We start from the raw sequence: 132,940 nt of genomic DNA, 5'->3' as shown, positions 1-132,940 counted from the left end.
AACGTTTACCTGTGGCGAGTAGAATAGTGGCGAACACTGCAAAACAGCTTCAGAAAAGCGTATCTTGGCATCATTTCTGTCCCGAGTCCCATCGGCAAGAACACAGCAAAGCAAAAAGAAGTGACTTGGGTGGACGGGGGTTCTGCATCATTTACAGGATCAAACTGCATTGAAGCCAGGCAATCTTACATCACCAGGTAAGACAGGTATTCGTCAAACACTCACGACTGTATTATACACAAACTTAAAATACACACCGCAATCCCGTGTATGTTTGCACAGACAGACACACGCCAGTTGACGACTTAAAAAAGGTTGAATTTCCCAAAAGACATTAGTGTTAACAAGAGCGGCCTGAGGAAAAACGTTTAGCTGATGCTCTCATGCAAAGCAACTTGCAAGCAATAGGAGCATAAGTTTAAACTAAACTACCACATTAGTAAGCAAGCGACAGTAAGCTAGTGGCAGTGTCACGGCCCCAGCCATATTCCAGTGATCCAATGTGAGCAGAAAAGAGTTAAGTAGCAACTATAGTAAACAAGGAAGAGGCCAGGTCACGGTCAAGAACCTTTTAGTCTAGTACGAGTAAATCAAAGATAAGGTTAGGTCCAAATGTTTCCAAATGTACTGTAAGACTAGTGATGATGAATCAGATGATCCATTCTGTCTATGTATAGTTCAGTGGGCCTGTACGGTTTATCACACCCAATGAAAAATTCATATAGAGAGAGGTAGATTTGAGGGACAACATTCAAGTTTGCAGCCCAGGAAGAGCTGATATGACAACAGAAGAAGAAGTCAAAGCACATTTGACTCTGTCAACGTGAGGTTCCTCTTAAAAAGAGAAGACAGGATGGACTTGTTGTTTTTCCTGGAGAGGTAGAGGCATTTTAACACTGAGAGTTGTAGTGAAGAAAGTGTCTCAACAGAGCAATGACCTGGCCCCAAATGATTTCGACTTGCACACAAATGTCCAGGTATACGTTTTTCAAGAGATTTTAACACTGTTAAAAAAATGGCTACCTATTTTGCGAGGCTAATGTTGTAATGTTTTTTTTCTGCATTGTAACTCTTGTTCCATCGACAGTGGAAAAAATAGAAGTAAGGCCCACCCTTTAACATTTTGACATCACACAAGTATAGACTCAGCATTGCTGCGACGAAACACAATGAATTGTGAGTCAGGGGAATTGCCGCAGTCTCTGACAAAAGCGTGCTTGTCCAAACTAGCTGACTAACTGGTTATATTTGCATACAGGCCGGCATGTAACCGTCCAAACTGTCTGAACAGAAGGTAAAGGTTATTGTGGCAAGTGTAGGGATTCTTATATTTGGCTTGAACAGTGTAATATGTTCAGAAAACTGTGCAAAATATGATAACGGACTCAACAGTAGAATCTACGTGTAATAGTATCGGCTGAAGACTCTGCTTTCACAACCACCAAACCACTGCATGGAGTGATGGTGTCATAAGTCCCTCTTCTCTTGAAAATACAAAGCAGTTGATTGACTGTGTCAACATGTGGCATAGTAGCTACATAAACGAGGCTTTCAATGAATGCAACTGACAAGACAGACTATGACAACACGAAAACTGTCATTGAAGAGTTATTTTCACCTGAATTGACGGGGATTTTTGAAGCAGCTAAATGCAGACATGGCTTTGGTGCTGTGACAGAGCTCTATGGCTCCGCCTACGGGCGAGTACAAGTGGACTACAACAAACTCTGCATGCTGCTGGGAAATGAAGCCGATTCACTGCAACGGTATTTTAATAGATAGCAGTCCTTACCGCTGTATTTACGCACAGCTGACAGTTTGTTTTTAGTGTATTTCCTCTGTTTAGTATCTTGATAAATAACCAAGGACCAATCAGGCACGCGATGTCACGCATACTCCAGACAAACTATTTACAGTGAGCAATTTTGCTCAAGCCTACGCTATAGAATCAAACTTTTATTTGACTTTTGGTTAAAAGACGGCGACCTTAATATGTCCTTGGTAGTTTTAGCGCGTGCCAAATCGATGCTAACCGCTATATGAGGTCATCACATACGACATAAATGGTCTGCACCAATACCCGGAAAACCCACAAGCTAAACAACCTGAAAACACGCCGTTTGATCTATCATAAACCAGCTAAGATAGGACGTCGTCGACCTCCGGCAGAACACAGTAGCCTAGTGTACCGAGTAATAGAACCGGACAATAAGAGGATTATCTGGGCTATCATCCCGTGAGGAGCGACGCCGGTAGCTGCGCTCCTCTCGCTAGTTGTCGGTCGACAGCACGTTATTAGCGTTTGAAGGTTGCTCGCACGTGTGTCATTGTGTAGTATCAAACGTCCTACCTGCATAATTGAAGGGGGGATGCTGTCTCGCGTGCCGGCGGTACCGACATGATGATGAAGATGATGACGACGATGGGCTTGTTGGTCTCGTGTTGCAGCAGGAGTCCTGTGTGATGTGAAGTGAAATCACTCCCCTATCCGGCTTCTCTGTCTGGTCTCCTTGAGAAATGACTCATCTGCAGGGAAACGACTCCGACTTCACAGAAATACAAAGAGCAGGTGTTATGTCGCTCAATTGTTCATTCGAATATGACGTACACCACACGACAGCCACTTGGCATTGTGACTGGTGCATTTCAAAGAGCTACGTTGGAAATTGTGCAACAGAAATAGAAACCAGAACCAGAACAATACCTAAAACCGTCGTAGGGGGGGGGCACAGACCGCATAGTCGACGCGGGGGCAGTATTTCACGGTGCCAGCCGTGAGCGCGTTTCACCACAACATCCATCCATTCCGGAGTCACACCGGCTAACGGTTTTTATTCAGTTGAACACTGCATGACAGATGTCTCAGCCAGGCCTTTGTTCATTAAACGAAGAGGTGGTTCCATATGTGAAACATTGCGACATGTTTGCTGAACCAAGGGCCAGTTCAAAGTCTGGAGACGCTTTAGTTTCCACGATAAAGCCGAAAAAAAAGACATTTCCTGATGCTTTTCAATAAAATGCATCTCAGCACAGTAGTTTGCGTGTGCGCTTTGCTGTGTAGTGTGTTCTGCCCCTATAATTCTAACCCAATACAACATTCACTGTATCCTTGTGTGTGAAGTGCGCCAACTTCAAAACGTTGTAATTCTATTTTTCTATGAATGATCATCATATAACCGTTAATGGCTGTGCGTTAACGATCCATATTTACGCACATGGAACAAAAGACAAAATTATAATCAAAACACAACACCATATCTTACCACGACATCGTAGTTTTATTTATGTTTATATAACATATATACAACATTTGCTGTAAATAGCAAAAATATAACACATCCCGAGAGAGATACTTTCAATGACACATAATATGTCTACTATAGTTCATCTGCACAGACTCAAAACACTGAAGTCTATATAGTGCAAATTCATACAAACTGACCCTTTGGGTCTTACAGGGCTGTTTCAATGGCCCTTAATCACTTAGTCCGCGAACAGGACTAAATATTTACCGGATACATACATGCAGATTTAAAAACATACGACTGCCTAAACTTGTCAACTTATACCGGACAATAGACTCGTGCGCAAAACGTAAGTATATAATACTCAACCAATACGGTTTAACGATGAATTCTGGCTTTTCATCAACGGTAGCGAGGCTGTGAATCACTGTGCGTATTTACAAGTGATGCTATCTCAACATGCTGCCTACGGAATACTTTACAGTCTTTTTACAGGGTTTTGGGAGACCCGGCTCCTTCGATTTAAGAAATCTACCAAGGTCTCCACATGGCGGCGCTGACCGCTTGTGGTGCTGACTGCGCTCGGCTGGGAGCCACTGCGCCGCCGCTGCTGCTGCTGCGGGACTGGCTCTCCATTCTGGAGCTGAAGCTGGATTTGAGACTCTGGAGTCTCTGTTGGATCTGAGGAAGAGTCCTGGAGCTCTGAGCGCAACAGTTCAGGCAGGTCGGGGTGACGGCGGTGGACATGGACTGCTGGACGAATTCGTTCACCCGCTGACACGCGTCTTGATCCAGACTCGTTTTGGGAAGCATGGTGGAGACGCGCTGGAGGCAGGCTTTGAAGCCGTCCTTGTAACTGGCAGCGGAATCTGAAAGAAAAACGATATGTTAGTTTCGTTGTTCCAAAACGACAATAGTCCACTGGATATAAATATGTTAATAAAAGTGTTAAACAAGCAGAACCATAACTCACTTTGTGTGTTAACTGGGGGAATGTCGCTGAGGAACCTCACAGTCATCTCCAGGATGTCGGCTTTCTCCAGCTTGGAGTAGCGAGTCTTCTGGAGAAAATAATGAAAAGCAAATGTTAAACACATGAACCTTAGACATCTTGACTTTAATTTACCTGAAAACTGTTTTCTGCATGTATTAAAATGGATATAATAACTTACATCTCTGCCTGTGAGGGGAAGGATGAGGTTTTTCAAATGGCTCAGGCTGTCGTTGATACGGGCGCGCCTTCTTTTTTCCATTAAAGGTTTCATTGTCTGAAAAGAACACATCATATTTAGCATTCATTCATTACATTAAGTTTAAATTATCAGAGACAATGTTTAGAATAATAAAGCAAAATGCAGTGACATTGCTTACCTTTCTGAGCTCAAGAGCTTCTTTTCTTTTGGCCACAGTTAGCCTTGGAGAAAAAGACTGGAGAGCTTCACAGGTCATGTTTGGAGACAGTTTCAGCGTCGTCTTTATGCCAGAGAAGTGACTAAAACCGAAGTTGGTGAAGATGTGTCGCTAACGTCCAAGAGCTGCGGTATATATGCAGGTCCGTGGCGTCGGTTAACGTGCGTCACGGGTACGCCCCCAAGCCAACACGAAACGATTTGGACTCGCAGTATTCGATGGAAACAACACAAAACCATCACATTTAGTAAGATAGCCATCTGTCTTCTACTCTAATCCACGCCTAACAACTACAGTGCGTGTCTGCCTTATGATCCATAGTAGACCAAATTAAGAAAATCTGCGTAAACAAGCTGAAGAAATGTGTGCGTAAAGAAGCTTACATTTTGGACGCACAGAATGCTCATTCCCCAAATATCAATCCTGCAAACTATACAATTTAAATCTTAAAAATAGTATACAATTAGGTTAAATTTTTCACATGAAGTAAATGGAGCAGATTGTTCGTAAAAAAACACATAAATAGTTACTGGTGCGTAATTACGCACTGCTCATTTCTGGCTGGGAAGCAAATAGCATTCATTTAATGTGTCATTTAAGTGTGATAAAGCAAATAACATTTTACGAGCTAACGAGTAAACATAACAGACTTCATTAAATATGTTTTCTCTACAGCAACATTTAAGTTTTCAGTTTTAGTTATTAAGATGTGTTTGCATGCTGAATTCCATGTTCCATGTTACTGTATTGTATTGCGTGTATTTGCTCACGTTTGATTACACATCCTTTACATTACATATCTTTAAAAAAATAAATGTGCACACTTAGAACAACGAGGTGCAATACATACATTACTGGCATAGGGGGCAGGCTTGCGTGTATGAAAAAGTGTCCAAAGAGGTTTGGACTCACACTCCAATCTCATACCCAAGCCACGCTACTTTCAAATAACATCTGCTGTTGGATTTTGACAACAATAGTTTTGCGTATGACGTTTTTGTGCAGTTTCTGCCCTGGGGGAGGCTCTACCTGTAGGGTGTATCCCGCTGCTACCAACGCCTCACGCAAGGCGGTGGGGGCTGAAATCAAAGGCTGGGTAACGAGGGAGCATGCACTCCAATCACAATAGCCACCGCCAAAGAATATATGAGCCTGCCGTGAGTTTGAATTTATAGGTGTTATACACATTTAGACTATTACCTTGTGGACTTTGTGTATTTACTAACCAACCATCGTGTCATGTGAGGCATGAATCAAACGTTGAATTACAGCTTTGAGATTTCAGGTTTTTAAAATAAAAACTGGAGAGACGTGACAACCCATCAAATACCACCGCACTCAAGGGAACCACGCGCGCAGCACGCGCCATGGAGACCAGATGGCTGTCTGTTACCGAGCCTTCAACCCCACCCCCAATCTCCAACCATCGACCCCACGCCCCATATACTCCACCTGCACTACACCAGCATCCTGAACAGCCAATCTCCCTGTCCCACCGTGGATCTATCCATATATTATCTATGCGCGCGCACACACACACACACACACACACACACACACACACACACACACACACACACACACACACACAGTCTGCATTGCATATACTTAAGCTCTTTTTCAATACTTTACACGCACGACACATGATCTCCACGCAGTTTTAGCGTGGGTGCCCCATCTGCATGCTTCTTCCATGTTGTTGTCCAACTGAAATAAGCCATTCTCACCCCCCCCCCCCCCCCCCCCCCCCTGTTTGAAAACTCTGTTGCGATTGTCTCCTTCAGCTTGACTCCTGGATATTTTAGCGTCCAAGCTATCACGAAATGCTTGTTTATCAATATAGTGTGGTGATGACGAAACACGAAGCCTAAAGCTGTTGGTGGAGATAAAGATGCTGGTCTGTAAGGTTTATTTGTGAGAGTATTACGTTAAATACACACTGGAAAGCGCACACTGGCAATCTTAAACATCAAGATGCTTTTATTATACATATAAATATATATATATATATAATAAAATAATATATATAGATGTATATGATATTTTTGTCCTGTTTCAACAAAGCCAAGCGATGCCCCTGAAACTGAAAGGCACACTTGCTGCACGCGCCCCTCACCACGCTGCTGGGATGGAGGGATGATGGGAATGGTGGGGGTTGGGGGGGAGGTACACTTCTCCGTTTTTGCTCGTACGGTTAGAGTCCTCTTTTGTCTTTTTCAAGCATATTCGGCGTCAGTAACCCATCTGTGCAGGCCGGATAACAGGAAGCCTTTGTCTGAAAATGTTCCGAAACTTCATGCGAATTAAGAGTCACATGCGTGGAATGGGGGAGAAACAGCGAGGCGGACTCCACCTGACTTTTGCTTCAGCGTGATGTGAGCGGAGAGGCTTCGGTGTTTGTCCTGAGTTTCAAACAATGGGAACACCATATCCAGCTATAACAAACGTCTTATTGTCGATATGTAATGACAGCCATCTTGGTCAGGGTGTCAGTACACATCACTCTGCCCCGCATGTTTCTTGTGGCAGTAAAATAGGTCAAATTAAGTTGTATAATTAGAGCGAAACAAAACGTTAATGTGATCATGTATTTCAGGCGAATAACCTGCAGTGGTCTTCTCTTTATTTCACTGACGTGGTTTTAGTCACAACGTTATCGGATTCTGTCTTTGATTATGATAAAGAGTGTGTGCCTCTCTGATATTGCAAGCATCTGTTCTGCTCAAATCAGTTGTTTTACTGTTTTTGTGAGGCTTATACTTTGTTCTGTGAAAATTTTAATGAAACCAAAATTAAAATTGACCAGAAAACTGAAAAGAAATGACTTTGAACGAAGCGACATCCATTGAACAAAGCCCCCAATCGATGTCAGACGAGTTTTTTGTAAACAGACTGATTTGCATGTGTCGGTCTGTGCGGTGCAGAGCATCAAGCTTGGTCGTCACTCATCCGCTCTTTTTAAACAAATAAAGTTTTAAATGGAGTAAAAGAAGATAAACGGCATCTATGCAAATGCCTTCTTTTGACTTGTTCAACAGAGCAACGTGGACTTTTTATCCATTCAAATGAGAATACATTTTCTCATGCACCTTGCTCTTTACCAGCTGTGGTATCCCACCTGAAAGCCATTACTGATTAGAATCAAACGATATAATGTGATGCCAAAACAAATGGCAAATACTCATTCAAATCTGAAGGACTTGCCCAACAATTTAGCATTGCACTTCTATAAAAAAACGTTAGGAGACATATTAAAGAGACATATTAAAAATGGAAATCGAAGCAGCAGTGGCCAAGATATCATGTCTGAAGCAAACTCCAAAAACCTACAATTTCCATAATGCAACTCAGCTTTCATTAGACCGCCTCTTAAATGCAAGCTTCTTTTAAATCCAGTTTGTAAGGCAGGAAGTATCTTAAATGCTTTAAGTCTAAAGACAGCATTGGGGGGGATTTCTTCAAATGTCAGAAAGCTCCCCCCTCAGTCACAGAAGACCATAGACGGCTGTTGTGGTGATCTTTGCTCTGAGTAGACTGAACTTGATGTGTAAAGTTCGGTTCACTCAGTTTTACTGTGTAAAATGAACCCCATCACCAGACAAGTTGCCAGCCAAGAACATCTATATTGGACAATGCATGCAAAATCCTGGAATAAATGAAATGACAATGTTTCCTTATATCCAGTGCCATTTTCTCTCTACAATAGTAACGACAGCATGGTTATAGAGAGAGATTGTATAGCAGAGAGCTCACACTGACCCATCCCCCACTGTGACCTCAGCTTGGACAAGAAAAACTGAACAAAGTGGATCTCAGCTTTTAGAGGTTACCGTGTTAAGGGACTATTTATGTCCCCTTTACAAAATGTCTTTCATAGTTAATGGCTAGACCTTGTAAAACATATTAGTTCCCTAATAATGTATATTATATGAATGTGTATAGTGTAGCAATTTTTTTTTAAACCATTTTGTACATTTGTGCTTTCAGTTATATGGAAATTATGGCAAAAACATCACATTACTTATTACACATCTGGTAAAAAAAACAAGTAATTAAGTTGAGAGTTTGCTTTTCTTTTAGTCCTGCTTTTATTTTGAAGGCAGAGAATAAACCTTTTCTTTGTCTGTTCTGTATTGTGGAGATGCCTTTTACAAACACACACTGAGGTTCAGCCTGAACCACTTGTGTTTGTATGAGGGTTGGCTGGTCCTAATGGCTTCACACCCACTGATGCACACTGATCTAAATATCTTTGCAATTTTGTTGCTCAAAATAAGGCTGGTAACTAATGCTGTTTACACTCCAGGAACTTCTTTCTGTTCCTAAAGTGAGTACTGAGCAACAGAAAGAGCATTCAGTTCTGCTGCTCCATACATGCCTCAGTCAGACATGGCTTTGAAATATAATATTTTTTAATTGAAAGAAAGCCGATCCAGCCGTCATTATCTTATTCTGTGATCATATTGTGATCATCAGTGCCATCTGTTTTAAAGATGTTTTATTTAGTGTATATCTGTTTAAATATGACTTGTTATATGTATTGCTATTATTTTATCAACGTTACTTTACCTTTTTTCCGATGTGTTTTGTGATCCATGATTATTATCTTCATACTTCATCTGATTTATTTTAAGTCTCTGTTACACGTTTTGCAACCTCTGTGTTTTATGTTCTATGTTGCTCATTAGTTAATATTTCCTCGTTAAATAAAACATACAGTGGCTTCATAAAGTATTCAGACCCCTTTGCTTTTGGAAGACTTGATTTTGTTTTTTTGTGTAAATGTAGCCGTTTTTGCCCAACAATCTACACTAAATAACGTATACTTACAAAGTGAAAGCATGTCTTTAGATTTTTTTGCAAAGTTATTCAAAAATAACTGTGGCACCACAAAACTGTGGTCAGGTGCATCCCGTTTGCTTTAATGATCTGTGATTAAACTTAATTGGAGTCCATATGGCAAACTGAATTTTGAGGGTTTGATTTTGTCCTCCATCACTTCCATTGAAGATGCACTAAGAATAGATCTCTTCACAGTCACTATGGACAGCAGGAACAATAACGTGACTCATGTATTTCAATGCACATTTGGGCATGTGAGTATTGTGAGACTTGAACCTAAACGTGTGCTTTAAAGGACTGTGGTTTATAGTTGCTTGTTTGTATTATCAGTGACCTTTTTGAACAGAATATCATAAGTTTTCATACAGTATATTCCTTACCTCATAAACCAGTGTTTTCGTCAGTTCATCCCAGTTCAGTCTGACAGTAAACCTGGACAGACATGAAATGTGTTTGAGAAAGGGCTTAATCCACTAGATAATATTTAACTGTTGTTGGTCCATTCAGCAATTCTCTAAGATCCAAGATGTATGACTCGTCTGACTAAAGACAGTATAAACAATTATATCATGAATGTCAAATCTAGGATGTTGGGCCGTCTTTGAATGCACCAATCAGTGTTTTTTAAAAGACACAGAGCTAATGTCATGTTGAATAAAGATACAAAATGTGGGTGCGGGTTAATGATGATTTTAATACCATATTACAGTGAATAATGGCTAACGCTGGCATAAAAGTAAAAAAAATCTAACTCCATGTTGTTATTCCTCTCCTGCGGCAACACTGTTGTCTCACAGTGAATATAAATATCAACACGTTGTGAGATGCCAAAAGTAAATGTATACCAACATAATGCATTAGGCCAAGTTTAGAAAAAGAAAGTAAATTATTAGAGCTGGTCAGTATTATTCTGCCCATGTGCAACAAAATGTTAAAAGTTGTATTATTTTGATACATTCAGCTGGAGAATGTAGTTGGTCTTCAGCTAATTTTTTGCTTCATGGAAACTACTTGTTTTTTTAATAACAGACTTTTTTCTACTAGACTAAATGCATATAAACTGTGACCCTGATGACATTTTTAAAAGTGGTTTATGCAAAAGAAACTGCAATAGTAAACATCTAAAGACTGTATGATCATGTAGTATAAAGAATAAATACATAGAAGTACTAATTTGCAATATAATTTAGTAAAAAGTGGTCAATTCTGGATAAGCCTATGATAAACAACCTTAAAGGGTTATTATACTGAGATGTGAAATAGTCTGACGATAAGTTTGCCGACACATTTATAAGCCATAATCACAGGGATAGGATGATTTAGGAAATGTTATGTAAAATAGCTGAGAAACAAGTGTGTTTTGGGTGACGTCAAATGTGCGATTGAAATTCCCAACTGCAGTCATCTCAGTGTGTGTCCCATCGCACAACCAGTCCAACTTCTTCCCACCAATTTGGCGGCAAATAGGCGCCTCACATCTGCAACAATAGAGCAGCTGCTCATCCGCATCAAAAGGCTCAGGCTGACCTCTGGCTTTATGCGTTCCCGCGCCTTTTTCATTCCTTTCATATTACTGAGATTCCTCTTAATAAGACGGTTTCATGATGAATTGGAGATCGTTTGAACACACCAAAACCAAAGATCAAACAACAGCAATATTCGAGAAATGTACATTTATTGAAAAGCTTTTGTTGATGACAAAACATTTGAAGAATCACAAAACATGTTTTTTTTTATATACACATAAGGTCAATGAATAACATAATCCTATTTAACACATAGTGTTTACAGACTATTTTTTTGCACAGACCAAAATACTTTTAAGTCCATAGTGCAAACCTCAAACAAATTAACCCTTGGGGTTTTACAAAAGTGTTGTCTACAACCATATCTTTGAAACCCCAAAGAGGATTGCATTTTAAAAAGCTCAAAGACTTCAGTCTCTCTAAGATCTGTGCTCGTGTGCTCTCTGGCATTAAACGCGAAATGAGCTAAATGCTGAATGAAATTATTGTACAGCGACTCCAACAATTCGTGATCGCTAAGGCATACAGATACAAATGGCATAAATAACATCACAAAATACATAACACGCATGAGGTGAATGAATGTCCATCTAATCTACCAAGGTCTCCACATGGCAGCGTTGACCGCCTGTGGTGCTGACTGCGCTCGGCTGGGAGCCACTGCGCCGCCGCAGCCGCCGCTGCTGCTGCGGGACTGGCTCTCCATTCTGGAGCTGAAGCTGGATTTGAGGCTCAAGAGTCTCTGTTGGATCTGAGGGAGAGTCCTGGAGCTCTGAGCGCAACAGTTCAGGCAGGTCGGGGTGACGGCGGTGGACATGGACTGCTGGACGAATTCGTTCACCCGCTGACACGCGTCTTGATCCAGACTCGTTTTGGGAAGCATGGTGGAGACGCGCTGGAGGCAGGCTTTGAAGCCGTCCTTGTAACTGTCTGCAGAATCTGGAGGGAAAAGAGATTTCATTAGTGACTTGAATTTAATGTGAAGACCACAATCTCAGATAAGATGGTTTGCGCGATGCGTTAGTTCAAGAGATGAGGCGTACCTTTGACGGGAGAGGAAGGAAGGTCTCTGAGGAAGCGGACTGTCATTTCCAGAATATCAGCTTTCTCCAGCTTGGAGTAGCGTGCGTTGTCTTTGCCAACCAGAGGAAGAATCAGGCTTTTCAAATGACTGAGACTGTCGTTGATACGAGCACGCCTTCTCTTCTCCAGCAAGGGTTTAAGAGTCTAGAAGAAATAATGAAAACACGTTATTCAGCTGCACTTTAAAAAAGGTTCAAATGAGAAAACATTTCCAGTAACATATAAGCACAGTGTCTCTCTTTCTCTTACCTTTCTCAGTTCGTTGGCTTGTTTTCTCTGGGCCACGGTGGACCTGGCAGGGAGAGGCTGGCCGGCCTCGGTAGTGATGCTGGGACTCATTTCGTTTGCTGCTTGTTGTTGTGCTTTTTTGAGGGGAGATACTTGCTCTTGCAGCGGCTGCGCTGAAGTGTGCTGCAGAGCTGGAGAGCCTCCTATTTATGTGGGTCCGGCGCGTCAGGGGGGCGGGAACACAAGCCATTGTGCTGGGCGTTTGACACATGGAGGGGCGATGCCTTTGGGAGATGAGCGGAGCTCCCGTCTGGACCATCTGGTCCCTTTGGGACCCTGCGTCTACACCGCTGGTATGCGGAGCTTCGTGATGATGTTGCACTTTATTGCGTTTGAAATATAAAGCTTTAACGTTCATCCAATATCCACCCCGCACACAAGCCTTATAACAACGCTGTGTTTCTAACAGATTATATCAGCTCCTCTTTTGTAATATTCATCAGGATTGCTTCTTTATTCGCCTGCATGGCTTTGTTGTTAAATTGACACTCTTTCTGTTTATTACCCAGTTTATTATTATTATTATTGTTTTGCATTGATCATTTCCACAAATGAGCGTCCACATCTCTAAAACAAAAAGTGTAATGAGATATGCCCGAGTTGCACTGTTATGGATAAACAATTAAAAAAGTTAGAGACACATTATCAATATACGTACATTCAATCAGTTTATTTATGCTAATGGTCTCGATTTGTCAATCCGCCACAACAAAAGAACCTGAACCCGATGAGTGATTCTGAGGTGACAGGACTAATCTATTCCTCCAATAAATAAACCAGATACCCAAGCGACGCTATGTATGAATTAACATCTGCTTGTGCACCCTCGGCAGCTTGTTTCCAATATCAACAACACGATGTTTACCTGGAACAGTGGGGGAGGAGACGGGAGTGACGTGACAACCTGCAACACACGCAGCGAGGTGCGCGCATCTGCGGACTATGAACGTAGTATGTATACACACACACACACACGCACACACACAGTAATCATGCAGCACACAAGCCATGCTATAACACAACACGGTGAGGAATAGAATAGGCATCTGATTCAGTACAAAACTGGACCTCTTTTGAAGTGAGAATCCCTTTAAAACTACAATATTAAACAACGTAGATATTCAAAAGTTAAAATAAACAGATTTTATTTTGACATCCTCGAAGACTTTCAGCCAATCTCTGCTGCAGACCATCAAACACAGCGCAGTGAGCTGCCGATTCACGCGCTCGGCACGCGCCACAAGAGCGCAACAGATGGGAGCCCCCCCCCCCCCTTCTTCTCATGTTCCGTCTCTACACACCAGACACACCCCCTCCTCTGTTTCCCACTGCTTCACCGCTTTGCCGCTGCTCCCATCAGCATCCCGGCTCATCATCAATGTGCTTCAACTACGTTTTTCGTCTTTTTTGGAGGGGGGAGGTTTTGGGTCTCAGCGCATAGACACAATGGCACAGTGATGGCCTATATACGTTAATACAAAGCAGACCAAGTAAAAACATCACTGCCCAACAAGATGCTAAACGGACGTCCATATAATACGATACAAGACACCAAATGAAACTCCATCTTTTAGATATAGCAAACTGTTTACGCACAAAAGGCTTACTGAAACACTTCCAACCTCAAGGCTTAAGGGGATATAAAGAGCGGGAACATGCTCAACACACTGAAAGATCAATTACATTTCAGTTGATGTATTTACATGAGGAAACAGATATGTAGTTCAACACGTTCTTATCATTTTGGTAAACACAACGTTGCTCCTCGGTTGCAAGCTGTCCTGCTGTAGCTTGAGGGGATTCAACCCTCTCATTTTTTTCCAAGCATTATAGATGCGCGGTTTCGCACGCGTCCTGCCCCATGGGGCCCCAAATAACTGCCATCAAGTCCAGTCTGGGAACGGACCCTTAGAGATAAAAACCCCAAAAAAGTGCACGAGAGGCTTCGGTTGGGACCCTTTTTGTCCTTGTTCCAGCGTGGGTATCCATCTGTGCAAGCTGAGAGCACAGTGATCCTTTGTTGAAGGACGTACAGAACAGTGGACTTTTACAGCAAGTGTATGGGAGAGGGATATGATTAGCTTCTTTTTTTTCTTCTTGTTAAACTACAGGCTATTGAATTCAATACCTGACGATTTGTCAGATTTACGTCGAATAAAGGAAAAACTAAATGTATTAATAGGCCTATGGCCTAAGGATTATCATTACAAGGAACAACATAATTAACAGTTTGGGGCAAGAGTATAATCTGGAGCAAAAAGTTCAAATGTATTTTATGTATTCCCAGAAAATATCAAAAATCTTAACCTGTGAGTTTGAGAACATACTTCTGATAAATGAGAATTTGATCGTATAAACGGCATGAGACTGACACGAGCCACTGCGATCAGACAGATGGATCCTGCGCTGGTTTATTGATGCGTGAAACCAAAAGCGTAGCCGGACTCTCTGCCTTGCTGAGGGCGATGGTGCAACACTGCGGCTATGGAGAGTTACAGACTTCCGGTTTACCAGACTTCATAGTGGGTCTGTAGCTGAAAGGAAGGGTGTCTGGCATCCCAAGCCAAAATATATGCCAACATTATCCGCATCATACTGAAGCGTCTGTCGACCGCTGGCTGGAGTTTGATTACAGCATTGAGACAGCCAAGTCTGAATGGACTTCCTATTGTTCCCATGCAGTGTGTGATCAAATCCAACTTGATTTTATATATTAAAATGTATTAAAATGATAATTTATCGTATTAGGACGTCCTTTTAGCACCTTATTGTGCAGTGTTGTTTTTACTTGGTCTGCTTTGTATCCCCCCCCCCCCCCCCCCCCCCCCCCCCCAAAAAAAAGCCATAGCTTAAATCTAAAATGTAGATTATACATTTTGCATGGGCGTAAAGAATGATATATTTCTTGTGATTCCCATGAGATGGTTGAAAATGGATGATGGATGAAATGCTGAAAGAAATTAAATATAAAATATTATATATTATATATATATTAAATATAATTAAAAAACAATTCCATGTTGAAATGGTTTGAGGCGCGGTGTGTTTTAGCTGCAAATTGTCACTTCTGTTTTCTTGTAAATAACGAGGATGAAATAAGAATTTCTGTATATTCCCAAATCCTAACAGTATTGTACTGTTAAATGCAGGACATAGATTTTAATTTTGGCGCCAAAATCAATCTTGAACATCATCAGTATGCTACTGATTTGAAGGTATCATGCAGTATTTTTGTTTTAGAAGTAATAGAGGGAAAGAAGCCATGCAACCATCTTCATCATTTAATCATTGTTCATCCACCTCAAACAAACAGATGAGTAATATCATGTTGAGAGGATACAATTATATTTGGCCATTTGGTGACCCAAAAGTGTTAAACTCTTGCTTACCTTAAATTAGTATAATCTAGTAAGCATCTGGCAGGCACAAGAGAGCATTTTTAGAGGAAGTTTGTCTTCATCAGATGTTTGAATATTTTGAAAATGTTTATAGGACTGCTTTTTCTTGAGGAGATTCAGTAAGTTAAAGCTAATGCTATACTTGCTTAATAATATCAACTAACATGTACTTTGCTGCAGTAGAGGAGACACATTACATTTTTATTTTGGCTATTTAACCTGTGGTGTTGTACTTGTTTCAGCCTTGCTTGTGAGTAAAACCCCATTTCAGTTAGTGAATCTGAATTTGCTGAAAGTTTTTTTAATTTTATTCTAATGTCAGCAACATCTTCTAAATGTAAATTAAGTCAAATGTAAATGCAGCACTAAGTTTTCTATGAGCATTGTGCTTAACAAGGGTCTACCACCTCAGCAGAGGCTTTACCGGCGAGTCCTCGTTTAATACTGTATAATCGAGCAATGGAGGGGAAGCAATTATAGTGTTAATGAACTAGTATGGGGTAATTTACAGAACATTGGCTTAAATGTGATTTTATTAGATTATTGGAGAATTTACTGATGTATACTGGAGTTTTTTTGTGTTGAACATGCTATATACAAACAACACCCAATATGTCGGTCACTTAATTAAACAATTCTCCTTGTCTGCATCAGTTTGGACAGATATGGATGGATGACATCAGACATGGATGGATGTTTCAGCACTGAAGGTTGAATCACCTGTGAGGGAGTCCAGCTGACCTCTATCACAGGCTTGCTGCCTTCTGCCTTATATCTTCAACCAACAATGTCAAGATCAAGCGACTGGACACTGGAATTTATTCAGCAGTATTGGGATTCCAACAGAGTATATTCATATTCTAAGTATTTAACTTTGGAAATTAACTGTAATTCAAATGCTTCTTTCACAAATAGTTCTAGTCATTCACTGAAATGCCAATACTTCCATGCGTTCCCTGATCTTTGTTTACTAGTGTTTATGGTTATTTTCTTTCTTTTAACAAAATGTTTGCAGCTGTCTTAAATTTAAATTGATGCCCCGAGAAAGGGTATCCACTTTTATTATTGGGTAGATTTGAAGTTATACTTTTTGCATTGTATTATATACGATACATCCTTTTAAAATGTTCTGATCCATAAAACACTTCACTTGATCACTTGTGTCCTCCTCGTTTGTGCTAGGTTTTTGATGGTGTATGCATTTTTTAATATGTTGCTAATTTAATACTGAAACACACATATTTTCAGTAGTTTGTCTCAATATAAATATGAAGAAAACTTGTCAGCGGTGTACTGTAACATATACAGTTAGAAACGGTTTGCGTAGATTACAATAGCAACACTGTAGAAACACAGTATATTACTGGCAGCTTACAGTAGCTAAAATATTACACTGTAAACCTCACTTTCTACTGTAGAAAATGGCAGTAATGTACTGTTGAATTACATGATGGTAGTTTCACTGTAAAACAGTTTACTGTATTTTTATGGGAACATTTGCAATACAACATGCAACAACGTATTTCAAAGGGTCTGTTTCTCCTGTTACAGTGAGATATTTGATTTCCATGTCAATTTATTGAAATTAATTTGACTTCTGTTGCAAATGGAAAAATATGTTTTAGGTTTAAAGCTGCACCAACTAAATAGCTGCCAACCGCATCTCAGTTCTTATCAGCAGATTGAGTTTGCATAGTATGATGAACACCATGAGACAAAGCTAAAAAAAAAAAAAAAAAAAAAAAAGCTGGTAAGCTTATTTATTATTTGTTTTTGAAGAGGAGGTCCCAAAACTGTCAGGGCCATGAACAAAGAAAACTAAAGGGATGTGGTTTAAGGGATCTTCTTGATATTGTAAGGGCATACACTTCGTGGCTTTTTTTCCAGAGCCTCATCTCTGATCAAGAGGAGACAGGTGTGGTTGACACTTTTGCTCCTTGTGGTGGTGCTTAATGAGGTGACCACTGTCCGTGGTGCTGAAGAGGGAGAGGGTGTTTTACCAGTTGAAAGCTGTCTGTGGGGATAAATTATTGTTCTTAAGTCACTCATTCAGGCCTGTCAGTACATTATGTTGGCCCTTATGTAGTAATTGTTCTTAGAAGGTCTGGATAATAAATACTTTGGTCTTTTCTTTTCTTTTGATGCCCAAAATGGCATCTCTACTGAAAGAAAAATCTGCAATGAAATGTGTTAATGAAATAGAGAAGAGTTTTCTATGTTTAGACTTTATCATGAGAGGAACTTATTAACGCTAATGAATCAACCTTCCAACATCGACACACCAGCTCTATTATGAGTCTAAGTGACATCAGTCAACATGGGTCTATAAGAAACAATCAAAAAGATCCATCTTCATAAAGTGTTTCTTTGTTCTATGTCAGTTATCCTGAGTGTGACATCAACAAATGCATAAAAGTGCTAATGACTGTTTTGGCCCTTTTATGTACAATCTAAACTTTTACAAGGGTGTCAATTATTTTATGTTATATGTGCATATAATATATATATGCATTATATTGAAAAATATTCTAATATTTGCTCCCCTCACTAACTGGTAATACATAAGCATTGTCAAAGTAGAATTCATGGCAGAGCTGTTCTTGGCATATAATCAGAGGCTATAAAAATGTATCTTTTATTTTATTGTAGATTAAAAATAGTCAAATATTCGTTTCCAAATGTTTTTGCATAGCCCCGTTTTGTATTGTTGGTTCGTTTTGTCAAGGCACTGATGAGACGCAGTCACTCTGATGCAAATGGAAGACCTATCAAAATTTGATATGAAGCTCCCCACGCCTAAAACAACGCTATAGTTTCATAAAGCATCTGCCACAGTGACGAAAACCCAAACTTGTTTTCTGCCGCACGAAGTCCATCCGACGTCACTGATTCTGTCCAAAGTCTGCGTCAGCATCCCTACAGGTCGCGTGCTAAATGAGACGGTAACAAAAGAGGTTTAATGATAAATTAAAGTGCTCTCTGAATAAAACGCCACTAACCAAGCAGCCCACATCATGAAACAAGTCACCTTTCTGTCAATATGGCATGCAAGTCTTTGACTTAAGTTAGTTAAACCTATAAATCAAAGAGTCTAAAAATATCTTAAATTGATGTCAAATTATTTCAGGGGCCTCATATATTCTAAACAATGCAATGTTGCGCTCTCTGCTTGCTATTTGAAGGATATAAGACTGTGCACTGCGTTTTGTTACACGTGATAGAAATCATGTTATACTTAAAACATGATAAAATACAGGCGTGGACAAAAATATACATTTTGAATGAAAGAACCCAGGTTTAGGTTGAATTATGTTTTTAACTGAATGAAAGACAAAGACTGGAGAGGTTTTGGAGATGTCATGCAAACACTAGTGGCGCTTTTATTACTTTACAATCGCGGTACCATTTAATACGTCTATTGTCACTGTCCCCAGTTGAAAAGGAAGTTTATTGCAGAGCATCGAGCCTGCATGGCGTCGTTTTCAGAGAAGCCTTTTTGCCTAATTGTACATTGCATAAATCAGAGGGATGGCTCAGACAGGATTTGAATATCCAACCAAGCCTAACCAAGCCAAAAGCCAAGCTGCAAGGCACAGCACACATCTGGTGGCGCACATTTGTTTTGCTCTTCAAAGTTGACAAAGGTAAACTTATAGCGTCGCATTGGCTTCTCCACCAATAGCAGTCGTTTCCAGCTCTGACACACATGTAATGCACCTCACTCAACAGAGTCAGTATAACACGCTATTAATGTTTAGGGAACAGACGTTGATGATACAAAAGCGACACTAAAACATACAACAATTGAATGTTTTTTGTTGTTGTTGATCATTTTGTTAATAAAATGCCTGGCGACGATATTAGAGATTAAAGCCGCCACACCTACAGTCGAGGTATTGGACAGGACAGGCGGCTTCTTGGCGGGTTTTTTGAATATGGGATTTCTGATCGAGTGGGATCCATTGTGCTGCCATATCAGGGGCACGAGAACAGCACGAGCCAGGAGAACAAAGGCAGCAGATGGCTTTCCTGCTCCGATGAATTATTTTTGAAGTGCAGGGACCATTAAGAATTGTCCAGGGGGAAATGAAAGAGTGGGAGGTTTGTATATTCTATGTTGCAGTAATGTCCAATATAGAAGAAAGATATTGTCAAAGTCTACTAATGATAAGGCAGATTTATTTTTATGTTTCCAAAAGTACTAATATCATTGCTGTAACTGCTCATAACAATGGAATACAAAAGGAATAAAGGGATCACATTTGGCCAAAACAAAAAGGATGCTCATCAACTCAAAATGTATTCATTGTTGCTATATGAGGGATGTGGGCCTTTCTCCGCTTTTCTAATTTTTTTGGAACATTTTTACAAGAAATTTATACTTTTATTACATTTTCAATTTAAAATGAACCTGGCCACAGCAAATAAGCAAATTGAATTGCTCTGCTTTTTGTACGAACAACCCAGTGAGACCCAAGCTTACAGTCTTAAAGCTTAAACAAAACAAAGAATATAGAATTTTAAATCTATATTTTTCTAGCTGCTGCATGGTCCTCCTGCAGTCCTTCAGGAGTGCGTCAGCAACGCTATGGAGGGGCGTGGCCTGAACGAGGTTTCCGCCCACAGAGAAAACGCGTCTCTGTCATTTGGTCCCAAACCTCGTGCTGCAAAAGGGCGCTCAATACAACCACAGTCTTCAACCAGCAACGACCTGCACGCGCCGCTGCATGGGCTTTAAATGACGAGCAGAGGGGCAACGAAGTCACACCCTGGTATGTTGTCTTTTCCTTTTAAATTATATTTATACCAGCTTGTGCTTTGAACATGTTACTTATGTGTAGTATATAAGGCTTAATATGATCTCAAGACACTGTGATTTACATTGAACCTAAGCCACTTGTCTCAATTAGCCGTTTTAATATGATATATGTGTATGGCTTAATACGAGAAATATATTGTCAGTATTTGATGTAACGCTGTCTGAGCTTAACTTATGAGATTTGTCGAACAAGTTGAAAACCTATAACCTGTTACTATACTATAACTATAACACGTGACTGTCAATGTTTGTATTATATTTTATTATATTGCAACATGAATATCTGCTATATTAACATGTGTTGCTAAAGTCAAATTACTGGGGACCTTATAACTTATAAAATAAAATAAACTGAGACAGAGAAAAACTATTTAAACTCCACCACATGTTCAGTCAATTTATTTCTTAATTTGCACTGAACTCTGACATTGTTAAAACGCCTGTCTTGTCAAATCAGTTGTCCTGTTTCTGTCAGTTGCTAATGAGCTTGAGTGTGAGAAAGTCTGACCGTAGAAATTCTCACTGCAGCTCACGGATGACTGGGTCCCTGTGGGAGAGATATCACGCCTGCATGGTGAGTTCAAGGGGACAGAAGACATCTAACTTGTGTAGAGAAGAAACAAGCTGCAACAACGTACCAATTCAGAAATGCGGCACGTTTATTCCTGCTTTTGTTGGTTAATTCTAGAAGTTTGCCTGTACTAAAAGTTTCAGGGATCATCATAAGGGAAACAACCACGAATTATAAGTTGCAACTATAAGTTATACAGAAAATGTGTCTATCTTTTGACAGGTTTCAGTCTGGATGGTTTTATGAAAGAAAATGTATGTCCATCTAAAAAGAAGGGAAAACTTATTTTCCACAACATTAGTTGCAATTGCTAAAAGGAGTTTATTGAATAGCCTATTTCAGTAAGGAACATGATCTAAATATAGACAATGTTAAAGTTCTCATATTTGTGTCTGAAAAAGCCCAAAATAGAGGCTTATAGACTTTTAATGTTTGTTCAGATTACTATCTTAAGTTTGGGGTGAAAAATCACTTCAATTCAGCATAACTTACTGAAATCAGGGCTATATAAAATGCAAGGTGAACTCTAGAATAAACAGTACATAACAGGAGGCTAAATGTGAGCATTTCAGAATGAAATGACTACAAAACCTGTGTTCAATTACTGCGATTGCATAATTTATGAAGAGTTTGAATTAAAAAGAGGCTTTTTGTATTCTGTGACATATTAAAAATGTAAATATAAAATGTATTACATTTACAATAAGATTGCCATATGTAGGTATAATATCAACTTCTTAATGCTCCATGCAGAGAATACTTTACAAAAGACTGCTTTAAGATGTTTTCCTGGCTTAAATTTGATTATTTTTAAGTTACCCAATTTTGGAAAACTGTGGACGGCATATATTGAATATGATGTATACTTTGTAATCTAAGCTGCTGTCCAAAAATAAAAAATTACAAAAAAAGAAATGCATTTTTAGTTCCAGATATGCCAATCCAAAAGACTAGTTAGGATAAGATTAAATTATGCAATAATATTTTGGAGATGGGAGGGTGGAAAAGGATAAATAAAGCGATTTCCTCTCGTTGTGTGTGTTGGTCTTCTTTCAGCTGCTTAATAAAGTTGATTTTGTCCAGTCTCTGTTTTTATGAACAATGTATGCCTCTTATGTGAATTGTATTCTTTATGTTGCATTAAGTAAACATATAGCTGATTCAATATTGTTAATATGTTAGATCATACACGCTTCTCTCCGTGGTTTATCATAGACTGAAGGCATCCTCCCAGCACGCGCCCAGGTTTACTCAAGCAAAAGCAATTAGGGCACGCGCCACCCAGCTCGGCAGTTGCAGATGGGCGCGAGGACCTGCTCTGTATGAATACAGGAATATATAGCCTACTATTGTTTTGTCAGTTTTAAAGGTGGTTTTAAAACCATGACGTCTGACGGGGTAAATGGAGTTTTAACAAAATATTATTGTCATTATTATTATTATCATTAATAATATTATTACTACTACCATGTTTATTATCATAATCATCAACTCAAATATTCAAACTCGAAATCAAATTGTCTGGTCATTATCGAGACTTGTCTTCTCATAAATAGGTTATGGTTGTGCGTCAGTCATAAAAATGTTAATTCATTATCTATCTGTGACAGGCATGGTCCGCTGTTTCAAAGCTCAGATATAGAGCAAAAATCATAAATTGTTCACTTTTACCAACGAGTTTCGTGTTCCTCTCTGGGTTGTACTGGATTGAACTGTTTCACCGCTGCAAACAGGCCGTGGGTTATACGTTAGAAGCAGCATGGACTTGAGCAGAAAATGTCATTATTTGAATGTTGCCGCGCAGCAGCAGATGTGACCATACAACAGATGGGGCCCACGCGCTGAATAATTGAGTCTAATTTGAATAACTGTCGCACGTCTGACGCGTGCAAGAAATGTCCCAGCTTTCCCAGGCTCCGAGGAAAAACCGTTGGCAGCCCCTTTCCAGTTCAATAGGGATTTAGTCTCTCACTGCTTGAAGTTGTGAGAGCGTCTTTGATGAAGCCTGGGAAAAGACTCCAGATCACCTACACATGATTAAATCCTGTGTCAACCCTTCATTGTAAAGCTGGTTGCAGCTGCACCAAAGACGTGTTCTGCGTTTCATGTCGACCTCATTTAGTAGACTGGCAAATAAATAGATAAACACACTTAGACAGTATGGTTAAGTTGGCAGAACAAATAGCCAATGGCAATAAAAATATAGGTGTCAAACTGTAGCCTATTAATTATGAACAGTTCCTTTTTTTAATCTGGGTCGGTATCAAATACTGTGGTTTTATTTATATTATTTATTTCTCTTGCAAAACAAAAAATCACTTTGATAATTAAATTAATCCACAATATGTATTTCTACTATCCAGTGAATAGTTGGTATGATAACAAATGCTATGTAGACTATGAAAAACAATAAATATATTCCACAAAATAAGATGCATTAGGTTGTTGCTCAAATAAGCCTCATCATAGAGGCCTGTAGGCTATGCTACATATTTGTTTATATCGCCTATCATTCCTGTAACATAAGATAGGCTATGTATTATGCTATAATGGCAGTGATGGAGTGCCCACTAAATCGTGTTAGGAAGTTATTGTCCACGTCCTTTAGGGAATTGTACCATTAGTCAGACCACTCGTGGGAATTCCCCCCTCACCTCCCCCTAAATCGGCGCGTGGTGTCTATGACAGTTGGACCAGTGCAACAGATGGGCCGGAGAGGCACGCGCCGAGCACGAGACTAACCCACCCCCCTCCATTACAGCAAACCCACCCACATCAGGCAGAAGCCGCTTAAGCGCAAAAATCAATCAACCTAATCTGACAGTGTGAAGAGGCAGAAAGTGCGGAACCTGGTGTGAGGATGCAAGTTTTCTTATTATGATGTTAGCTCTCAAAAGATCCTGTGAAAATATAAGAACGCGCCAAATATACATTGACCTATAAACAAGAATGAACACGAGTAAACTGGCTTGAATTTAAATAGCCTTTACATGGTGTGTAGATAAAAGCCAGCAGTTAAATTGGCCATAGCTTTGATAAACATGTATATACGTTACTTTAGTTTTTTTACTATGATGTCGTTATTCGGACATAGGCTATTCAATGTCCCAACGTGTGTGAGAGATGTGATTTAGAGAAACCAATACAAACTGTTGACTTGACACCTGAACACCTCCGCAGGTGCAGGTGTACCTTGGTGACTATGAAGCTTTCCTGCCACCGTTTGGTGATTAAAAGTATTACAGTTCATCACAACGTCAGGTTCATGCAACATGCGTATTTACTATATGATATATCAAGCACTCAAGACAACGTCAAATCAAACCAAATGTATAATGTGTGTGGTTTATTTTTAACATCTTGTATTTATGAACTGCAAGTGGAAGTAAAAGCTGAGCAGAGAAACGGTTTAAATGTGTAAGACATGGCTTAGGTTGAGTTATTTGACTGTGTGAGTGAGTACATTTATCTCTGACACACATCCAGTGGTGGCAGGCATACTCCTCCATCCTTACATCTACTCTGTTACAAGTAAAAGTCCTCCATTCAAAATTATACTCGAGTAAAAATGTTAGCAGCCAAATGTCTAAAGTATAAAAATAATCATTATAAAACGGTCCCATGTTATATCTTAAATTATTGGATTATTGTTACGTACATCCATTAATCTGTAAGCATAAAGTTTGTATGTCGTTAGGTACTAAAATGAAGACTCATATTGTAGGTTATATGTTTTGTACATACAATCTAAATCCTCAAAGTAACTAATGTCAGATTAAAGTAGTGAAGTAAAAATCCTTCTCTTGAGTGGATTGGAGGTAACGTTGCATAAACTGGAGATACTCAAGACGCGTTTTCTTAAAAGTGTACTTAATTACTTGAGTAAATGTAATGAGCTATTTCCACAACTGCACACATCACAACAAATCATTGCAATTGCAATATTGTTATCACTTTATTAATCTCCCAGAAGTAAATAGTTCCACTCTTGGCAGGATTTGTATGCATCAGCTGCTCGTGCACACAGTTATAGTAAAGACTTAAAGGTTCTTTGTGACCACAACAATTTCATTTAGCAAAATAATAAACGTTTACTAGTAGTAAGAATAAACGTATTCTATTGTGATATACAGGATCTATAGTTACAAAAGGAAAGAGAGATGGGTTTTATATTATTTTCACAGAAGCAGAAAATGATGTTTTTCTTGACAGTTAATAACAACAACAAATAAATAATAACGATGATAATAATAATAAGAGATAGCTCCACAACAAGATATATTTGACAACCCCTCACTAAACAGACAAATTCCACAAGTGTAACAATTTTCCAAAAGCTCAATTTTACTACAGGCCAGCAGATGGCCCTCTACTGTGTACACCGACTGTGGGTGTCCAGCGGTGCTGATTTCAGAGCCCACATGTAAAATTAATGCCGTTGAGGCCGCATGCAAACAAGACTGGGTGTGTGTTCAAAAAGTCCATTGCTAAATTAGTAGCCGCGGGTCTGTAGTACTTGACTGACACCCACCACCACAGTGGGCAGTGGGCTTTACTCAGGGCTCCAAGAAGCGCCTCTCCGTACTGGCCCTTTAACTTCTGAGCCGATTTCCAGAAAGCAACAACCTGTAACAGGCTCAGTGATCCTCCCCCTGATGGATTATTTAACCGGCACTCTGAGTCCCATGTCGCCATCTGCTATAGCAAGAAAAACACTGCGGAATATTCTTCGAGGCACATGACGTTGGCAAACAGGGTGAATAAACGCATTAAAACAAAGATAGTTTGGTGGGACGCATACACCAAAACGTGCGCAACAGGTGTTCAGCATCCCGTGGGCGCCAGAGAGAAAAGACGCGGATAAATAAATGAGCCACATCGTCGGGCAAAACATAGAAAGCAGGTCAGTTTATCGCTCAGATAAATAACAGTGGACTGAGTTGTATTTCAACATGTAAAATATATCGCGTATTTAAATGTGTATGAACGGAAACTGTCATCGCCTTTGGTCATTTGGCTCTGCGATGATGAGGTGGAGCGGCTGCTGAGTTTCCCCGCAAAACCAACCGGGTGACTGACATGATCTGAAACTTTGTAAATACAATGCCGACCCCCATCAGCGCGGTGAACTGATCGGGCTCAACGCAGGCCACTAAAGGAAGGAGTCGTCCGATCTGCAGGAGCAGCGATGGTCGTGGAGGGGGACATAACGCTGCTCGCCGCAAGGCAAGGGGACGTGCAGACTCTCAAATTGCAATTAGCGCAAAAAGCGCTCACCAGCGACGTCGCGGACGTGCTGGGTGCTTCACCGGTCCACCACGCCGCCCGAGCAGGGAAACTAACCTGCCTGCGCTTCCTGGTGGAGGAGGCAGGGCTGGCGGGTAACTGCCTGGCGAACAACGGGGCAAGCCCGGCGCATGACGCGGCAGCCACCGGCAACCTGGCCTGCTTACAGTGGCTGCTGACCCAGGGTGGATGTCGGCCAGAGGTGAGTGGTCTTAAGCCTTAGTTGTACATGATGCAGGGCAGCGGACTGTAGCTTAATTCATTATTTTTTTCTTTTTGTGTTGCTGTTCAAAACAGCCACTTCCACAGATGGTCAGTTGACCACAGTGCCAATAAATAGGTTTTTAAATCGAATCATGACACCATTTATTCGTAGTCCACAAGGTTCTGCACCATCGTTTTATATACTGAGTGGTGATCTGTAGTTTGTTTGTAACAAAAGCAAACCTGCTCTAAAATGGCAACTGCCTGCAAAAAAAACAAAACACCAATAACAGATTAAGCATCAATACATACAAAGATAACAAACATGGTGACCTTAAGTACATTTGGTTAAAAACAAACACACACACGCACAAGGGTCTGAATGCATTTTTGTTAATTGCTGTTCTGATGACATACCACAAAAAACAAATCATCCATCTTTTGTTGCTGTTTGTTGAAATCCACTCTGCTGCACTGTCGCGTGTTCCCGTGATGAAGTATGCAAAACTGGATTTGCAAAAGTAATTTTTACAAAGCACACACAGTAACGCACAAAAGGGCACACACACAAATACATAATGACGTTTATATGATGAACGATGGTGTAGTTTGATACGATAGCGGGCAAGATGTTTGGTAAGGAGTCTAGTTATACCTTCATGATTAAACCTTATCACCTTATCACCTCCATGTCTCTGCTGGTAGCAAGAAGCAAAGTATTCACATCAGGGAAGGAATGCAGCAGACACCTTGAAGGAGTCAGTAAAAGCTGTAATACACTTTGGTGTTCTCTGAAGTAAACCCTCGTGTACCACTAAGTTTATGTGTACATATATACCTGCAGCCATTGTGCCTCTACTGTTATTGTAGTATTTTTCTATAATACGTTGTTTATCTTTAGTAACACAATGAAATTCGTAATTTGCTACGCCTGCTTACACTATGCAGAGCATGCTGCAAGGTATCCCAGCACGCTTTGGCAAGTGGCAAGGTACTTGCTCAAAAATAATTTAGGCCAAGACAACACAAGCAGATGAACCAAAACAGAGTAAATGGGGCACTCAACCCATTGTCTAATATGTCATTCTTAATTTGAAATGCAGTAATAAGAGCTCGAACATCTATTTACTGTCTCCATTACTTTCGCTGACTGCAGAGAAGCCACCAACTAACTGATGAGATACCGGGCTGACATCAATTACCACTTGCAATGCAATCTTGATGGGTTATCATCAATGCTATAGCTTTAACTTTTCACCATTGTGTCTTTTGCTGTGCGTTGCACTCTGATCCTGATTTTATCTGATGCTAATGATGGTCACTTGAGGCACTCCACTGCCTTCTTTGGTGATAAGATGACTCAAGTGTTCATAGCACATCACAGAGTGTGCAAATACAATATAATTTTTTCTGTTGGCTATTGGTCCATCTCTTGCCAGAAAGAATAAAAGTATTTTACAGATAAACACATTTTTTAAAGAAGATGGAAGACGGATCTGGTTTTTGAGCCAGGGTTGGATGAGAAAGTTGAAAAAGCTATGATCTTGTGTCCTTTGAACAATTAGAAATGTTAGATAACCACTTTAGTCTTGACAGGTATTTGGCTTTGGATCTTTCAGATTCTCTTTTATTTTTTTGCCTCTGATGATTTGAAGGTTGCGTGCAATTGTAGGTCTATGCTGCTCATAAATACAGCGTTATAGTAAGCTGAGGTTTTCTCATGAAGACTGGAGTGTGTTGAATATTTTCACAAACAAGGTCAGCGTTTATACGCGGGCTAAGCAAGGACTTATTTCCTTGCTCAAAAAATGGCTGCTACTAAATCACAGCATAAAGAGCTTTGAGGATTGAACTAAATTAAGCAGCAGAATCATTCAGGACGACTGTATATCAACAATACACAAAACTTCAACTTCTATGAACATTTTCTATGACCTGTTTATCCCACACAGCGCAGGGGATTCTGTGATTGATTCCCTTTCTCCTAATTTCAACAGGAAACACTAAATTATAGCAGCAACACATAGTAATATACAAATTATATTTGTTCTTAAAATGGACTGATGGAGCGGCACCAGTCTCTCATACAGGTTGGCCGTTTGATGTTGCTCTGATTAAATATATGAAATTATTTTGATTATTAACTTTTATTGAAAAAATTGGACATTTTATTTCAAAGCCTCATATTTCAGCTCTATTCCTCTTTTGTTTGATTGACAGGACCGGGACAGTTCTGGTGCCACCATTCTCCACCTCGCATCCCGCTTCAGTCACCATGAGATCACTGACTGGCTGCTGAAGAGTGGCGAGGTGGACCCCGGGGCCTCCACCGATACAGGCGCCGTACCTGTTCACTATGCTGCTGCCAAGGGAGACCTGCCCTCTCTCCGACTGCTACTGGGGCACAGCCCAAAGTAAGAGCAATGTGGTTTTGTCTTTGGAGCGGTCTGTGAGCTTCATTCACCGTCTTAAAAATCTGATCCGCCAGTGTGATTTATATTTATAAAGTTAAACTCTCGTACCTAATCCACCACTCATCTCTTTTTTTCTCTCTGTCTTTGACCTGATGTCCTTCAACATCTCCTTCACCTGTGAAAACTGCAGTGCAAATTAGATTTTACAAGAGCCTTTAGGCTATGGCAACTTTTAATATTGTGGGCTCTAGTCAGTTTCCTCCTAGTGTTTGTCACTGAAAGAGGTTGCACTAGATCCACTGTTTAGATTCAGTTTTCAGAATGCTGACACTTAAACAGTCTTAAACAGACACTACCACAACCTACATGTGCTGCTTATGTAATACATCCAGAATAATTTCCATAATGTTGACACAAGTCTGTATGAGAGCCTTGTCAACAATCAAATGATCAACAATCATAGAACATCAGAAAAAAATAAACCCATAAATATTTTATTTCACTATAATGCAAGACCAAGACAACGGCTAATTCTCACATTTGAGAACCTTAACCGTCAAGTGATTAAGTAATTTTTCAAGCAAAAATGACTTAACGATTAATGTGATTGATGAGTGAAAATAGTTGCAGATTAATTCCCTATTGATTGACTAATTGCTGCCGCTTCAGTAAGAAGTGTCAGTGTGTGCTTGTGTGATTACCCCTTGATGAATATCGTCCCTTATCAGTTCAGTGTCAGACCCACCAGTGCCCTGCAGAGATAACACCTTCCTGTGTGGACCGGTACAACTAGACGGACACGGGTGAGGTATTGTCCTTTCTGAGAAGCAGCACTGAGCACAAACCGACACCACAGACTCTTTCTAAGCAGCACTGAGGTTGTTTGCAGGAAATTAGTAAAACCATATCGAGCAAGAAAAGGAACATTAAAAAAGCTGCGCTGTCAGATTCAGTACACACATCTGGGCCACCAGTTGAGATATGAGATTATATATATGATATGCAGCATTGGCATTGTGAACCGCTATTTTGATGTATAGTGTCGTACCATCAGATCACCGTGAACGTCTCTTGTCAAAAGTATTCACAGGGATTTGAGTCTCACATTGCCAAGTAGGGGAGTGGAGTAATTATCTGTTAATTAGGGCCACACTAACAGCTGTGGAGTAAACACTGTGAGGGGAGGTGTTAGCTGTTCTTCCTCTACACAAACACTTCTTCATATTTTAACAAAAGCTCCATAGTATAACACTTAATCTTTCTTTCTTTCTTTCAATAGGTAGCTCAGGGGCGTCTCAGTAGTATGGCTGTTGTTGAGTGGTAAACAAACTTAAATTTGTCATTTCTTTTTTAGTGATATTAAAGGGAATTCAGTACACAACCAGGTCTCTGTGGGTAACATTAAGTAGGTAAGACTGTTGGCCTTGTTTGGTTTAGCAGTTTAGCATTTAGCAACACCTGTCTGGTTATAAAACAATAAAAAAGGAAAATATGGAGATAACCGTTGAGCTGATGGATGTTCTTTTTGCTGGTGTCTACTTCAGCCATCAGCAGTGACCATGAAATACAAAAGGTAAATAATTTACGCCTTGCTCTTTACGCTAACCAGCCTTGTCAGTAGAATTGCTTTGACTCTGATGACCTGAGCCGGATGAGCAGCTTGTCCAGGCACTTACCTCTGCCCCTACAATATAGTGTGGTCGCACCCCACACAGGTGCGTATAGCTGCTGAAAATTTAATGAGCCTCAGGGACATGGTGGCTCCCCGATAGCATGGTCGCCATTCACTCTTCTCCGCCACTGCTCGCACTGTTTACCACCGTCTCCACGGCGACACACTGTTGCGCCAGCCGGCGATAAGATAATGAGGGAAACAAAACCATTTGAATAGACGGGCTTGCTTTCGAGCCTCAGGGCATTGTTCAGAATTGAACTTTGCAAAAAAGAGATAGCATTCTTGTTTTAAGGTTTATTGCAAGCTGCAAATTTATATTGGCGACTTTTACGTCTGTTTGGTCCGACTGAAAAATCACAAAGACAACATGACCCCCTCAATTACACCACCAGTTTAGTAACCAGCAGCCTGTTGACGGTACATGAGAGTGTTGCTGCACAGAGGTAATGGTACACACACTAACAGGTGGTAAATAAGCAACACCGACTAAAATTGAGTCTTTTGCAGCATTACACTAAATCAATCATTTAAAGTTCTATTTCTATTTCAAGACCTCATTCGACCACATCGGCTTTGACCAATATAGACTTTTGAAGGCTGGTTTGAGGATCAAGGCTTGGTACCAATATATTTGTATTTGACATCTATATCCTTATCCAATCTGGCCTTTTCATGACAGAAATGCAAGGATCTAAAAGAGTTTGCCCCTAAAATGTATTGGTGACACACCATTTACAGCAACTACAAAACTACCACTATCACATCGATTCATTGGTTGGGTAAACACAATGTGATGAAAGGTCAGCTTTGGTTTAACCGCAAGTGCGGTACCCACTGAGATGGTTGCAAATATTTATTTTCCATTGTATAGTTATTGTTAGACAAGCACTCAGGGGAAGGCTGTAGTATTCAGCTGTCTGCAATGTTGTACTCATTTAGCGATCAGTCTTTTTGTGTTAATAGGCTCAGCACAGATGGGGCTTTGTGTCCCGATATTTTAGAGTTTGGTATGGACGGGCGAAGAAGCTACCGATTCAGATGTAGCTTAGAAATCTAACAGAACCAGAACCATGTGCTGTGCCTCTGTCGATAGCCTCGGTACACAAAAGAGTGAGAGTGAGCGAGAGGCTACAGACAGGTTGTGCAATCAATTAGTGTAGATTAAGATCTTCGGCCAAGCAATTAATTCCAACATGCAGTTGAAAAGGGTAGACCTCTGCATTAGGTTTTTCTATAAAGTTAGCCGTCTACATTTTATTTGGACACACAAGGAGGATTCCCAGGAAAACTTTTTAAATTCTTATTTAGTCTTTTATTACTTCTCTTGTTTGCAGAACAGTTGCTGAAACAGGAATATGGACTGTGTGACTCAAATGGATCATATAGTCCAGCATTGAATTAATTCATACTAGCATTCATTTCCTCACCTTCAAAGTAAAAGCCTTGTTCCAAAATGAGGCAGTTCGTCCTGTATCCAAGTATCTGATGTAGTAGCAAGGCAAAACCCAAATTCAAGAAAAGACAGTATGAATATTAATAAAGATGACAACATAAAGTGATTAGGATGGCTATTAAACACTAGGTGTATTTTCTAAGAAGGTCATTTGTGTTGGTAAGTTCAGAAGAAATTTAGTATGAGCCTCTAAAGTCAGTGCGTATCCATGTAGGAGGTCACAAAAGAGGTTCAATTAGGTGTTCAACATTAAGTTTAGACATGAAAAGTAAGAGGTTAAAAGGTGAGTGGTGTTTTTCACTTCTTCAGCACTAATCTTCTTAACTTCATGGTACAAGTTGGATAAAACAAACTTTCTGTCCTCTTTTACAACAAGAGATTTAATCTGAGGGAATGCAATGTAACGTACCAATTTGAGATCCTTTCTGGCAAAGGGCCCACAGTATTACAACTGTACACTTTGTGAGAGTATTGTTGTCAAGTTACAACAAGTATGACATGCTCCTTTACAGGTTTAAAAACACACTAGATAAACTGGCGATCTGCATGTTGTCTGCTGTGCTTACGTGTTTGTCCGTGTTTTAATTTTGTTTTCTTAGTGTACTTTTTGGGCTCTGCTGTCAACAGTTGTAGCCTCTAAAATAAGATATGGATAAAGAGCTGTGCATTATGTAAATCAGTAAATTGCTATAATGGAATATATTAGGTCTTTAAAAATATCATACACAATAAACTTTGGTCACACGGCTGAATAAAGTGCATAAATTCTTCATTATTTAGACAGGAAAAGCCAGTGAGAAGATAACAAGCCTCTGTCAGGCAAGAAGACCATTAGTGTGACATCTATTACTCTGCTAGTAATGAAGATAACCTTGGTCTTTGTTACCCTGTACATGGGGGGGAAGGGAGGGGACATTGTACAGACAATTACTGGGGTAAACTCACCAGAGCAGAACTGAAAATATATCAAATGTCCACTACTTTAAAGTGTGTTTTTTCTGCTTTCAGTGACTGACGACGTAGCTCCCCTTGTGCCACTTGCTAGCTCTGTCGTCACACAAGGCTAACCTCTTTCTTCGCTCTTTGAAATCTACACCAGTCTTCAAAAAGCACCTCTTTAGTGGATTGTTGAAGCCTCTTCACTTTGGAGAGTTGTGACAAAAGGCAAAGTGCTTTCGTAGGATCATCCCCGTTTTACCCCAAAAACACTCAACTGTGTCCCTCTCACAGCGTTTGTGGTTCGGATTAATGACAAATGTAAGTTTCTCTGCTATACAGACCCCAGTGAGCAGGTGAACACTTTGGTTACACTTATCAATAATTTACCTGTCTGCCCACTTCCTCATGACTGAACCATTCTTATTTTGAAATATTGAAAGTGTGCTTGTTTTTGCTTGGAACTTCCATCATCCAGACTTCCATTGTTTATTCTAACATTTTCCTGAAAGACAAGCCTGTGTCTAAAACATAGTCACATGTCTTACTAAATTAATTTGGGGTACCAACAACTTCCACAGAAGATGTTATTTTAAGAATTTGTATCTCTTTACCGGCTCAGAAAAGGACCTGATTAATCATGAGCAGCATGTTAGGATTAGGACCAGAACATGATGTCATCCACGTCATTTTCATACAGGCTCTCTAGTCACGGAACTTAAGTTGAGCTGACTTTTAGCCTTGAAGGGAAAGTTTGGCACGGTCATGTCCACTTAAACCCTACCTCTCCTTTCCCTCAGCCTTCTCTGCCCCTCTTCACTACTCGGTCTGCCTTGGCCCCTGGCAACCCTTCCTGAAGCTGCCTTCAGAGATTTGTAGGGCGCAGAACATAGTGCAGACATTTGCAGAGGCAAAGCACAGATTAATTCAATGTTATTACAATGGTTGCACGTTAAAAAAGGTCAGCGGCAACCGAGGTCAAAGTTGAAATCATTTAAAATTTGAGGGGCTCCGTGGCAATTTCCACACAAAGGGTAGTGCTTCCGCCTCTACATAGGAAAACAATGACAGTGCAGAGCGGTTCATATGTGGGCAGCTTTAAGCACAAAGCAAGTCGGGCAAAGCCAGTGAAGTGATAATCCTCTTAGGAGACTCATTGCTCATTTGTCAGTGTCCAAATAAAGCTCGCCCTTATGAGATTTAGATTTAGTGGGGAAGCGCTCATTCACTCCAAGAACTCCCACTGTGACTGAAAAGATCTGGAACAAGGGGGCTTTTACTCGGGAGGGCCTTTGGAAATAGGAGAGCGGGATTTGGCTCAGCATCACTGCTGTCTGCTCTCGAAATAGCCGTAGGTTGACATTGTAAATGGATGTTTACAATGTCAGTTAACTGCTGCCTTCAAATGATCCCACATCCAAACCTTCAGATAAATGTGTTTCATCATACAGCTGAGAGGCAACTGAGGGTGTGGACATGAAATTAGTAAAAACCTTCATTCATTCAGGAACGTTTGTACCGAGATAGTACAAATCTGAATATCACAAATGCAATTCCAGTGGGTTGTCTTTAAAATCCACAATTGTAGGTATCTATTTCTGGGCATCAGTAGATTCTATGGATGCAGACTTGTATGTTAGTAATAGGTGAACAAGTAACTCTTCTTTTGTTTTTGTCCAACTGTTTAGGTTTCAGTGATGAAGGAATCACAGGCTTCCGTTATAGATATTTGGTATCCACGTGTCTCTCTATTTACTTTACTGTGTAATTTCCTCACAGCGTTGTCAACTCCCAAACTAAGAATGGTGCCACTCCGCTCTACCTGGCATGCCAGGAGGGTCATCTGGAGGTCGTCCAATACCTGGTCAAGGACTGTGGGGCAGATCCAAGCATCAGAGCCAATGACGGGATGACACCTCTGCACGCTGCTGCCCAGATGGGCCACAACACCGTCATTGTCTGGCTGGTATGTTGGGATGTCAGTACACTATGGATCATATCTTGTAAACAAATAGAGTACATTTATTTATTCCTTGGTCCACATGCAAATCTGGTTAAATGTAAATTATGAACTCACAGATGTCTATGATAAGGCAAACGAATGTTGGATTATTAGTTTGTTTTAATATTGTTGAGCTCTCCAATTCTTCAATGTATTTCATAACCAAAATGACTCTTTAAAAACACCAGAAGAACTTTGTTGCATCATGAACAGGTTTTTATTATGCAAAGGCAAAGTGGTCTTTAACTTTGTCCTCAGAAGCAGTTTTTATTCATTTGCACAGAAAATGTTTCAGACAATGACTTTAACTTGTATTAAGTTCTGTCCTCCCTCCTGTAGATGAATTTCACAGAGATCAGCCTGACGGGCAGGGACAGTGACGGGGCCACGGCCATGCACTTTGCAGCCAGTCGAGGTCACGCAAAGGTGCTCAGCTGGCTGCTGCTGCACGGCGGAGAGATCGTCACTGACAATTGGGGAGGAACCCCACTTCATGACGCTGCAGAGAACGGTGAACTGGAGGTGTGCGTTTGTGTTGTTTTCTTTTTTACTTCTCTAGTGCTCAAGTCAGACTGGAACAGAAAGTGAAATAGAATACAGGTGCATAAACCTCTTCCTTTTGACTTTGCATTACCATAGACTGTGAAACAGCTGGCATGCTAATATTAGAATGTAAACGCCTTCTAAATAAAGATTTGGTGTTTAATGTGTACATTAACGTACAAGACGGAGTGACTTTGTGCAGAATGTTGGCTGTACTGATCCTTTTGAATATTAATGGCAATACGAGCAGTAGCAGAGATGATCCGTTTTGTTGGAGCATTATGATTATTGGTGCTCACATATCCACGCTGAGTTTCACGCTCAACCATCTGTTTTGAATAAATGGCCTCTAGCTTATGGCTTTACCAACACTCTGACCTTATACTTTGACTAATGTTTTGTTGTATCCAATTCTGGTCAGTCAGCTGTTTCAACACAAGGTTGATGTTTAAATGTAGATACGTACATTTGTATGTTATGTCTGTTATGTGCACTGCATGAGAAGGGTTTGAAATTAAACTCAAAAGGAAACTGACCCCAAGCCTGGTGTACAGGGTGCCAGCCCAAGTTTTTGAGAGGAGAGAACACAAGAAAATACGGAGGAAAAAAAAGCTTTCTTATTCTGGGAACAAGCGGCTTAATCTGGCACTTGACAGGGAGGGTTGTAAAGAGATGCTTTGTACAGTTCAAGTTTAGCAGAAATGCTTCATATTAAAGAGGAAGGTCTCCCCCAGTAATATTCTGCTTTTAGGAAGGATATTTAATTTCCTGTTAGCTATTACAGTCATTTATGAGCAAGATGATTGAGATTGTTAGTGACCAATCAGGTAATATTTTGCATCCTCCTAGCGAGGGTCTCATAAATAATTCAAATATAGTTATGGATATTTTAAAATTTTGAATCATTACATAAGTGTAAATATAATAACAAACGAATGCATTTAAAAAGAAGCACATTTATCTCTTTTATACTGTACTACAGTGCTGATTTTTTTCTTCTCTATTGTAGCGTAAATTAGCAAAAACTAGAATTTCTGTCAACACGGATGTTGATACTTTCCAATTTATTTGAACTGATTGATGCTGATTTACTTACTCATATCTGACCTCTAGCACTTCCTCTGTCGCTCTCTCGTCCAGTGCTGTCAGATCCTTGTGGTCAATGGGGTGGACCTGGGCATCAAGGACCTGGACGGTTTCGCAGGAGCAGATCTGGCTGAATACAACGGCCACTCCCAGTGTGCCAAGTATCTGCACACTGTGCAGAACATGGTAGGAGACGCAGTGTGCATCCTGACTAACTATAACCTCCCTGTGGACAAGGCCACACCTAGAGGGCATTTATCAGTGAGGGTCAAAGTATTTTAATTTACATCAACTTTGAATCTTTGAAATAACTCACAAGTAAGAAAAAGATCAGGTGGTTATTCTATTGATCAAATCATTGGATGTTCCTTCAAGACTTTTATATCTAAAAATATCAATATTAACAAGATGATTAAAGAAATAAGAAAGAAAAATATTTTTACTTTGTCAAGCCTGTAAAAAGCTATAGTCATGTTCCGTGACTATAATCTAAATTCTGCAAAAATATTAGTCAAACATTTGATTATACATATTCTAATAATAATTAATAATTCACATTCTAGCTTAGTTGGTCCCCCAGAGCCTAATGGAAAAGCAACAGCTGTCCCTGAGCCAACACGTCCCTTGACTGACATCAGTTTTTCTCTGCTAATTGCCAGAGCGATTACCACTTCTGTACAGTGGACTCCACGGCTTCAACCGCCTGATAACCCCAAGTGGCCAGAGGAAAAATAACTCCTCCGCACTGAACTCTCTTTGGTGTGTGGGAAACATATCCCCCCCCCCTCTTGTATTCTTCCCATTAGGGACATTCAGCCAAGTCCTGCACTGTGGGAAAAGCAGAGGGCCCCAGAGCCTTTTAGATCAGCTGTGAGATGTTTCATTAGTGTGCACTCATTAAACACATAATGCTCTTCCCCTCATGTAAGTATTCAGGGACTGAGAGGTAGTGGGATTTAGGAATTAATGAACAAATACTTAATTCATATTCACTAATTAATGAATGTCTTGTGTGATGACGCTGTACCTTTTTACATCTAAATTAATGAGTGATTACTTAAGAATTAATTTATGACTATTGTTTGTACTACCGTGGAAATCATGACCACATCTTGGGTAGTTTGACAAAACCAATGTAATGATACTTGTATTCACAAACTGCACCCTCTGACAGAGTGTGGAGCACCGTGTTTTGTCGCGGGACCCCTCGATGGAACTCGAGTACAAGCAGCCGGACTCGGGCCTCTCGTCCCCAAACACCACCATGCCCCCCCCCGTCAGCCAGGTGGCACACTTTGACATCAGTTCACCATCCAGCTCCCTGTCCAACTACGACTCAGCCAACTCCAGCCAGTCCAGCACTGGGGAGAAAAGGAGCAGCCTGACAATGTCACGGGGCCCGCCCGCTCAGCTGAACACGGTCGCACACACAGGTCTGCAATGCATGCAGTTAAAATATGAAACTTTCTACTCTAGCCTAATTAGACTAGAATTTTGCCAACAAGGTGGCTAGAAACGTACGATCATATTTCATTTTAAATAATTACCAATGATGTCCCATTCTGTTTCTAAATTGAAATATCAAATGATGAACTTAACGGTCAAAAATATTTTTATCAGCTCATAATCAGAGTGGTACTGTAATGCAAGCTTTGTCGTCTTCAGTCATTTAGCCATAAATCCTCAACTGGTGTTTGATCAGAGCAATGGTGCAACCCTAAGCTATGTACTGAGGTAAAGCTGATATCATGCAGCAGTTTACTTCCTATTGGTTCATGTCACAGGTGCATGGTACACTGGTGCTGCACCCTAGTGGCAGTGTGCAGATTATTTGTTGGAAGGAGAGGTGGACCATCATAAGAGGAAGTCATGTTTCTCATTCATGTTTGAACGGTGTAAAGCAAGGTTTACTTAATGCTGCGTTTTACCCTTTTGTCACAGGTGCATCAGAGTCAGCCATTTCAGACATGCAGGCGTACATGGACATGCTAAACCCAGACATTGGCTCCGACGTGCCCAAAAAGAATGAGATACCTGCTGATACTGCCTCCAAGCCCCCACCACCACCACCACCACCACCAGCCTTTCCACCCCCACCTCCCCCACAGTCTCCCCCGCCGCCCCCTCCACCCCCGACCTACCCGCCGCCACAGCCCCCTCAGGAGCCGACATCAGCGGAGTTCCTGAAGGTGAAAAGCAACTTGCGTCACGTGGAGAGCAGCACCAGCAAGACGGAGGTAAGGACAGAGGTGGTGAGCTCCTGCCCGAGCTCACATTTTAAACAGTTTGTAAGTCGAGCCTCAGGGCCGTGCAAATATTTCCTCATCTAGAGGGAAATCTCCAAATGCAAAAACATGTTTTAGTGGATCATTGTTTGTGCCCGTCCATCAAGTTTCACTGTGCAGATATTATCAGTTAGGTGTCACCCTCTGGGTTTGTGTAAAGACAAGCAGACAGTGTAGTAAAGCATAAATACCTCAAGCTTTGGGAAAAATGTTTTGCGGAGTCTGTGACATCATGAGTGATATGGAAAAATCCTAAAGAAGCAGAAGGACCGGTGTGTAAATTGCCAATTAGCTGCCATTTTCCCTTGTGTCTAATCAGTCGGGCGATTGCTGTTGTGTAACAGTGTGCCTACAAAGATGTTATTGTGTTAGCATGGCTAACGAGGCTAACAAAGATGCTCATTACCGTGGCACGCCTGACACACACAATGGTTGTTGTGATGGGCTTGATCTTAATTCCAGTAATTAATCTGGCTACAGATCACTCAAAAGTGTGTTTAGAGGAGCGGCAATTTAAGATCGGCATCAACATTAGTTTCAGTGTCGTTTCTGGTATTTCGGTGCTGCTGTGAAGTACATTAAAAACTGGTTGTGACGTTAGTCTGATTGAATTGTAATTGGGTTGGTCAGAGAACACTGTAATTACGACAAAGATAATCAATCTGAGAGATCACTTTCACCTCATGAAGCATTTATCTCCTGGTTGTTGCCATGACTTCCAGCAGGATGGTAGAACGATACCAGTCTCTGTTCAGTTGTATGAACAAGTCGCTTTAGTTTCAGACAAGCACGACAAATGTGAGACATATTTTTGCTAATTTTGCTTTTTTAAGTAACAGAAGCAAAAGGCTTTTATCTTGTATATTAATTTGCAGTAACATCTTTAAATCAGCCTAATTTAAAGGATTTCAGTGATGTATCGTTTCATATGAAAGCAGAAGTATAGTACAAAGTCAAGGAGCTGTAAAAATAAAATCAATTGCTCAGAAAGAGGCTTTGTTTTTAGATCTGCAAAGTCGGTTGTTGTTAGATGTTATAAAGTTGTGTGTGTGTGTGTGTGTGTGTGTGTGTGTGTGTGTGTGTGTGTGTGTGTGTGTGTGTGTGTGTGTGTGTGTGTGTGTGTGTGTGTGTGTGTGTGTGTGTGTGTGTGTGTGTGTGTGTGTGTGTGTGTGTGTGTGTGTGTGTGTGTGTGTGTGTGTGTGTGAGAGAGAGAATAATTAGAGCGACCCCCCCCCCCCCCTCTCCTCTCTGTACCCAGGTGACCAGCCCGGGGCTCGCCCTCATTATCAATTTAACAAAAGCCAGTGCTCAGATCACATGCACTCATGCGTACAAACTCACACGATTAAGATCAGTGTCGACCATATACATTTAGAAAAACAATCTACCTTGGGCGCCATAGTAACAGGGAATAGTAACCTCATCCATGGACGGAGCCGATCAGAAGGACCAATCTCACAACAAGTAGACGTTTTACAGCTCAGTGTAGACAAGTTGTTGTTTTCTAAACTTATTGTTGGATGGCGTTGTCGGTAAAAGAACTTTCGCACATTTTAGATTTTTACTGTCGGCTTTCTCTGCTGCTTCTCGCATCTCATTTGTCTGTATTTGCTTTGACTGGAGTCAAATGTTTCGTGAGAAGCAGCCAAACAAATGACTGCTTTGCCTCTCTCGTTCTTTTTTTATTTTTTTTATTTTTTTTTATTTTTTTTTTGACCTGCTGTAGTTTCTCTAGAAAATGTGTACTTTAACATCTCAGCCCTGATTAGAATATTTTCTGCCACTAATTCAGGGGACTGAAGGCTAGAATATTCTAATAATCCCTCAAACCGGAGAGATTTGAGTGCGGTCAGCCACGGTGAGGGCAGCACCTGGGTCTTTGTGTTTTGCATAAGAGGCACTGTGACGGGGTTGGGGAGTGTTTGGTCTGCGGGCTGCTGGTGGTGACATCATTGCTCCTGCTGTGGCCGGCCCGATAGGTTATTGATGAGGCCTGTAGGTAAAGTGAGAGGGCAGGTAGAGTGGCAGGCGTAGCACTGAGCAGAGAGGAGGTGACACTCTGGATTTGGTGACAGCTACTCTCTGTGCTCTGTTTGTGGATGAGGCTCAGTCCAGACAGGAGCAGAGCTGCAGGAGAGGATTGTTAATGCTACGGTAAGGTGTTCAGAGGAGGAAGAGAGCTTGTTTTTTTTTTTTTTACCAGTTTGGGCTACTGATGCTGGCAAAGACAGAACAAATTGCTTTGTGTATTTTAGATAATTGAAAGGTTGTGGAGCGGTTTGAGCTGCCGTTTGGCTCAACAATGAATGTGTTGCATCTTGTCATGTTTTGATTGTCTACGTTTCTTGGAGTCCAAGTCACTTGTTACTCATTTTAAAATGGCACAGTCGTCCTGTGTGTGACCTTTCGTTATCTGAGAGTTTTGCAAGAACACATGCAGATGTGCTGAACCATTTCAAACTGCAGCAGGGCTAAAAAAAAACAACAACCTTTGATAATGCATTTAAATGCATTCGACTGTAAAAACAAATGTATAACAATAACTTTATGACAGACAGATCCGTATAATGGGAAGAAAGGAGGCGTTTGTACGTCTGTGTGAGGGAGGGAGGCAGCTACAATGCTTTGCACATTTGCGTTTGTTGGCCCACCTCCCCAGAGGATGACAATCAAACCATCTGTAGTGCTCCCCTGCTCACATTACCCTCCCACCCGCCGAGTGCTCAGGGACCAAGTCTTTGACAGCAGACATGAGTCAACAACACTAAATAAGCTTAAGAGGAGTTAAAACGTGACGCCTCAATGGAGGAGAGGTCAGAGGTCAGCTGTCATTTATTTCCCTGGACTTGAAAGGCAAAGTGACTATACATTTTGCTATGATGACTAAGGCATGCTTGTAGTTGACGGCTTTCAACGTTAATTCTTCAAAAATATATATATATATGATGAAAAGGGAGCTTCCTTTTTCACATTTACACACCTTTTTGTGACACACTGTTGGAAAGAAGTAATGCCACGGAAGAGACTTCATTTTAACTTTTTTGAGGCAAATACTTGATGCAAATTAGATACATTTTTCACGAGGAAAATGTACCCACAGATTGACCTGAAGGACTTTTCATGTTATTCATTACAGCTGCTCAACATGCAAGGTGAGCTTATCTATACTGCTAATGTCTGGTTATTATATTCTAATAGCAGCATACAGTGAAAACGCTCAGATTTACAGGACTTTGCTATCCAATCTTTCCAGGTACAGCTGACTGAGATAGACGTCAGAAGGAAAGTGAGAGTGCTCAACTCAAAGGGCCGAGTTGGTGACCTCTGACCCTTCTCTGTGGACAGAAGGGTCTCTCTTACACTGGTTCAAAAGCTGCACGTGAACTCGTATGTTCTGTGGCACAGCAGTCTTTACATGAAACAATGCAAATGTTTTACTAGAACGGAACTAAAGCCTTGTTATGTTACTCAAATCAGGCTGCTTTGGTCACACGAGAGAGCTAATCTCAGAACAAAAGCTGCTATGTGTGTCTTCCAGTGTGTTGGCCCACAAATGACAAAAGTACCGTTTAGCCGTTCACCACTCTGTATTTCTAAAAAGCTTTGTCAACCAAATACTAATGTTGGCAACTATTATTTTAGAACCATAACTGTCATCAAGTTTGAATTATTTTACTTTCTTCTCTTTTTTAATATAAATGAATACCAATTGTATATTACTTGTATATATTTATATTTCCTTAAACTTATTACCCTTGCTTTGTGCTGCAAATAATTTTTTTTTGCTGCATATTAATAATTGATTTTTACGTTTGTCTTGATTATAATTTTTTTTAAGGTGATGTTTTATCCGACCAACAGTCCAAAACCGAAATATATTCAGTTTACTATCCCATAACATAAATAATTGAAATTGTTACATTAAAGAAGCTTGATTCAGGAAATGTTTGGTTACTTTGGTCAAAGCAGTCAACAATTTTATTCAAAAGACAAATCGATTAATTAACTAATCATTTCAGCTCGAATAATATTTTCATAAGGTGCTAAAAACAAAAATGTCTATGTGTAATTCCTGTACTTATAAGTTTAATTTCTCATACCTGGGCTAATAACAGTTATATTCAGAAAAATATGCAAGTGAGGCGAATGAGCATGTTAAACCAAAGCTATTTAAAGCGACTCATTTTTCACATTCACATTTTTTTTTTAATCAGCTGACTCCTGGAGAAAGCCACGACAAACTGCGGCGTGTGGATTCAAACAGGAGGTCAAGGAGCTTCAGCAAGCAGCCCAGCACTGGGGACTACTACAAGGCCCTGGGCAGCGACTTAGCCGAGCCCCGAGGGAGCAAAAGCATGGCGCCCAACGAGGAGGTAAGCCGGCTCTCTGCTGTTTGTGACATCAATGTGTTCAACGTTTTGACCGCTTCACACAACATCTAGTTCTTTTATCAATTCTTTCAAATCAAGTACATGGATACATAATATTTATCAGCACAGTCAGTGCTCACCTGATGACTGAAGGAAAATGCCACCATTCTTTAAAAGTCGTAAATGGTAAGTCGTTTTTTTATTCTATTTATGGTGGTCAATGGAAACACACAATGATATCAGGTCTTACTTTTTTCCTCCGGAGGGCATTTGCTCAATTTATTCAAGTGTATTATTTAAAAATACTGATGTAATACTACCCGTCATCTGACATCGACTGGGAAATCATTTCTCAAATCTCACAAACTTAATTGTCATGTCCTTTAGATGTGGTGCATCTGTATTCATCAGGGAAGCAGCTCATTTTACACAACGTTTGATATTGCCATGTAATTTAGCATACATTGCGTAATGTTTGTCTTTTGCAGTATTCAAAACAATATTGGCTGTAACTCTAATGCATACTGGTACAGGGTTTGTCAAAAGGTTCCTGTACTTTGCCCTGGTTGTACTGTTCGTACTGTGGGCTGCTTATAAAGTCCTATTCAGGGTGCGGTTTAGCTGAGTGGCGGTGTGTTGGCATTATATTACCATAATGCACTATTTGCCTGTGCATTATGCCACTCAGCCTTGTGTTGTGTCCACCTGAGCTTTTGTTTGCCAGCTGATGCAAACGTCTGATGCAACGTCTGATGCAAACCCTCATTTCCATCGCCTCTTAAATCTCCACCCTGTTGTGTAAACTGTCCAAGACTTACAAAAGAACAAACTCAGAACAACCACACATCCATGACGGGCGTCAATACTACGGAATCTGTTTTATGTATGTGGTTGTTTTAGTGACAGAAACAAATCATAAGTATATTACGAGCTATTTGTATTAATGAATGGAAGTTATTTCAACCTACAAACAACACTGAGTCTGTGAGATCACATTAAAATAAAAAGGTGAATTTAATCCTTCAGGTTTTGGGGAAAACATTCACATTTTTTCATTGATTGCCTGATCAACACAAATGCGGTGATTAAGGGCACCGTGTCAATTTTATTTGGAAATGCTACAGAATTTTAAAGTAAATGTTTTGACAAGGCTTCTAGTGACTAATGTAAGTGAAACAGAATCCTGGTCATAAAGCACCTGATTGCTGCCACATACCTGCACAGGCAGCTGAATGAATAGAGTCTGTTAGAGTCTCATCAATGTCCCTGGAGAGGTGTTCTTATAATCTCAAGGGTATCAGTGGTGGGGGACCTCTGGATGATACGGAGTACAATCCACATTGAGCCAATTAAGGTCCCAGTGGGGCCTCTGCTGGTCTCTGAGGCACCCTAGCAGATGGACCGGCTAATCAACGGGAGCAACGGCACGTGCTGCCACGACCCATCTGGACGCAGCCCCTCCCCACCAACTCTCTGGGGGGTTTAAAAAGTGAAGGGGGGCAACAATGATGAGCACGCGTCCGCAGAACTAAAGAAGGGGGAGGGCGGGGTCGAGTTAAATGTCACGGCCCATTAACTTGCCCCCAGCAGAGTTATGGCACCCTTTCAGAGCGTGTCAGACACGCGCACACTGGGAGGGAGGGGCGGGGGGGGTTTAAGCACTATCACTTGCAGTGACAGATGGCTTCTTTCCCCTCAGAGTTTCCCCTTGAGATTAGGTCATATTAGCTCTGTTATTAGCAACAGGGTGTTAGGTCTTCATGAGTTGATTGAAGGTGGCAGGAAGCAGAGGAGGGACACATCTAATAGGGCTGCACACGTCACTCTCGACAGTCTGAAATAATTTAATGCTCGTTCAGCCCAGCGGGAGTTTCATGTGGCATGCCTATACAAGCAGGGAAAACAAATTCACCGTCACCGTTGTGTGTTTAATTGATTGTTTAATAATACTTTTTTACTTCATTTATTTAAAAAAGAAAGGTATTTTGTTTAGGCTTTCTTTTAGTTTTGTTAACACAATTTCACATGTTTTAGGAATATAACAGCTGGCATATGGAATGCAAATATCACAACATTTTGATGATCATTGTTCAAGTAGTGTTTTTAACAGTGGAATATCGCTCCGTGGGCCACCCGTCACATCCCTGTTATCAGTGATCAAATATTGGCTTACAGAGTAATGTAACAATGTGGGCGCTAGGAAAAAGATAATGTGTGAAAAATATAGCCGACTAATTCTTCTCCGTCCCTCTCGCTCCTCCAATCAGGGCTCCGTGTTATTGGAGGAGCCTAGCGACAGCCCCGCCCACAGCTCAGAGAATGCCACCACAGAGGAGTCGGCGGCGCCCCCACCTCCTCCTCCACCTCCACCTCCGCCTCCTCTTCCTGCGAGCAATCACACACCGACACCACCTCCACCTCCTCCATTGCCCCCGGACACGGCAACCACCCACAATCGCTCTGCCAGTAGCACCTCCTCCAACCAGCGACGTCTATCTTCCTCATCAGGAAGTGAGTGCTTTTTCCCCCTTTTCTTTTCTCCACCCTTTTTATCTCCCTTCATTTCCTACTTTTGTCCCCTTGCACTAGACATTTGTTGAAAGTTCTTAAAAAAAGAAAAAGGCAATACATGTATTTACTGGCGATATTTATGCTTATTCACATCATTGTACAATTATTCATAGAAAGCAGCTTTCTGCTCGGGTCAAACTGAAATGATTGTTATCTCACTGGGTAACAATTATTTGAGTCTGACCTGAGCATCCTAAATAAAGGATTATAAATTAATGATGTAGGGCTACCATTACCCAAAGAACTGGTTTAGTGTTCATCCATTTCCTTAAGTGCCTTGTGCTGCCCTGGATGCAGCGGTCTGACAGTGTGCATGCTGTTCTAGTCTTCAATGTGAGGTAAAGTGGGTCAGTCTTTCTCCAAAATACTCAATTTTACTCACGATAACAAGCTTTGAAAATTGAAAAGTTGTCGAATTTGATTATGCCTAATAAAATGTCTCATCCCTGTTAAAAGTTTAAGATCATATAACTTACTATCAGAATGTATCACATGCATTAAACTAATTAGTTATCAACCACAATACAAAAATAAGCAATTCATTATATAATAACTAACACACTTAGATGCAAATGAAGCACATCACACTATTGTATCAAAGAATCCACATAGCAGAGTCTGTTAAGCAAAAATTGGAGAGAGGTATCCGAGATGGCTCGGCATGCAACAGCGGATCAAACGGCAGTAACATGAAGAGCAACGAGATAAAACATACCAGCAACCTGATTGCTTTTCTTTCTGTAATAATTATACATTCATGCTGCTAATTTTCGTAATTGGCAAGCCAACACGGTTCTTCTGCTGATACAGCATTTTTCTCCCCATTAATCCCCTGACCGTACGTTTCTGTTTACATGTTCCTTCTTTCGTCTGCTCCATCTCCACATGTTTCCTCTGTTTTTGGTTTTCCACTTTTTTCCCTGCCGTGGTTTGTCCTCAATGCTGCTCTGTCAAGGCGGCGATATGTCTGCTACTCGGGCAGAGGGAGGGGCACAAAGACTGATGAAGACTGCCAACCAGTCTTTCAACTAAAATCAGTTCACTCGTCGTACACATCGAATTTGGGGTTCATAATAGGCCTTCACACTTTATCATAATCTTGGGCTTTTCATATTAATATTAACAGCGATTCAACCTGTGTATCCAGCTTATCAAAGCAAAAGATAGTTGTCCTTTTTTTTTTTCTCGAGACAAATAAACTCACAATTGCAACATCAATTGTTAAGGAAAATTATGTATTTTCATTTTCCAACAGGAGAAAAAGTCCTTTGATCATAATAAACAGAAGAACTATGTAGACGGGCTTATATCCACTGTACCAGTAACAAGTTCAGAAAGATATTGGATTGACTTTTCATTTTTTACGACATAAACAAAATTCACCATTACAGTAGTATTTCTTTTTAGAAAACCACCACCAAATCTTTTGGGTAATTCATTTACAGTAAGCTTTTAAATATCAATACAGTGAAGAGAAATAGAATAAATTACTTTCACGTGTACTGTAGTTTGAGGCTACACACTAAAATCCACATTTTTGAAACCCAACTATTGTGAGTATACTGAATTAGATTTTTCCAATAACCTCATTTTCTAATGAATAAAACAGTCCCATAGAGTACAAATAAAAATATTTTTTGTTGAGAGGCATATTTGTCATGGACACGACATGTGAGGAAGCTCATTATTTTAAACGAAGGTTGAAGTGAAAGATCATTTACGGTATAATATGGTTTCAGCTTTGTGTCATAGCTGAAAAGTAGCTCATAGGGCAATATACACCACTGTTTTTTACAAACCAGTAATAAACAGCGACGCCAATTAAGCTGTAAACTATTAATTGTTCCATTTAGGCACCTTTTTGTTGTATTTTATCTTTACGTTTTGTTCACCAAATATTCAATTGTCTCATCCATTTATGCTCCACCTGCTGCCTAATGGTAGGATACCAATAAAATACTTAAAGCCAAAGAGCAGTGTGTGCTCACTAATGGCAAGATTTGTGCGTCACCGTTAATCAGGTAATAAACAGTTAGGTGGTCATAAAATGAAAAGCCACCAACACATCCGACAGCTCAAGATGAATTCACAGCTCAGATGCTCATTCTGACGTTGGCAATAAACCAGGTGGCTGATTGAAAAAGCTGCGGCAACATTGTAGATTGTTAAAAAGGTTTTATGTTGTTTTCTACTTATTAACCAAATGGAGAGGATCTTACTTTTTATATTACAGGACACATCTCTATCTGAAGTGCTTTGCGACAATGCAGCTATTAACAGATGAAGCAGCCTGACTTCGATTTCTAAACCAGAGCAGGAAACCCATTGTGCTGTGATGTCCATCATAAAAGGCCGTCAATTGTTCTCCACCTGTCACAGCTCCACCCTCCTTTACTCTGGCAGACCTGTTGAGTCCACACCCCTGAGCCCTGAACAGAATAATGTAAAACACACACACACACACACTTAACCTTTGGCTCGAAAACACACAAAAACTACGGTTTAATCAAACAGATATGAGTACACCGACCTCAGTCCGGTGTAACGTTTTAGCCTTGAAACCCATTTGATTGTGGATAATCCGGTGTTTCTGGAGCTCTGCAATGAAGATTTGTCTGGGGAACATGGATGAAGGTAGGCTGCTTATATTGCCAAAATTAAATCTCATACTTTATTTGTGACTGATCCAGTTACATTTAAGTAAGAAATAGTTTCAGTACTCTACTGAATTATATAATCTGTTGACTCTAAACTAACCCTAAAGAGATGTCACGCGTTGTAAAAGTGTGTCAGGGTTCAGCAGCTGTTTCCTTTTATTCATAAACCTTTTACGGGCCACAGTTTGAGTGTGAACAACTGCACATTGTATAAGGCTTGTTGGTGTCGGTCATCAGACTCTCTTTATTTCTCTGTAATTCAGTAACTGTGAGAGTATACTGTATGCATGTCAAGAATGTGCGTATGATTGAATTGTGTGTCAGGTTTGCTGCAGTAAGGATTGGTCTAGTAAGGTGGACTAACAAGCTGGGGATTGAAGGGTGTGTGTGTGTGTGTGTGTGTGTGTGTGTGCCAACCTAACTGTATCCGTCCATGTGTGCGTGTGCATGCGTGTTAATTCCTGGCCGGCTTGCCAATGGCTCGCTGTCACTTCTAGTTACTGGTGATTCCTTTAGATTTCCCCCAACTGTGATGATGGGTCTTTAATAGAATACTGCTCTCTCCTCCCCAAGAGAGAGAGGGGGAGAGGGAGAGCGAGGAGGGTGGCTGGCTAGCGAGGCTTTGTGTCCAGCTAGACCATTGTGGTTGCCTCAACAAGGAACATTTTTACGGGAGGACATTTTCCATTCCCCGACTAGAAAATGAGTGATCAATGAGGGACTAAGGATATTCAATTCATTGGAGGTTTACATTCACTAAAACAGGTGAGGTAGCTGTTGGCTCTTGATGTGTTTGGGCCAACATATGTGAAAAGTAAATGTTTTAAAATAACTATGTATAGCTGCTATAATAGTTGGTTGTACGTTACATTATCACATTAGATCAAAGAATTTTCCGGCCACATCTTAAATGTGTGTTGCATAGAAACAACTAAAATAATAGCTTCTTTGTTATTGTCCTATACTTTTACCATTGACATTGTTAACTGCTGTTTTGGAAAAACTTTTTGTATAAATAAGCAAGTTGTGCAAAACAAATATGGCCTCATGGGTAAGCTACTTTGACATTGCCTGATTGACAATTCAATTTTCTTTCTTTCTTTTATCCGTCTTTGAACAGTGAAAATGCAATTCCTTTGTAATGGCAGTTCCAAGAGAGGTCGTACTTGACGATTTGTTCATGGAAACCTACTTTTTTTTTTTAAAGTTCAGCAGTAGCTTAGCTGTGTATGTCAGGTGACACTGAAAGAGATTGTGTGCCTCCTCTCTTTGGGTTCACTGTAGTGGAATCATTTGGAATTGCTTCTCCCCGTCTAATCCCAGCTAACTGCAATTGTTGACTGATGCAACAGTTGCCGAATGTGTTGAATTCGCATTGGTTCATTTGCAATGTCTTGGCAATATATTTAAGGGAGTTTGGTAGCTGGGAAGTCATTTGATAAATCCTAATCGTGTTTCAGAGATACATGTCTAAAGCAAACCGTGAACCCAAAAGGGTTATAAATGAAAACGCTAATCACAGTAAAACATCTAAAAAATAACCTTATTAAGCTTATCCTTGAGAGACGGGCTCAGTAGACGCCATAATGACCTGCCGTCACTGTGCAACATGCTGGAGGGCAGCATTGTTACCTGCCTGATCGGATGAAATATTTAACACTGAAATGCCACCCAACCATTCTCTCTCTCCCTCTTCTTCAGTGTATCTCTATCCCTCACTCTCTCCGTTTCTCTCTCCCTCCGTCTTTCTTTCTACTCGGTTTCACTTTTCTGCTCCATCCTTTTGTCTGCAGGCACAAAATCTTTCAACATGATGTCCCCCACTGGCGACAACTCGGAGCTGCTGGCAGAGATCAAAGCAGGGAAGAGCCTCAAGCCAACACCTCACAGTAAAGGCTACACCACTGTGTTTTCCAACAGCGGACCCACAGGCAACAATGTAGGTCCACAGCCCTCCACAACCACTGATGACACAATTATGTAACAGTCACGGACAAATATGGAAATTTAGCCACATGGTTATCAATCACTTGTGCATTTGATGGCACTTTGTCTCTCTATTTTAAACCAAGTATAGACACACTGACTTAAATTAATCCAGAAAAATGACAGAAATGAAGCCAAATTATCTCAAACCCATCAAAGGTGTGATTAATAGGTATTCAGGGACATACCTGTGACACACCTCTACATCACTGTCCACCAGTGAACCCCTCAGTAATGCTTCCTTCATGATAATATAAGTGCAACTTTATAAATCAGAATTTAATTTTCACTAATGATTCAGGGTTCTTGCCACAGAATTTGTTAATTGCCAAGTTTGATAAGTTTGGAAACTGTGCACGATGTTAGCGAGGGGACAGCGGCGCTCTCTGAACTCCACGGATAGATCCCCTCAATCATGGGAACTGTAGTACTGTTGCTCCATTGAGAAATGTCATGACCGCAATAACTTGATACACATTATAGTGTCATCATTTATACTGAATGAGTCAGAGTCAACATGGTCATATATCGTATGAGTTACACTTAAGCTAGAAGAATATGTCCGAATCCGGAAGAAATTTGGCATTGTGTGAAATATGAACCTTTTACAAGAATGTCTAACTCTGCCTTGTTGTATTTTTCTAAGGACGTAAATAAGAGAGTGGTTACTGTTTTTTAAAAAGTTTTAAGTTTTGTCACAGACCATGTTGTCCTGTCCATTGGTGTCTTTTTTCTGTCTAGGAAAACACTGCATCACCACCAGAGACCCGCACATCTAGCCCACTAGCCAAGCCATCGTCCACTCCACCATCCGATAGGTCTCTCGCCTCACCACCGGACACCCCTAGTCCTAGTCCCAGTCCTACTGGTTCTGGATCCGCCAGGACCATGTCGACCTCTGCTAGCTACGAGCAACTGTCCTCCAATGCCGTTATTAATGGGAACAGTGGCGGAGCAGAGTCGGGGCGAAAGATGAGCCTTGCGGACGTGGAAGCGCTAGTGCCCACTCTTGACGAACAGGGGAAAGCGATCCCTGAATGGAAGAGACAGGTGATGGTGCGAAAGCTTCAGGTCAAGATGCAAGAGGAGGAGGAGCACAAGCGCAAGGTAGGCATGATGTTGCATGGCTGTGGAAAGATCTAGAAGCTTTATTGTGTCTTAGCTATCCCATTTGTGGTCCGGTACATTTTTAAATGCTCTTGATTATATATGGCTCAGTTTGAAATAAATAACAACACAAAGGGGATAGCTGGCGCTTGGATTTGAGTGTTCATTTTTGTGATTTTGAACAATGAGGTTGTATGAATGTTATTTTAGTATTCATGCATGACATGTGTTTTGCTGTCTTGTTGACTTGTCAATTAAACAGTTAGTCGGGGTAAAACAGCCAATGGGAGTTGAGACTACACATTCATCTTTGCTTTCCTGATAGTGTGATAGAGTTTTTCTTGTACTGTCAAATGAGACGCAGTGAGGGACTTGATCGCTTTTGAGCATTTTTACAATTTAATTGCCTTCACCTGCCTTACACTTACTTATCTTGAGACCAAATAAAATGGCCTACGTTTTCACAAAGGTTTCAGTCAGAACACTGAACTTGTTTCACAATAAAGCGTCTAAATTTGATTATTTGGCTTTAGAATCAAGGGGCCCCATTCACCAATATCTTAAATTTGTTCTTAGGAAAGGTCCTAAGAAAAGTCTACATGATTCAAGACATGTTAAACGGGATAATTGTTTGTACCTGTGTACGTATAAGGATGAATCCCATTGTCCTCGTAAAGCGAAGGCATGTGCCAGTTGAACCTAATTAGCATAGGCAAGCACCCTGCCAATCTGCATGAAAGGGCATGAAATGTATAGTTGTGAAATGTGTTGTGCACTCTGCAAATACAATAAAAAGTTTAAAGATAAAGCGGTAAACACTTAGAACTTTGTTTTTGTAAACCTGGCAGTAAGAGGGTTGCCTGTTGGGTCAACGTATCCTCATACAACGGTTTGAAGCCTGCAACACGTGTCAATTTCCGCTCGTTACATACATACGGTCTTTTCAAAATAAACTTCACAGGAAACTCGGTAAGGTTTAGGCAACAAAAGCACTTCGTTCGATTTAGTAATATAATGTTGTTTGGGTTAAAATAACTACGGAAGTGCTATTACTTAAGTACGCAGGTTACGTGACAAAAACATCAACATCGACATTGACAACTGCCATCTCCTGGCTTAAAGATCGCTGTTTGTTGGACCCATAGAACTTCCCTCCCACCCTGAATTAAAGATGACACAAAAAAACTAATATTATTCCAATTATTTGCAACATCTCAGCTGTGAGCTCTTGAAAATGCGTAAATTCTGTTCTACAAATCCCAAATATGAAAACATTGGTGAATGTCAGGATCTTTGTGAAAATTGCATAAGTGGGTTTTAGGAAGAAATTTATTTCCAACAACGATATTATGTATATTGATATTATGTGTATTAAGACAAGATAATAAGTAATTCATACTTTTAGTAATCTGAACAATCTTATACTCTTAAATGAACCAGCAGTTAGAGCTTTGTCTACAATGTCCTTTAGTGACGGTGATGATCTATTGATGTGCAGTAGCATCATTGGCATGTCTAACTGGCTGTCAGGCCTAAACTAAGCTGAACAGAGTATTTTAGTGATATTTTTTCCCCTGTAAAAAATACAAAAGATAACTTATTACTAATTGTATGAAAGAACATTGGACCTAACTAGCTCTACATGTAGTCATCCATATACGTACAAATTTTCCAATTTCTTTGTTTCTTGATTCATTTCTATGCATGTTTCCTTTTTCATATTTACAGTCTTTATTAATAGCCAAGAGACTTTTTGGGGTGCAGTGAATTGAATACTTGACTACAATGCCCATCACCACATGAACACACTTTGGACTCTCCGTGTGGGCTGGTGTTTGATGATGGAGTTTTGTGGCTCCAAGTTGATACATGCTGATTCAGTGGTGTGATGCCAAGCCCATTCACACTACAGGTCCACCAGTAATAATAACAAAAATACTAAATACTATTTTTTTTTTTTTTTTTTTCTGAGGAAAATCATGATACGTTTAAGAGGAATTCCATACCAAGTCCCTTAATCAGAAAAACCTTTGTTGCACTAACCTCTTCAGGTTGACAGTTTCAACTCTGCTGCACCTCCAACCACACCCAGTGTGGTTTTCCATCAGTGTTAGGTGTGGACTGCAGTGTGTCTATCTGTTGCACTAGTGACAGTGATGTAACAATGTAACATTGCACCACAGTGCAGTGTTGCAACATATTTGAGATGCAGACACATGAAAGACTTAACTGCTGGATGGCAGTAAAAGCAGAATATTCAGCATTTGTGTAGTTTACTAACTAAGACTATAAAAACTGACAATGGGAGCAATCAGCTATCTATATATATATATATATATATATATATATATATATATATATATATATATATATATATATATATATATATATATATATATATATATATATATATATATATATATATATATATATATATATATATATATATATATATATATATATATATATATATATATACACACACACACAAAAGGACAAAGCTTTCTCTGTTCTCCTTGACTCAAAATTAAAAGTCCTGTGCTTGTAATGAGGCAGTGCCATTGCACCACTTAATCCATGTAAATCATGTGTGTCGAGATGGATTTGAAGTGAAACGTGTGTTCACACCAGGAACTTTGAGCTGAAGGAATCCTCCTTCCTTCCCTTTGTTCTTGTCTTTTGGTCTCCTTTGGCCTCTGATTTAGTTTGCGGCAAGCGGACACTACCAGCCTCAGGAATGGCACTACTCCCATATCCACAATGCCATTTTGGGCCCATTTGGGGAACTGATGACAGAGGATGACCTCAACCTTATCGAGAAACAAATTGAGAACCTGCAAGTCATGCACAAAGTTTCAGAAGTTGAGAAGGAGCTGGAAGAACTTGAGCGGGAGCTTCACCAGCTCCTTCCAGTTTCTGCTGCCCTCAATCAAGGGCACTTCTCAGTCAATCCAAAGCAGGTACATGGCCAAGCTGAAGATCTTCCAGCCTGGTGCAGCAAGATTTCTACCCTGCTCAAGAGTATGGCCATTCTTCTTGCCACCCTGGGGGGGAAAGAGATAGACATCTTGGATCTAATATGTCCTGGATATTCTCAAGAAGAGGCGAGGAATGTGAGCCCAGGTCAATCGGAACTAGGAGAATCCGTTTGCACTGGCTTAATTGGACGATCTCAGTCCTTCTCAACAAGAGAGGATGTAGAGAAGGAGATAAAGCAGTGTGGAGTTTCAGTGAAGAACCTCAAGGCCAATTATGAAATTCATAATGAGCAGTCTATAGATAACAATGCAAATAGGGTGTACATGCGCAAAATGTCACTCCCTGTGGTCAGTCAGTCTAGTTATCGTCCAGAGACAATTTGTGAGGATGATGTCCCTTGTTCCTCTGCTGAGGTCCCTCAGTCCCATACCAATGGAGATTTACCGTTAGTGGAAGAATCAATCTTACCACTTGTTGAAGAGCCAGTTATTATCGCATCTCATGCTCCTAAGTCGTATGCGCCCTCTGAGGTAATGGCTCCAACTAACATTGAACACTTCAATCAGGTTCTTTCTGCAGACCCCGTTTTAAATGATGGTCAATTAACAAGAAGCTTGGAGGTTCAGACAGATCTAAGCTATGTCCAGGAATGCATTGAAATGAGGAAAGAAAGAATTGTCTTCCTGTTCCTTGAACACTGGCGGAAGTATACCATCTCTGAAACGTACCAGACTAAACATACTGGTAGGAGAGGAAGTCATTTAAACGTGGGCTTGGAGGACTACAACCAATTTAGTGCACAGATCGGTGGTGAAATGCAGAGCGAAGACGATAAACTCCTCCTTTTCATGAAGTCGAAGCAGGTGGTAGGGAATCTGATTGGCCACTGGAGGACAATTATGAGTCAAGTGCCCACACGCCAGATCCGCAGGCTGAGTCGTGCCCAGATGATCTACTGGCCAGAGCACTTCTTGCCCCACATCAACGGCTCGCCTGTGAGTTATAAAAGCCTAACCCTTGACCTCTTCATGCTCGGATACTTCCAGTTGTTGGAAATGAACATGTCTCGCAGTGAGCGCAAATTCCGCCACCTCTTGTGCTACGAGATGTTTGACCGTCTTGGCAGCCATAAATGGGAGGTCATAAGGCAGTTTCACAAGGAGGTCATGGAGGAAATTGAGAGAGGGAAGCGAGACTGGGCGGATGGTTTTGAAGACATAAAACACAAGTATTTTGGAGACTCAATTGATGGGGGAGGTGTGATGACGGCTTCTCTACATTCCATGTCTCCTGACATGTCCATTATGCAGGAGTCACTCCCTCCCCCACCTTCTCATCCTCCACCTCCTCCACCACCTACCCATCCTGCTCCACCAACCCCACAATCAAATGTTTCTCAAGCATCATCACCTGCTGCCATATCTGACAATGGCCAGTGTGTGGTGCCGGGAACCCTGCAGAATTCATTGGAGGAACATACTCGGGGGGATTTAAAAAACAGTGAGCAGATATCATCAAATGGGGCAGTAGTTTCTAATGGAAAAGGTTCAGAGCAGGATCATACGCAGAGCTCGACAACTGAAACTGAACAACACACTGCTGCAACGGCAAAAGCCGAGACACTGCAGGACACAACAGAAAGCACAGGACCAGATCCAGTGAAAGATGTTCCGCCTCTTACTGTTAAAATCATACAGGAACCCGATGTTGATAAACCTCCACCCAGGGATGAACATAATGAAGACTCAATTAAAGTGATCTATGAGCTAAAAGAGTTCAGCAATGAGGAGATCATCAGATACATTGACCGAAGCTTTGCCTTTTGGAAAGAGAAGGAAGCTGAGCTTTTTGATATCTAACAATAATGTGGACTAAGGGTTCACTAAAAGACCAGTTCACCTGTACAACCAGAGAGGAAATGCATAAAAAGCAGGATCAGGTAAACTAACCTGCGAAGTGGAGTATGCTTCGAAAGGAAACTAATCTGGTGTGTTAGCTATTAGGCGCACGTCACATAAGGGACTTAACTGCAGAAAAGCAAAGAGCATCCACTTAGCTGTACTGACTTTACCTTTTGTATATGCTGAAGTGGACGAAAAGAAAGCATGTGATGTCAAAAGACACACAAATTTGCTACAAGCATATATTTTAGAATTGTGCTGAACTGAGAGCTTTTTTAATCTAATATGACTGCCATGGCACACTACTTCTAGGAAAGTTATTAAAAGGAAAAGATTTGCCATAAAAGTCATGTAGTGCGTTTGTTCAAGACATCTTTGTAATGAAAGACATAACTGGTAAATCTTTGCACACTAGAAATAAAATACTGACAGTTTGATAAAACTAATCAATTCATTATTGATACCCAGTAAGAGGGAAACACATTCAAATCATTTATGGGAGCTTTGTTGTTTGAAAGCAAAGGTCTTTAATGGGTTTGCAAGAGTTTATGGTTACTTTGTGGTTCACAGATGGCCCTTGTCTTCAAGCCTGAGACTGTGTGCTTTTGTTTATAGACTGTGTGCCTGTCATTATATACTAAAAAGATGAACAGGAATGGTAAATGCAAGGCTTGCAGAAAGCGATCTGAGCTTTTTCATTAGTAATTCACAGCTCAAAATTGCAAAAAAAAAAAAAAATTCTGTCAGCAAATTTAAGCATTAATTTGACAAAGCTGTTATCAACTAAAGTTAAACATCAAATCAAAGATTGTAATCGTCCGTTCCTTCATTTTTGTTACTCTGTTCATAATTTGAGTGTTGTTGAGAGATCTGTTCAAGCTTCACATCATTTAAATGTGTGATCCTTTATTATTTTGGTTTCTACATTCCTGATGGAAATAAAGTTTGTTGACATTTTTGTGATTAAATGACTTCAGTAGTTCTTTCCTAAAACATTCTACTTCAACTGTTGCGGTTACTCAACTGACAAACATGGCCGACGTAATATTTCAATTATCTGACATACAGTATGTACCAATGAAAGAGCTATTGTCTAGCACCGATTGCGTAATCCTCGGCTGCGACATTTGCAGCAGTGAAGAACCACACTATGCTCATAGTGTCTCTTCTGTCTCCATCAAGATTACCTTCGCATAACCCTCTTAGCACCACCCGCTGTCATGCTATCTGTGGCTTACAGGAGGCATAAGGAGGTTACAGTGAATCTTCATCAACTCACAGCCCAAAAAGGAAGGCAGTCAGCTGGTAAACTTAACGGCCTATACATAGATTTGCATTTATGTACAGTATTTGTTATAGATTTGGTGAAGCTATTGCACAGTATTGAGTGCGTGGTGAATGTTTTTGATACTACATTGAAGTTCTACAGTGGAAGTCATGAACAGAACTACCATTTGTTCCACTTGTAATCCATCAAGCTTGCACACTGCACAAGGTCAAATATTTGTATTTACAGAACTGCTTAATACATATGCGATTGACCGTTAAGTCAACACTAAGTCCAGACAATGGAGAGCATTAGCAAATAAAACATAACAAAGACTGTTAAAGTTGTTGAATTGATATTGACTTCATTGTCTAGGAAACCAGATGGAAAGATTGTATTAAATCTAAAACTATACTGTACAAACCTGGCAACAGGTTGTGTAACTGACTGTTTATAGTTGATCTAAGCAGAGGTCTGCTCAGGCGTGACATAGATATCCCGTTGTAGCCTGTATCCACATCAAGACTGAATCGGACTCGCAATGCATGTCAAATTCGTGACCAACGGCAACCCACAAGAACATAATACGATTAGCTAATAAGCTGTTCCTTTAACATGCCAGCAATAACACTACACACGTCGCCAACTGCTACCAGCACATGATTTCTCGAATATCACCAACATTAGCCAGATGAATGTGGCTGATAAAAGTGAATTCAGAACTTCTTCCTCAGAGGATTATTGGAAATTTTGAGAAACTTGCCTGTAAACAATATTTTCATCTATCATCAATTGTAATAGATGCTCGCCAGGCTATTGCAATGTATTGGCTACACCCTCGGACTCAAACGGATGTAGTCTGTTGGCGCAGAGGAAGACGACCCGTCATAAAAACTAATAACCTTTTTTGTTCCATTGGGTATAGGCTGGGTAACAGAACTTCATTTCTAACTGGACAGGTTTGAATCTTGTGCGGAGTTTGCGTGTTCTCTCCATGTTCATCTGGTCTCTATTCAGGGCTCTAGTTACCTCTAAAAGACACCCTATGTTGTGACAGCAGATGATTTCACTAATGATCTTAATGTTAATGTGACTGATTAAATGAAAGTCAAATGTGCAGTGCATAACAGTAACTTTGCTGAGCTTAGAGGTTCAAAAAGTCACTGATGAACTACTTCCACTCATGCAAGTTGGTTTGTATGGATGTACTAACTCAACTCTGCAATACTGCACACTCTAATTATTTGTGCATGTCCCTTTCCTGCTGATCATACAACATAGCTGGTATTGAATGTTGGATATGACCTATTTTTAAGTACCAAACACAAGTACATCTTTGATGACATCTTTGGATGAACAGTAGTAAATAATTATTTATTAAATAATTAACTATTGTTCCAATAGCAATACAACCCACAATTGGACATTTTATTAATTACCATCTCACATGTGCACTTCATAGCAAATTGATCAGCAAATTTATTTATTTTTATTTTTTTTTCTTGCTCTGTAATTCCCGGGGGAATCATTAAAAATGTACCGTGTATATAATCTTACCTGGGATAATGTTTGCCGGGGCAAGTGAAATGCTTCAGTCAGAGGAATGTGAAAGGGTAATCTATATCTCGTCAGGTGAAGATGAGAAATCCAAGATTGCTGCCCTCTTTCTCTCCCCCCGCTCCACCTCCGATTACAGCCTGAAAGAGAGAAAAGGATCCAGTTACCGTTTGTGTGCGCCATCTGCCAAAATTGTCCTGTAAAACAGTGTCCTGTCCATTGAGAAGGCTTTATCTTATTTTACAGAAGTAGGAGAAGAGAACCTATTGTGAGTGTATGTGTGCTCTATTTGCTGTTGTAAGTACATACATCCGTTTACACAGTACGCTGTATGCTCTATATACGCAGTTCCATAAAGCCCATTTGTCAAAGGTTTGACATTTGAGAATGTGTATACTGGACTAATAAGTTGAGCTAATGTTTCATTACAGATTTGCTATGCAGGTGTTGTCCTGCTCTCTCCAGCATGTAGAGAGGCTTTATGCGAGACTGCAAGCATGAAGCACATCAATACCACCTCTGATTGAGGTTTTCAAAGCCCTTGACCTAACAATTTCTTACAACCACCATAGTATTACAACCACCTTGAAACCCTAGGTAACTCAAGTTTCAGTAGGCAGGTTTATTGAATGAATAACTTTGCAGAGTAAGACCACGGAAAAGCCAATTTACTGCAACACAAATTGATGTAAGTATTTAAAAACTAAAATGAGTGTTTAATGACTTTGTTTTTACACATGTGACTTGTGTGAACTGTGGGAGACCCTTTATTGCATTGAACACCAATTCAATTGTGTTTTAGATTATTTGTATTGTTCTAATAATTTCAGCTGTTATAGATCAAATTCTTTACTGACTGGCATGGGGCCCCTATCTCTGTCCCTCCACAGGATGAGGAGGAGGCTACACGCCTGGCATCGATGCCGGCCTGGAGGAGAGACATGATGAAGAAGAAAATGGATGAAGAGAGGTGAGTAACGAAGCTGTGTTGCTCTGCATGTCTGTTTTTTTGTCTCATCTTGTACCATAGTCATTATATCCTGGGCCAGAAGGGGGAGATTGCGCTCATTGAGTTTAAATATGTTAGTGCGTTTGTGTGTCTCTCAACAAAGATAACCTTGGAAGTAAGGACGGGAGGGTCATGCTAAAATTACTATTATCTGTATTAGGTAGACTGAGCCGAGGTATCGTACCGGTGGGGATTCTCTCTCGGCCGGAATTATATTCAACAACAGGCTGGAAATTATTCAGAGATTTATTCGGTGATGATGCAATAGCATCACACAGTTCCTGCAGAGTTTTATCAATGTTGTCTCATCCAAAGAGAGATCTGGAGGCTGTAAATGATGCTGAAGTAAACCTAATGTGTCTGAGACAATCTTGAGATGCATCACAGTGTAAGATAACACAGTATCTTGATGGAAGTATACGTTCTCTACGGTTTTGATTAAGTGTATCTCTTTGTGGCCAGTGTTCAGGTGAGATGAGGAATTCAAACAGTACTAAGTTGGACCAAGAAAACATTTCCTGCACCATTACACCACCATAATGTCCCATATATTCCAGATAGAATGGACCCATTGACACAACAGAAAGTGTCTGTAGTCAGTGTTTTTCAACTCTATAAGCATTCAGTTGTGAATGGCATGCTTGGATATTGCACTGCGAGAGGCCCTTCTACACAACACCATTGTACTGATCCTTTTCATTAGCAGTATTTCATGCCCTGCCTGACGCCTGTTAGCTTCAACAATTGATGCAATTGATGTGGACATTTATTATCAGTGATTATATTCACTCAAAGAAAATCTGCTAATTCACTGCAGAACTCAAAGTCTTGTTTCTGGTGCCAGATCTAGCATTTCTGGCACCAGTGCTCGTATTTACAAAGTATGCACAAAGGCATATATTATGAAGCCTTATTCCCATTAATGCAACTCGAGCAGTAGCTGAATCTGTGGTTTGTACAGTTTACTGAGGCACAGACATGTGTTAAGATAGTTTGTAAGCAAAGTTTTCCTTTAAGAAAAGTGGCCAGTGTCTATTTAGATGAGGATGAGATTATACAAATCTAGGGTACCTGCACTGGGGTCTAAGAGTTAAACCTAAACAAAAGTGTTTTGACTGGCACATGGGGTTTGGTCTCCAGTATTAGATGGCATTTAACTCAAGATGGTTTAGTTATGAAATGACAGAACGTGAGACGTCTGGAAGAAAAGATGACAAATTTGTTCCGTTACAATCTTCTAAAAATGCTGTGCTACAGTCTTCATCTGTCTCCACGGTGTTGTATGAAACGTTGTGTTGATCCGTTTAGAAAGATATTTCTTACTTATTGTATAGCGTATATAAGTGTTCCATTGCAGTCATCTCCACTCACTGTTGATTTTTTAACATTCCCTGTTTTGTTTTGTCATTGGTCAGCCTTATAATAATGTCCTACTTGTTTTGACTCATTGAATAACTTGTTGTTGCCGTTTGAGATATTTACACCTTTTCTTCTTCTGCTTATGTCCTCCTGATGTGGCAGGGAACAAAAAAGGTAAGAAGACATTATTTATTCCTCACAATAATATTTACATTAACCTTGATGATTGGAGAAACAAGTGTCCTGAATTTCATAACTGTGCTGGAGACGAAACATTTGAAATCAAGTCTTCCATCTAGTGGCCACAAATGGTCACATTATGTCATGGTGTGGTGATAAAGCCTGTTCGGGTAAAACAGTTAAACACAGGATTATTATATAGATGAATCAAAACTAACACACTGTTAAACCACAGAAACAACTCTTGGCCATATCTTTACTAATTAACCTATGGCCAAACACTATGAGTTGCTCTGTTACCTTGATAAACCGTAACACCGGTGCTATGGCTAGGCTCATGCTAACGCCTGAAAGTAGTCCTCCATACCAACCCACTCACCTGTGTTTTGGGGCCTTAAAACACTCTTCCTGCGGGCTGTTATAGGTCGCAATGTGGAGTAAGTAATGGCAGATATGCCTACGAGTGTTGTCTAAAATCTACTGATATGAAAGGAATCGAAATACGTTGCTAACATTGCCGTGTTTTAGTACTTAAGGAGAGTTAACTTAGCAAAGCTGACTGTTACTAAGGTTCGGTGTTTCGGGTTCAATCAACTGCCGCTATAATTTCCATGTGTTTTAAACATTTTGCTAATTATTCCCACGTGTGCTGAGCAGCCCATCCCATTATATCAACAGAGTGACGTAATGTTACGCAATTCTTTTGTTTTTCTTCACCCTGCTGACCTCAGTGCTCAAATACACTTCTGTCACAGTAGACATTTTGGCATATGTGAGCAAGAGAAGCACAGGTGTATGCTATTATGCTAATTGATAAGATTTAAAAAATGATTGCATCCCATTCTGGTGAGTTGGTCCCAGGCTCCTGGTGCATGCTGGCTCACTGTTGTGGCTTTCTGGGACACTTAATGGAACCAAGCCATCGTTTACAAAGTTTGTTTCATATGTGCCTCTCCTGCCATAAACGCTTCTGGTTATCATATTTGTTTTCTATTCGTTAGTTGCTTTGTGGAGCTATGTACAGAAGAACTTCACCACACAATTGTACTGTGTATGAAATACACTGTATTACCAAAAGTATGTGGGCAGCCTGGTCCACCACACACAGCACAATTTTTTATGGTGAGGGCTTTGTCCTCTGGTTCCAGTGAAGAGACATCTTAATGCAGCGTTATTTAAGCCCAGCTTTGTGACAAAGGCCCTCTCCAGTTTCGTTGTGACAATGCCCAAGCGCACAAAGCCAGGTCCATAGTGTTTCCAGTTCCCAGTTTGGTTTTGAAGAACTAGACTGACCAGCAGGGATCCCTGATCTCAACCCCCCTACGAGCCAGACTCCAGACTTTTTGAATGAGATAGTGGTGTCCAAACACTTTTGGCCATGTGGTGTAATAATAGAGTAATAATAGAGTAATAATAGAGAACAAGATGCATGACTAACACATTAGACACATTAGAGAATCAAACTAGAGTACTAATTGTTTCTATATTGTAATATATGAACTGGTTTGATGTGAGATTTTTTAGAAGGCCTATTATTAACAAATTCCCTTTTAAAGAAAACCTTATAAAAAGCTTCCATCACAATTCTAACTTCCATTTTTTTTTTTCTGGCCCTTTGTCCACCTTTCTTCATGGATGCATCTAGAAAAGTGGAGCAGCAGGCCAAACAGGTGAAAGATATGGAGGAGAAGACGGAGCTGGAGCGACTACGCAACCTGGGTTACGACGAGACCAAGCTGGCCCCCTGGCAGCGACAGATCATTCTGAAGAAAGGGGATATAGCCAAACAGTGAACTGGGCCGTCTCTCCCTACAATCCCCCGCTCTCCTCTGTACCCTGTCTTTGACCTCCAGAAACACAGGACCATACTGACCATTTGCTGCTGTCCACACCGGCTTTGAGGCTCAGCGTGGGTGGCATTACTCACCGCCCTCCACTGAAAGTCTCATTGACACAAACTCTTGGTCTTTTAGTGCTAACAATAACTATGACAATGTGCTGATTCTCCTCGCTTAAGACGCTTGCTATAAATGTGTCCTTAACTCAACTAAGGTTATCTTGTAGTATCTATACTTGCTTTCCTCTAAATCAATCGCAGCTATTTCCCATAGAAGAGTTGCTGAAACAAACAGGTTTGGGATAGATTGAAACGGGCTACTTGTGAGCATTTTGCCATGGGTCATTGCATGTCTATTTTCCCTCCATTAGCCATACTTACCATTATGTAATAAATGGAAAAGTAGCTCTATTACAGTTGTGTCACCTGAAGGTGGCATGGACATACTCGGCAAATGCTTATTAAACCCTGAAGCAGCTAATGCATTCTGTATGTAGACAACATCATATCTTAGTCATCGAAGCACTTTCTAAATTACTTCATTTTACTGCCAGAGCTGTAATCCTAACAGTGCTCGAACTAACTCTGTTTCTTTAGGTAAGTGTGTTGTCATTTGGACTATTGGTGTATATGATATTTTAAATAATGTAAAGATTCTGTAGCTGTGCAAATTGAATTTTACAAAATATCACTGGAAAAATGAACCAATTTAAGTTTTTCTATATGTGACCTAAATGTTAAGCTGTTGTGATCATGAATGTGAATTGTTGCATGCATGTGTGTATCGAGCATGTTGTCATGTATTATTAAGCACATTTGGACCCAGGACCCTAGAATTTCAATGAAAAACAAAATACAAACAAACAATCCTGCTAGGTTTCTTTTTGAACATGGCCTTTCTAAAACAACAACAACAACAACATGCCCATGTGAAGTGCAGCATCCATCATCTGCACACTGAATATTGCAAAGGTAGAGAGAAGACATCAGTTTGTCCTGCGTCCTGTTCCGACCTTCGCCCCACTAACCTGGAGGATAAATCTTTGATGAGCAGATCTGCTTGCAGAATACAGACTGTTCTCTGTCTGCAAGTAACAGCCGTAACATTAAAATGTGCTGTTCCTTAGATAACGTCAGCTGTGTATTCATGATCTGCAGCCGCAAGTGTGAAGAGTCCGGTTCCAATACTCAAACATCTGATTATAATAAGGTGAACCAGACTTACACAATGTACTGTATAATTCACATTCGGGTAGATAGAAGGTTGATAATTATACAGCTAATTTTATTTATAATTTCTAAGCTGTTCCTTCCAGTTCCAGGTTTTCAAACATTCCTAGGATTCACACATCTGTTGGGCTTGGGTTCATCAATTTGGGTTTAAATATTGAAATGTGGGAAAGCTGTGTTGAATGTTTGTGGGTAACATTTGAAATGTGAGCAGAGCATGAATTAAGAGTAACTGAAGCTCACCATCATGTCGGATGTCTCATGCTGAGCGTGACACATAAGTGTTCCCACACGATGGAAATGAGTCCCTATGGTAACTACATTTATGTTGGATGTACAGTGTTGCAGAAGTAGGGTATCAAGCGTACACATGTCATGAAAGACATGGTCCTGGTTGGGGAATCATTTGGAAATATTGAAATTCACTTTCATCGGATGCCATATGATGCTGAAATTAAAAATGATGTAAACATCATTGCCATTTGATTTTCTATATATATATTTAAACTCTGTATATAGTGACCCTCTCAGATTTTTGTTGTTTCATTGTTTCCATATTGCATTATATTACATGTCTCAGCCTTGCTTGAATAGAATGTTGGCTAATTCATGTTTAATTATATTTTCGGACTGTTAAAATGAAGACAATAAATCTTTAATCACCAAACAACTTCAGAGTGTGTTTGTGTTACCTGAAGCTTATAATGTTTTTGTTGAGGTTGATTCTCCTGAGGTCATTTTTGAGGACTGCTATTGTATTGGACTGAGTTATTGAGGGATATTTATGCTTTCAGAAAACTGACTATGGGTTTTAACTCCAATATCAGGAACATTCCACTTGAAAAGTAGGGAAATTATGTATCAGAATTGGATTTAAATGAATACATCTAAAATACCACTATCGGCAAAATAATGATAATGCTAAAGTTGGAAAAAATGGTAATATCCAAGGAAACATAACTACGAAAATTGATAAACTAACAAAAACGTTCTGCAGATCTATGTTACATGCAGGAGCGTTTCAGACACTTTTGACTTTATTTACTGGTTACTGCTTTAAAAGAACCTGTATGAAACTCAAACCAATATTTCTGAAATGTGGGGAAGCCTTTGAAATGATTTTAATGTACCATGTATTGTCTACATGCAGCGTAACATAATCAGTGACGAGGCTGTAGTTCCTCCTGTTTGTCACCAGAGGGGGGCAAAGAGCTATTTGTCAACAATCAGGTAGAAAGTACGACAACAAACATCAGAAAGTCAGATACAGAGAAATATTGGGAGATAAAAAAAATATATATATAATTATACAAAATAAAACATGTCTTTCTGTATTTGCAAAATAATCAGAATTATGTGGCCAGGTCAAACTCAACTCGGCCTTTTAAAATGCATTTGATTAAAAGCAGTTTTTTTTTTATTTGGCTAAGTTGATGTGTGAAGTGGTCCCGCGCAACTGAAACACTGAAGTAAAAACACTGTGATAAGTTGCGTCCGTTGCTGTCGGCTTTTACCTGCCAGGGTTCCATGATTGATTGACACTCACCTGTAGTGACGTAGGCAACGCGGCTTAATAGGCGCCTGCAGACCGAGGAGGAAGTGAGCGGATGCGGAGAAATATGTGACCGAGTGGAGCGGAGGAGGATCACGTCTGCTGCTGGAGTTGCACCGATCAGCACCTCTCTTTAGAAACCACCGGACTCACTCGTGATAGGCTCGTTTAATAAGAAGGCTGGTGTTCGTAAGGTCGGCTCGCATAGGTAAGGCAGCTGTTGAACTTAATATTTGTTGAACCGCGTTTCACCTCACTGTTATGAACCATGGGAATGTGAGGCAGACATTTTTGTTCCCACCCTAATCCGTCTGTTGGGCTGCGAAGTTATTGGAAAATTCAGACTGCGACTTAACAGGAAAAAAAAAAAGCAAACACCGTCCTGATTTATTTCACTGTCGGTGTCATAACAGTATGTGTTTTAAAAATGCAGTTAAAGCTATTGTTATATCATCTCTGTCATGAAGGGAATTTTAAGACTGTTACTATAATGACATGTTTATAAGACTGCAATACATAGTGCCTGTGTCTGCACTTGACATAACAGTCTTTGCACAGGGCAGGTTAGGAGTATTTATCAGAGGAAAAGTGTTTGGGGTTTTTTCATGTAGTTTCTGTAGCGCGCAGATTTGCTGGAGCAGGTCTTTCTGTGTGGTTGTGTGTGGGCAAGTGCAGTGTGGGAGTGAGCGCTGAGTCACGGGTTGAGTCCCTTGATATGAGTTTGAGGACGGACACAACTGGCTGGCTGAGTGTGTGAGTGGGGAACTGGATCAGGGGTTAGGCTCCCTCCTTCGATGGGAAGAGATCTGGGAGCCCCACTGTAGGTCACTGGTGGTATTTGAGGGTCATCCAGACTATTGACACTCTAATTACCCCTGTTGTTTTTTTCCCCATGTCTCCATCCAATTTGCTAGTTTCTACATGTTCCCTGCCTGTAGTCTGACTTTCTTCTGGCTCTTTGTCCCTCCTCTTCAGACTCGTTCGATGTTGTAGGTGCTGAAGATCTCAGTAGACCAGGCCTAGGTGACACTGGGAGGACATCATGTCCAACAGCTACAAGGGCGACCAGGCCCCTCTAGTTCTGGAGCGCCACTTCTCCACAGAACTCCATATATCTGAGCCCGGTGATGACCGCTGCCAGCCACAAAGCCCCCCCACGGCCCAATCTGAAACAGCCACACCCCAGGAAGATGAGGTAGACAGTAAGGTTGTACCTGAGCGGGTGGTTTTGAGCACCCAGAGTCCTGCCGCGCGGAAGGTTGGCAAGCACCAGCTCATTCCCAAGAATTTAGCCAGCCGGCCTAAAATCCGCCACCACACCACCGTGGTGACGTTCCCAGTGGGACTGGAGAACGCCAGCAGTGTGACCCGCAGCCGCCACTCAACCCAGGGGCCAGATTTGTCCTGGGAGGATTATGACAGTGATGGAGACGGCTTCGCTCTGAGGAGGAACCGCAGGAACAAGTCATACAGAGCAGCGGTGACCAGCCTGGACATTGAAGCCATGGTGTCGAGACAAGGGGCCGCAGCCACGCTGAAACCTGTCAGAGAGGGCAGAGCAGTCAGTCCTGGTCCAGGTCGCAGCCCTGGACGCAAGGTACAGGGTGGGGGGGGGGGGGGGAGCATTTGAGGCATTTATCTCATAGTTGATTTAATAGAATTTGCAGTTGCAGGTGGCAAAAAAAATAGTGTAAAAATATATTTGAATCCACTTATCTGTTGGATATTATGAGTGTTCAGTAATTGAGGTCTGTCAGAAGCAACTGGCTGAATGATCAGACGAACACAGAGCCCTGCTGATACAGTTTTAGCCTCATAGGTCTCAGCCAGCATAGCCAATGGCATCGGCGGTGACTTCTGCCAAATCCTCCTTTAGTCATAGTGATGATGCCGTGTTTCCACAACTGTTTCCTATCTTCCACACCCAAGAGTGTATTTACCAGAGTACGCTGGAAAAATGCTACATTTGAGGATTGGAAGAAAAAGGCAGTGCTGAAGAGAGAATGAGATGTTAGGAGAAAAAGAATATCAAATTAAAAGCTGAGTATTATTGAGGCACATGCATTCCACAGTGTGAAACTCAGGCTGCACTGCTGTCTCCCCTACAGCGCACCCTGGGGAGAAAGAGGAACCAGAATCATCGTGGGTCCTTCAAAGATGGTATGTTCCCCATGTGTCACTCTGTCCACTTCGCTAAATATGGCTATAGAACTACAAATACATGGGAAATAACATTTGTCTTTTTTCATGAAAATGATAATAATAACTTATGGATACAATCTGTGACGTGGCTTACAAAAGATCTCTTGAGAGGACAGAACAGGAAACCATTCATGCTGAATGCCAGATTGTTACGTCTTGACTATTGATGTCCTGTGCCTTCAGACAATGCCACTTCTCCAAATATGATTTTGAGTCATTTTCCAGGTATAATCATGCAGACTTGAGGAGGTTTTATTGAAGAGTTTTGTTTGTCCGCCTGTTGAGCTGATATCTCACTGGGGCTGCTGCTCAAAAAAAAACGTAAGACGCAAGAATCGTCTTTCACCGGCACATTTATCTCCGTGAGAATCAAACCTGTGACCTGAATGGTCTCGGGATCATTCCAGTAACGACGCACTGCAGGCAAAAGCCTGCGTTTAAATCTAACTCCCAATTAGCTTTTTTTTTTACAAACGGATGCATTCTCACTTCCCACGCTTTAATTCTCAAAGTGACTCGTGTTATTATGTTGACAGATTCCAACTCTGCTTTAGCCTTTCATTTTTCACACTTGACAAAATACCTGCAATTAACTTCTTTCAATTCATTCGACAGACTTATGGGTGAATAACATCCGAATCCTTCATGCATGAGCCCATTGTGTGAGATAAATATTTCACCCTTTAAATTGTGCTGTTCAGGAATTTGCAAAGCATTTTTCCTGCTTCTATTCCAAAACCATCGCACGCTGAGACTCTGAATTGAAACCTAAGCCGCGTTTGTGGAAAATCCTCAGCTACTCCGCGCCTCTACCAGGAGATCCGTGAGCGAGGGCTGCACTCCACCAACCAGGACGAGCTGCTGGACGACTTTGTGGTGGTGGAGGCTCCCGTGGCGGTGGAGGACCAGGGCATCGTGGTGAAGAGCTACCGGCCGGCACAGCTCACTTGGAGCCAGCTACCGCAGGTAAACCTTTTAACTGCACTGACAATCAAAGTAGGTATTGTGTACCAGTGCACTAAAAACATAGATCTATCAGAGAACAGTTTGTCTTCTGATCAAATGTCCTTGCTCCTAAACTTCAGCTGGATTTTTCCTTTTATCTAAAAGGGTGCAATATAAAAGCTTCTTGCATGTTTTTGTTGTTTCATAAACTCCCACACTCCGTGACCCTGTGTAGAAATGCTGGCTATGTTTGCTCTAGATGTTCGAATACCCACCGAGTTTGTTCTGACAGGCTGGAGTTGTTGACAATAAAAAAACATTTTTTTACGATTTTCAAAACAAATTATATCTTGAATATACAGCAGAATATGGAGTTAAACATTGGTTTTATTTTTATTTTGTACAAAGGTGAGGGACACGGGTATCCTGACATTGATCTCACCTCAGGAGAGAAAGAGACAAGAGGTTAGTATGTGTGTTTGCCTGTGTGTGTGTGTGTGAGTGTGTGTGTGTGTGTGTGCTGGTATGCATACCAAGTATGCCAACAGTAATGTCCTAGAAGGGATTTAATGTGCTGCAGGAAGCAGGACAGCTCTGATGCAGCTCAACGGCCGAACGTGTTTTCTTCTTTCTATACTCGGTGTTTTGAATTAGTCACAGTCACACAGGGAGAAGAAGAGGCTCGTGTACCAACTGTTCACCAGACCGTAGACTTTAAACACTACAATGCAATGCAACCATGATTACATGATATTTATTGTTTCTGTGTTTTTTGCCACTGAGTTGGAGGGAAAAACAGCCATAGAGACGGTTAATTTAATAATTAAATTCTTTAGCAGTAATCATAGAAAGCTATGGGTCAAGCTCCTAAAACACAGAATCATACATTTCCCAAAATGCAACTCAAAAGTGTCTTTAATTAGACCACCCATGCCTCCTTAATGCCCCCCCTAACACACTTCCAACTAGTAATACAGGCTTTCTGTTAAATAACAGTGTGCCTTAAAAATGTCCTTTACATTTATATTAATTTTCATCCCACACCTGCCAAATTTGTCTGGCAACAGGTTCAAACTCATTCTCAGAGTTTTTGTTAAAAGGCTTTCTAGGAATCAAAGGACTTCCCTGAACAGAAGTAGACATAATAAGTTGAGCTATAACAACAAAGCCAGGTACAGCTCATTACAAAAGAACTCCAAGAAAGTATTGAACACCAGCAGATAACACTATCTGCTGGTGGATTTCTCTGTTTATAATGCGTCTTCACCGGCAGTCCAACAACAGACGTGTCGATACCAAAGGTCCACCCTGTGTGCACTACAGTCCTTAAATAAAGCCGCACCCTGCCAGTGTGATCACACTGATTCCGTGTGCTGAGCTGGTGCCCGTCTCGCTCTTTTGTACCTGATGGGTTTAGTTTCAGTGCTTCAGCAGAATGGCAGCCGTCCATGGCCAATTGAATGCTGCTTTTTAGGGACATGAAAGCATTTACCGGGTCCACCAGGTGCACTATCGTGTACCACTCTTTTGTGACAATTTCCTGCTGTTGGCGGGAGATTTTCAGGAAGTAGTGATCTTGATTTAGCCTAGCTAGCTAATGCCCTTTGCTCCTGCCTGAGCCACTGCACCTTTACAGGAAGTGAAGGAGTGTGTAAGATCACCTAAGATCCTGACCACAGTCAGCAGAAGTTAATTACGCCCTCCATTTCATAATAATACTGTCATAAAGTGAAAAGTACTTCCACACTGCTACAAATTGCTGATATGTTTTGTTGTCTGCTGGTATATGCTTCTGATACCTGTTAGATAATTGGCAAACGATTACCACAACAATTACAATGTGAAGTTTCAGTGGCGTCTAAAACATCACCAGTAAATGTCGGATTTTGGTGTCACTCTAACAAATCCACCATTCTCCCGAGACGTTTAATATTGGAACCAAATGGTTTATCATAGAGGACAGCAGAACTACAGATTTCTCCACCAACCGCAGCCTCAATAGACCACAATGCATTGCAGCCACAGCATATGTTTTACTTCGTGTCGGGGACATGTCTGTAGCACTTTCTTGATCTTGAAGAACGTCACTAATGCTTTGCTCCGTTTATCGGTGTAAACTCCTATTTGAGTGCAGAAAGTAGAGGTCATTTCTCTGGGGTTTTTTTCAGGTTGCAAATGCGAGTTCTTCACATTCACACTTATTTGGCCGTGTGTGTTCATTTGACAGGCCATTTTTGAGATCATCACATCAGAACATTCGTACCAGCACAGCCTGGGCATCCTGGTGCGTCACTTCAAGAGTAGCGAAGCTCTGAAGAAAACAATGACAGCCACAGAGTACCATCACCTCTTCTCCAACATCTCTGTCATTCAGGAGGTCAGCAAACGGTGGGTGCAACATCCTCTTACGTGTGTGTGTGTGTGTGTGTGTGTGTGTGTGTGTGTGTGTGTGTGTGTGTGTGTGTGTGTGTGTGTGTGTGTGTGTGTGTGTGTGTGTGTGTGTGTGGAAAACGAGTGGGAAAACAGGATCTGATTTTGTCATACGGTTAACGTTGTATTCCCATTGAGATGGGGTTTGAAGCAGAAAATGAGTTGTTTTAAAGTTTCAGGTGGAGTATTTATGTGTTTTGTATCCCGTAGGCCCCATCAACATGTTAAAACACGCCAGCCAAACTGGTTCTACTGCTCTGAGTGTTATTCTCGGGCTTTAAGATGATAATGTGCATGAGAGCAGCCCGTATTGCTTTGTGCATTGCTAGCGACATACATTTGAATGAAAATGGATAGAGAGAGAGAGTTTTAGATCCTGTTGTTCTTTGTTTCCAAGTAAAACAGGATGTATGAAACTAGAACGCAGAGGGTTTCTCAGGAGCTCCTGTTTGACCTGACTTACAGTATCTGTGTGTGAATGTTTGCTTCCTGGGCTGGGCTGTTTTACCAGGTGTCATTTTACAGCTTTTTGTCAAAAAGGCACTTCGCAAGGGCAGGGCTGAATGTCATTTATGATGTTGTAATATCCAATAATGGAAGGCCTTTACAATGCTTTGGCAAAAGGGTTCCCCTGGATCTTATAGTAGAAAGTTACATTTTGCATAGGTTTAGTATTTTATTGTATTGGCAGCTTGAAATGATCAGTCTGTGTGCTTTCAGGATTTTCAGAGTCCATTGAGTTAAATGAAGACAGACGCCTTTTGTTGTCAAAATGACTCAAATAACTTCCTCCAGTGACACAATTGTTACAGAATGAAACTTAACATTACAACAAACTTTACTTTGTTTAACACCATGTAATAGACTCTAATACAACATATATATATTTAAGTTGAACAACTTTCTTTCGATGAAGCCAGATAGAACCCCAGGTACCAGTGTGTTGATAAGTGTCATCATCACATACGAACAACCTGAGATTCAAAACCGAGAAGTTACCACATTCAGCCTGAACTCACTGGCACAGCTGTGTGTCCTGCTCAGGTAAACAGTCTGTGGGAGGAGAAACACAGTCCTTTCACTTCTTTACCAACCTCCCCCTCTCGCTTCATTTTCAGGTTTTTCGAGGACCTTGAACGGCGTCACTATGACAACCCAGTGATCCGGGACATTAGCGATATTGTTCAGAACCACGCAGCCCACCACTTTGAGCCCTACATCGTCTACTGCTCCAACGAGACATTTCAGCAGAGGACGCTGCAGAAGCTGCTGTGAGTAGCGGAACAAACTGTAACAATCCGAGTTTCTGCAGCGACACGGCAGGATGAGCTGAACGTTCCGCCTTTTCTTTCCGTCTATCAGGACCAGTAACACTGCGTTCAAAGAGGCCCTGAAGCAGATCGAGGGGAGCAGTGACTGTGGAGGCCTGCCCATGATCTCTTTCCTGATCCTTCCCATGCAGAGAGTCACCAGACTCCCACTGCTGCTGGATGTCAGTATAACCATTTCTTTCTTACATAAACCACTTATTGTGAGGCGCATAGCTGCTGAAAATAGGACGCTGAGGGCCACTTATCTGTTTTTCTTTCCTTTGTGTCATTTCAGATATGCATTCACCACATTATTTCCAAGTTTATCAATTTTGTCAGCCTTCAAAAAACAATTAAAATGCTGTTAATTATTTAAGCTCGTAAAGCTGCGCACCTATTAAGATCAAAGGGCACGAACACACATTTATGTATCATAGAGACACATTTATGGGGGGTGAAATGAGAAGAATTTACAAAATTTGAAAAATAAGTCAACAAATGAATAAAAACCATATGTGTGCATATATGTGCATGTACACCTTATGATTTAGAAACTCCAGATTCCGCTTCTTGGCATGTATAGTGGTGCAGAAGGTTGTTTTGCGTCTAGAAGTAAATAACTGCTACTAACTAAGTTTCGTACCTTTTTGTTCTCTCCTCACAGACCATCTGCCAGAAAACTCCAGATAAGACAGCGGAGTACTTTGCTGCTGTTTGGTCACTGCACGCCATCAGCAAGGTAGAGAGACGCTGAGAGAGCACTCTCTATCTCGCATTTGAGAGCGGACTATGAAGTCGATGTGTTTGTAAAGTTGCGATTATCATTATGTCGTCGTTGTGATTGTTAATTCAACAGTTGGTCTCGAGCTGCAATGATGGTGCTCAGCGGATGGAGAGGACGGAGCAGATGTACACCATCCAGAAACAGATGGATTTTGGTAAAATCAAGGTAAGTTGTGGTTTGTGCTCAAACACCGTCAAGGAAAGTGAAAATAGAGTTCACAGGGTTTGACTTATTAGGTCTAATGATGGCCGTGGATGTAGATAGAAAAAGCAAGGAACATGTAATTGAACCTGGATAAGGCTTCGGACTGATTCATGTCACGTCGTCATGATGCAGATTCAGTTAACTAACCTGAACCGATGGTGATAACTCTTGTGTCCTCGCAGCCATTTCCTCTGGTGTCGTCATCGCGGTGGCTGAAGAAGCGCGGTGAGCTGGCCTTCAGCACCGAAGAGCTCAGCATCTGGAGGGCTTTCAGCAGCAGGAGCTACTACCTGTTTGTCTTCAACGACGTACTGATCGTCACCAAGAAGAAGAGGTCAGTGGGGCTGAAACACACCGTTTGTTTTGAATATTATGCACTTCAATTCTAAAATAGTATTTTTCTGGGGGGATTCTTGTATGAATTTGAATTCATACAAGTATCTGCAAATATTCTCCAGGATGTCAACATAATCCCAATAGTTAAGATGTTGAGGAGTAGTTTGTCGTGAGAAACAAAGTCACCAGAGCAGGAAGCTAATAGTTGTATTAATATATTGTATATTTGTACTTTCACAGATCAAATCGCTCCCACTTTAGATAAAAGAACCTAGTAGTGCATCTGCTAAAATGGGGGCAGCTAGAGAAGACAAAGTTGAGAAACACAACCAGGTTTTGAAGCATTTCAGGAGCTTTGTGCGTGTTTCTCTGGGACTTTGGGTCCAACTGCGGGCAGGCAGGAAACATGAGAAACTGAGTGAAATGACAAGAGGAAGGGGACGGAGAAAGGAAAGAGCATGGATCTGGTGCTTGCATATTTGAGATTCTTCAATCTTGCATTCAGCACGGCAGCTCGACAGACTACAGCTCTCTGTTTTGAGTTAGGGAGAAACCAAACAATGTCAACACAGAGGAAGGAGCTGCCCACAACACTGGAGTCATTTTCAGGGTTGTTAAGTTGACACTGCGACCCAGTCATTAGGTGATAATATCTAGGAAATGCTATCAGCAGATGGTCAAGCAATGTGGTTTGAATGTGTTCGTTGTACACCCATGCACGAAAATAAAATAGTGACTAGGTTTAGCTACACTATAATGTGTGAAAATGAAAATATTTCTGTGAACGTTCCTGCACAATTTGATCAAAGTTATCTTTTAAATAGACATTTGAGTAAAAAAACGGTTTGTTTATCCAGTGAGGAGAGCTTTGTGGTGATGGACTACGCCACTCTGGAGAATGTGGAGGTGGAGGTCGCGGAGGATGCAGAAGGACGAGTGTCTTCGCCTGGCAAGAACAGCTACTATCTTTCCTTCAAGCTGCAGATGAGCAAGAACAGTGAGGGCAAAGCGGAGCACATCTGCCTGGTGGCCGAGTCCAGGTAACCATGCTCTCAGCTCCCTTCAGCCATGAACTGTACATAACTGTACATTCCTCAAGTGGGAATTTGAAAAACACAAGGTTTAAGTATTATGAGTATATAAAGGTGCTTTTCACATTGCATTTCCTGTGACTTCTTCACAATAAAAGCATCTTGCCAGTTCACCAGTGGAAAGATTTTATTGTGAATTGGGCTCTAATAAGACTGAAGGTGACCAGTACACAGTAATATAAGGCTAATGTATGAAGTACAAACAAGAACATGAGATAAATTAAACCACAAACCACAGAGATTCAGTTCGAAGCTACAAAAATACTGAGAGCTGAACACAGAGACCTCTTGGAAAAAACTGACTGCAAACCAAATGTGATGTTTTGTTTCTGGCTCCCTCTACTGACAGAAGTTTTAATGCTCCCGTGCATTGAGTCCATTCGTAAGAAACAGACTTCTTGTGTTAATACATGTTCAAAATGCAACACTAGCTCTGGAGTCGTATTTAACTGTGTTTTTCTTTGTCTCTGTTGCCAAGGGATGACCGGGCACGCTGGATAGTTGCTCTTACTGAACACAAGCAGGATGGAGTCTTTACTTGTCGAGATGGTAAGTCAGCATGCTTTATTTACCAAGGGAGTCATTCTTTGAAATACACTTTGAGTTCTGAGCTTGATCGGTTTTCAGTGAGGGCATGTCATTGTTGAAAGTGGTAAATGTTCTCTTGCCTTTCATTTGTAAATTATTCATTTGTAATGGAAGGCAGTGTGCTGCACAGAAAACAGATGGTTCATTTTCATTTTTCATTTCTAATGAGTCTGCAGCTATTTTAAATGCAATCTTATTTACATACATACCAGAGCTGAATAGGCTCTCCCTTCTATTCCAGACCTTTCAACTATTACTTAACATTTTCTTGATCTATGTGAAGCCTGACTTTGGGTTTACGATGAACTAAATACATATAAAGAACATAAGCACACAAGCAGCACCAACACTTTCTGTTTGTGTAGCAGCAATTGTTTTAAGTGACATTGATGTTATCAAAGGGTGTGCCTTTCCAGTCAAACTGACACATTCCAGGAAGTAAAAAGATGTGCTGTAGATATTCATCAGTGTGGCACAGGTTGTGTTTTTACAGAAAAGACAACCGGTTTGTTGACAGTCAGTTAAAAGTGTTGGTTTCATGAATCACATTGCATTATGGGAATGTTTTTAAGGTCTTCCACAGTGTGAGGCCACCAAAGCCTACATGCCGAAAGAGCCAGATGAGTTGGGGCTGCAACAGGCTGAGCTTGTCATCGTGCTGCAGAAAGAGGAAGGTGAGTGTGTGTGTGTACTTAGCTCCATCACTATCTGTAATACATCACATCCAGACCCTCATGCTCAGTCAGTGAGCCGCCTACCTATATTTCATTTAAAAGCATGCAAGGGTACTTAAAAGCTAACCGTCTGCTCTTCCTAGCCTGGAGCTACGGGGAGAGAATGCGAGATGGAGAGAGAGGCTGGTTTCCTGCCACCTGTGCCACAGAGATCACCAACCCAACGGCCATCGAGAACAACGTGCAACGCATGAAGCGGCTGCGCAAAGAGACCAACGTTTGAGCGACTCTCGGAATGTACAGTGGACAAAATAACAAAAACACCTTCCCGTAAATTGGTGACACTGCATTGCTTGCGTATCATACTGAACACGGTGGTCCAGACGTCCGTCAACACACTGATCTAAGGTGTATACCATGTGACCATGAGGTACCTGGGTTGGATCCAGCCAGTGTCCATGGTTTATGTTACTCTCTGTCATTCTGTCCAAACCAATTTTAAAGCATCAACTTATATCTCCACCAAAAATGTTTTATTGCAGAGCTATTGTATATATGTGCTTTTGTCCACTTTCTATATGTGTAGCCAATAAAGAAGACATTTGCTATAGCAGGACTTACTGGTCAACAGTGGCAGATAACTCTACTCGTCCAGCACTATCCTGGTGCTGTACATGTATTTGGTGACAATGTAAATTGAAACTTACTTGCTGTAGTAAAAAATGAGCCTCAGGCCTAGGTTTGAATACAAAATCTAGGCGCTACAAATTTAAATTCTTTTGTATACATGCGCTATTGTATGAGAAGTTGCTTAAACTGTATTGCTTTCATGCATCCTAAGCTCAAGATGTGGAACTTGATATAGTGCTAAATGTTGGATGCATTTCTTGTATCACATTGTGTTAGCGTCATTTCAAGATGCTGCATAAGAATTTTGTTATCCTCGTGTAAAATAAATTAAGAAATGTGACCGCAGAAATATCAGTTTTGGCAAAATATTTACCATTATAAATGCCGTTTATGACACTTAATGTTGAATTTGGTGATTGTAAAATTGACTGCATTATACAAGGTTATACGTCTGTATTCAAAACGAAAAATAAATACTAGTTAACTGAAATACAATTTCAATTTGTGTCATTGTTAAGAGCCCATTTACTTGAAATATAAAACAAACACTCGAGACATTTTTCCTGGTTTCTGGACTTTTATTTGAGCTTGCATTTTGTTAAAATGTTTGAATACATAAAAAGTTATTTAAAAATGTCAAACTGACCAGTTATCAAATTCCATTTTTTTTCTTTAAAAACCATTTGGTGTAAAAACTTAGGACAGATTTAGAAAAACATTTGCTGTTTCCCCAAAACGTTTGTAGCTGTCACATAAAAATAATGGGAAAAAAAAAAAACAAGTCTGCATAGATTCTGCAGGCAATCGGTGGTAATCTGGTCAAATGCATGGTGCAAGCTTGTGACGATCGTCAAGTCAAATCTTTATTGCTCAGATCTTGTTTGATGTTTCATCTTGTTGACAAAAAAACTGTAAAGAAGAAACGGAGAAAATTAGTCAATTGTTCATCTGTATGCTACATTTTTAGTCATGTAGCGTGCATCACCACCAGATAGCAGAAAAAGAATCAAAAGCCTAAAGCCGCTGCTCTTATGGAGAAGAGCCAATAGGGCTCTACGGTGCCCGACAGTTTGCTTTATCAAAGCCACTGCACTACCTCATGCTTTGGATCATCTACTACAGATCCAACAGAGTGCAAATGACAAGCTAGTTTGCTAGCTTAGCTGTTAAATGTAGATGTTTTAAGTTTCATAGTATTTGTCAGCTCTGTCTGAATCCACATATTTGTGAAATTTAAGTTAATGGAAATGATCAGCCATTGAAGTCTTTATACTGACCCGGACGATGGTAAAAGATGGTAGGTGCCGGTGGGCAGGTTGTTTCCTACTCAGCCCCACCCTGCTGGGCCTCGGGAGCGGACGTTTTCTCTGCAGATGGGTCACCTCCTGTCTTGGCCTCCTTGGTTTCCTGGCCGGGTTTGTCGTTAGTCTGTGGACGTCTGCGGCGGTAGTTGAAGTTACGGCGGTAGCGCCGCTGGCGGGGCTGTTGGTTCTGACCATCTTCGCCGCCCTGATTCTCCTTGTCTTCCTCGCCATCCCGCACTGGTCTCTCGCCATCCCGCACTGGTCTTTCGCCATCCCGCACTGGTCTCTCGCCATCCCGCACTGGTCTCTCGCCATCCCGCACTGGTCTCTCGCCATCCCGCACTGGTCTCTCGCCATCCCGCACTGGTCTGGGACGGGGGGGACCCCTGGAGTGAACAAGCAATAAGCAAGGGGCTGTAAGGAATCATGAATTATCAAGAAACTAAGAAGTGGTGATATCATCTAATGAGATGAGATGCAGTTTTAAAAGAAATGTACATGGGCCAAATTTGAATGCACAGCTGCAATTTGAGGGTGGGCTGCAATAAAAGGAAAGCTTCTCTGGCCAAACAGGTGGCATTTATTAATTGAGGTTTGCTGGTAGACTCTGGGCTAGAATTCTTTGATAGACAGCCCAGTGCTTTACTCTTCCATTGTTTGCAGCCCTGCGTCAATGAAGCCCTCACGTAAACCTGGGAATGAACCTTGGTCGGAAGCCTCTGTAGTAGCTCTGCCTCGCTGGTTTGTTGCCCTGGTCAGGACCTCCCTGGCTCTCGTCGCCCTCGCCTCCCTGAAAGCAAATACATCCAACAACTGACATGAAGCTTTTTCCAAAGCCAACACGTAAGCAAACAAACCACGTAATGAAACTGGCCACCCAGCCAACATAGCTGAGATTAGGGGCGTATTTTGAGTCAATTTGCAAGATAATGTCCAGACCCCCGGATACACCAAGATTTTTTTTTTTTGTTCACAACCACGTGAGTGTTGAAAGGAGAGGGTGTTGTGTATGAGATCAACATATCAAAAGGTCCCAGGCGGGACTGCTGGGTGCCTGCTTCTGGACAGAAGCCCTGTGACGGCGTACCTCAGACATCCCTCCACGTGGTGCGTTGGTGTACGGGGGCCGGCGGCCGTAGCGTCTACTTACAAAGTATGGCGGGTAACGCCGTCTGCCGGGGTAAGCGGGTCTGCGCTGCTGCGGTTGCTGCACTTCTCCTTCAGGGGCGCTCTCTCCCCCATCTCGGCTGCCTTTCTCACGGCCTCCGTTGGGTGGCTCACCCTCTCCGTCACTCTGGTAGTTGTCGGGGTATTCTCCAGCGCGAGGAGGGCCCCTTCTTCGGGGATAGCGCCTGTAGCGGTTCCTGTCGGCAGCGTACTTACTTCCCTGGACTGCAATGCCTCCTGGGCCAGTGACATTTGCCGCCTCTGCTCCCTTTTTAAATAAAGAAATAAATGTAATTACCCAAATGAATTATCGAGAGAACAATTAATAGGATGCATCTTTTTTTAATAGCTGCAAAATAATTTCAGCACTTTGGACCTAGTAAAAAAAACTGATTGTATTACCAACCAAAACACAGCTTACCTTCTCTCCCTCAACTACGTCAAACTCCACAGTTTCTCCATCTCCAACACTGCGAAGGTATTTCCTTGGGTTGTTCTTTTTGATGGCAGTCTAAAACCCAAGAACAGTTCAGGGGTTAGATTTCATATTCATGATCATTACATAAATGAAGAGAATAAAACTACGTAAAACTTACCTGGTGTACAAAAACGTCCTCCTTTGTATCATTCCTAAAAATAAAAGATTGGGGGGGTACACACTCAGTTACTTCTAGTTAGTATCTTGTTGAGCCACAGAATACAATATATCTGCAGACAGATTGACACTAAACCGGGAAGCGTACGGATAAGTACTGTGCGTAACAACAGCATGGAGACCAGCAGACAAATTGCCTGGTCAGCTTTGTAAGCAAATCAAAGCCTTAATAGGATTGGGAATGTTCCTTCACACACACAGATGATATCAGGGTCTTTAGGAGCCATGGATAGGGTGGGGTCCACTTACCGATTGATAAAACCATATCCATTCCTGACGTTGAACCACTTCACTGTACCCAAGACTTTTGTTGCTGCAACAAGACACAATAAAAGAAAATGATTAACCAAGTTTAAGCTTCAGTCATTTCCTTTACAATATTACACTGTTGGGATAGCATATTGTGGGTACAACTAAACCTTCCAACCAGCTTGTCCATGACTCACAATATCAATGAGAAACAGAAAGGGAATCAAACAGGGACAGATGATGAAAAACAAACCAAGGCCAGATAATGTGTAAGTTATATTTAACTCCCAACTGTCACCCTTTTATAGATCCTGGTGCTTAGGGGTGCCCTGTGCCAGCTGCACTTAGTGTGCGGTATGAACCAAGCGCATTATGGCCCAGTAGTGACTGCGCTATTTCTAGTGTGGAACGCAAGATTAGTAATCATCCAAATTATCAGTGCATCTGTTTTATTGAGCTGCGTTAGTGCGCATATTTAAGATGGATGCAGCAATACGATGCTGCGCTGTGATCACTGATATTTCAAAGTTGAGTTACTACAGACCTACTGCCCCATTTTAAACCGCACTACTCAGTACTTGAGCGTTCACACGTGGTAGAGTCGCGCCCGGATACGTTAGCATGCAGCGAGCCCAGCTGGCTTGTTAGCGCAGTAGCTAACTAGGGCTCAACCATGTGGTTGGATTAAAGCCAGCGAGCACAAACAGCCGTAGCACATCATAACATATTGGGACCAAACATTACGTGAGGATAAAAGTAAACATGTCGCGTTTCCGTTGTTTTCGTCAAACAGAAAACTCAATGTCCAAAGAAATCCGTGGAAATATACGGCGGACATTTTGGGTTGCCCCTTCAGCCATGTAAATAGCTAGCGTAGCTTCGTTAGCCAACGAGCTACCATCGCTGTTTTAAGTAGCTAGGCCCTTGAATGTGGGCAACATTTGACAACCGTTGACAGTTATACTCGAATATATTTATAAACCGGCCTCACTCGAATTGTTTCGCCGACCACGTTGAGCACACGTTTGAGGGTGCGTTTCGACTTAGTTTTTGAGAGATATTTACTTCTAACGCGGAACCAGACCATTTCGTGTGAACAAAGGGACGGTCTGCCGCTTACGTTAGCTTGTTTTCTACGGTAGTAATCGTGGCCGGCTAAGTGAGCAATGTGACATAACTTCGTGTTCCACAGTGATATGCGATTAGCCGTTACCAAAATGATCGTTAACGTTATAACGTCTCGATGTAAGCTAATATTGCCTCGTTACTTCGACGGAGTAGTGAGTGGCTCAGACGTTTGCCTCGAAACAATAGTCCTGAAACAACCTCAACGTTCGTGCATGTGACGGCCAATCGGTAACACGGCATTCCGTGGCAGCTATTAGAAGGCCGGTAAACGGCAGAGATGGACCGGTTGGGATTTAAGGATTACCTTTACAAACCATGTATTCTAAATCTGAAATTAATGCCACTCAGAGAAACGGCTCATAATTCCCCCAAATAGTGGATATGTAACACTAGCAATAACGACCTATATTCCAACTGACATTTTAAAATGTGTGTCGCGAGCTAACGCCAGGACTAATGTTTCGCCTCTTGACAGCAAATGGAAATGTATTTTACCTTATTCAAGATATTATTAATCATAGTTCATACCCAACTAACGTTATATTACTTACAGACATCCTACAAGTTCACGTTATAGCTACATAATCGTCTGAGATTTAAGAGGTACAAAATGAACATTTATTTTATAATTTGCTTATTTCAACAAACGTTAACGTTAATCCATTTGAGTTAACGACATTTCTTAAAATGTTGGAGTAACATTAGTGATTCAACGGTTAACTGACCCGGTGGTTGGGCAGTTAACATTTGCAACCGCCGCTTTTGCGCACCGCCTCTACAGCGTTCCACACCACGTTCGCTAACTTAACGTTAGCTAACTAGCTCATTTCCAGGAGCCTTACCGATGACCTTCTTATCCGCCGCGGAAGCTTCGGCTGCCGGACTGGATGGGCTCTCCTCATCGGCAGGGGCATCGGGTGGTTGTTGTGTCTCGGCCTCGCTGCTCATGGTTACTACTGGTTGGTTTCTGCCGGCGGTGGCTCTCTGCTATGTTTCCCGGTGCTAGATGGTAACCTGGGCCGGCGGTGGTAGGGGCTACTGCCTTCGGGCTCTCAGCTTTCCTCTTTCCGCTCCCGTTGCCGATCGAACTGGGCAGAGTGAGAAGCTGTGCCGGGGAATGTGCCTGGCCGGCGGTCCGCCCAACTACTCTTCCGATTGGTTGGAATGTGTTGTGAACAACAAAACGCATTCCTATTGGCTGAAACAACTGTCAAATTGGGTTGAAAGAAGAGTTTGCTGAAAATGATTGGCTAAGAGAGATTGTACCTGTTCCTTGTCACCGCCCCATGGTGTTGCCGAAGCCAGACAAGTCAGACAGAAAACCGTGACACTTTTGGAACAGTGTGCTTGGTTTTTGGTCTTTGAACAAAATGTACAAATACTGAAAAACACAAGGACTCGATTTATTGTGCCAGTCTTGCATAAAATCATCTCAAAAGACACAATTATTGTATTATAATTATTATTAGTAGTATTATCTTTCGTTCTGTTGTCTTAAAACTTTGTCTCTTAATTCTTTGAATACAATTTTAATTTTGTAAACTGGGTGATTGTCTGAGATTGATTGAAACGGTTGTGTATAGCTGCCATCACTACTTTCAAAACGTAAAATGCAAAATAGACATTGCACACTGTCTGTAGCCGCATGGACAGTGACTGCAGCGCGGTGGAAATGTAATGAGGGATTACTGACCCAATTTAAGGGAAGACTTAGGAAAGCATCAATATTTTATTCACCGAACATGATGTAAATGTCATATTCATAATTTTACTGCATCGTCAGTTGCTGTGTGCATACATGAAACCTTGGCAGATTTAGGAAGAGAGCTAATTTTGATGTGCTGTAAGAACATTAAGTTCTCACCAGCCAATAAACAGCAGGTCATTGTCGACAGCTATACTCTAACACCTAAACACAGAACAACTGATTCACTATTCCATATCACAGGACATTTCTGGAAGTAACCCTACTATTACACTTGAAATGTGATATTATTTTGTTAGAGATTACCCCCAAATCCTTCGTTGATTGTTTTGAATGAAGGTCATATCAGGATATAACATCCAGGATGAACAATAACCGCAATGTTCTTTCATAATTTAAAGACCAGACATGCTATTTGATTGTTTCTTATTGTAATATTCAGGATTCACAGGGAAGACATTTGTAAATTCCTTAGATGATTACATTTCTTAATTCCTAAAAGGTACACAAACTCAAACACTGTCACAACATACTATTGCTTCTTCTCTCATATTTCCCTGCCCAACAAACTCGTGAAACGCAATCATCGTCGCAAATCGTCTTCTAGTAGCGCAGTGCCGACATACCCAGACTCGAGTGTGAGACAACCCCACCGCAGCCCCCCACCCATTGTCATGTTAATGCTCCACTGGCACCGTTTATGAGCACTGGCTGGTGTGTGAAGAGCTTGCTGTTAATGGCTGAGCCCCGTTCTCCCACACAAAGATGGGCTTTAGCATTGACCCCAGCGAGCCTCCCCACGAAGAGACTCCCCCCCTTCCCCCCTAAAAAAAAACCTTCTTCCTGCCTCCATAAGAACAGAGTATCCATCTGAAAGGATTCTTTTGTGCCAAGGGAACAAGGTCCACGGTGGAAGAGGGAGAGCGTGGGTGGGGGAGGGGTCTGGAGGCTCGGATTTGTATGGATGGCTAGGATACGAGGAGGCAGCCATAAGTTAAGCAGAGGATTACTTGGCGCTGAAGTGTGTGACTTGGAGGACTATTGTGCCTTTAGCTGTGAGGTATTTCCCTCCTTTGCTTCCTGGCGATGACGTTGAGATAGATTGCTACCTGGTATCACCTCAGAGATCAAATATAGATCTCTGGACGATTACTCATTCTTTCCCTTTCTCAGCTAATGACTCAGAGGAAAACCTCCCTAGGGCAAATAGGCTAATGAAAACAAAACAATGCATTTACACTGGGTATAGTGTTCTCACACTATTAAATGGCGAGTTGAATTTCAAAACATGGATACGCAACCATGTTTTTAAATACATATATGAATCTAAATGTAAAAACAAGAAGAGCACGATAGACTTCTGATGATTTCAGATTCTGGCTACGGTTAATATTGTAATTGATACATTTATTTTGTGAAGACGGTAGCAATTCAGATTCCTTGTTACTACTGTGAACTTAAAATCAAAATGAATTACGAATTCATACTTTAAAAAGTAAATACATATTTAATATTTGGTGTTAAGAGAAGTTGAACGACATTAACATTTTGAATATTGAAACTATAACAAACCAACGATTAAAAGGAACTTACTGTAAACACGATGCTAGTTACAGATGTAAACAGCTTTCCCCAAAGAAACAAGATTACTCCAAAAGGTTTGTGTAAAAGTAAAACAATTTATTTATCCTCAATGAACAGTTTGACTCAAACAGGAATTAGAATGTTTAAAATGCAAAGCAATTTTTTCAAAAAGTCACAATTTCTTATTTGTCTTTTTCTAACAGGAAGCACAAATTGTCTCCACTTGGACCCAACAACAGTGTAGAACATGACGATTTGCAAAACAAATTCAAAACCAATATATTAAGCACATCTCGTCAGTTCCCAAACCCACCCGACATGTGAATGACCTGATCTGGGTTGGATTCAGCGGTTAACCTGGAATCAGTTTTACCAAACTCAAGATAATTGGCCAAAATGATGTACTGTTGAACGTTATACCGTCCTTCAATGTGCATCATGGCAGAAGACATCCACACAGGAAAAAAATATGTAGGTTGATGTCTGCTGAGGAGTAACAAGTGACTATAAAAACTACTTCATGTATACAGAGGTTGTATAATTCTGGCGTGGTGTTGTGAGGAAGCTGGATCACATCTCTCCACACTGTCCAATGAGGATGGGGAGCTTGGGCTTGTTGTTGGGTCCCGTGGGAACATTCTGTAGACAGGAAGGAGCACAAACAGTCATATAAACATTACACACACACACACAGATCCATGTGATGCACACGTCAATAGTTTGATTACAGTACTCATTACATAAACATAAAGCAGTACAAGATTGATATACTACAAGTGTCAATGACTGGGTTTCACGCTTTGGATGCTTGCTTTGAAACATTTATGTCTGAAGATTTACACATCACTGTTGAGATGAAAATGTTAAGCATATAATACATATTAGGAAATATGTACTTAGTTCTCTTCAAACTTGATTTGAGAGATGAGTGAAATATTATAGACAATAAGTACAGCAGGCCTTTTAACTTTAAACATGTTGCACAAAAGGTAATGACCCAGTGGTGAATGACATTTTACCCACTATGAGTGCGTGTCTCTTTCCACTCACAATTCATTGACATCAATATATTAATATTACAATGTGTTTTTACCTCAATTTTCCTCATGGTCAGCAAACCATCAACCACTTTTCCTGAAACAGGTGTGAATAAGACAGTTTAAATCTCGGCACATACACAAATGTACACAGCGCTCTAAATAGATATGAAAGCACAACTAACATCGTAGACGTACTCACCAAAAACAACATGCTTCCCATCTAACCAGTCACATTTGGTGCAGGTAATGAAGAACTGACAACCATTTGTCCCTGGCCCACTGTTTGCCTGAGTAAGACACACATTATTGAGAAAGAAGGGCAGTTTTAAAAGTCTGTTTGTCTCCATTAGTCAGGGTTAATTCACTTTGAATCAATCAATCAAATCCTATTGTCTATAGAGGTTGGGTCAATTCACTTTGTGTGGATTAATCAAATCTTAACTTTTTTTTTACAGATTAATAGATGAACAAAATGTTTGCAGGAAACCAACTAACTTGAGTTTCGTTAACGTAAACAGACCCTTTCCTCATTCAGTGTCCCCAACCTCTAAGCATTGATCGACATACATACCATGGACAGAAGGCCAGGAGCACAGTGCTTCATTTTGAAGTTTTCGTCTACAAATGGACCTCTGTAGATGCTGCAGATACCAGTTCCATCACCCTTCACAAAAGGACAAAAAAAAAAAAAAAAACAGAACATAAGGTGTAGTAGAAAGAAGCAGCTATACAATAAGATGAGCTGTAACTCACCACATGTCCACCAGGAGGCAGAATAATACATGTTGTTCTCCTGCTCTATTCAAAATACACCTGCAGTTTGTCTGACATCATGGCACGATTTATTTTATTTAATGAATACAAGAAATGGTAGACAGAAGTGGATGTAAAAGTAAAAAGGCCAACTAGTAATCACCATCTTTTAAAATATCTTTCTTTATATTGTTTATGATAAAACGTCTTTCTTTAGCTCGTTTCACATCAGGTCTATCTAACATTGTTCCACTGCAGGCAATAACCCCATTACTGTTTCCTCTGCTGAGAAACTGTGTCTCTGAAATGATTATTCTCAACATACTATGTATATGTATTTCTGTTGTAAGAAAAATAACATTCATTGCTATGTTGCAAGAAGATTGAGAGTTTAGTGTAGCTTTAATCCAAGCGATAAATGCAAACAGTGATGGCAAAACATCAAACCGTGGAACATTGTTTCCGTCATCCTGAAGATAAAACAAGAGCGTCAATCAGACAGCAGAAGAGGTGTGCATGTACTTACATTCACAAAGTCCCCTCCTTGTATCATAAAGTCTTTTATCACCCTGCCAGTGAACAATGAAAACATATCAAGTGTCAGTTTTGTTGAGGTAAAAGCTGAAGGAGTTTGACTGGTAAGACATGCAGACATTCTTCTGTTTACGAGTGTCAAAAAAGACAGAAATCCATTTTGATTACATATCGTAAAACAATAAAACACAATAGGAGGTGGCCAGTTTTTCAACACATCATTTTCCCATAAATAATTGCAAGTTTCTGTAGAAGTTGTATATGAATGAACAAACACTAACATAATACTTGAGGATGAGCTATGCATATCAAGCTGTCACACTGTGTACCTGTGGAATGTGCAACCTTTGAAACCAATGGAGACTCCATCCTTCCTGTAGAACAGAACAAAATAAGGTAAAGACAATGACACTGTATTGTAATACAAGTAATTATTTCTCAGGAAGCCGTTTTGTCCACGTTTCTCATGTGAGTTTTCCTAGTAAATGGTCGATCAAGACACATTGAGAAACAGGGATGGGTACATGGCATACCACAGACCAAGCCTCTTACACTGGAAGCTGTTCAACCACCCTGTTCTAAAACATAAAGAGCACTATTGCTGATCATTGCTGATCCACGAGTCAGTGTAATTCAGTAAATGATTCTAAATGCAGTCCTTTTACGTCGTTATAGTCATCTATAGTGGTTATTTGCATAAAACACACAATTCAAATGATTAAGAAATAAAAGATTGCATTTCTATTGGCAAAAACATTTGTAATTTATAGTTTTAATGATGCATTATAGGCTGCTTAGGTCTTAATTCTATTTTATATTGCTGTGAAAATCGCACATGTCATTCAAACAACTGTATTTAGTGTCTCGCCAGAACTGTATTTTACAAGATTACATTTGAAAACATCATGATAAAGTTATAATTTAACAGATCATGAGCCGCATCATAATGTCACCGAATGTAACCTCCTTTCATGAGCTGTTAGCACTGGTGCTGCCAAGGTTCCTAGCTCTCCTCCTGTTGTTTACACCACAGATTTGTTGTTCTCAACAACGTATTGTCAGGGATCGGCGACTAGAAAGCCTTAATACCAATCTCCATATCGCACATTGTCTTACTGAATATCGGCCGTAAAACTTTATTTCACAGTATGATGGTTAAATTGTGCGATTAATCCGTGGTTCACATGCGTGCCGAACCTTGATGACTGTACGGATCAGGAATCAACTCTGGCCTGTTACACCACTAGAAACATTGAGAAACAGGGATGGGTACATACCATTCCACATGCCAAGCATCTTGAACTGGCAGCTGTTCAAACCGCCCTGATGTATTATTGTTGACTGAGGTATAAGGTACATGATAGTGCAGACACAGGGATGGGCACATTAACTGGCAGTTGTTAAACCACCCTGTTTTATTGTAGCTGGCTTTAATGTAAATATTAGTGTGTGTGGAGAGAGATTCATGTCATATCTGCATTAGAGAGCACAGGAAGGAACAGTGTCGGTGAAATAAAGAGCAGCGGTCACAAGCTGGTCTTGTTAAATGGTCTCGTATACCTTCCATGATTGATGAATATGCAGAGCATTTATCAGCCTCAGGCCCTGTCCACACTACTCCGTTTTTACTCCGTATTTGCTACGTTTACACTGAGCGGCCACACAACGCCGGAGTTTTGGAGCACCCTAAAGGACGGAGGAATCTGAAAACTCCGCCGAGGTTGGAGGTATTTGAGAACTCCGGGGTTGCGTTTGCGTGTGGACGGTCGGATACGGATGTGCTTAGAAAAAATTACGCCCACACCCGTGTTCGCTACTGGATTGGTTCTTGGCAACCATGACGTCTCCGTCCCTGATTCGTCACACTCACTATCACGTGACCCGTACCCGGACTATCAGTGACTCCGAAAGCTACCAGTGACAGTGTATATTGTAATATCTGGCAACACGCATTGTGGGTTAAAAGCTTCCTTTGGCATTCTTCAAATGAACCCATTCATATTAGAAGGTTGTGGCTCAGTGTGTACTGGCAATGTGATCAGTTTGTTTGTGTGACTTTTTGTCATGCACACGCACACATGTAAAAGGCCTGTTTAAGCATACATGTGGCCAAATAATTAGGTTTCTCCAGCAGAAGCCTTTTGTGTAATAAGGTTCTCCTTAGCCCTTAATCTGATGAAGGTAAAATATTGAGTGCATGTTGGGACAATGTGTGGAGGATGGTGATGCCGTCTTTGTGTAACATCAGAGAACAAAGACGTTTTGCAACCTTACCTGAACTCTCCAGTGCAGAACTGCCTGTAAGAGATGAGGAAAGTTTAAGTAACACCTTCAAACACTCAGACACGTCAGTCCTGAAAAACAGACTTCTGTAACGACTTTCTCCTTACCGGAAATTCTCTGCCGTCTTTGGAACCACATCGGCAAACAGCTCGATCTTCATCCGTCCGATATCCTGGCAAACAGTTGAGAAAACAGTTGAACACACAAAACAAAGACAAACAATGAAACGTATACACCTGAATGCAAATAGGGACAGTGTTTCACCTCAGGCTGAACTACATAGCACGGCCAGAACCTGATCAGTCTTGTGACAGGAAGTACTCTGAGACAGAAGGCCTCATCTGCAGTAACCAGTTATAATAAGAGACTCTGCAACAGCACGTTTTTTAAAGATACTTCTACTGAATAACTGGTATAGGATTTCTTCTCATCTTTCTTCCTTCTACTTCTGGTCTTGAAGGACACATTATCCTATTTCTGCCTGAAAACATCAAGTGGACTCGGTTTCATCCCAACAACGCTACACAAGCTTTTCTGTCAGAGTTCTGATTCCCGGTGGTCAAAGTATACATTATGTAAAATGTAAATGACATCAGAATCTTAATGAACGACTTTAAATCATCTCTATAAGTATTGTGTGTGTGTACGTGTGTAAAAAAAAAAAAAAAAAAGGCCGGTTGTCCCCATGACATCTTTGCATAACTCTCTTCAGTCGACGCAGACGACTCGCAGTAAAACAAACAGCTAGTGGATCTCCTCTCTATGCCATTTAGAAAATAGAGTGTATTTTTAGTTACCAGGAAATTAAACAAAATATAGGTGCGTGAGTTGGTTCAGGAACAAACATCAACCAGAAAACCTTTTGTCTGCTGAGTGTTTTCTCTCGCTGGAGTCTGACATGCCGAACAGGTAAGACAGGTTGTTTAAAAAAAAAAAAAAAAAGTTTCTCATCAGATAATACATTTTAATTTAAGAGTCTATTGTTGAATGTATAATGTTGAACTACTTCTGTGGCGGCGCTGGAATGAGGGTTTTTTAAATGCTATGTCCAAAGATCACTTTGGATTCAGAAACAAAAACAAGGAAGAGAAAGGTGCACTGAACTGAATGAGATAAGAGGCTAAAGGGTTTCACCTGACAGTCAACATATCAAGCCAAACCCGGTGAGAAACTGAGATAAAATTAATAATCAACCTTTTCTATTTGACAGATAAAGACCAACACACTTTGAAGAATCATACAAGGACCCATAGAGGTGCATTTGTGCCTGACTACTTGTGTTTATCAAACTGCCTCATTATTCAACTACAGCCTCAAATCTCTTACAGAATGATAGTTATGTGACTATATGTAATAAAATAAAAAAATTTAGGTGACTGTTCCAAGCTAATTTTGTGAAACTTATTCATATTGTAAAAATAAATAATTAAATTCTGATGAAACCAAGCCAGGCCAGAAATCTAGGTGTAGTTATGGATTCAGACCTCAACCTGAACAGCCATATCAAGACAATTACATAATCAGCCTATCACCTAAAGAGTATATCAAGGATTAGAGGACTTATGTCTCAACAGGATTTGGAAAAACTTGTCCATGCATTTATCTTCAGTAGACTGGACTACTGTAACGGTGTGTTTACAGGTCTCTGTAAAAAGTCAGTCAGAACGCTGCAGCTCGAGTCCTCACTAAGACCAAGAAAGTGGATCACATCACTCCAGTTCTGAGGTCTTTGCACTGGCTTCCTGTCCAGCAAAGAATTGACTTTAAAATCCTGCTGTTGGTTTATAACGCACTGAATGGTTTAGTGCCAAAATACATCTCTGATCTGCTGCTACCTTATGAACCATCCCGACCCCTTAGGCCGTCTGGGACCGGTCTACTTTCTGTTCCCAGAGTCAGAACTAAACACGGAGAAGCAGCGTTCAGTTTGTCTGCTCTAAATATCTGGAACAAAGTCCCAGAAAGCTGCAGGTCTGCTGAGACCCTCAGCTCCTTTAAATCAAGACTGAAGACTTTTCTGTTTGCTGCTTCCCTTAAGTGAACCAGATTCAAGGATATTAATACATTTCCTGCATTTCACTACTGTATTTTATTTCTGAAACTGCACTGCATATTCTTTTTTTTTAAACTTCTTAATAGAGAAGCTTCTTAATATTTCAATGACTGTTTTTAATGTTTCAATCAATGTTCCCTATGTTTTGATGCTTTTAATGGTTTTATGTGAAGCACTTTGAATTGCCCTGTTGTTGAAATGTGCTATACAAATAAACTTGCCTTGAAATATAAAATTGACATGCTTTTTGCTAACTAAGGAATTGCTCACTGCTTTTCAACTCGTACCTCTAAGCTACTGTTTTTAATTATTTTGCATACATAACTAACACTGTAGCCAGAGGTTACACAGAAAATGGGCAGGCTTCCATCAAGACACAGGTATGTGCATTGAGTTGTCTGCATTCACAATGGGAAGGTGGAGCCATACATAGCTATCTCAAATGAACCGCTTCACCTGACAACAGTCATATTCAGACAAGTCTTGGCGAGAGCATGCAGGGTCTCTGACTGGATCGCCACTGAAACTCACTGGACTAGGAGAACCCTGAGCACAGAGGTACAGATGGCTTAGCGTCAGTTTTTGTTTTATTATTATATCATTCATACAGAGTAAGCTACACACTTCAACGCTGGAAAGAACGAATACCATTACTGCAGGATGTTGATGGGGAAGTGACAAGATATAACAACCAAAGTGTGTGTCTCAAAACTGCAACGATAACAAAATAAATTCTACTTTTACTTTGTTTTTCATAATTGCCAGTGTAACGTATTGACAGTGAGGGAAACTGGAGTCATTGATCCCAGCATGGTTACTGCTTATATGAATAATATGCAGGGACATTTCTGACAACTGCTCTACGTTGGTCAAGCCTCGTTCAACTGCACAAAGTGTGGGGTGTGACAATAAACATGACTAATGAGTCAGAATTACACCATATCTGGCAAAAAAAAGTTATACTAGTGCACTGCACTCCACACTGTTATAAAGGCTGTCATCTAAATACTAAATTGATTATGAGATGAGATGTGTCAGCATCCAATCTCCTACTCGACCATCTCTCGCTATTTCATGTTGTGGACTAGACTCATGCATCCACATGCTTTCTCTAATCAGTAATCATTTGCACAGCCGTAGTTCCTAACCAATATACTCTTGTCCTCCACAGCCTTTCCTGGAGCCTCTCCGTACCGAACTGAGCACTGATTGCACAAATGCTGCATGAATTGATAACGCATCAGAAAACAAGCAATACCGTCAAAATGCTGGACATCGTAGCACAAACGGATGTGTCTGGCCGTCATACAGACAACACTGACAGGTATCTGGGAATTATGCTTATCAAGATGGTACTGGACATAGTGGTCCTCTCCTTCAGCAGCCGGAAACTGTCCACCTCCTTTTTAAGTATGTGCAGTCTGTCCATCGTCCTGGCTGACTCTGTGATGGTGCTTCTTTTCTCAAGCTTGTTATTTCTTGGACCTGAAAGGTATCTCGTGTCCCTCTGCTTCATCTTGGCCAATGCCTCTGCGATATATGAAGCACTGCCGCTGCCCCTGATGTGCCTGGGTTTATTGGACTGCTGTTTAGAAGGTACCTACCTCGGCAAACAGAGCGCCTTCTCCAAATTCCTAAGGCACACCGCCTTGACATTGCTGGTGTGGATCCTAGCTGTTATTTGGTTTAGTTCTGTCAAATCGGATTCGATGAAACTGGATTATCGGGAAGGGCTATCAGTTCTAGTGTGTGAAGTACGGGAGTCTACACTGATCAACTACTTCATTTTGGGGCTTTTCTCAGCGGTAGGTTGTACAATGCTGCCCTTTTACTCAATGATTCCTAAGTGGGTGGGCGAAGCCAAGAGGATATCTGAAGCGAGGGAAGAACGAGAGAACCAGAGCAGCGACTTGTTGTTCACCTCAACTGACTGCACGGAGACAAAAGGCATCGAGGAGAATCCACCGGAGGAGACCGTCTATCCGCGCCCACCTCTGTGGTTCAGCCTAATACTGGGCTTTAGTCTAACTTGGATACTTTATCTCGTGATGTCTGTGGTCTGCATATCGCTCAGCTTTGGAGTACCTGCCTACATCACTGTTAACCTTCTGTGGGTGGAGTGCACCAACAGTTTCCTGACGGGCGTGATGTTCTGGGCAAACAGCAACAAACAAGGACCGTACAGCCTCCCAGAAAACGTGTGCCCGTGGCCCATTTACTGGCATTTGAGCAAAGGAACACGACAGCAGCCATTCCCTGCAGCTGTGTCGAACCTGTCCAAAGAGAAGAGCCACACCCTCCTCTATGTGTAACAGAGAAAGACGTCAACAGTGAACCTGTTACACGGCAGACCTGACAGCCAATAGCAAATGAGAACCATGATGCGAGAAAGTCAGTGAAGACTTGAGCTGGCAACTATGAATAGTTCACCTGTGTACATGTAAACTGACACCTACACACAGACACGCATCTTTTACCTCTCCATCGGCACATGAAAATGTGCTTTTGAGCAACAGCAAAATGTTGCCATTGACAAGAGTCTGTGACTGGACTTTAAAATATAATTCTTTGAGTTGGGGGGGGGGGGGGGGGGGGGGGGTTCAGGTTTTGCTGAAAGCTCGGATCATTAAGCTAAACTTTTGTAAATATTTCCAAAAATACACATTATTTTTCTCCATTAATTTGTATGTTTGTCATGAAGGACTTTTTAAAGATACCTTTAGACTTGAGGGAAATGCTATGTTGACTTATATCTATTCTCTTTTAACTTTCTGTCCCAAACAGGTATAAATGTTTCTAAATAAATATCCAAAATCCCAGTTTTCATTTTATTTCAGTGAACCATGTATTTTTGCAACTTTTTCTTTAAAAACATAAATTACAAATGTCATGTTTATCAATCTATTTGAGGAGGTTCAAAGTTTCTTCTTGACCTTTATGATGATGTGTGATATAACGATCCAAATCTAGACGACCTTGTGATGAGATTTCCCACTTAGTCATAATTTAAAATACTGTATGGGTCTATTTCACTACTGTGTTTAGTAACTTGGATTTAAGGACTGTATTAAAAGGCCCTGAAGACTTATTTTCTCATTCAGCTCTTACTAATAGCAATGGGATCCTACATGAACACTTTCTGTCAGTTGCAACACTTTTGGTTGTTCCACATGATCCCAAATGTCTCTCTGTGCTCTTCTCACAGGTTTTAAGCAAGTTGATCTGATGACAACTGTGGTGATGTTTGCTTATGTTGATATTCCATCAGTGTCGTTTCTCTGTCGCAAAACTTTCCTACCGTCCGTCACATCACATCTAACTGGGACATGTGGGATCTGAGAAGATACATTAATACTTATTTTACAAATGGAAAACTTTGCAAAACAAATCCAGATCTATATCCATCTTTAAATCATGTCTTGTATTTTGCACTGTGCTGACTGTTTAATGTTATGCACCATCCACCATGTCAAATTCCTTGTATGTGCAACATACTTTGGCAAATAAACAGTTCTGATTCTGAATTGTACCAGTTAGCAGAGTATCTTAGTCAAGTTTTTCTTCTTGCGTTGTTTAACAAAGTAAACTCTGTATAGCCCTGGTGATGTATCGTCAGGTCAGCTCCCGTCTAACAGACCACAAGAAGAATTATTATTTAATGAATCATCATATCTCCAATAAACTAGTATCACTGAGCGACATCATTCACAGGATTATCTTATTTTAGAAGTCTAAAATACTACTTTATTACCACGGTTGGAATTTAAATGAAAAAAAGGAATATAGGCTTCTAGTCACAAAGGTTTACATGATACATATTTAGTTAAATGTCAGTTATGGTGAATGTGTGAATGTCCTACTCCTTTTCAGACATATATTAGTTTATGTTTGTACTGTGGTATATTTTCAGGCCTTGCACGATACAGCGAAGACCCCAAGTGTAGTTGTATTAGATGAAAACCAGATGTGCAGGAGACCAGGGGCAGAAGGGTGGATGTGCAGAATGAGGGGGGCCACATACATTCTCTCATTGTTCCGCCCTGTATGTTGCATGACATGTACCCTATATAAAGATGAAGCGAGCGCCCTAAAGGAGGGACTTTCGGATTCGACTTGAGACCTCCGGGCGATCTAGACGTCCGTAATGGCATGTGTTGCTTGTTTGTAATAAACTGTATTATACCAGCAAGAACAGTGTCCACGGAGCATCCTTCATCATCACTTCAACAGACCTGTCGCATGCAAGATACTACAAAGATGGCGTCACGAACAGTATCGGAGGTGGCCTGGCAGTTTCCTACTACAACTTCACATACGGTGAGATCTCTCGATTGAATGCTGGTCATTAATTGAGGCTGTTATGTGGAATTGTTATGTGAGGTTGCTGGGACACACCGTAAATTAAGAACCTTCTTGTTATGGACATGTCCTGTTGATTTGATGTTTAAAGTGAGGATCCGTGCTAAATTTATGAAAAAAAAAAAAAAAAAGGGGGAAAAGGAAAAGGAAAAGGAATAGTTTAGAATAGCTTCATGGTAACGAATAAGGTGGACTAAATAGTATCATGCAAGATTAATGAAGAAGGGGCCCTCAACTTCTTAACGGTAAGACATATGCATATTAGTCACCGCGTAACGATGGCTCTGACATAGTCCGGAATTAAGTTAGAAAAACAAAATTGGGAGAAACCTGGATCCAGGTAATTTGAATAAATAAATGTAAAAGGTTAAAGGAAAGAGTGATAAGGAAATAAAGGAAATGATCATATGATTGAGCCGCAAATCAGATAGGTAGAGCCCTAAAGTGTAGGTGCATGTAGTACGGGCCGAAATAAAACCTGAAATAACATCTTATGGTCAGTTTAATAACTGGAGAGTGTAAATTCACAAATTCGATTGACTGTTACCACTCTGACATTGGTTGACGAACGGTGTCTGATGCAGCCTCTCATCGAATATTTACACCTCAGAGGTAGCATAAATTTTATAAGGAAAAGGAAATATAGCGGCAAAAAGCATGCTGTGTGAATGAAGGCTAAGATAATGAGTGTGTGTGTTTACTTTGGGAGGAGAAGAGAGGGAAGAATGAGTGTGCGTAGAAGTGCTTAAGGTATGTGCGTAGAAGGCTAAGAGAATGTGTGTGTGTGTTTACTTTGGGATTGAGCAGAGGGGAGAATGGGTGTGCGTAGAGTGCTGAAAGTATGTGTGTGTGTAATTTAGCTGCTGATGTGTTCCAGATGTGTGCCATAAAAATGCATAGGATGAGAATGGATGCGTTGAAAGAAAGAAAAACATATTATGATTGAATAAACGTACATAGGTGGTGATTTTAGAACGGGACATTTAATAATTTGAAAGGACAGATATGTGGCCCGATGTATTTGATAAAACAATGAGCTTCGTTTGAGGAGACGTAATGAATTGAACGAGTCAGTAAATAAAACATGAGCTCTTCTTAAAAGGGACGTAAAATAACAAATGAGCTGTTAAATGCACAATGAACTTCGTTTAAGAAGGGTAGAATTTGACACCCCCCCCCCCCCCCCCCCTCCCTCGCCTCAAAATTCCCTCTTTGCCATTTGAACTGTTTAGGTTCAGTGGGAGTTCACTAAATGCTACAATGTTTAGGTAAGGGGTTCAACTTAGTAATAATATTTATGTATGCTGATAACGGGACCGAAGGATTTCATAAGAGACTAAATCATTGCCTGTTTCTTGTCTGTTATGTCATTTATGGTGAATAAGAATTGAGAAGGGGAGGCTTACGTTTCAATCTACTAAAGGCCGGTACAAATTTATCTACAGACTCTTTAGCAGTCGTAGGTAATATTGAGGGTACACATATAAACCTGCTTTCATTTATAAGCCTAAGAGGATACTGACCTGCTCCTATACACATGAAAGAATACATGCTCTATGCAGATAGGAGAAATAAATAAATAAATAAATAAATAGAAAACTTGGCAACTGATTGACCAGTTAATGCATTTAATTAATTAATGGCATATGATTGTTTGGTCTAACCGCTGCTGACAATTGCAGATGTCCATTTTTGTTATTGTGCGTGGTTAGTTCTGATCTGTGCTGTGGTGTACATCAATATGGTGACTGTCTGACGATTTGAGCTGAATATTGATTGATTGATTGGTTAATTGAAATTTCTAAGTAATCTAAATAGCCTTGAATAGTCTTAATTGTAGCAATTAATTCTTAAAGTACAAATAACGGAAAATAAGAGGAAGTCATCATAATGGGGAAAAAGAATACTAAAAATCCAAAGGTAATCACTCCTGTTGAAGTGGTACAGAAGAATAATCCTCTAATTAGAGGCATTGCAAACATTGCAAAAATATCGGAAAAATGGCATAAACGCTGGCCTGAAATTGACCAACCATGGCCAGTGGAGGGGACTCTTAACCCAGATCTAATTAAAATAATGCTGGTACTTGTATCCACATACAAGGCAGAGCAAAAGAAGGGAAAAAAGAGGAGAAAACGCAAGGAGAAGAGGCAAGTGGAGCTTGGCATTCTCCAGTTGTTTGAAAAAGAGAGGACAGAGAGCAAACGAAGAGGGAACGTACAGAGAAGGAGCAGAAAGAAAAGTAGAAGAGAGAGAAAGCACAAAAAGACAGGTAGAGAAGAGAGTATGAGAAAGAGAGAAAAGAGAGAGAGCTGAAAGAGAGGGATAGAAGGATAGAGAGAGCAAAGTGAAAGGGAGAGGGAGAAGGAGAGAACAGATAAAGAGAGAGAAAAGAGAGAAAGGGAGTGTATAGGAAAAAGGAGGAAATGCCAAACGAGAGTGTTCACCAATTATTGATGACAACAGAGGCTGAAGCTTCTACAGTATGTTGGATCGGAAATCTTGATGAAGATTTTCTTGAGCCAGTTAAGTTGTGGGAAAAGTTTATCATCGTAAATATGCCCGACGCGAAGCTTCCAGAGTATCCATTTCACTGCACGCTCAAGTATTTCAAAAAAGATGCTCAAGCATACGCAGAAGAATGGTTGAGTCAACAACCAAAACAAGTTCAACTAAATTTGGGCTGTATAACTTTGGGACCACAAGGAGCAGCTATGAAGATACACAGAAATGACTATTTGGACAAAGAGTTTGATATCGAGAAGAGTGTGCCACATGTGACCTTGTGGGTGTGTGAAGAACATACGCCGAAGCAAGTGGGAGAAATGATGGCGGAGGCAGAAGAAGCTGTTTTTACACCAGTAACAGAGAATCTTGCCATCTGGAAGAGCGAGGATCAGAGGTTCATTAAGATCATGATCTCTGCTCAAGGACAAGGACAGCCACATGCTGTGCGAATGACACATGAGCCAATCTGCAGTACTAAGATGGACTCAGACCCAATGAGAGAAGAGATGCTACAACAAGTTCCAGAAGGTTTGTGGGCTCGGCATAGTACTGATATTGGACTTGTGAAGTCAGCTCAACCAGTAAGAGTTGAACTCCGACCAGGAGTCAAACCACCTTGGAAGAACCAGTATCCACTGAGTGAAGAGTCAATCCGAGGAATTGAACCACAGATTGAAGGACTTTTGAAGGCGGGTGTTTTAAGAATAACACAGGAACCGCAGAGCAACACGCCTTTGTTGCCAATAAAGAAGCCTGATAATTCATATCGCCTGACACATGATTTAAGAGCGGTCAATGAAGTGGTGGTTAATTTTCAAGCAGAAGTACCGGATCCACATACTTTGTTAGCCCAACTTCCGCCAAATGCGACACATTTCACAGTGTTAGATTTATGTGGTGCGTTTTTCAGTGTTCCACTTAGTAGGGAAAGCCAAAGCTTATTCGGGTTCACGTACAATGGACAATCTTATGAGTATGAGAGACTGCCACAAGGGTTCAAACATAGTCCTCACATTTTCAATAAAATAGTGAAAGACGATTTGGAGGGAATAGAGCAGGTATTAACAAGTAATGTAATTCAATATGTGGACGACATCATCATTTGTTCACCGGATGAGGAGACATGTCATAAGGACTCAACTAAATTGCTACAAATACTGGAAGAGAAGGGTCACAAGGCCTCTCTGAAGAAACTGCAGTATTGTAAGGAGAAGGTAACTTATTTGGGTCAAACAATAACGCAGGGACACAGAAGCATCTCTGAGAGTCATGTGGAGGCTATTCGCAAGGCTCCAAAACCCAGAACAGTTCGAGAGATGATGACATTTCTTGGTATTGCAGGATATTCTTCAGCATGGGTTGAGGATTATGCTAGCTTGACAGGGCCATTGAGAGCTATGATTAAAGATACTGGGAAGGCTAAACTACACTGTAATCTGACCTTTACATGATGGCCTTTTGGCAAAAAAAAGCCAAGTTCTTATGTAGAGAGGTCATAAGCAGGTGGGGACTTCCAGATCGAATATCCTCAGACAATGGGAAAGAGTTTGTGGATAAGACGGTGAAATTGATTTAGCAAAAACTTGGAATTAAACAACGTCTTGGTGCAGTCTATCATCCGCAAAGTCAAGGGATGTGCGAAAGAATGAATGGTGTTCTGAAGAATCGCTACAACAGTGACGACATCTGTGGCACCTAAGACATTTGTAAACATAACACGGACATCTAATATGACATCTAGGACAGTTAAGGATGTGATTAATGCAACCCAGAAGCTAATATCAAAAATAGAGCCTAGCGTGAACAACAGTAATGACATGGTTGAAGGTAGAGACCAAAGGATGGAAGAGAAGCATGGAGAGTCATCCATGACAGCTCAGAGGACTATTTCAAACGTAGATAATAACTTTGGTGACTCTGATCAGGCACCAGAGTACATGATGGATCAATACCATACAGTACAAAAGAGGGACACTAAATGGAAGGCATTGCAGTGTTAGTTCAGATTTTGGTAGCGCTAGTTCTGTCGTGTGTGATGTTTTGTTTTTGTACGCTGTTGTTGACCTTTGCAAAGGCAATGATAATTAGATGGGTTGGAGTTGTGCTACCCGGCGATCAAACTCTGATGCCATTATTACACGAAGCTGACACGGACATGGATGAGGATGACGCAATAAAGATCGAAGTGGTGGAGGAATATCCATTTTGAATATCTCATGATCATAATCCTATTATTTACCTATGTGATTGCTTGCGTAGTTTGTAGTGTTGATTTTGTTTTGCTCTTTCGAGACTTTATTTAGTCTCGAGGGGGGGGGTATGGAAAAAATGAACAAAATGATTAATGGACATTATGAGTTATAACCTCACATTTTACTTATAGAAGTGTTATTATTCGGTGTTTGATGTTTTAATGTGTATCTGTTCTGTATGCAAAAGATACTGGCCTTCTTTTCTTTCATTCTAGAACATATTGGGGGAAGACCACTGCGAGGGTGGTGGATTGTCAGGGACTCCGATGGGCTGAATGGATTCAGACACGTCAAACATGAAAACATGAAAATCTGAAGGACTCTGAACGTGGACTGGCGATACAACATCCAGATTCAAGACATCTTCGATACTACACCTGAGTCACGGCTGCTGAGAAAACTGCAGCGTTATACAGTTTGATGTCTTCACTGAAATGTTACATTAGTATTATTAAAAATGAATTTTCGTCTTTGTATATTAAATGCTTGGGAAATGATGGTTTCTAAATATAATGGGACCTCGGATGTTTTCTTTTTCTCGATGTTTAGGGACAGTGGGGTAGGCAGGAAAAGGTCCATAGAAAGGTGCGATGGGTCGACCAGCCTGACTTTGGACATTGTTTTGTTTTGATTTGCTGAGTGTTCCATATGTATTTGTTTAAGTCATTTCCTTACACAAATTGCTAAATTTCTCATTTCAGTGTTTTGGAGTATTACTTATGGTTGCCTTGGCAGAGGGACCGTGAGAGAATTTTCCTGTTTACATTGTTTAATGGATATTTCAAGAAAAATTAGCTGCCTAACAGGTTTTTCACTCTCACTTTTATATACTCCGTATCGTTGCTTTAAGGTTAAAAAAGGGTTGTTAATTTTGTCATGATCATACACTTGTATGTCTCTTCTGTTATTTTTTCGAGACTTTGTTAAGTCTCGAAGGGGGGAATATGTGGTATATTTTCAGGCCTTGCACGATACAGCGAAGACCCCAAGTGTAGTTGTATTAGATGAAAACCAGATGTGCAGGAGACCAGGGGCAGAAGGGTGGATGTGCAGAATGAGGGGGGCCACATACATTCTCTCATTGTTCCGCCCTGTATGTTGCATGACATGTACCCTATATAAAGATGAAGCGAGCGCCCTAAAGGAGGGACTTTCGGATTCGACTTGAGACCTCCGGGCGATCTAGACGTCCGTAATGGCATGTGTTGCTTGTTTGTAATAAACTGTATTATACCAGCAAGAACAGTGTCCACGGAGCATCCTTCATCATCACTTCAACAGACCTGTCGCATGCAAGATACTACAGTACTTTATGTTATTTATGATTTTTTAATTAATTTTATTTGTTATTCTTGTTTAGTTTTACATAACTAACACTGTAGCCAGAGGTTACATAGAAAATGGGCAGGCTTCCATCAAGTCACAGGTGTGTGCATTGAGTTGTCTGCATTCACAATGGGAAGGTGGAGCCATACATAGCTATCTCAAATGAACCGCTTCACCTGACAACAGTCATATTCAGACAAGTCTTGGCGAGAGCATGCAGGGCCTCTGACTGGATCGCCACTGAAACTCACTGGACTAGGAGAACCCTGAGCACAGAGGTACAGATGGCTTAGCGTCAGTTTTTGTTTTATTATTATATAATTTATACAGAGTAAGCTACACACTTCAAATGGCAGAACTTGCTTCTCCGGTTTAACAACGCTGGAAAGAACGAATACCATTACTGCAGGATGTTGATGGGGAAGTGACAAGATATGAGAACCAAAGTGTGTGTCTCAAAACTGCAATGATAACAATATGAATTCTACTTTTACTTTGTTTTTCATAATTGCCAGTGTAACGTATCGACAGTGAGGGAAACTGGAGTCATTGATCCCAGCATGGTTACTGCTTATATGAATAATATGCAGGGACATTTCTGACAACTGCTCTACGTTGGTCACGCCTCGTTCAACTGCACAAAGTGTGGGGTGTGACAATAAACATGACTAATGAGTCAGAATTACACCATATCTGGCAAAAAAAAAGTTATACTAGTGCACTGCACTCCACACTGTTATAAAGGCTGTCATCTAAATACTAAATTGATTATGAGATGAGATGTGTCAGGATCCAATCTCCTACTCGACCATCTCTCGCTATTTCATGTTGTGGACTGGACTCATGCATCCACATGCTTTCTCTAATCAGTAATCATTTGCACAGCCGTAGTTCCTAACCAATATACTCTTGTCCTCCACAGCCTTTCCTGGAGCCTCTCCGTACCGAACTGAGCACTGATTGCACAAATGCTGCATGAATTGATAACGCATCAGAAAACAAGCAATACCGTCAAAATGCTGGACATCGTCACGCAAACGGATGTGGTGTCTGGCTGTCATACAGACAACACTGACAGGTATCTGGGAATTATGCTTATCAAGGTGGTACTGGACATAGTGGTACTCTTCTTCAGCAGCCGGAAACTGTCCACCTCCTTTTTAAGTATGTGCAGTCTGTCCATCGCCCTGGCTGACTCTGTGATGGTGCTTCTTTTCTCAAGCTTGTTATTTCATGGACCTGAAAGGTATTTCGTGTCCCTCTGCTTCATCTTGGCCAATGCCTCTGCGATATATGAAGCACTGCCGCTGCCCCTGATGTGCCTGGGTTTATTGGACTGCTGTTTAGAAGGTACCTACCTCGGCAAACAGAGCACCTTCTCCAAATTCCTAAGGCACACCGCCTTGACATTGCTGGTGTGGATCCTAGCTGTTATTTACTCCTTTGGTTCTGTCGAATCGGATTTGATGAAACTGGATTATCGGGAAAGGCCATCAGTTGTCGTGTGTGAAGTACGGGAGTCTACACTGATCAACTACTTCATTTTGGGGCTTTTCTCAGCGGTAGGTTGTACAAAGCTGCCCTTTTGCTCTATGACTCCTAAGTGGGTGGGCGAGGCCAACAGGATATCTGAAGCGAGGGAAGAACCAGAGAACCAGAGCAGCGACTTGTTGTTCACCTCAACTGACTGCACGGAGACAAAAGGCATCGAGGAGAATCCACCGGAGGAGACCGTCAACCCGCGCCCACCTCTGTGGTTCAGCCTAATACTGGGCTTTAGTCTAACTTGGATGCTTTATCTCGTGATGTCTGTGGTCTGCATATTGCTCAGCTTTGGAGTACCTGCCTACATCACTGTTAACCTTCTGTGGGTGGAGTGCACCAACAGTTTCCTGACGGGCGTGATGTTCTGGGCAAACAGCAACAAACAAGGACCGTACAGCCTCCCAGAAAACGTGTGCCCGTGGCCCATTTACTGGCATTTGAGCAAAGGAACACGACAGCAGCCATTCCCTGCAGCTGTGTCGAACCTGTCCAAAGAGAAGAGCCACACCCTCCTCTATGTGTAACAGAGAAAGACGTCAACAGTGAACCTGTTACACGGCAGACCTGACAGCCAATAGTAAATGAGAACCATGATGCGAGAAAGTCAGTGAAGACTTGAGCTGGCAACTATGAATAGTTCACCTGTGTACATGTAAACTGACACCTACACACAGACACGCATCTTTTACCTCTCCATCGGCACATGAAAATGTGCTTTTGAGCAACAGCAAAATGTTGCCATTGACAAGAGTCTGTGACTGGACTTTAAAATAGAATTCTTTGAGTTGGGGGGGGGGGGGGGGGGGGGTTCAGGTTTTGCTGAAAGCTCGGATCATTAAGCTAAACTTTTGTAAATATTTCCAAAAATACACATTATTTTTCTCCATTAATTTGTATGTTTGTCATGAAGGACTTTTTAAAGATACCTTTAGACTTGAGGGAAATGCTATGTTGACTTATATCTATTCTCTTTTAACTTTCTGTCCCAAACAGGTATAAATGTTTCTAAATAAATATCCAAAATCCCAGTTTTCATTTTATTTCAGTGAACCATGTATTTTTGCAACTTTTTCTTTAAAAACATAAATTACAAATGTCATGTTTATCAATCTATTTGAGGAGGTTCAACGTTTCTTCTTGACCTTTATGATGATGTGTGATATAACGATCCAAATCTAGACGACCTTGTGATGAGATTTCCCACTTAGTCATAATTTAAAATACTGTATGGGTCTATTTCACTACTGTGTTTAGTAACTTGGATTTAAGGACTGTATTAAAAGGCCCTGAAGACTTATTTTCTCATTCAGCTCTTACTAATAGCAATGGGATCCTACATGAACACTTTCTGTCAGTTGCAACACTTTTGGTTGTTCCACATGATCCCAAATGTCTCTCTGTGCTCTTCTCACAGGTTTTAAGCAAGTTGATCTGATGACAACTGTGGTGATGTTTGCTTATGTTGATATTCCATCAGTGTCGTTTCTCTGTCGCAAAACTTTCCTACCGTCCGTCACATCACATCTAACTGGGACATGTGGGATCTGAGAAGATACATTAATACTTATTTTACAAATGGAAAACTTTGCAAAACAAATCCAGATCTATATCCATCTTTAAATCATGTCTTGTATTTTGCACTGTGCTGACTGTTTAATGTTATGCACCATCCACCATGTCAAATTCCTTGTATGTGCAACATACTTTGGCAAATAAACAGTTCTGATTCTGAATTGTACCAGTTAGCAGAGTATCTTAGTCAAGTTTTTCTTCTTGCGTTGTTTAACAAAGTAAACTCTGTATAGCCCTGGTGATGTATCGTCAGGTCAGCTCCCGTCTAACAGACCACAAGAAGAATTATTATTTAATGAATCATCATATCTCCAATAAACTAGTATCACTGAGCGACATCATTCACAGGATTATCTTGTTTTAGAAGTCTAAAATACTACTTTATTACCACGGTTGGAATTTAAATGAAAAAAAGGAATATAGGCTTCTAGTCACAAAGGTTTACATGATAAATATTTAGTTAAATGTCAGTTATGGTGAATGTGTGAATGTCCTACTCCTTTTCAGACATATATTAGTTTATGTTTGTACTTTATGTTATTTATGATTTTTTAATTAATTTTATTTGTTATTCTTGTTTAGTTTTACATAACTAACACTGTAGCCAGAGGTTACATAGAAAATGGGCAGGCTTCCATCAAGACACAGGTGTGTGCATTGAGTTGTCTGCATTCACAATGGGAAGGTGGAGCCATACATAGCTATCTCAAATGAACCGCTTCACCTGACAACAGTCATATTCAGACAAGTCTTGGCGAGAGCATGCAGGGCCTCTGACTGGATCGCCACTGAAACTCACTGGACTAGGAGAACCCTGAGCACAGAGGTACAGATGGCTTAGCGTCAGTTTTTGTTTTATTATTATATAATTTATACAGAGTAAGCTACACACTTCAAATGGCAGAACTTGCTTCTCCGGTTTAACAACGCTGGAAAGAACGAATACCATTACTGCAGGATGTTGATGGGGAAGTGACAAGATATGAGAACCAAAGTGTGTGTCTCAAAACTGCAATGATAACAATATGAATTCTACTTTTACTTTGTTTTTCATAATTGCCAGTGTAACGTATCGACAGTGAGGGAAACTGGAGTCATTGATCCCAGCATGGTTACTGCTTATATGAATAATATGCAGGGACATTTCTGACAACTGCTCTACGTTGGTCACGCCTCGTTCAACTGCACAAAGTGTGGGGTGTGACAATAAACATGACTAATGAGTCAGAATTACACCATATCTGGCAAAAAAAAAGTTATACTAGTGCACTGCACTCCACACTGTTATAAAGGCTGTCATCTAAATACTAAATTGATTATGAGATGAGATGTGTCAGGATCCAATCTCCTACTCGACCATCTCTCGCTATTTCATGTTGTGGACTGGACTCATGCATCCACATGCTTTCTCTAATCAGTAATCATTTGCACAGCCGTAGTTCCTAACCAATATACTCTTGTCCTCCACAGCCTTTCCTGGAGCCTCTCCGTACCGAACTGAGCACTGATTGCACAAATGCTGCATGAATTGATAACGCATCAGAAAACAAGCAATACCGTCAAAATGCTGGACATCGTCACGCAAACGGATGTGGTGTCTGGCTGTCATACAGACAACACTGACAGGTATCTGGGAATTATGCTTATCAAGGTGGTACTGGACATAGTGGTACTCTTCTTCAGCAGCCGGAAACTGTCCACCTCCTTTTTAAGTATGTGCAGTCTGTCCATCGCCCTGGCTGACTCTGTGATGGTGCTTCTTTTCTCAAGCTTGTTATTTCTTGGACCTGAAAGGTATTTCGTGTCCCTCTGCTTCATCTTGGCCAATGCCTCTGCGATATATGAAGCACTGCCGCTGCCCCTGATGTGCCTGGGTTTATTGGACTGCTGTTTAGAAGGTACCTACCTCGGCAAACAGAGCACCTTCTCCAAATTCCTAAGGCACACCGCCTTGACATTGCTGGTGTGGATCCTAGCTGTTATTTACTCCTTTGGTTCTGTCGAATCGGATTTGATGAAACTGGATTATCGGGAAAGGCCATCAGTTGTCGTGTGTGAAGTACGGGAGTCTACACTGATCAACTACTTCATTTTGGGGCTTTTCTCAGCGGTAGGTTGTACAAAGCTGCCCTTTTGCTCTATGACTCCTAAGTGGGTGGGCGAGGCCAACAGGATATCTGAAGCGAGGGAAGAACCAGAGAACCAGAGCAGCGACTTGTTGTTCACCTCAACTGACTGCACGGAGACAAAAGGCATCGAGGAGAATCCACCGGAGGAGACCGTCAACCCGCGCCCACCTCTGTGGTTCAGCCTAATACTGGGCTTTAGTCTAACTTGGATGCTTTATCTCGTGATGTCTGTGGTCTGCATATTGCTCAGCTTTGGAGTACCTGCCTACATCACTGTTAACCTTCTGTGGGTGGAGTGCACCAACAGTTTCCTGACGGGCGTGATGTTCTGGGCAAACAGCAACAAACAAGGACCGTACAGCCTCCCAGAAAACGTGTGCCCGTGGCCCATTTACTGGCATTTGAGCAAAGGAACACGACAGCAGCCATTCCCTGCAGCTGTGTCGAACCTGTCCAAAGAGAAGAGCCACACCCTCCTCTATGTGTAACAGAGAAAGACGTCAACAGTGAACCTGTTACACGGCAGACCTGACAGCCAATAGTAAATGAGAACCATGATGCGAGAAAGTCAGTGAAGACTTGAGCTGGCAACTATGAATAGTTCACCTGTGTACATGTAAACTGACACCTACACACAGACACGCATCTTTTACCTCTCCATCGGCACATGAAAATGTGCTTTTGAGCAACAGCAAAATGTTGCCATTGACAAGAGTCTGTGACTGGACTTTAAAATAGAATTCTTTGAGTTGGGGGGGGGGGGGGGTTCAGGTTTTGCTGAAAGCTCGGATCATTAAGCTAAACTTTTGTAAATATTTCCAAAAATACACATTATTTTTCTCCATTAATTTGTATGTTTGTCATGAAGGACTTTTTAAAGATACCTTTAGACTTGAGGGAAATGCTATGTTGACTTATATCTATTCTCTTTTAACTTTCTGTCCCAAACAGGTATAAATGTTTCTAAATAAATATCCAAAATCCCAGTTTTCATTTTATTTCAGTGAACCATGTATTTTTGCAACTTTTTCTTTAAAAACATAAATTACAAATGTCATGTTTATCAATCTATTTGAGGAGGTTCAAAGTTTCTTCTTGACCTTTATGATGATGTGTGATATAACGATCCAAATCTAGACGACCTTGTGATGAGATTTCCCACTTAGTCATAATTTAAAATACTGTATGGGTCTATTTCACTACTGTGTTTAGTAACTTGGATTTAAGGACTGTATTAAAAGGCCCTGAAGACTTATTTTCTCATTCAGCTCTTACTAATAGCAATGGGATCCTACATGAACACTTTCTGTCAGTTGCAACACTTTTGGTTGTTCCACATGATCCCAAATGTCTCTCTGTGCTCTTCTCACAGGTTTTAAGCAAGTTGATCTGATGACAACTGTGGTGATGTTTGCTTATGTTGATATTCCATCAGTGTCGTTTCTCTGTCGCAAAACTTTCCTACCGTCCGTCACATCACATCTAACTGGGACATGTGGGATCTGAGAAGATACATTAATACTTATTTTACAAATGGAAAACTTTGCAAAACAAATCCAGATCTATATCCATCTTTAAATCATGTCTTGTATTTTGCACTGTGCTGACTGTTTAATGTTATGCACCATCCACCATGTCAAATTCCTTGTATGTGCAACATACTTTGGCAAATAAACAGTTCTGATTCTGAATTGTACCAGTTAGCAGAGTATCTTAGTCAAGTTTTTCTTCTTGCGTTGTTTAACAAAGTAAACTCTGTATAGCCCTGGTGATGTATCGTCAGGTCAGCTCCCGTCTAACAGACCACAAGAAGAATTATTATTTAATGAATCATCATATCTCCAATAAACTAGTATCACTGAGCGACATCATTCACAGGATTATCTTGTTTTAGAAGTCTAAAATACTACTTTATTACCACGGTTGGAATTTAAATGAAAAAAAGGAATATAGGCTTCTAGTCACAAAGGTTTACATGATACATATTTAGTTAAATGTCAGTTATGGTGAATGTGTGAATGTCCTACTCCTTTTCAGACATATATTAGTTTATGTTTGTACTTTATGTTATTTATGATTTTTTAATTAATTTTATTTGTTATTCTTGTTTAGTTTTACATAACTAACACTGTAGCCAGAGGTTACATAGAAAATGGGCAGGCTTCCATCAAGTCACAGGTGTGTGCATTGAGTTGTCTGCATTCACAATGGGAAGGTGGAGCCATACATAGCTATCTCAAATGAACCGCTTCACCTGACAACAGTCATATTCAGACAAGTCTTGGCGAGAGCATGCAGGGCCTCTGACTGGATCGCCACTGAAACTCACTGGACTAGGAGAACCCTGAGCACAGAGGTACAGATGGCTTAGCGTCAGTTTTTGTTTTATTATTATATAATTTATACAGAGTAAGCTACACACTTCAAATGGCAGAACTTGCTTCTCCGGTTTAACAACGCTGGAAAGAACGAATACCATTACTGCAGGATGTTGATGGGGAAGTGACAAGATATGAGAACCAAAGTGTGTGTCTCAAAACTGCAATGATAACAATATGAATTCTACTTTTACTTTGTTTTTCATAATTGCCAGTGTAACGTATCGACAGTGAGGGAAACTGGAGTCATTGATCCCAGCATGGTTACTGCTTATATGAATAATATGCAGGGACATTTCTGACAACTGCTCTACGTTGGTCACGCCTCGTTCAACTGCACAAAGTGTGGGGTGTGACAATAAACATGACTAATGAGTCAGAATTACACCATATCTGGCAAAAAAAAAGTTATACTAGTGCACTGCACTCCACACTGTTATAAAGGCTGTCATCTAAATACTAAATTGATTATGAGATGAGATGTGTCAGGATCCAATCTCCTACTCGACCATCTCTCGCTATTTCATGTTGTGGACTGGACTCATGCATCCACATGCTTTCTCTAATCAGTAATCATTTGCACAGCCGTAGTTCCTAACCAATATACTCTTGTCCTCCACAGCCTTTCCTGGAGCCTCTCCGTACCGAACTGAGCACTGATTGCACAAATGCTGCATGAATTGATAACGCATCAGAAAACAAGCAATACCGTCAAAATGCTGGACATCGTCACGCAAACGGATGTGGTGTCTGGCTGTCATACAGACAACACTGACAGGTATCTGGGAATTATGCTTATCAAGGTGGTACTGGACATAGTGGTACTCTTCTTCAGCAGCCGGAAACTGTCCACCTCCTTTTTAAGTATGTGCAGTCTGTCCATCGCCCTGGCTGACTCTGTGATGGTGCTTCTTTTCTCAAGCTTGTTATTTCTTGGACCTGAAAGGTATTTCGTGTCCCTCTGCTTCATCTTGGCCAATGCCTCTGCGATATATGAAGCACTGCCGCTGCCCCTGATGTGCCTGGGTTTATTGGACTGCTGTTTAGAAGGTACCTACCTCGGCAAACAGAGCACCTTCTCCAAATTCCTAAGGCACACCGCCTTGACATTGCTGGTGTGGATCCTAGCTGTTATTTACTCCTTTGGTTCTGTCGAATCGGATTTGATGAAACTGGATTATCGGGAAAGGCCATCAGTTGTCGTGTGTGAAGTACGGGAGTCTACACTGATCAACTACTTCATTTTGGGGCTTTTCTCAGCGGTAGGTTGTACAAAGCTGCCCTTTTGCTCTATGACTCCTAAGTGGGTGGGCGAGGCCAACAGGATATCTGAAGCGAGGGAAGAACCAGAGAACCAGAGCAGCGACTTGTTGTTCACCTCAACTGACTGCACGGAGACAAAAGGCATCGAGGAGAATCCACCGGAGGAGACCGTCAACCCGCGCCCACCTCTGTGGTTCAGCCTAATACTGGGCTTTAGTCTAACTTGGATGCTTTATCTCGTGATGTCTGTGGTCTGCATATTGCTCAGCTTTGGAGTACCTGCCTACATCACTGTTAACCTTCTGTGGGTGGAGTGCACCAACAGTTTCCTGACGGGCGTGATGTTCTGGGCAAACAGCAACAAACAAGGACCGTACAGCCTCCCAGAAAACGTGTGCCCGTGGCCCATTTACTGGCATTTGAGCAAAGGAACACGACAGCAGCCATTCCCTGCAGCTGTGTCGAACCTGTCCAAAGAGAAGAGCCACACCCTCCTCTATGTGTAACAGAGAAAGACGTCAACAGTGAACCTGTTACACGGCAGACCTGACAGCCAATAGTAAATGAGAACCATGATGCGAGAAAGTCAGTGAAGACTTGAGCTGGCAACTATGAATAGTTCACCTGTGTACATGTAAACTGACACCTACACACAGACACGCATCTTTTACCTCTCCATCGGCACATGAAAATGTGCTTTTGAGCAACAGCAAAATGTTGCCATTGACAAGAGTCTGTAACTGGACTTTAAAATAGAATTATTTGAGTTGGGGGGGGGGGGGGGGGAGGGGAGGGTTCAGGTTTTGCTGAAAGCTCGGATCATTAAGCTAAACTTTTGTAAATATTTCCAAAAATCCCCATTATTTTTCGACATTCTTTTGTATGCGTTTGTCATGAAGGACTTTTTAAAGATACCTTTAGACTTGAGGGAAATGCTACGTTGACTTATATCTATTCTCTTTTAACTTTCTGTCCCAAACAGGTATAAATGTTTCTAAATAAATATCCAAAATCCCAGTTTTCATTTTATTTCAGTGAACCATGTATTTTTGCAACTTTTTCTTTAAAAACATAAATTACAAATGTCATGTTTATCAATCTATTTGAGGAGGTTCAAAGTTTCTTCTTGACCTTTATGATGATGTGTGATATAACGATCCAAATCTAGACGACCTTGTGATGAGATTTCCCACTTAGTCATAATTTAAAATACTGTATGGGTCTATTTCACTACTGTGTTTAGTAACTTGGATTTAAGGACTGTATTAAAAGGCCCTGAAGACTTATTTTCTCATTCAGCTCTTACTAATAGCAATGGGATCCTACATGAACACTTTCTGTCAGTTGCAACACTTTTGGTTGTTCCACATGATCCCAAATGTCTCTCTGTGCTCTTCTCACAGGTTTTAAGCAAGTTGATCTGATGACAACTGTGGTGATGTTTGCTTATGTTGATATTCCATCAGTGTCGTTTCTCTGTCGCAAAACTTTCCTACCGTCCGTCACATCACATCTAACTGGGACATGTGGGATCTGAGAAGATACATTAATACTTATTTTACAAATGGAAAACTTTGCAAAACAAATCCAGATCTATATCCATCTTTAAATCATGTCTTGTATTTTGCACTGTGCTGACTGTTTAATGTTATGCACCATCCACCATGCACCATCCACCATGTCAAATTCCTTGTATGTAGGATTATCTTATTTTAGAAGTCTAAAATACTACTTTATTACCACGGTTGGAATTTAAATGAAAAAAAGGAATATAGGCTTCTAGTCACAAAGGTTTATATGATAAATATTTAGTCAAATGTCAGAGTTATGGTGTATGTGTGAATTTCCTACTCCTTTTCAGACCTATATTAGTTTATGTTTGTACTTTTTTTTCATATTTACTGTTTTATGTTTCGAAATACATACAAAAAAAATACAAAAAACAATGAAACGAAATGGTTGTCACTATCCACTCATATTTATCATGAATCGACCGAAACACAAAGAACTGTGGGTACGACTGTATCTAAATGTTCCGTCATAAAGGATGGTCCAGTGCATCCTAAGCTAGAGGAAATAAAGAAAGGAAGCATTAAAGCACCTTTCCTTAGCTTTTAGGGAACTCGACCAGCTCTTATCAAGACTGCCACTTAGATACTTCCGGGTCATTTCACACAGTTCGTGATCTTCCCTCAGACCTTCCTCACAGACTTTGTCTGCTGATTCTCCAGAAGGAATATCCATTGGACCGTTTGCACTTTGATGTGTCTTTTGGTGCAATAGTTTCTGAGAAAAGTGGGGGAAAGTAACGTCTCCGCCTGTGTACGGAGGCCCATAAAGCTCAACGGTGTTCCGTACAGAGCACATCACGTGATTTCAACGGCGATTAAAGAAAACATAAACTGTCAAAAGTATTCAATTGATGTATAAACTTTACCTTCATGGACATATTAGTGAATAACACTGCTGTAACATCATTGTGCGCCACATTACGTGCAACCAGCGTTTGTGTGGACAGACTTGTTGTTGCAGTTTGAGTGGCGCCAAGTGGTCACTGCGCGCCACTGACGTTAACATTTAAAATGACGTTAACATTTAAAAGCAGTTATTTAACGAAAGGTAATACATATAGCATAATAATAATAGCATACTTTCATACAGATTACAGCAATGTGAGAAGGAAACGTTTCGTGGAAATGTAGGTTTTGGCTGCTCTACTTATCGCCCTTCTTTGAAGCTGAGGACTGGAGCTTCACTCCCGGACGCATGTGGGCGCACTGAGCAAACCTACTGAACTCTCACAGGAACAAATGGCGTATTTCTTGGTCAAGAATAAAAGACGTACTGAAGATAACACAGTATACTTGTTATTCACGATCTGGAGGTATTTATACAACGATCGGCGAAAACAAAAAGCCATGTATGTTACCTTAATTACACTACAAGATGCTCACCACAATATAAACCGCGCGATTTAAACGTAGAACCAGCCCTGTTTGTTGCCATGTGTATCAGACACGTGTATTAAACGAAGATGTCTAAATACCAACCAACGTAGTTCAGTTGATCGCAACTTTTACCACGATATTAAGGTGAGATGTGTTCACGGTAACGTTGGTTAGCTGGGACATAAATGATAGCGTATATCTTTATATGTTTGCTCTACTCACCTGCCCTCCGATGGTTACGTCGAAGAAGACAATCGGGTTGCTTGAATTTGTTGTTTGAACAGACATTGTGACCGTTTCCTCGCTCGTTAAGACTAAATAAAAATGCTATTCGCCGGATAACACCATAGATGTGATAGCCATTGAATGGTGAGACATGTTACGGCGCGCGGTTAGGGTCAAAATAGTGGCAACGCGAGAAAGCTTGGATATCTCCAACAGAGTGCCGGCTTGTGGTAATGTACATTTAATCGTTTCGACGTAAAAGTAAACAAAACTGTACTGTACTGATTACGTAACTTCGTGAGGCCTTGTGCTGTTACACTTAATAAGCCACCTCTATAAACTATATAGTTTTATTTTTGTTCTTATGTTGCAAAACGGGAGTACAAACTGCATTTCGCTGTACAACCCTGTTGTATAATGACAATAAATAACATTGTAACCTTGAATTACTGCAGTAAAAGTAGTACTTATTTAATGTTGAAATTCAATTAGTGGTAGAATTCAACAGCGGAAATCGGTCCAAAAGTCAGTTAATTAGCAAAACTATTAATAGTGGCTTTACATTATGCCCTATTGCAATTTCAAAAAAATAAACAAATCCTAAAACAATGTTTCCAGTCACACATTTCTAGCAAGTAATAATAGTACATTTTAATTGAGCTGCATCTTACTTTTGAACAATAAGGTTGATAAACAAGTGCCTTCAGTACGTCAAAATGTTTAGAATCAGAATCGTTTATTGCCACGGAAGTTTGCACATACAAGGAATTTGTCGTGGCGGGTGGTGCGTAACATTTAACAATAAACAATAACATTAATTAAACTATCAACAACCAACACTCAAGAAATAGAAACATATTAAAATTTACAATAAAATATAAAATAAAGTGATAAAACAGATAACAGAACTGTAAAACAAGTGCAGTGTGTAAGTGAAATGTTAAAAGTGATGAGTGTGTTTAAATAAAGAAACAGGGATGTGCAAGGGAGAGACCAGAAGGAAATGTCCTGGGGATGACAGAGTCAGTGGGGGACCCGGGCTTTGTTAATGAGCCCGACTGCGGACAGGAAGAAACTGTTTGTGTGGCGTGAGGTCTTGGTTCTGATGGACCGCAGCCTCCTGCCAGATGGAAGGGGCACAAACAGATCATGTCCAGGGTGAGAGGGGTCGGCTACAATCTTTCTTGCTCGCTTCAGGGTCCTTGAAGCGAACAGGTCCTGGAGGGGCGGCAGATTGCAGCCAATCACCCTCTCAGCAGAGCGAATGATGCGCTGCAGTCTGCCCATGTCCTTGTCCTTGGCTGCCGTTAGCACTTCTACTTGTGTTGGACAAATGAAACATCTCACACACAAAGTTTTTTGTAAGGGTTTTATTTTCACCACAAAACTTAATTATACAATTTAACATAACGCAAAGGTGGCTCCACAAAAAAGAACAAATGGCAAAGTGACTACGATTTGTCAAAGTTGTACTAAAGCACCATGAGGGTCAGCAGGGACAAAAAACTAGCAAAAGCAAAAAGCCTTTAAAGAAAGGCAGTTCTATGTAAAGTAATATGGTTTCTTGACATTGACGCCATATTCTGAGAGGGCAGGAGTCAGGTCCTCCATCGTCAGAGTGTACTTCTTATCCTATAGAAAGAGAAGAAGAAAGAATACAAAACCAGTAACCATCAGAACAACATGAGCAGAGATGGGTATAGGTTGACAGCTACCTCTCTCACCATCTTCTTACAACACTCAAAATACTACAAAATAGTGTATCACATTTAAAGCACATGTTAGGATGAGAGAAACACTGACCTTTGTTTTACTCCTTGAGCTTCCTGAGGCAGTGCCCTTCATTTTACAGTACTGCAGCGCATCATTGGCAATGTCCGAGATAAACTTCTGAGAAGCGAGGGAGATCAGACGGATTCTGAAGAAATTAAAAAAAGAAAATAATTGTTGTGGTTGTCCCTGTCTGTACACAGCCAGCATGTGTCTCTCTTTCATAGGGGGAAAAACAAACAAATAAGTCAGATCAAAAAATTCTTCGGATCTCATTTTCACTTTTCCAAGAAATTATTACAGCAACGATTATAAAGGTGACAATAAATGGTCCACTAGGCTTAAAGTCTGTACTTTCTGCTCACACATGCCAATGAAGATTAGTAGCAGTACTGATGTATACGGCATACAACAGCACCGAACTCCATTTAATAAAAGTCAGACAGGCATGGCAGTCAATCCTACAATAAGTCAGATTTCTCTTAGTTTTTAAAAATGTTTACATTGTCACTCAGCTAATCAAACTTTACCAACTATATTACTTGACTGAAAGCTGCTGAGCGACATTCAGACAACACTGTAGTCATCACGTGTAATTATTAAAACAGTTTATCCAAAACTACTTAAGCACATGATAGGACGTAAAGGAAACATACAAAACAGCTTGTCCAAAGTTATTGATTAAACATACAAGAAAGAGTTACAGCCTCCTGTTTAAGACTATACATTTGTGGTAGATGCAATGCTATACATGTGTATTTAAATGATTGTTGTGTTATATGTTTAACATTAATATAATTAGAATTTTTAAGAAAAAGTTAAATAGACTGTTAAATGTTGTAATATGGTGCTTTCAAAGCACTCCCTTTGTGCCTGTCCTGTAAGTCTACAGCACTTTGATTTGTGTCCTTTGGTTCCACGGGGTAGCGGGTGGAGCCCCTCACACTGAAGCTTGAAGGTGGAGCTACACTTCAAAGAGTCAGTCATTGTTGCACTTACATTCTTGGGTCAGAAGCCTCAAAGCCAGCCCGGTTGAGGTAGTAGCCCGTTACTGCATCAGGAATCTGAAGAAAAAAAGAGCAGACTTCAGCGTGTGGTCGAGATTCATAAAGCCTGCTTTCACTTCAACGTATTGGTGAAGAACATTGTTATTGTATGTCTGCCATTCAATGACGATCAGCCAAATGTAAAGTAGCCTCTGACCACTGAATGAAACTATTAGCAGTGTCTCAGTAGGACAGCGCTTGGTACAAAAAGACTAAATCTGATGTTCACTAAGGGATTTGGTGATCAATTGATGTGGCTGGCAGGGTAGGCAAACTTGCCAGGTGTTTCCAACATTAGCCAGAATTCAGTAGTTAATAACTTGGAACATAATGCAACACGTCCCTATTTGTGAATGCAGCATATAGTAGTCTGACTGACACCACTGGACTTACTGTGGGAGTGTACTCTTCCAGCTGCATGAGGAAATCTGCCAGCGGTGTGGTGGAGAAGGCCGGCTTCACATCTCCATTGGTGATACCACCAGGAACGTAGACGCCGTTGGAGACAGATGAGTCTGCTGATGGTATCACCATGGCCGCTGAGGCTGAAGCTGAAATACAAATGTTTGGGATGAATTCATTTTTAATAAAAAAAAAACATTGTTCCTATCTTGCACAGTGCACAAATAATGATTGTTACAGTTTTCCCTTCTCGGAAAATGTGTTTAGCAGTTTTGCCTAAAGAAAGGTTGTTAAAAGTTTGAAAAAAAAAAAGAAATTTCACACATGATGATGCATCACGTTCTTACACACTATATTGTGATAGGAACACAAACCATTTATCTTCAGTAGCAATAAACCAGCTACCCTACCTTTAATTAACGTAAGTATTGATCACAGCAACATGAACATTAGTAACGGTCATATAACAGTGAACGTTACCATTACTCGTGACCGAAAGGATGCTGCTGACGTTGGTAGCTGCGTTATCATTTGCGATACAGTTACTCGAAGTTGAGGACGTCGTGGAGGACACTCCAGTTGTGACGGACTGATTAACGTTATCTATATTCATGTTGACGTTACCGTGAGCTAACGCGCTAACCGTGGCTAGCTAGCACAGAGGAAATGTACAAATATGACCGAAAGCGCGATCCTGTGCTAAATAGCTCCAAGGCTAGTCTTCAACAAAGTACTACGTTGTGAAGGGAAGCCTATTTTGTCACTCCGATGTTATTAAAATAGCTGAATCAGGAGCTAGCTAGCATTAGGAATGTTTGAAGCTAGCGTTACCGAGCAGCAGAAAGCTGTGCTCATGCTGTAGAGCCAAACGCGTCACGTGACCCTTTCTGTACGTGTGGATCGGGTCTGACGGAAGTAGCCGAAGATTCCCGAAGTTACATTTGATATGGGTTGGTTTGTATTCAAAGTTCGTTTGTCATCTGTTGTTTGTTGAACAAACAACTTCTTTAATGTAGCTGTGTCAGCTGCTAGCGTGATTATTTAAACAGATGTAGAGCAAACAGGTAACGAAGAACGTTAATAAAGATGTAGTGGTGTTTTAAACCCCTTTACGCGTTATCTGCTCATTGTGATAAGTGAACATAATATGCTTAACAATCTGTCATCAACAGACGAAGAACCTAGCTTAAGACAAAAAAATAGCAATCATAGACTGTAACTAGATAGTAATGCTACGAAGATGTAATTAACATTTTGGTTGCCCTGCTTGTTAACCAAATGATTAAAGATCCTCTTTGAACAGAGCAATGTTTGGATAGCAAACACAGATGCCTAAAGTTACATCGCTGTCGACTGTCACATGACTGCTGTGACCTTAATGACTCAAATGTGACCTTAATCCCCCTCATGTGACATCGACGTCTCGGCTTTTTGTTTTAAATAAACTTTAAAAGAAAAGCTCCAGCTGCCTGGCTCTTCCATATATATTAAATAGATGACTAACACTAACCTCCAGGCGTGTTTTTTTTGTTTTCTTTAACATTGTAACGAGCTACGAGGGAATACGAGTTTACGAGGAGCCGTGAATGCAGCAGGGCCTCGTGCCCCCTCTAGGGGGCGCTGTGGTACTAAGTGACTGTTTAGCGGTTGGCTTTGTTTATTCGAAGAAGTGAACTCCGCTGTTGTAGTGAAACCTACGAGTCAAACACATCGCCGCTGTTCGTATTGGTCTTCAGACAAAATTAGACCAACGCAGAAGACAGACAGAAGGTTTTGACAGCCGTATGGGACAAAACAGGTACAAACAACCATGTCATGAACTGATAATATCTCTCCCAGAAACACTGTTTTAATGAGCTAACCTGTCTTCATATGCCTTCAATTTAAACAGATTTAGTTCACCTTCAAATGATGGCTAATCCACGCTATATTGAGATAACTAGATGAAGTAAATTCAAATAAAAACAGATCATAGGAAGTGTGGTGTCCCATTGTAGACTGTGTCTAATGAGGAGTGTTTAATAGCTCAGGCGTTGTAGGGAGTTCGTCTACAAGCTATGATTTAGTGTTAAAGTTCACAGGGTGCCAGAATGACTTCCTCCGTCCGCGTGATCGTGGTGGGAGCTGGCTGTCGAGGAGAGATCTACTCCCAGTTTGCGTCCATCCACCCTGAACGCGTTCAGGTCAGTAGAGGAGAGGGTGCACCTGCAGCCTGATCTTGCCAACAAGGAGTCAATCAGTAATTCTTGTGGATTGTGTTCTGTACTGATAAAAACATGTGATAAAAACATATGGCACCACAAAGTCCCTGCGAGCCAAATGATCCAAGATGAGATAATTGACAAGAGAAACATGTATAATATAAAAGTTTATATCACAGTACAAGTAGATGAGCAGATCAATGTGGTATGTAACAATATAGGTTCATATAGATTTGGATCATAATGTTTTTTGTTTTTTTAAATTCAATACAGGACTTTTACTTGGATTTCCTCTGTTGTATTGCTACTTTACTTCAGTAAATGATCTGCATTATTTAAGTTGTCAGCTTCCTTATTTCAGGTTGTTGGAGTAGCTGATCCAAGGAAATTTGCTCGCACTAAACTTCAACAGAAACACAAAATTCTAGATGAAAACATATTTGAAGGTGAGCATCAAATGAAAACAATGCATTGAACCGTTTGAAAATATCTGCCTCATACTGTATATATATTATTTTACTTTTATTTTTCCTTCCAAACTAGACTGGCACAATATAGTTGAAAGAGAGAAGTTTGCAGATGCCGTGTTAATTTGTACTCCAGACCGCCTTCATAAGGTAAACAAACAATGTACTTGATATATTCTACATGTATGTGTAACTCCCAATTTTTAGTCATGTGTGTACACACCTCATTATCTGTCTGAGTTATTAACTTTGTGATTGTTCTTCAGCTAGTTAATCTATTAAACTAGTTTTTGTTCCCCAGGAACCTGCGGTGGCCTTTGCAAAGAAGGGCTACCATATTCTGCTGGAGAAACCAATGGCAGTGAGTGTTTTGTAAATAAACATAAACCGTTATAAGACAGAGCGTAACTTTAACATTGATATTTGTGAAGTTATCCTACAGATTGATTTTTAAAGTAATTTCTTTATACATGCTGGGTTTTTTTCATCACATTTCAGATTACATTTCTTTCTAGCATCTCGAAAACTTAGGAAAAGATACTATTTTGTGTCCGTTTCTGACATACAAAAACATCCTTCTCTCTCTTTTCCTTTCTACGATTGCATTTGTGTGACTCTCATTCCTCCCTTACGCCCCAATGTGATCATGTGACATTAGACGACTGCCGAAGACTGCACAGCAATTGTGGAGGCTTGCACTCAGAGTGGCGTGATTCTATCCGTGGGTCATGTTCTCCGGTATGATCCAGTCACCCACAAGATAACGGTGAACATTTTCTGTCATACTTTCTGTTTAAGACAGTTTTCTCCACCAGGCAGGGGTCACAGTTTGGGGTTAAAAGACGTCAATTTGGGTACCTTAAAAATTAAACCTGTAATTTAGTTTTTATTCAATTTTTAACAAGGAGAGCGAAGCATATTTTGATTGTTTCAATTCCAGAAAAAAAAGAAGTGGTGAAGAAAATCACAAAATTCAAAGTAAGAATTGACCTTGTCGTTTTTGTTTCTAGGAACTGATAGATGCCGGAGTCGTAGGCGATGTGATGCACATTCAGCACCTTGAGCCGGTAATAATGCAAATAGACACTAGAAATGTGTACTCAATGATTGCTGCTGTATTGTAATACTGCAGTAATCTCTTTACTGTAAGTAAAGTACTTTCTTTTTTTTTTAAATATAAAGGCGTAACTGTTACAGATTAGTCTCGTCACCCTCTTCTTCCAGGTCGGGTTCTATCACTTTGCTCACTCCTTTGTTCGAGGGAGCTGGAGGAACGAAGCAGAGAGCTCTTTTGCTCTCTTGGCTAAATCGTGCCATGACATCGACCTAATACATCACTGGGCCGGACCACGCAGGTGAGCCATCAACCATCAATGATCAATTCCAAGCTCGTCTCATGCTCAGAATTAAGACCAACGTCTCCGTGCTTTCAGGTGGACAAGGTTGTTTTCCATAATAACTAACTTTGCTGATCGTACTTGGCAGGTGTGTGAAAGTGTCGTCATTTGGATCCGTCAGCCACTTTGGAAAAGAAAACAAGGTCTGTGGTCTCTTCACAGTATGTCGCCTAATCAAAAGAACTTAACAACCTGAAATGTTATAAACTACGCATGAGTATGAAATATGACATCGCTATTTTTTTTGTCAGCCAACAGGTGCTGGAAATCGCTGCCTGGACTGCTCAATAGAAGGAGACTGTCCATACTCGGCATCCAAAATCTACTTGAATAGAGTGAAACAGGTTCACATTTCAGCACATTATTTAAACAATTATCTATATCTGTGAACATAATACTGAAGTTGCTATACATGATTTCACATTTACTTCATGTGTGTGTGTGTGTGTGTGTACTAGGGTCACACTGGCTGGCCCGTGTCAGTCATATGTCCGAGCTCGCTCCCAGACATCGAGTCGGTAACTGAGGCCCTGAGGACTGGACCATATGGCCGCTGTGTCTACGAGTGTGACAACGACGTCTGCAGTAACCAGGTTAGAGAACACCGGTATTATATTAAGACTGGTTCTTATTCTCCATGGCACAACATACTGTACAACCCTCCTCTGACCCATTAAGCTTCGTTGATGCTCAAATAAAACTTGACACAGCTGTATGGATGGTGGTATCAAACATAAACAAAACAAAAATAAACTGTAGTGTCGGATCATTTTTGTCTTCAGACTGCTGCTGATTCACAAAGTCGTGTCTCGTTAATCTATCTGGTTCTCCCAGGTTGTTAACATGGAGTTTGAAGGCGGTCTGACGGCAGCCTTTTCCATGGTGGCATTCACTGAGGAGATATGCAAGCGAAAAACCACAATCTATGGCAGCAAGGTAGGACTGGAAGGAATGTGCCAAAAAGAAAAGGGCAAGAAATGCTAAAACTGAAGAAACAAGAAATGCTACAAAAAGGAAGCCAGCAGGAAAAAGATAAAAAAAAAAATATATTAACTTTATTAAAATCATCATTTACACGAAACTTAACCAAAGGAGTGTGCAGTCAATTTCCTCCACATCAAATTAGAAAAACAGCATTTTATTTTGAAAGTGCCTCTTCCAAACTGTTAGAAGCACAATCCCACATTTACACTACTGTATCCTGGTTATACCGAACACAATCACACTGTGTTACACACTTCAAGATGGATGCATCGGTTAAATACTACCCATGTCATGACCTGTGTCTCTACAGGGGGAGCTGTCCTGTGACGGCCATGAGGTACACGTGTTTGACTTTCTGACCCAAAGATCCACAAAGCACAAGGCACACAATGACGCCCCCCGGAACTTTGGCATGAGTGGACATGGTGGAGCGGACTACCACCTTATGGCTGCCTTTATTTCTGCTGTGGCTGTGAGTGCTTATAAATACTTTCTGTTGTTTTATTGTGTCAATGTACAGCTTCCGGTTTCATTTTTGATTTGCCGTGTGTGTGTTTTCTTGAGTGCAGAACAACGATCCGTCCCACATCCGTTCGGGGCCCGAGGAGACACTGCTGAGCCATTTGCTGGTGTTTGAAGCTGAGCGTTCTCGACTGGAGAGCAGGGTGGTGTACTGTGGTGACGCTGGCCGAAGATAGACGACTGAAAAACACATTAAAAGGATGTGACCTTAAAAATCAAACCCTATAATGAAGCTTAGCAGAAGTTCACCCAGGAAGACTCTTTACGTTCTCAGACTAGTGTTAATTTTACTACACTACTGATTTTGTCTGTAGATTTCTCTTAAATTCACCAAAACAAATGCCTCATTTGCATATCCAAACATCAACTTTCAGAAAACTTGAAATACAAAAAATAATTATCTTAATGTAAGTAATCAACTATGGAGTTTCATGGTGGTATCAATTACATTTCTTTACCCTATTCACCTGTAGTGTGCAAAATGAATGGGATTTTACAATACATTCCTCTAAGCTAGAATTCTCCACTTCATTCCGATCTATAATGTGAAGGATTTAACAGAACTTAGATGTCCTAATGTAAGTTTCATGTTTATATCTACTAGTTAAAATGTTAATCCTATTCATCTGTAGTGTCTCCCTTTAAACCAATCTACTGAACCGAGGGCCAAATCATGGAGTGCAATGAAGCTGATTGTTTATTTTATATTCCTCAGGGATTTTAATAGTGTTTGTTTGTTTGTTAGTGTGACTGATTGAGGTGATTGAGGTGAGTGAGTGAGTGAGTACACCTGTTCAATCTTTTTAATTATAAGTGCCAAACCAAGCACTTGATCATTTGTTGTTCAGCATGTCATATTGTTGTCATTTGATTAAGTAGTGTTCATGTAAAGTGTTCCTATAATTTATAGTAAAAAGTTATGTAATTGAAATCTTTGAATCCTTGTTTTCTCGTAATGTCATCCCACACACCATCTGACCTGTGACGGTGTGCACAATGTATCTCAGGACCTCCTGAACAGCTCCTTGAAATGCTTACATGTAAAACAAAACAACTACTACTGAGCTATGGAGAGAATACATTAAATAACCTGTGAACTGTGAGCGCATGCGCATTAATGTGCAATATACAGAAATATGCCATTAGGTCTCCCACTTCTTTAAAAACAAGCAGGTTATTCCCTCTTGAATAACTCTTCCATTGAAGCTTCCCATCATATGATGTCCATCTAAACTTTCACAAAAAAAAAAAGCATAAAACTAAATATAGCTGTTAGAAAATGTAAAAGCTGAGCACAAACTTGTTTCCAGTGGCTCTAAGGAGCATCTTAGGTCAGTCTGTCCGTCTTCCTCCTCCTCTGAATCTGACGGTTACATTTCATGACAAGTTTGATAATCTACATGTAAGCCACCAGAGATTCATGACTTCAGTGCTGTAAACAATCACTGAACGTATTCTTTTTTTACACGTTTGATTGTTTAATTTTGAAGAAAATGGAGAAATCTTTTCAGATATACTCGCCCTCTTTTGGAGCAGTATTAGGAGATCATCTCTGCTCAATGGCTCCTTTTCCTCCAGCAGCAACGACTCCACCCCGGCTGGGTCGTCACTGAGGCTTCACAGAGATTGTAAATTCATAGGTGCAGTTTATTTTTCAACACAAAAGCTAAAAAAAAAGGTTTATTAATGATCACGGTATCGACAACACACTGCTTGTGACTGATTTTGTGTGACTGCACAAAAAAATAACACCTACACAAGTGAAGCAATCCCAGCAGCAATGGTGAGGTCGACAGCTGGTGAGCTCCTTCCCAGGAGCTGCCCAGCAATCGTACGGAGACTGTCAATGTCCTGGAGGTGAGAAAGTATATCAATATGTGGTGGCAACAGGCATTTTCATCAGTTTCTCAACTCTCTAATGGTTCTATATGTGTTTCATGGCCACACACCCACGGGTTGAGGTTCTGCTGGAAGGGAATGAAGGACTGCAGAGTGAGAAGCTCATTGACTCTGTTCTCCACCCTTCTCAGGTACTCGACGATGTTTTCATCCTGGACTCCGTCAGAGGAGCCCGACTGTTCGCGAGTCACAGAGCGGTCACAGCTGAGCCGAAGCAACAACTCAACACCTGGTAAAAGTAGTTATGAGGTATAAAAACAATGAGTACTTTATTTTATCTTTCACTGGTAGATAGGTTTTTTATTGCCTACCATGATACAACATATTTACTCTACTTTTATATATACTCTACACATTTGCTGTAAAGATTACATCTGCAATTTTTAAAAACCCTTCAACAGGGAAAGATCTAATTGAAAGGAAGGTGAACGGTTTTAATTTGCTCATCCACACAATATTCCAGCCTTGTCTACATTTTTGACTGTGCAGTCTGCATGTTGCTGCTGAACTCTATCATACAGTTTGCCATGTCTTGGTTGCTCCCATTCAAAAGGATAATGTTATGCAGAGGGGGGTCCTTTGCTGTACCTTCTTTGAGCTGGTCCAGGAGCTTCTCAATGACCTCAACATGCTGTTGATAAGCTGCCAGATGTTGCCCAGTTGTCTCTTGCTTGACGGACACTTTCATCTGGAGAGCGTGATGCTGCTCCTTCTGCCGCTGCTCCTCGGCCACAAAGATCTCTCTCTCATTGCAAAGCTTTCAGTCCAAGACACAATGAAAAACAGAGAGTACAGCCACTGTTACCTTCTCCTTCTTTATCCCTCTCCCTTTTTCTCCCAGCACACACACCAACCTGGGAGATCTGCCTTCCAATGGCCTCTGCTTCACTGTGCTGATGGTTCACAAATTTCAGCAAAGTGTTGTTCTGCTCCTCCACTAATGGAAATATATATAACATATTTTCATCGCTGATAAAAAAAAATGCACAACTTCCATCATCTCAGTAGTTTTTAATTGGGACTTACTTTGTATAAAGTTCCTGACCAGTTTGCCCAGGTCCATTTCTTTCGTCTCCGCGAGAATCTTTCTGAGAGCGACCTCAAAATCCCCCCCGTGCCAATTCCTTAGACTCCAATTGCTTGTGCCTCACTGTGGGAATTGCATGCACCACAAGGTCCTTAATTCATCCGTCACAGCCAATGGGTGACTTGGGAGCCTGAGGCAGGCTTGCTGTTTATAAGGAATGATGTACAGCTCCTTTCTTTGGAAAATTAGTCTTAGTTTACAGAGCTCCAGCATATTAAATAGCAGCTTACTTAAGGCAGGTATTTAAAGTGGCATATTGATTCAAAATGATTAGATAAAGAAAATTCTTAAACATACAAAAAAAAGCTCAGCAGGACTGAAATCACAGAAACATGCATAGTTTGGCTTTACTGCAGTAATATTGTAATATGAAATCAAAATAGTTAATTGTGTGTGTTCAGAAATGTTTTTCTCTCAGAATAAATAAGTAACAACAGAAAACCTTCTCTTTTTGTCCTCTCTGTCAGACATTAATTAGTCAAGCAGTAACACCTGTCAAACACAAGGTGTCGCTAGTTCACTTGATTAGAGGTAAACGCATACAGTTTGACGAAAACACTGGCCGGGAATGACAGTGGTTTGTTGTATGAAACAGTCTGTGGACTAGGACTAGAAAAATCTCAAAATTCAGCGTTCTATCAGAGCAATAATGCTAAAGCACATAATGACTGTGTGGAAAAGGCTGAGAAAATCAGGATGACAGAACTTTGTACTCAGATAGCTGAAACTAAGAACTATACAATAATATTCTGACTCGTTCAAATGCGTGACATCGTTTGTTCACAGGAGACTAGGTGCCTAAACTAATCTTGTGTCCAAAGCATGAGAATGATCGTCACCTTTCCTGTGGTCGCTGTCCTGGTTGTTGCGTACAAGAGCCTTTATATCGATGAAAACCTCAAAGTTGCTGCCAAAAAACAGATTGTCCCTCTCTTTGATGTAACGAGCCACATCCTTAGCACTCTGGTCCATCAGTGTCCTCTGTCTTTCCTGGCTCTTCACACTAGGTGTACCCATGAATATGCAACAAACAAACAGTTATACAGAGTGGATGTACTTCATCTTTACAAATCTATGAAACAAATAGTATAAGTAAACAGTAAGCAGACATATGCAAGTGTGCCTCAGCTGAATAACTTCAGCAAATGAAGTCTGCTCTCATGCGTTTCTTGTTTGTTATCACTTAATGATGTCCGCCATTAGATATTAAGACATTTAAGGAAGGTTGGGTCTAGATTCAGAGTGCTGCAGAATGATTTACCTGGCGTTGAAGGCTTCAGTGCATTTACTCCTCAGGTTAGAGATAGTCTTGCGAATTGCATGCAGCTCCTGGATGAGATAATACAATTAACTGTCTACATTATCAAAATATGAATCCCTTTAATACCCCTTCACTGGCCATCCCACATCAAAACATCTCTTCTATTAACAGCCATGTCTTGTGTGGCACTATTCCCAAAACTCTCTAGCTTTGGGAATGGTGTTCAATCTTCTGTTGTACAGTAGTTCTATATATATAAAACTTCAAGAAGATCTAAAAGTAAGAGGATTGAAGTATCATTCTGGCATCTCTTCCTCCAGTTGCTACATATTGGCCGGATGTAGCAGCAGCAGCAGCTAAATATGAATTTAAGATCTGACTGGTGTTAAGTAACCGTACCTTTTCCAGATGAGACTGAACTTGTAGAAACTGTTTCTTCTCCACCTGCAGTGCCTGCAGCTCCTCCCTCAACTCTCCATTCCTGGTCATCCTCGTATCGAGGCATTTGCGACCCTAGAATAGAAAACCTAACGTAATTAATGGTTGTGTTTAATAGTTACAGGTGTCGCAGTGGAGTTGGACCAGTGACGTCTTGGTGAAGTGAATTATCTGTGTAACACTAACCCTGTACAGTTTGCTTTCTGTCCAGCGGGTGTTTTTTATTAAGCTCATACTGTGTGTAGTTCCCCCACCGGTCTTCTGTCCTGCCAACCTCCTCTCCAATTTTAAAATCTGAAGACAAAAGCAAACAAGTAGGTTCACCTGTGGTAAGAAAAACAAGAGAAATTCACTGTGCTGCACTCAATGGTCCATGGCACACACAAAACACACTTCACCTGGTCATTCAAAGAAGCCACGTGGCCATTTTCTGCTTCCAGCTCTTCATCTATTCTGTCTCTACGGGCCAACATGGCAGTGAGGTCTTGAAAAACACTAGCACCAGTCCAGCGGCTACAACTCGGAGGGAATCTGAGTAACAGCTCTTCTTGTTCATCCTGGAGCCTATTGATCTCTCGTCTGATCACAGATACACAAGCACATAAATACACACAATGTTTGGACAAATATGTGACACTTAAAGAGGATAAAAACAAGTTATGCCTCAGGCAAACATGAAAACATAGACCTGAAGATGCCTTTGAACGCTACATGAGCAATTATTAACATTAGCCTTACGTTAACACATATTGGTTAAAATAAATTATGCTACATTGGTTCGAAAAATATACTCGCGTATTACCACAAATACTTGTGTTAAAATTTTAGCTAGCTCCGTTAAACAATACAAAACTAGCGTTAGCTAATCTTAGCGTTAGCACTACTTAGCTAGCTAGCTAATTAACCGAATGAAAATTGATTTTGATTCCTTTGTACACAGGTGAAGGTTAAATACGTTATTATTTACTGTATATGTTGGGTAGGTAAACTAACAACTTTAATTTAGCTAGCGGTGAGGTGCAGCTACTGATTACACTCATAGACTACTAACTTATTAAAGTATAACGTTAACGGCTGTTATTTTGAATTCCAAGCTAGCTGAAGTAATCAACGTCAAACAGTCTGTGGAATGTGCTGAGACGTAAACGTTACGTTAGCTAATAGATTAGGTTACATCACGATAGTCTAAATGAATTGAATATATAACAGAAAATCTTTATTAATTCACTTTAAATTAAATAGCATTTCGTAACCTGAATTAATGTGTGTCCTAAATATGGTGCCAGTTTAACAGAACGTAGTTATCGTTAGATAAAACCGCCACAGAAGCACCTCACTTACCAAGTGATGGTGTTTAGGACTATCATTGTTAAAGTTGGCATTTAAACATTTCGTGAAGGATGCTCTGAATTTGTTTCAGCAGACAATATCGGGGAAACAAATCACGTTTCCCCATAGATTCAGTTGTTAGCGCCCACTTGGAGACTGGGTTGCAGGTCTAAACTTGCTGAAGCAGATAATGCCTGCAGGTATCTTTTTTTAGAAGCAACTGCTGCTTATTGTTCTAGTCATCATTGTCTTCTTTTCTTTCTATATATTTTTTTTACAACCATCAGTTTTATTGTAATAGTATTCAAACAAGTAAGTAATGGTGAACAGGTAATTACTCTATTGCATCACACTCCGGTCAAACTGTGTCACAATTTTATCAGGAAATCACATTCCATCACGGAGGGAGGTGTCCCTCTTAATTACCCTCTGAGCGTAATAACGTCAACAACAGCACACCATTTTTGGACCTTGCAACACATCCAGGATGACTAATTCTGGAGTGTGTCCCAGAGTCCATACTCCCAGATGGATCACGTTGTGTTGATGGTTGGACTGACACAGTTATAAGACTACTGTGGCAAGAAGGGTGTGTAAAGAAAGCTGAACACATGACGAAATGATTGAGTCACAGAAAAACTTTGACCTGCTGCCAGGACGGGATTACGGCACTCCTTCAGGCAAAGCCCTCATTTTCCATTTGATTTAATCTGTTTGGTCATTTCTTTGAGCGGTTTCTGAACCACAAGCATATAGTATTTGACAGATTGAAACCTAAATAAATAATGTTCACACCTGTCTACGTTTTTGTCTTTTTTTCTCAGAGTAAGAAAAATCAACCTCGAGGCGTTCCCTAAGAGGTTTGGACAGATCAGACACACATACAATATGCCAGATAGACTGGCGACGTGCTCTTGGAGACAAGTTTGCAAACTGAGTCAGCAGCTGCATTTTTGAATGACTCAACCAGTCCACCACAGAGCCCTTTCGTTTCTCTGAGCCCTGCCCTCATACGCCCTCACACAGGCACGTACTGCCTACGTTTACGCAGCAGCCTACCTCACCACAGCATCACTTCCTCACACTTAACTAGGATACCGCCTCAAACAGCCAGCGGCAATATAGACAACATTTTCCAAAGTGGTAAATCAGCACAGTGGGCAATCGCATTGTAGGTGGAAGTGCTGATAATCCTGTAATCCTACCCGAGTCATTTACTGCATGAATCAGTCATGTTGCCAGGAAGAGACTCCCACGTCTGCTTTGACTTCTTTGGGACTTATCTGCTGGAGGACTATTATAATGTTATAATGGTTATTCTCCCTCACACACACACACACACACACGGGCATCTGTGATCAGGGAACTGGAGGAGGAAAGCAAGGAAGGGAGCAGTAAACTGTAAAACATGGTGGAGTCTGGCTCTGCCGGTGACTCAACAGGAAATGATGGAGCGGGAGTAAGTTAGGTGAGAGAGGGAAGAAGGTGGGAGTGAGAGGAGAGATACGGTGAGGGGAAAAAAGGAAAGAATGACTTTGTCATGCCTCAGGACTCTGAGCTATGTTGTGAGGAAATGCACACTAAGAGACATCATACTGAAAAGAAATCTGTAAATCGTAAAAACACAGACCCCCCCCCCCCCCCCCCCCCCTCGCTACTCTGCACAATAGAGTTCATGACGTGGACGCACACATGGTAAATAATCAGCAGTCGAACAACGATACTACCAAACTTGGCTATTTTCCGTTGCCCTCCAGAAAGGTGACCGTGTTTGTCATGTGGTGGTTCAAAAAGACTTTGCCCTCGGAACAGGTTGTGACTACTGCGAAGACAAGCAAATATTGACAGTGTCTTCCTGTCACACAATGATGCAACCTTGTGTGTTCGCGATAACAAATAACGTTTTTTTTTTTACTGAGAGAGTTGATACCGAGGATAATATTTAAAAAAAACTCAGATTCCTTTCATATACAGTTAATTTTCTCCTTCCTTCACCCTCAATCAGTTCAACTGAATTTCTTAATGAGCTGTAGATCATCTTCACAGGGATGCGGAAGGCCTCCTGCTGGGCCTGTGGACCCTCTGCCCACATTGAGGCCTGAACTCACGGGAAGGGAAGCTGCCCCGGCCTGCAATGCTGCATCCTGGGCAAAGAATCGCTCTTTTCATGCTCGAGTCTCTGCCAGTCATTGAAGCTGTCACCATGAAATCTGATGTCACAGGGTTTAAATCACTGTAACCCTTGCCACTTCCTCTCGCTTCTTTGCCCACTGTTTTGTTGTTCTCTGTTGGTGCCCTGGGGGAAAAAAGTATTTCTTGTCCTTTTATAAGGATAGCACCACTACACATAAAGCTGTGTGTTTGTATGTATGTATGTGTGTGTGTGTGTGTGTGTGTGTGTGTGTGTGTTTTCCACCTCTAATCCATTCATTTGCTTGTAGCTACATTTCATTCACAGGGCACACTAGCGGCCTGTAGTGCTATTCGTGTAATTTGTATCAATTAATTTAACATTTGATCAGAATAGCTTTCTTTCACAGAGAGTATTTCCTTTTGGCCTTCAGCTCAGTTCCTGAACGACCCAACGATCAAAGGCAGCGCAAACATCATTCTTCAGCCCATCCTCCTCTTCCTCCAGGTGGCTGTTGGTTCTTTTGATAACTGAGCTGTCTCCTCACAGGTTGAGGTCAAAGGCCACGATGCGAAGCCCACTCAGACATTTGAGGAGCCCGATTCCTCCCTGACGCCTCCGTCTTGTCAGACCCAACCGCAGATCCATTAACTTAAAGAAGATTAAAAGAAGGGTGTGTTTTTCAAATCACACAAAACTCTGCCCACAGCAGTGATACAAGTCTGAATGAATGCTACTCATTCAGGACATTTCTAAACCTATTTATCCCTAATTCATAAAAGCGATGTGGCGACATTACTCTCTGGCAGTCTAAAGAAATGACATCAAACATGAGTGTTACACGTCAGGCTGAAGGAAGTAGTGGGCGGTAGCGAAGAAGTTCAATTTCCATGTCTTTCATGAGAAATTCTCTCTGGTTTTACACAATTGCTGCAACGTCATTCCGGAGTTGGATGACGATGCCGTTTGTTTCAGCTCCGGGGCCCTATTACAGAGTTTACTCATCTACTCAAGAACTCTTCTTTTAATGGACACACATTTGAACTTGTTACACATGTAACAGCTATAACTGAGACATATTTCCATAACAGTCTCATCTTAAAAGCTTACATCTAATAAACGTATATGTGATACACGTCTCATTATTTGTCACAACCTCTAACAGGATGAGTGACAAATAACAGGAATGTGAAAGTCAAACATAAGACTGGTGGACCGTGACTT

At 40.9% G+C, this 132,940-nt stretch overlaps 12 protein-coding genes and 1 pseudogene across 15 annotated transcripts; 7 read left to right on the top strand and 6 right to left on the bottom strand.

The window, feature by feature from the left end:
* Positions 1-3,776: 3,776 nt before the first annotated feature.
* On the bottom strand, positions 3,777-6,098 carry LOC142960388 (transcription factor HES-2-like). The gene is made up of 5 exons (XM_076102206.1): positions 6,049-6,098; positions 4,617-4,737; positions 4,418-4,513; positions 4,219-4,306; positions 3,777-4,114 (listed from the first exon to the last, which is right to left on the bottom strand). Exons 1-5 carry the CDS (start codon positions 6,096-6,098, stop codon positions 3,777-3,779), a joined length of 693 nt encoding a protein of 230 aa, XP_075958321.1.
* A 5,520-nt stretch (positions 6,099-11,618) lies between these two features.
* On the bottom strand, positions 11,619-12,584 carry LOC142948727 (transcription factor HES-2-like). Its single transcript, XM_076090865.1, has 3 exons — positions 12,356-12,584; positions 12,067-12,250; positions 11,619-11,962 (listed from the first exon to the last, which is right to left on the bottom strand). Exons 1-3 carry the CDS (start codon positions 12,443-12,445, stop codon positions 11,619-11,621), a joined length of 618 nt encoding a protein of 205 aa, XP_075946980.1. The 5' UTR covers positions 12,446-12,584.
* A 13,786-nt stretch (positions 12,585-26,370) lies between these two features.
* Positions 26,371-63,850, top strand: espn (espin). The gene is made up of 15 exons (XM_076090854.1): positions 26,371-26,670; positions 28,893-29,086; positions 34,930-35,116; positions 35,492-35,674; positions 36,836-36,967; positions 37,956-38,214; positions 38,723-39,018; positions 43,281-43,439; positions 45,704-45,947; positions 46,963-47,016; positions 50,458-50,603; positions 51,392-51,757; positions 60,352-60,431; positions 61,992-62,003; positions 63,655-63,850. Exons 1-15 carry the CDS (start codon positions 26,371-26,373, stop codon positions 63,800-63,802), a joined length of 2,760 nt encoding a protein of 919 aa, XP_075946969.1. The 3' UTR covers positions 63,803-63,850.
* Positions 63,851-67,670: 3,820 nt separating this feature from the next.
* arhgef16 (Rho guanine nucleotide exchange factor (GEF) 16) lies at positions 67,671-77,475 on the top strand. Its single transcript, XM_076102195.1, has 14 exons — positions 67,671-68,225; positions 68,737-68,788; positions 69,627-69,796; positions 70,184-70,240; positions 72,003-72,163; positions 73,324-73,476; positions 73,568-73,697; positions 74,180-74,254; positions 74,372-74,464; positions 74,686-74,837; positions 75,697-75,879; positions 76,409-76,479; positions 77,091-77,192; positions 77,336-77,475. The coding sequence occupies exons 1-14, from the start codon at positions 67,671-67,673 to the stop codon at positions 77,473-77,475; spliced, it is 2,094 nt and encodes a 697-aa protein (XP_075958310.1).
* Positions 77,476-78,379: 904 nt separating this feature from the next.
* On the bottom strand, positions 78,380-83,429 carry ybx1 (Y box binding protein 1). Its single transcript, XM_076094260.1, has 8 exons — positions 83,168-83,429; positions 81,198-81,261; positions 80,890-80,923; positions 80,715-80,804; positions 80,277-80,561; positions 79,831-79,916; positions 79,100-79,512; positions 78,380-78,731 (listed from the first exon to the last, which is right to left on the bottom strand). The coding sequence occupies exons 1-7, from the start codon at positions 83,271-83,273 to the stop codon at positions 79,146-79,148; spliced, it is 1,032 nt and encodes a 343-aa protein (XP_075950375.1). The 5' UTR covers positions 83,274-83,429; the 3' UTR covers positions 78,380-78,731; positions 79,100-79,145.
* Positions 83,430-85,689: 2,260 nt separating this feature from the next.
* ppih (peptidylprolyl isomerase H (cyclophilin H)) lies at positions 85,690-114,972 on the bottom strand. The gene is made up of 9 exons (XM_076094252.1): positions 114,780-114,972; positions 90,332-90,396; positions 90,216-90,239; positions 88,271-88,315; positions 87,934-87,976; positions 87,226-87,318; positions 86,854-86,941; positions 86,708-86,748; positions 85,690-86,253 (listed from the first exon to the last, which is right to left on the bottom strand). The coding sequence occupies exons 1-9, from the start codon at positions 114,843-114,845 to the stop codon at positions 86,185-86,187; spliced, it is 534 nt and encodes a 177-aa protein (XP_075950367.1). The 5' UTR covers positions 114,846-114,972; the 3' UTR covers positions 85,690-86,184.
* LOC142952459 (putative G-protein coupled receptor 160) lies at positions 93,409-94,831 on the top strand. The gene has a single exon (XM_076094250.1). The coding sequence runs from the start codon at positions 93,495-93,497 to the stop codon at positions 94,587-94,589; it is 1,095 nt and encodes a 364-aa protein (XP_075950365.1). The 5' UTR covers positions 93,409-93,494; the 3' UTR covers positions 94,590-94,831.
* LOC142952397 (putative G-protein coupled receptor 160) lies at positions 103,674-105,033 on the top strand. The gene has a single exon (XM_076094245.1). The coding sequence runs from the start codon at positions 103,691-103,693 to the stop codon at positions 104,789-104,791; it is 1,101 nt and encodes a 366-aa protein (XP_075950360.1). The 5' UTR covers positions 103,674-103,690; the 3' UTR covers positions 104,792-105,033.
* On the top strand, positions 107,339-108,698 carry LOC142952381 (putative G-protein coupled receptor 160). The gene has a single exon (XM_076094244.1). The coding sequence runs from the start codon at positions 107,356-107,358 to the stop codon at positions 108,454-108,456; it is 1,101 nt and encodes a 366-aa protein (XP_075950359.1). The 5' UTR covers positions 107,339-107,355; the 3' UTR covers positions 108,457-108,698.
* On the top strand, positions 110,998-112,312 carry LOC142952365 (putative G-protein coupled receptor 160). The gene has a single exon (XM_076094243.1). The coding sequence runs from the start codon at positions 111,015-111,017 to the stop codon at positions 112,113-112,115; it is 1,101 nt and encodes a 366-aa protein (XP_075950358.1). The 5' UTR covers positions 110,998-111,014; the 3' UTR covers positions 112,116-112,312.
* A 529-nt stretch (positions 114,973-115,501) lies between the features above and the next one.
* On the bottom strand, positions 115,502-119,079 carry taf10 (TAF10 RNA polymerase II, TATA box binding protein (TBP)-associated factor). The gene is made up of 5 exons (XM_076094251.1): positions 118,481-119,079; positions 117,992-118,149; positions 117,552-117,616; positions 116,586-116,700; positions 115,502-116,414 (listed from the first exon to the last, which is right to left on the bottom strand). Exons 1-5 carry the CDS (start codon positions 118,611-118,613, stop codon positions 116,325-116,327), a joined length of 561 nt encoding a protein of 186 aa, XP_075950366.1. The 5' UTR covers positions 118,614-119,079; the 3' UTR covers positions 115,502-116,324.
* LOC142952413 (putative oxidoreductase YteT) lies at positions 118,539-124,502 on the top strand. Of its 4 annotated transcripts, none has more exons than XM_076094246.1 (14): positions 118,556-119,798; positions 120,075-120,183; positions 120,563-120,647; positions 120,745-120,818; positions 120,970-121,029; positions 121,327-121,434; positions 121,679-121,735; positions 121,893-122,023; positions 122,154-122,208; positions 122,317-122,409; positions 122,524-122,658; positions 122,900-123,001; positions 123,360-123,521; positions 123,619-124,502. In XM_076094246.1, exons 1-14 carry the CDS (start codon positions 119,785-119,787, stop codon positions 123,745-123,747), a joined length of 1,314 nt encoding a protein of 437 aa, XP_075950361.1. In that variant the 5' UTR covers positions 118,556-119,784; the 3' UTR covers positions 123,748-124,502. The 4 variants fall into 4 exon arrangements, with proteins under 4 accessions (XP_075950364.1, XP_075950361.1, XP_075950363.1 ...); XM_076094248.1 differs by having other exon boundaries at positions 118,558-119,798; positions 120,082-120,183; XM_076094249.1 differs by lacking the exon at positions 122,900-123,001 and having other exon boundaries at positions 118,539-119,798.
* A 446-nt stretch (positions 124,503-124,948) lies between these two features.
* On the bottom strand, positions 124,949-132,364 carry LOC142960368 (outer dynein arm-docking complex subunit 1-like; annotated as a pseudogene).
* Between the last annotated feature and the right edge of the window lie 576 nt (positions 132,365-132,940).

This window comes from Anarhichas minor, unplaced genomic scaffold (genome assembly GCF_050575085.1).
Source record: "Anarhichas minor isolate MPS153535 unplaced genomic scaffold, ASM5057508v1 ptg000003l, whole genome shotgun sequence".
Classification (NCBI taxonomy): domain Eukaryota; kingdom Metazoa; phylum Chordata; class Actinopteri; order Perciformes; family Anarhichadidae; genus Anarhichas; species Anarhichas minor.
The sequence above is the reverse complement of the archived record's forward strand: the minus strand, read 5'-3'. Positions and strand labels throughout refer to the sequence as shown.

Bases quoted from the DNA above. Each gene is read 5' to 3' on its own strand.
- LOC142960388 (XM_076102206.1), bottom strand. From the start codon at position 6,098: ATGGGGCGTGGGGTCGATGGTTGGAGATTGGGGGTGGGGTTGAAGGCT. The intron at 4,738-6,048 runs GTAACAGACAGC...CTTCGGTTTTAG, and splicing joins GGGGTGGGGTTGAAGGCTCG to TCACTTCTCTGGCATAAAGA. The intron at 4,307-4,417 runs GTAAGTTATTAT...TATTTTCTCCAG, and splicing joins TTCCCCTCACAGGCAGAGAT to AAGACTCGCTACTCCAAGCT.
- LOC142948727 (XM_076090865.1), bottom strand. From the start codon at position 12,445: ATGAGTCCCAGCATCACTACCGAGGCCGGCCAGCCTCTCCCTGCCAGG. The intron at 12,251-12,355 runs GTAAGAGAAAGA...TATTTCTTCTAG, and splicing joins AAGCCAACGAACTGAGAAAG to ACTCTTAAACCCTTGCTGGA. The intron at 11,963-12,066 runs GTACGCCTCATC...TTTTCCCTCCAG, and splicing joins TCCTTCCTCTCCCGTCAAAG to ATTCTGCAGACAGTTACAAG.
- espn (XM_076090854.1), top strand. From the start codon at position 26,371: ATGGTCGTGGAGGGGGACATAACGCTGCTCGCCGCAAGGCAAGGGGAC. The intron at 26,671-28,892 runs GTGAGTGGTCTT...TTTGATTGACAG, and splicing joins AGGGTGGATGTCGGCCAGAG to GACCGGGACAGTTCTGGTGC. The intron at 43,440-45,703 runs GTAAGCCGGCTC...TCCTCCAATCAG, and splicing joins GCATGGCGCCCAACGAGGAG to GGCTCCGTGTTATTGGAGGA.
- arhgef16 (XM_076102195.1), top strand. From the start codon at position 67,671: ATGTCCAACAGCTACAAGGGCGACCAGGCCCCTCTAGTTCTGGAGCGC. The intron at 74,838-75,696 runs GTCAGTGGGGCT...TTGTTTATCCAG, and splicing joins ATCGTCACCAAGAAGAAGAG to TGAGGAGAGCTTTGTGGTGA. The intron at 76,480-77,090 runs GTAAGTCAGCAT...AATGTTTTTAAG, and splicing joins AGTCTTTACTTGTCGAGATG to GTCTTCCACAGTGTGAGGCC.
- ybx1 (XM_076094260.1), bottom strand. From the start codon at position 83,273: ATGAGCAGCGAGGCCGAGACACAACAACCACCCGATGCCCCTGCCGAT. The intron at 80,924-81,197 runs GTAAGTGGACCC...TTTTATTTTTAG, and splicing joins GGATATGGTTTTATCAATCG to GAATGATACAAAGGAGGACG. The intron at 80,562-80,714 runs GTAAGCTGTGTT...TTATTTAAAAAG, and splicing joins ACGTAGTTGAGGGAGAGAAG to GGAGCAGAGGCGGCAAATGT.
- LOC142952459 (XM_076094250.1), top strand. From the start codon at position 93,495: ATGCTGCATGAATTGATAACGCATCAGAAAACAAGCAATACCGTCAAA.
- LOC142952397 (XM_076094245.1), top strand. From the start codon at position 103,691: ATGCTGCATGAATTGATAACGCATCAGAAAACAAGCAATACCGTCAAA.
- LOC142952381 (XM_076094244.1), top strand. From the start codon at position 107,356: ATGCTGCATGAATTGATAACGCATCAGAAAACAAGCAATACCGTCAAA.
- LOC142952365 (XM_076094243.1), top strand. From the start codon at position 111,015: ATGCTGCATGAATTGATAACGCATCAGAAAACAAGCAATACCGTCAAA.
- ppih (XM_076094252.1), bottom strand. From the start codon at position 114,845: ATGTCTGTTCAAACAACAAATTCAAGCAACCCGATTGTCTTCTTCGAC. The intron at 87,977-88,270 runs GTACACAGTGTG...GTTCACTGGCAG, and splicing joins AAAGGTTGCACATTCCACAG to GGTGATAAAAGACTTTATGA. The intron at 87,319-87,933 runs GTAAGTACATGC...CCTTTTGTGAAG, and splicing joins AAGGAGGGGACTTTGTGAAT to GGTGATGGAACTGGTATCTG.
- taf10 (XM_076094251.1), bottom strand. From the start codon at position 118,613: ATGAATATAGATAACGTTAATCAGTCCGTCACAACTGGAGTGTCCTCC. The intron at 118,150-118,480 runs GTAACGTTCACT...TTTGTATTTCAG, and splicing joins CCTTTCGGTCACGAGTAATG to CTTCAGCCTCAGCGGCCATG. The intron at 116,415-116,585 runs GTCAGTGTTTCT...CTCTTTCTATAG, and splicing joins GCTCAAGGAGTAAAACAAAG to GATAAGAAGTACACTCTGAC.
- LOC142952413 (XM_076094246.1), top strand. The intron at 121,030-121,326 runs GTGAGTGTTTTG...ATGTGACATTAG, and splicing joins TGCTGGAGAAACCAATGGCA to ACGACTGCCGAAGACTGCAC. The intron at 121,435-121,678 runs GTGAACATTTTC...TTTTGTTTCTAG, and splicing joins CAGTCACCCACAAGATAACG to GAACTGATAGATGCCGGAGT.